Genomic DNA, 144179 nt, shown 5'->3' with positions numbered 1-144179 from the left:
GTGCTTTCATTCACTTCTAGTCATTTTCAATTTTATGTTTGATTATTTCCTAAAACCACTTTTGGTTTGGTAGCATTTTTGTTGCTATTGTTGTTGTTTATTTTTAATATCATGAATTTCTGCACTTTCTTCTTCTATATTTGATATTCATCTGAAATCAAATGCTGGAATTTTTCCATTTAGTGAGAGTTACCCTCCTTATGCCTTCTGATTAGTTTATTTAAAAGTCAATTTTGTTACGAATCAATAATGTATCAAAGAAAGCTTAGAAGACACATGAAAATACAATTATGGCACATTGAGAAATGAATAAAAGAGACTTCCTCTTGAAATCATTTAGACAAGAGGGATCCTAAAGTTGAATTCTTCACTTCTTTTCCTGTGTCTTTTGTTTTTCTATAGTTTGTGTTCTGTTGTCTATTTCCTGTCTGTTGCCTGTCCATTGTGTTTTTCTGATCTGCCTTTTCTTATTACCTGCCAGTTGTTCCTGCCTCCAATAACAGAATTTTATAAAGGAAGAAGTGAGTTTGTTGAATCCAACTGACACAGAATAGCATGCAAAGTCATAAAAATATGTCATGAACCTATATCCACATGCTGCTTCCAACATTTATGGAATATTTTTGTTTAAGGTTGCTTTCAACCTTTCAACCTTTTGGCTGTTTCAACAAATGACTGTCATACACATACACACACACACACACACACACACACACACACACACATTCTTCTGGGTTGGGGCATTGAAGTATATATAGTAGAATATTAAAGTTGCTTATTTATCATAGGTTATTAAAGGCAATTGCGTATGAAGTTCAAGGCATAATACATTTACTTATATTTTAATTAAAGGTAGGTTAAACTTAAACAGGCTGAGTGCACAGTAAATTGGTGATTGAATATCATCTTAAATGAATTCTAGCCTCATTATTAATTTAACTACAAGGTATGGCAAAAGTTCAAAATCTCTGAAGGGGCTAGAAGTATTTTCAAATAAAATATTGCCACATTGCTAGATATTAAAATGGTTATTCCTGTTCACTTCTTAGTTCCATTTTCTTAGGGTATATTTTCCATCCTTTCATCTATAAGTAGTGTAAATAACATAATGTGAGGTATATTTCTTGGACGTATAATAAAGATTGATTCAGGATTCTGATGGAATCAGTCTGTATTTCTTTAATGGAGAGTTGATACCATTAATATTATTATTAAACAACATGTACTAATTACTGTCACTGTGTTGTTCTTGTGGTGCCCAATGTTCTAGATTATTTATATTTTATTGTGTCATTTGGGTGTATTTAACTTTTTTTTCAAACTTAACTATTCTGTCCATTATGTTCTGTAGTGCTGTCATGTTGTTCACAAATTCCTTTAGTGTTTATTTCTTAAAAAATCCTGTATTCTCTTTAATTATGACTAAGAGCTTTGCTATTAGTATAATATACCATAGAGAATACTATAGTATTCTAGGATGGTATCTGTGACCTTTCAAAATTTGTAAATCAGCACTTCAATCCTTTCTAGCATTTATGGCCTTCCTTGAAAAAATTTGCTGTTATTCTGATGGAACTGATTTATATAAACACATCTGTATAAATGTTCCTCTCTTGACACTTTCAAGTTTTTGGTGAAAACCTACTGTTTTGGTTATTTATGTTTGTGTACTTGTGATGGTATTGAGCATCTCAAGTAAGGTCCTTGGTACTGTTGATTGGTATGGAAACATCATCTCTTTTGCTTAATGGGCGTTTGAAGCCCTGGTTTCTGTTACCCCAACTTTTCAAATAATTGGCTATATGTGGCTTAGGATTAAGGCTTTGGTCTATTCAGTGCTGATGTTTGAATGGGTTTTCATAAGTAGTCCCAGCCCAGTTGAAGCTAAGTGAAGTTTCTAAACCCAGGAGCAGACCTTTTGTAATGTTAGTGGATTCTCTTTAGGAACCTAGAGGAAGTGTTCAGGACTTTTTCTCCAGTAAGGATTATGGATGGAGTTGGTGGTATTAGTCTGGGATATCCTGCCTAAAGAGGAAGGCAAGAACTGGGCAGCATGGAAAGTAGGTGAATGACATATGAGCCTCTAGGAAGTTGTAGAGGAGAGCCCAAGGCTCCCCTGGGAGTGGAGGTCCTGGGGTCAGGGAATTGGGTGTACTTGACTGTATAAATCTGGTGTCTCCCTAGAGAAAGGACAAGACGTGAACATCTGAAATATATAGAATTTGTAGGGGTGAGTAGAGCTGATTATGGTTGGATATGTCTAGGATCTCAGAGTAGGGATGGATAAAGTGCAGTTCAGAAAGACTGGATGGGATTAGCGGCACAAGTTAGGGATCCCTATCTGATCGGTATATGCAGGAAGACAGATGGGATATTTGTTCCTTAGGCAGGTTGCAGGGGTTGGTGGAATTGCTGGTGTGGATCTTATGCCCCTCCCTGGAGAGATCTAGGGTCTTTGAAGTTGCGAGTCTATGTGAGATATACTTTCTAAAGACACGTTAGAGCTATAAAAAAAAAAAAAAACCATCAAAGAAATAATGCTGCTGCTGATAGGTTAACAATTGGAAACAGCTGATACCATTTCTAAGATACATTCTCATTAAAACCTTCAAAGCCTTAAGAATAGGAAAATGGCAAGAAAAAAGATAAATATTTAATTGGGTGGAGCATTAGAAACAGTGTAATATAGTTAGGAACAGAATGAAGAGAAGAAAGACGCAAACATTAAAAAACAAATGACTGTATTTTTTTCCCAATTAAATGTCAGACCCCAGAATACAAATCTAGGAAGCTCAGAGGAAAAATTCAAAACAAATATCCTCCAAAACAATTTGCCATTATATATCACAAATGTCTAAAAAATCAAAATAAGGGAAAAAATCCCAAAGAAGAGAAGAATCTACCTCATTGTTTATAGGAACACAATTAAGAAATTGTACTTGGCTCATTTAGTTTTCCAGAATCTAACCCAAACGATCATCTGGATGAATATCAAATGGAGAAACATCAGAATTAAATGACATCATATACTTAACGGGCTTAGCAGATATCTACAGAACATTCTACCCAAACACCAAAGAATTCACATTCCACTCTGCAGCATATAGATTTCTAAAATGATCATATCTGGAGCACAAAACAAATCTTTAAAAATTAAAAAATATTCTAATAACTCCTCATTTTCTACCTGACCTCAATGCAATAAAACTTAAAATTTACAGCAAATAATTCTCTAGTAAATACACAAACTCATGGAGAATAAATACCTCATTACTGAATGGTGAATGAGTCAAAGAAGAAATCAAGAAAGGAAGAAAAAAATTCCTGAGACTGTGAAAAGAAAATGAAAATCCAATACAACGAAACCTTTGGAACACTCTGAAAGCAGTCTTATGAAGGAAATTTATGGCTCTAAATGTCTACATCAAAAGTAATAAGCATAAGCAAATAATGCATGAATTAATGATGCAACTTAAAATTTTGGAAAGACAAGAACACCCACGTTGGTGGCGAAAAATAATAAAAAACCAGAGCTGAACTAAAGAAAACAGAGACAAAGAAAACAATACAAAGAATTAATGAATCTAAGAGCTAATTCTTTGAGAAGATAAAGTTTAATAGTCTCTTGGACCTACTAACCAAAGAAAGAAATAAAGGACGCAAATTAACATAGTCTAAATTAACAAGAAGACATTACAACAGACACCAGAGATATTCAAAATATTTTAAGGGAATACTTTGAAACCTGTACTCTGTTAAGCTGGAAAGCTTAAAAAAATGGATAACTAATTTTTAGACTTAGCCAAATGACCAAAATGAAAGCAAGATCTATAACAAATAAGGAGATCTAAATAGCAATTTAAAAAATTATTTCAGAAAAAAATTAGAAAATAAAAATAATAAAACAGAGCCCAGGACCAGATGGATTCACAGTAGAATTCTACCCGACTTCCCGAGTTTCAAAAGAAAATATATAGATAGTAGAGGTAGAAAGAGAGGAAGAAAGTATGCTCCTAAAATCTCATACTAAAACCAAGCAAAGACACAGAAAAAAAAGAAAGAAAAGAAAACAGAAAACAAATATCCCAAATTAATGTGGACTCAAAATTACTCAATAAAATACTTGCAGACATAATACAGATATGTAGCAAAAAAGATTATTCACCATAACCAAGTTGACATTGTCTCTGAAATGCAGAGATAGTTCAACACACACAAGTTAATAAATGCATAAATAATATAATGAACTTAAAGAAAAAAATCACAATTGCTCAAAAGAAACAGAAAAAGCCTTTGACAAAATTCAATAAGACTTTGTGATAAAGGTCCTAGAAATACAGGACTAGAGAGAACATAAATCAACCTAGAAGAAAACATGTGTGAGACACTCACAGCCAATATCATCACAGAGAAAAACTTGAAGTAATCCTTCTGAAGCTAGGCGGGAGACAGGGTTGTCCACTATTGCCACACATTTTCAATATTGTGTTTGAAGTACTAGCAAGAGAAGAAAACTAAAGAAATTCAAGTAGGGAAAGATGAAGTCCAATTATCCATATTTGCAGATGACATGATACTGTACATTAGAGCTCTCAAAAATCCTACCAGGAAACTTGTAGAAATCATGAACAAAGTCAGCAATGTGGCAGGACACAAAATCAACTTGCACAAATCAAAAGTCTTTCTATACACCAACAACAAACATACAGAGAAAGAGATCATATATACACTCCCATTCACAAGAACCCCAAAGAAAATAAAGTATCTAGAAGGAAGTGAAGGATTTCTACAATGAAAATTTAAACCTCTGAAGGAAGTGATCGAGAAAGACACTGCTGAAAGCATTGACATTTTAGGTTTGTAAGGCAACTAAAAGCAGGTTGACATTCTAGGATTTTCATTTCTCTCTTTTCTGTATCTTATTTTAGAGTCACTTGTGTGCATTTCTAGTAACTTTTTTGATCATTGATTAAGTATTTTAACTAAATTATTTTGTCTTCTTTGGTCTAGAGACATAGAGTTAAGTTTTTGCTAAAAGTACATCGAAAAAAATTAGAGCATAATATAAATCACATTTATGATGAAGTAAAACATAAGGACCTCTTTGTAAGCCTTTAAATAGACTGAGCAGGTTTTAATACAACCTTGTTTTTTTTTTCCTTAATCTCAGATTTTTGGAGCTGTATCCTATCCAGACTTAACTAAAATGAGACCTTGTCTTATGTTTTGTGTTTTTTAAATTTTTTCAAAAGAGTTTGTAACAGTCAAAACCTCATCCTAAAATATTTATATATACAGATTCACTCAGACATTAAATTAAACATGTAAAGAGTAGTTAATTTTAGCATGCAGAGAAGTTAAAAATAGAGCAAAGTGGTCACAGATTGTGTCCTTTAGTTATTTGATGAAAGTTAGAAACAAATTGAGTTTTGCGACACAAGAAACCAATTACACGAAGGCCATTATTACAAACCCATGTAATGCAATCAGGACATATGTCTCAGCAAAACAAAGCAACCAATGCCTGTTTGTGTTTCTTTCAGATATCAGAAAGAGGTAATCAAAGGGGAAAGGTCAAAGGTCAAACTCATTATCCAGAATTAGATTCCTATCCTTTCCCATTTAACTAACCATCACAGAGGGAGACAAATGTATAAATAGTAATTTATTAATACAGTATGGATTTCTTCTAACTGTAGATTTTATCTTAAAATAGCCCTTTATAATCTTCTTTAATTCGACTGAGTATTTTGTTCTGTTTGGGGATAAGGAAGGAATAGGCAAAGTCAGAACAGGACAGTGGAAGGGCTGGGGATACTGGGATATTTTACTATCTATCTTTAGTTCTGACATGACTCTAAGAATGCATTCACTTTCCATTCCTTTTGACATCTTTTTTAAAAACTTAGTTTATATCTCTGCTTCCTGATTGTGATCAGCTGTCCCACATTCCTGCTGCCAAAGCTTCACCAATGCAATGAACTGTACGACCAAGCTTCAGCAGAAACAAGCCTCTCCTCCCCCGCTAAGTTACTTCTTGCCAGGTATTTTCTCACAACAATGAAAGTACCAACTAGACTCGAATCTCAGTCCATTGATCAGGTTCCTTGGTGTTTACTCAAACTGAAAATTCATGTCTCCATAAAATGCACAAGCATACATAAAACAGTTTGGTCAATAAGTTTTTAAAATTGGAAACCATCAAGATACATGAAAATGAATAAACTTTTGCAATTCTAGACACCACAACGTTATCCAGTGTTAACAAAGAAATATTAAGGCATAAAACTACTGATAAAATTCAACTGTATATTAATATGTGAAAGAAGGTAATGAGAAAAGTCATATTCTGCAAAAATTTCACTTGTTTGGTATTCTGGAAAATGTAAAATTATAAAAATAATTTTAAAATATCAGTGGTTACTCTAATTGTAAAGGAGGGATAGAAGCAGATCAAAGACGACTTTTGTGGCAGTGAAAACTTTGTCTAATTGCATTGTGACTGCCAAATACTTACATGTTCTTCTAAGCCCCACAGACTGCACACAAAGGCGGAGCCAACCCTATTGCAAACTATAGATTTAGAATGGTGATGACATGTCAGATTCATCAGTTGTAACAAGCCCACTGTGCTAACGAAGTATGTAGAGCATGTTGCATGCTAAATGTGCGTACATTATTAGAAGTCTTTGCACCTTCCTTTCAGCTAATACAAAAGATGAATATTTTAAAAAAGAAAGTGTAATGTTCTGCACTGAATGTTATGGTATTCTCTTTCTGTGTCGCGCAGTCCCCATTGTAAACAATATAGGCTTTGATTATTCAAGTGCTAGCCTGCTGTCTTTGTACCTCAAAACTGACTGCCTTCCACATTCATCTCTGTCAGGTACAGGGACCTTTCTTGTTCACTTCACTAATAAATTAAATGAACTTGAGCAAAGAGCTTCAAGGAAGGTCTCAGAAGCCTCGGATGACAAGACCAGAGAGTCATTCTTCTTTTCACATCACTAGGAGGGCACTGTTGTGGATCAGAGGACTTGACAGTCTCTGAGCTCTCTGATCGATCGCAGCATCTCTGTCCTTTCACCCAAAACTTTCCGACTTTTCTATTCCCCATAGTTCTGTGGAGATTTAGTACATGTTTGAAGATCTCCAACTCTCTTATCATATAGATGGCTGGAGAATCCATTCAGATAAATTGTAAGAAAAGATTAGTTTGGAAAAGCTAGAGAGTGAGGGTAGATCTTCAGATGAAGTTTTAGAGTTTAGATGCCATCCTACAAGTAATTTGAGGATTAGAAAATTGATTGTATGCTCTCACAAAATATCTGGCTACCTTAAACGTACCAAGCAAATATTAGCATCTCTTAATACATGAGAAATGTGTGAATAGTTAGTTAGGAAATGGATTTGCGTAGTCTTTTTAATGTATATTCTCATAGACCAAACATTTTCATCCAAAATAGGTAAAAGTAGTTAAGCGTCTTGGAGACTGCAGAGAATCTTAGCACTCTTGGGTCCTGAGACTTGGGTTGTTTGTCCTCATACAACTTCTTAAGTTGGAGGGATGCCAACCATACATGCAATAAATTCAGAAGGATCTCTGCAGTCTACCTACAATGATTGAATCTAGAGATAGACATGAAACCCAAACAATAAAGGATATGACAGAACCTAAATGTATTTGTCATAATAATTTTAGTATATCTACTTTCAATGAATCTTATGGCCTCTGGCTTTACTTCTCATGATAGAATTTAGATAATCAGATATCTTTATTTCATATCCATCAGAGAAATAAGACAAAACAATACCAAAATGTTATAGGATAGCAATGTTGGAAATGTCTAGACATCTATCTAAAAGGTTACACCTGGAGACTGATTACATACTTCATTCCAATAATACATGAGAAAGCAGTTCTTTAAAGGGAATTTTAATGCCTGGTGATAACAAAGTTTTCTCTGATTAAAAATATTTCCAGGAATATGAACATCATGGGAATTCAGTAAGTTAAACTATTTGTGAAAAATGATTTGATTTTATTATAGTGTTCTTCTCTGTGATAACTTTTCTCATTGTTCATTTTTCTATCATCCATTCACTGATTATTCTGGCCACAAAGTCATAGTTTTCTTTTCTAGTCTAACATTTCCTTAGGAGAGAAGTCTTGATATTCTCTACGTGTTCAAGCTCACATACCTGTAGGATTTGTGCTCTAAAATTTATTAGCAATTATACTGTGAAATACAAAGCTAAAAGTACCCATGTATCATTAATAGTTTGGAGTTTCAAGGTCTCAGGATGCAAAGACTATTTTTAAAGACAAACTAGTCATTTTGTGATTGTAGGTAGGAGAGAGTGGTTTCCGGTATTTCCTTGGCTTTGGGTCATTATGATATTTATCTTTGGTGCAAAGTGATACATTTTTCTAATCATATAGAGTAAGGACTATTTCAATATGATCTCATAAATGTGATAGATGGAAAATGATGCTGATGTAATGTAGTGGTTAATCTTGGCATCCATTTGGTGGGATTTATAATCACCATGGAAACGTTCCTCTGAGTGGGTCTGTGAGGGTGATTCCAGGTGGGTGTAACTGAGATGGGAAGATCTACCATGAATGTAGATAGCAACTCCACACTTCCTGAAAGTAGGTGCATTGTGACCATCCACCTCACACTCCCACTATCACATCTTTCCTGCTCTGAGGGGTGTGAGCCAAAATAAACCTCCCCTTCTTTAAGTTGCTTTGTTTAGTGGTTTTGTTCACAGTAACAAGAAAAGTGATGAATACAAGCATGTTGCTTAAGATTCTGGGCATTTTGTGTTATTTTGGCTTAAAGATCAGAAATAGCTTACTCCTCCTTATTTGGTAGTGTAAGGTCCAACCCAGGTTCCCTGCATATACCAGTCAAGCACTCTACCACTCAACTACAGCCCTAGCTCCCTGTGCTGGTGCCTCAGTATCCGACTGAGGCCTCTAGAATTTTAAGAAATTAATTTGTGTTTTTTGTTTCAGCCAGTCTTGGATATTTGTTACAGTAGTGCTAATAGACCGCTACAGAGCTTAGAATACTGATCAGAAACTCCTAGATGGCCACGTGATTCTGTGCTGTCACTGTTCTCATCCTCATTGCCAAACACCATAATTTGCTGGAGGGCAGCTTGTTGTCACTGGTCAGGTGGGCCAGACAATGTGGACTCATCAAGTGCACTGGAACTGACCAGATCTTTTGTACTTCACCTACTAGATGCCAGTTGTATTATGTTGTGACCAAGTTATGTGATTTGAATGATTCCTTCTTTGAGAAAAATTTGATATGCTTTACTTTGTCAATCTGTCACTGTTAGCAACCGAGTGCAATTATTGTTAATCATATCAAATCTTCTCTACTCATTTCTGAGTTTCCTTTACTTTCTTTGGTATGCTTCATGAGTTTTGATGCTTCACTTTGTTGAATGCAAACAGACCCATGTTAATTCTCTTAATGTGTTGTATAAATGTTAACATTAAAATCTTGTTCTCTTTATTGTTTTCTGTCACAAATTTATTTTTTCTTATAGTAATACCATGGTGGAATTTTTAAAAGCATTTGTATCTCTCACTATTTCTGTGCAACCCCTTGACTTTATACTCAGATTCATTTGTGAAGCTTTACTCATACTTCATATTATCTAGTTTTACCTGTTTAACCAATGTGGACTTTTTTTTTAATTTTAGCAAGTTTCAATTATTTATCTTCATTGATTTGAGGATTACCTCTGGTTTTAGCTTGTTTAACTTTGCTTACGGATTGTTGCTTTTAAAATTCCCTTGCTGGACCTTGGCAGTGGGACCAGGATTCATCCCTTTATAGAGCCCATTTGTTATGATGGAATGCCTTGCTCAGCCTTGATGCAGTGGGGATGAGCTTGGTCCAGCCTCAACTTAATGTGCCAGGTTTTGTTGACTTCCCATGGGAGGCCTTACCCTTTGTGGGGAGTGGGTGGGGGATAGGCTGGTGGGGAAGCCGAGGGTGGGAGGAGGGATGGGAGGGAAAACTGTTGTTGGAAGGTAAAATTAATAAAAAATTTTTAAAAATTTCCTGCTTTTAAACCGTTTAAGGCACTATATACATAGTGATGTATGTATTGTTGATTTTATTTTTTTAATGTTTATTTAGAATGCTCAGAACTGTTTTCACACTTCAGATGATTAACTTTAAACACTTCATAATATGTTTTTCATGAATATTTGACTTAACAGCTATAAGGCTATCTTGGGTTTCTGTAATAAAGATTAAAAAAAAAATCAGCCAAATTCCACAGAAGACATCTTCTTGCTCATGTTATATTAAAAACATGATTATTTCTATATTATTAAACTTTGTAGCATTTATATTCTTTCCTATGACCACAATTTGCATAATTATGTTCTCATTACCATCTCATTAGCATAGTGCTATATTTCTCTGCTACTGTCTTTTATGTGGTTAGAATTCAGCATGAAATAATTTTTTTCAGAAAGGATTTGTAGACCTCCAAACTCCTTGGGTTCTTATATATCTGAAAGAGTCTCACTCCGCTTTTAAACCAATGATTATTTCTTGAGTGTTTACAGTACACAAGCAATTGCTCTCAGGAAGTTACATGTCTTAAGAAATTTCATTCCACGTGAGATGCATATTGTTCTATCAGATGTCTAGAATAAGGAAGTGCAGTGAGGGGAAACTAAGTGAGTTCGAAATTCCAGAATGAGACTAGGTCAACATACGTAATTATAGTCCTGTCAGCCACATCTTTCTCTAGCGAGTCCTGGGTCTTGCTTGCCCACTCTCCAGCACTGAGCAGAGAGCTGTAGAGCAATCCTTACTTGCAGATGGCTCCGTCCTTAATTATTTGTCTTGAAAATACATAATAGTAAAATGTGGGGGCTTTTACAAGTGAAACTCTCCATTTCCTTTTACTAAATACTTCAAGTGTTTTATTTTATTTTGTTCCTTTTATAATTTTATTCTAATAAAAAATTATTCATATAAATTGAAAGCATGCACACACATATTTGTTGTTGATTTGTTAGCATAAGCATTATCTGTTTCCTGCATCCCTTCGGATAGCTGCAATAAACCGCATTTCTCAGCTCCTGTCTCTTCACCGTGTCTCCTTCTGTTCCTCCTCTTTCCCATTTATTCTTCTTTGTTTTTCATACTCAGAAATTTGGGATGTCCTTTGGGCTGTGACACTACAGCCAGCCCTCCAGCAGAGCGGCTGTGATCATTCAGATCCACTGTATTATAAATACCTGTCACTTGGAAGCTGGATGGTATGAAAACTTGTTCAACCGGTCTCCCTGGTTAATGACCTTACTGTCAGCCCTAACAGGATCCCTAATGATCATGCTCCTGCTACTTACCTTAGGTCCCTATCTCATCAACAAACTGATGGCTTTTGTTCAAGAATGGGTCAATACTGTCCAACTGATGGTATTGTGGTCCCAGTATCACCCCCTTTAGCCCCTGGACAGACAGGACCCATGATTGAGTCCTATCATTGGGATTTGTGAAGGGAGGAAAATGTAGGGCCTAGGGTAGCTTTCCTAGGGCAACTTGGTACACACCTGCTAAGATGAGTTCTATAGAACAACAGAAAGGTAGACCTGAGTCTGAGTTTGGCCTAGGGCAATTCTAGCTCTTAGACTCCCTCTTGATTCTATTTCACCCTGGGACCTGTTTTTTGCCCTTTCAAGAGACAGCAATAACAGCTAGATGTAAACTTGCTCTGTATTTACCCTCAAAATGACTAATTCGGCTTTTTTTATTAGCGTTATTTCAAAATCATTACAGAATGTGGAGTTCTAGTCTTGTAAAAGCTGCTAACTTATTATAGACTATTAAGAAATACAGGTTAGTCATTCATCTTTAAAGTACTGATATAATTAGTTACAAAAATAAGCTTTGTTTACTTCCATGTATATGTTTTCAAAGTCAAACTTCAAACAAATAATAGAAAACAAAGTTTGTCTAAATCAGACATACCTAGGCAGCCCTCATACTTTAGAGATCTGCAGAATATGGCATTTAAAATAATGATTAAAAAGCTTATTATATTAGACAGAGACTCCGAGATCCTAGCAGTAACCCAAGGTCCCCAAAGAAGATTATGAGACACCATGATGTCTCTACCTGGATTACAATGACACTGACCCCTGGATAAGATGTCCCAGTGCAACACCTGCTGCCAGGACCCTGTCCAGACTGTGGACAAACAGTAGGACCTTGGAGAATTGATTGCACCACTTTTGCCTAGATAAAATAAGGTCAGTCTTCTCCATGTCCCTCTTCCACAGAAAAATAAAAAGTTCATCTTATGGACCTCGCTTAGACAGTAAGACTCCTGTTCTGGATATTTCCGCCTCCAGGGCTACAGATACCTGGATATGACTATCTGTATATAAACTCTGGTCCTTGTCATTTTTTAATAGATTTAAAAACTATTTGGTCTGTACTCACATATACTTTATTTATCCTTCTGAGATCTCTGATAGTATTAATGGCTAGGGCAGTTATAATGTCAGTTTAGCAGCAAAAGGTATCCAAATAAAAGTTCATAAGCTTTGAGGGGCTAAGAAAATTAACTTAAGATACATAAAATGTTTCTAATTTTCCCCCCATAATAGTTCTAATAAGCTAATAGACCAATGACTACATACTGTGTGAGTCACAAACTCAAGAATTTAGATCTATTCTGGTTGCCATTGGGTCAAAGACGTCTGTCCAAACCATACATTGTTCTCTGGATAGCAGAACAATATACATGCTTCTAACATATCTGTAGTGTTTGCTAGGACTCAAAGGTATAAGTATATTCTTTCTGTTTACAGATACCTGTTATCTGTTCTTTTCCTACAATATGGGTTTTCCTTTAAGTAAGCAAATTTTAACTTCTGTTCCTAGTTTAAACTTATCTCAGTAGGCTTCCACTTGGCTGGCAGATGCATCTAAGCATCAGTTGCTGACTACAACCTGCTCTGAATGGTGACAAGCCCTGGGCTTCCTGAAAGCTGATGTGGTCCAGTCCAGTTGATATGAACCTGAACACTCCCTGTCCCTTCAATGGAGTCTGATGAGTTTCCTCCCTACCTTCGGCTAGCCTTTCAACCAACTTGGGCCCAGATAACAATGCCCCAATGTCAGCTTGAAGTAGTTGTGGAAAAGAACACATCGTCCCATGCCCCCTGCCCAAAATAGGTTGAAAGGATGAGACGAGGGAAAACTCCCTGGCATGGGGAACAAGATAACTACCTATAGTGCTTATTAATAAACTAGGACCAGAGTTGTCAATTAATAGATTTATTAATTTAAGTAGTTCCATGCGTACTTAAAACCAAGGGCAAGCAGGACCCAAGATTGGTTCCTGTCATCATTGCTTGTGAAGAGGAAAATGTGAAGGGGGAAATGTGAGAGTTAGCCACAATAAGCTAAGTATGGGCAGGTTACCCAAAGGAAGTACTTCACTTCCAACCATTATCACCTACACACTCACCAGGACACCCCTAGACAAATGTCAGTCAATCAGGGGCTCTAAACCTCAAAAACCCTTCACCCCCATCTTTACTACTATAAAAACCCAGTAATTCTAACTCAGCTTGGGGCTCTCCGTTTATTCCAATATGTTGGACATGCGGAGAGACCGGGTTTGCAAACTTGCTTAAAATAAAGACTCTTTGCTTTTACATACAGGGCTCAGTCTCCTTGGTGGCTCTTGCAGGGACATCATGGATTTGGGCATAACAATGAATTTTGATCATATTTTTGCTTCCCTTCCAGCCCCAATTCGTTCTAAGTTTGTCTCCTTTTCCCTTCCCATTCAACTTTGTGTCTGTTTTGTTCCTATCAAGGTCAATTTTTGCTACTAAAATATTTTTGGATGCGTGACCTTCCATTGGAGCTTAGTTGACTTATCAGGGGCTCACACTATGAAAACACTGACCCTCCTTTCCCCGTCAGTAACCATTGTCAGCAGCTAGAGTTGGAACTTTATCCCCAGTACCCCTCCTTTTTGCTGGCGTTTGATATGGTTTGGGCTTAGGTCTTGTGCATGTTGTCACAATCACTGTGAGTTCAAATTAGCAGCTGCCCTGCTGTGTCTACACATATTATGGAAGTTTTATATCCTCAACTATAAGATATAGGTTCATTGTAAAAAGAAAAATCTTTTCAGGTTTTGATATAAGAATTTAACATCAATATTTGTTATTTGTAATTCAACTGCAGTATCATTTTTGAAAGATCATTGCTGTGCATGTTTATATCTTTCAGGTTACGAGCAAAGTATTATTTTCTTTGGCTTTTATGCCTATTGTTGTGACATGTTATATTGATTTTATTATTGTGCCATGATTATAAATGTTGAAACCAATGCATTCAAATCCTCCAAGCTTTTCATTTAAAAAATGTTTTGGCTCTAGACCTTTACAAATCTCTCTGACTCCATGTTTCTGACTCTCTATATCTGTATCTGTCTGTCTGTCTATCTGTCTCTATCTGTATCCATCTTTTGATGAATCTTATATAGATTATACACTATATGTGACCCCATCTAGTGTCCTGGAGTTTAGTATTTCTATGTATGTTTAATTCCCTTCCACTTAGGAAGAAATCCTCCATTCCAACATTCTGTGGGACCTTTGTCCTACAATGACAGATTCTCTCGATTCCCTGAAATTGTATCTATTAACTGAGCGACACCACAGATTGTCACTAGCTAAGTGACACCACAATCGTCTCTCTATCAGCTGAGTGACAGCACAGATAGATCTGTCAGCCAAGTGATAACACAGAATCTGCTGAACATGTCGCCAAGCCAAAGCTCAGTGGTCTCTGATGTCTGTTCTCCTTTCCTCGGAGAGTTTATTCTCACAGAGGTTACCACGCAATAAATGAAAGCCATCATTTCACAGCTCGTCTCTAGTTTCAGATTGTGTGTGTTCTCTGTTATCTTCTAATAACTGAAAATATATATTTCTAGGTTTTGTGTTGTTTATTCTTGTCTATATTCACTTTCCTAATTCTTTCTATGCCTCAAGTTCCAAGTACTTGTAAGTACTTCAAGTGCTTACATCTGGAATTTGTTTTTGGTTTTTTGAAGCTTTATTTTAGCATCTTTTTTACTACAATGGATTCATCTGCTTCCTTGGCTATTATGCTCCATAATGATTCCTTTCTGTTTTGTGGGAAATGAATGGGGTGGTATTATCTATGCTTTATTTCATGTCAGAAACAGTTTTGCTTCTAATTACTAGAAAATTCTGTTTGGATCATACACCCTTCTCAGACTTGTAATAACAGCTAGAGTAGAACTGTTCACACGGTCATTCAAACTTGAACATTATATTGTAAAAACATTTTCTTGATATGTTTGCCTTGTTCTCTAGGTTGATAAACACTTCCCTTTCTCTTCTTTTTTCAGTATATTTTGACTTTACTTCCTTATGTTGTTCAGGCTGGTCTCAAATTTGAAATACTTCTGTTCTAGATCCCTAAGTATTGATAATATATACTCAAAATTGGTATTTGATTATTTTTCAATTTCTTTTTACTTTTTATTTTTGTTTGTGTATGAATGTCTGTATGATTGTACACACCACATCCCCTGGAACAAGAATTAGAGGCAATCATGAGCTGTAAATTGAACCCCGGTGTTTTGGGAGAGTATCAAATGCTCTTAATCTCCAAGCCATCTCTCCAGCCCCTGGTGTTCAATCCTTGCCTCATAGTTTCATATTTCATTTCATCCATCCAAAAGTGTGTAGGAAAACCTGTATCTTGCAAGTAATATATCTTTCAGTTTACAGTTTGTGTATTTTTAGCTCCTACTGATCTGCAGCCTTTTTGTCTCTTCACACAATACACAGTTATTCAGTTTATCTGATTGATGTGTTCACTCTGAAAAGCACAATTACCGATGCCCTAATTTGCTCATTTGTAAAGTTAGCACACACACACACACACACCACATGCAACCTCCTTGTGTTCTTAATGAAAAGTTTATTTGCTATTTCTTAACAAATTTTTACTGTGATTAAAGGACATACATCTCACTGTGATCTGGGAAACCATACAATTGAGTCCTTACTTATTTCGTTCATACAGTTGGAAGAGAAGAGCTTTATTATAACTTACAGTTTTAGCTCTGTCTTTCACTGGTTTATGCCTCAACAAATGTTTTCTTGCTTTTTTTCTATTTCTCTCGACTTTTGGTCTGTGATCTATACGAGGGCAAGTGTGGTTAGTGCATTTAACACACTAGAAGAGCCCAATGAACACTAACCAACTTTTTAATGAATGACTCATTTTGCCTTTATAAGATAACCCTTTCTCATTCACATAGGTTTTCAGATACATTCAAAAAGTACAGTTCCTTATCCTGATTTTGAGAATTCAAAGCACTAACCAAGTTAAAACATTCAGGTGGACACCACCACTTTCAGGTGGACAGTGTACTGTACATCTGGGATGATGGGTAAGGGGAAATTACATGGGCTTCAGCTTCATCAAGGGTGATGTTAATAGCTTTTCTTTTAGTGCTGTGCTTCTTATTTGTAGTATTTTCACAGATTGGAAATCCACTCTCTGTTCTTCTGGGACAGGAAAAGATTGCATTACTGGCTGTGTGCTACAATTGTTTCATCTCCCGAGCATTTATTAATCATGCTCCTTTTGGCTACAAAGACTGAGTTACTGGTATCTTTTTGACTCCTGGGATCTTTCAAAACAATATTACATGAGCCCCAGCACATTTATTTATTAGACTCTCAGCACTATCTATTATCAAACAGATATTCCCATGTCTTCATTGTGTGGATATGTCCTGCTCTAGGCATTATTCATTTCTAAGGTCTTTGGGGCCTTGTCTTTATTATTTCAAAATGACTATAGCTAGTCACTTTTGTAACTCTTTGCCAGAAATTTCAAATAATAAATTATCTAGATCTTACAGATGAAGAAGTCTCTATTCTTCTATTCTATCTAGATCTTCATTCTCAAGTAATCTAATTGTCTCAAATAGACATCTTTTCAGATGAAGACTTTAAAATGAAGTTTGTTGGCAAACAAAAAAAGTAAGTCATAGATGTATATCTTTTAAGACAATACTAGTAATTTAGATTCACACCATACTAATTACATTGAGCAACAATTTAGGTGAGGGAAGGAAGTTAAAAAGGAATTTTTGCTTTTGGTTAATATTTTAAATTCCAATATAGTCATATTTATTATCAATTCAGATATCAGTGTTAAAATTTTAAATAAATAATATGCTTTTAGTTTGTCTTTATTATAGTCAACTGGGGTGTTGTAAGGAGGCTGCTTGTTGGTTCCCAGCTGCTTAGCCCTGAAATAATCACATAGAAATAATATTAATTAAATCACTGCTTGGCCCATTAGCTCTAGCTTCTTACTGGCTAACTCTTACATCTTAATTTAACTCATTTCTATTCATCTGTGTAATGCCACATGACTGTGGCTTAACAGGTAAAGTTCAGTCTGGCTCCAGCAGGGCTACATGGCTTCTCTCTGACTCTGCCCTTCTTTTTTCCTGAACTAACCCATCTCTATTAATCTGTGCATTGCCATATGACTGTGGCTTACCAGCTAAAGTTCCAGCATCTGTCTCTGGCAGGGCTACATGGTTTCTCTTTGACTTTGCTCTGGGTGATGAAGAATTGTGATATATGTTTTCACGTAGACTAGAACATAAAATATGCAATCTTGATGATATGAAAAATATATGTAGCATGAGTTTTGGATAGGGAAGTAAAAGGGAAAATGAATGGATAATATTTTCATATGTTAAAAGAATACTGAGAAATAAAGACATGTGTCAAAGAAACAAATATAAAAGCATGAAGTACAATTTAAATTACAAAACAAGAAAACAAGGACACACATTCACACACAAGAGAGAGATGGGGAGGGAGAGAGAGAAAACAAGAATAAAAAGTAATTGCTAATAAGAAATTCTCATTTTTACAAAAAAGAAGCAGTGATGATAGTCTAAATTAATATGAGGACTAAAGATATAACATGATTGTCTCAATTGTTGAAGAAGCCAAGTTAAAGAAAGTACACAATTATCTCTAGACATAACATTCTCAAAAATATTTGTGGGATTTTAGCATGTTAGCATATTATTGTAGCAGACTATTTTGCAGTGTTGAGGATTAAATACAGGGCCTGGGAGGTGCTACACATTTACTGTTTTCATGAACTATGTCTCTAGCTCACATGGAATCTCTAAAAGAAACTAAAGCTCTATGAATTTCCATTTTTTGAGGCTAATGTAAGCTGTTAATAAAGGCATTGTGCGTCCTATATGATGACAGGACAAGATATAATTCTTGTTGTTAGCTGATGCTGAAACAAATTTCTCAAATACTTGCATCAAGAAATTTACCAGCAAAGGTGTTAGAGCTAAAATGGAAAATTGGGTAATTTGTACAATATTTCTTTCTAAACGAAGGATATCCATATTTTGAAACCTTGGAAGCAAATAAAAACGTCACCCTTGAAATCTGTCACGTTATTATCTGAGGCTTATTCTTCAGGAATACATTTAATTTTTTTCATTCCTTCTTAAGAACCCAAGTGCTCACTTTGTTTGGGTACTGATAAGTAGCTCAGTATAGTTTCATGAGTGTTTTTATTTAACATAGTTTGATACGTTATGTTCTAAAAGCCTCTAATATAAAGTTTAAAATAACAAATTAGAACAAGTCCATAGAAAACCATTCTGTCACTTCAATAATCCACTGAAACTTTTAAGCTTCTTTCTGGAGTAGCTGATGATCTACACAGAGATCCACACTGAGCAATGGGTACAAAATGAGAGACTTTGAAGTGCTCAGGGATCATTACAGAAGAGGGAGTGGAAAAAGTATGTGAGTTGGAGTCAGCAAATGACTGCAAACAGTGTTTGCTAAACACAGCAAGGCAGCTGCATATATGGACTCATGGGGTGACAGCATTCACAAGACCTGTGCAAGCTCAATCCATACAACATTCCAGCATGGAGAGGATGGCAAGTGGATACAAGGTTTGGGCCCTAGCTGAGAAGCTATTGGCAAGTGTTAGCTGCCAAGAAAGGGAGAGTCAGTCAACCATGATCCAAGGGAAGGCTACAAATCCTAGAGCAAATGAGTACACAACTGTACTTTTCTCCTCTTCCTCGTCCTCCTCCTCCTCTTTTTCTCCTTCTCCTCCTCCTCCTCCTCCTCTTTTTCTTCTTCTCCTCCTCCTCCTTCTTTCCTCCTTTTTCTTTTCTTCTCCTTCTTCTCACTTTAAAGGAAGATGGCACAAAGTTCCATGGGTAGAAAAACGGGGTGAAACTGAAAGGAGTTATGGAAGGGGATGAATATGTTCAAAACATATTGTGTGAAATTCTCAAAGCACTAACAAAACCACAAAACAATAACAAAAGACCCTGAAAATGATACAGTGCACTGACTCGAATACATTTTTGGTAGAGCAACCCCTTGATGTGGTGGTGATGAAGCAGGTTCAGGGCTGAACTGACCTGGATTTGCATAATATCTGCAACATCATATCATAGAATCAAAATGTGTTGTATACATGTATGAGAATGTCAAAATGAAATCAAAGAATATATACTACTACAAATTTTTATTAACGCATCAAGAAAAAAACAGATCTTTTAACACGATAAGTTAGTAGATAGTATTTTTTGAGGGAACCAGTGATAATGCTCAGTGGGTATGACTGCTTGTTGCTAAGCTTGGCAGCCTGAGTTTGATCACTGGTGCACAAATGTGGAAGGAGAAGATGCATTTTCTACAAGTTGTCTCCTTACCTCCACGTGTATATCATGGTATATATGAGTAAGCAGATACATAAAAGCAAATAAACCAAAGTAGAATACTAAATTATTATTTTGATGAAGCAAAAAGGAAGCAGGATATTAGTAAGAAGAGGAACTTGATGAGGACTCCCTCTTACACAAATGAGGCTGGATGGAAGACAATTGCACAGTCTATTTGAGATGAGCTTTATGGAAATGATAGGTGCGTTAATATTTTTGACATCACATAAGAGCAATTATGAAAAATGCTAATTACTAGTCAACAAAAATAGTGTGGGAGAAAAACAACAGGTGTATGTTTCTTTCTCTCTCTCTTTTTTAAAAAATTTTTATTTATTTATTTATTTATTTCCTTATTTATTTATTTAAAGAATTTCCACTTCCTCCCCTCCTCCCAATACCCTCCCATTCCCCCCACTCCCTCTCCCTCCCTCTCCAGTCCTAAGAGCAGTCAGGGTTTCCTGCCCTGTGGGAAGTCCAAGTTCCTCCCCTCTTCCTCCAGGTCCAGGAAGGTGAGCATCCAAATAGACCAGGATCCCAAAAAGCCAGTACATGCAGATGAAACAAGACCCAGTGCCATTGTCAATGGCTTCTCAGTCAGCCCCCATGTCAACCAAATTTAGAGAATCTGGTTTGATCACATGCTCGTTCAGTCCCAGTCCAGCTGGCTTTGGTGAGCTCTCATTCGATCAGTCCCCTTGTATCAATGGGTGTGAAACTTAGCACCTGAGCACTGTAACTATATCACCTCTTCTCTCCTCACCTCAAACACCTTTTGTGTCCACTCTAGCCTAATTCATGGTCATTTTTTATTTTGATTATGATTATCATATATACATATATTCACACACGTATGTACAACTTGCTGAGTCCACTTATCATTGCTCATATGCACATGAGTCCAAAGCTGAGCAGTTGGGGTTGGATATCCTCAGAAGCTCTGTCTCAGAGGAAGCTAATTCTCTCCTTCTCACCAGGTGACTCTTGGGGTTATTTTTAAAAATTGATTGTATTATTTTGTATGAATGAGTGTTTTCCTCAAATCTAATACTTTGTGCCACATGCAGGCCATGTCCTTGGAGGCCAGAAGAGTGGGGGACAGTTGTGAGCTACCATGTGGATGCTGGGGATCAAACCCAGATCCTCAGTAAGAACAGTAAATGCTATTAACTACTGAGCCATCTTTTTGCCCCCTGTTGGAGCTATGTTTAAAGAAACTGACCTCATTCACAAGTGCTGTGCCTTAAGATCTGAATATTTCCTGGTGATCTGGCCCTTGTACTACAGCATTGAGATTATGCTTCAATATACACATTTTTAGAGGAACAAATACTTAAAGCAATGCTATGGTAGAAAATAGAAGTTGGAGGAAAAAGAAGATAATTGAAAATTCATTTGCATTGAAACTATGTGTAAATAGATATGCTAGAACAAAATTTTGAATATTAGATGATGCAACTTAGGGAAGACTAAGTACCATAAAATGAAAGGCTCACCAAAACTAGTCAACTCCAGGAGAATATGGCAGACTCGGGGAAGGAAAGACCTAGTGCTCACTCACTCCACCCACTGGGGACTGGAGTTACCAGCTGACCTTATTTGCAAACATAAAGAGAAAATTCAGAAATCATTTTAATAGAAAAGGTTGGTAAATAAGTCAATCTTTAAATAAGGTTAACACTGCTTGTTTGGAAAAAGCCATTTCTATACGTCTGAATAAGTTGGAGGGGAAGAGTTAATGATGCCCGTCACAGGGAACAGGGTTTTGTTTTGTTTTTCCTTAGGATTTGAGGCATTACTGTATGTTAGTAGTTCTTGGTCCTGATGGGACTCAGTGTGCTCCTATTTTACAGCCTAAGAATGCAAGAACAAAGGAAGACAAACCCATTTGCATGCTTTTTCTCTTGTCTTTTGAAGTTCTAAATGTGTTGCGGTTTTGAGTGGTTTTTAGGGCTTTTGTGTACAATCTCAGACAGACTACATTACATAACTAAGATACTGATCTTTTTCATGTCTGGCACAAAATCAGGAAAAGCTTTGATATGTGTGCCTTGCCTTGATCCGTTGTGTGCAGCCAGACACTCCATAATCGTCTGGATATGCAAATCCATAGGGGTGAGGGGGTGACACTTTGTAGAAATATTTAAATGGAAACAGAAGAAGCGTGTCCTCTGTGGGGGATTTTTATTGATTAAGCAATATTTGATTTTATAAGGGGGGAATCAAGAGGCTATGTGGGGTGTGTATTGAAAGAAGTGCTTTCTTACTGTGCTGGGAGTCAATATAAAAGGTACTTGTTTAAGCTAACCCTTTGTGATCACGGAATTCTCTCCCTGAGAGATAATTGTGTCATTATATGTTTCCATTAGATTCTCTTTAAACCATGTTTCACTTTTGTATTGAGCTCTGACTCTGTAGACTTATTACTTATCCTCATATTGTCCTCCCAATTTTATCATGGACCGAAGTGGAGGCAAGCCACGGTAACAGTCATGTCTACAAGAAATGCTATACTATCCAGAAGAATGCATGTCACTCAAAATCTCCTTGATGTGTCATTTTATCATACAACTTGTGATATTTTGTAAAAAAAAAAAAAAACTATAAAATGTAGCCAACTATTCCCTGAAGTTATTTAACATCAAAACAAAAAGGCATTCGGCCTATATTGAAGGTTACAATTTAAGATTTTCAGGAATTCTAGTAGTTAAAACCCAAACTTCAGAGTTCAAATTTGCCTTCAACAGTTATCATTTGGGGAAATTCATCTACGCAATTCGGAATGAAAGAGGATAGCATGTGTGCAATGATCTTGTCTCTGCCTCAGAAAAAAAGTAGCACCACATGCACTCGGCTCATTTTGTACATAATATTAAGGGCCTCTCCAAGATTGGGCTTCAGTTTACACACTTTAGAGAACTTACTGAATCACATATCACGTGCAGCTGCTTGTGACTTCCTACTCTTTGTCCTGGTGTTACAGGACATGAAGAATACGAATGCATATAAACTCATGGAAACAAACTATGCTTGTCAGGGTTTGATAATGTGACATAATGCCATGGAGGAGCCAATGCTGCATTCCAAAAAGGTTGGGGCGGTTAACAACCTCAGTTTCCTGCTGAAAATCTTATTGAGAACAATCTGCATTGAGAGTTGAGCCATGCATACTTGACAAAAGGCAATCCGATTGTTTGTGCTGACTCCAGTAGATCCTAGCCTGAGTATTTACTTCAAGTTCTAGGATGATTTATTCTGGGCTTATGCATGAATTGAGGCCCAAGTTACAAGAAAGATCATTGTCATTCTAAATTTGAACCTAAAGTTTCTGTCACCTTCCTTCTTTGCCTCCCTCAATCTTTTTTAATCTTTCAGCTCTCTGTCTTTCTCTCTCTCCACTCCCAAGCCCCTTCCTCTGTTTCTCCTTACTAGAGATTGAACCCAAGACCTCAAGCGTACCACCTCTGTGCTTTATCCCCTGCCCTCCTTTAGACATTTTATTTTGAAGAAGTTCTTACTCTATAGCTCAGGCTGGGCTTGAACTTGTGATTCTCCTGTCCCAGCCTCTTAACATGCTGCATTATCAGTTCTGCATCACCAGACCCAGCTCTAAAGTGCCCCCATGTAATTGGGGGTTATTTTGTCAAATGAAGCTTATGTAAAACAGAAAGATTATTATTATGCCTATGTGTTAATGGAAATAGTTTTGAAAATCACCCCATTGAATTGGCCAGCTGTGGACTATTCTGCATACTTAAAATGCAAGTCCTTTCCCACTTCGTATGGCTCTTGTCTATTTAAACCAAACATTTTTTCACACAACAACATAATAATTCAACCTTGAGTTTCTAAGCTCTTAACAGCACCTCCCTCAGCCAAGCTATCAGAGGAGAGGAAACTCAAGGTCAGTGTGGATAGGATTACAAAGATCAAGTAGAAAGCATTCCTTTTGACTAAATGAAAACCCTGAAAAGTGAATCTCTTGAAAGGGGAGCATTTCCCTTGAAATAATAGCTTTTCAACATTCAAGGTATGTATGTAACTCATTCAATGTGTATTTTTCTGCTAATTTAGAGACTAATTCAGCAAATATTTATTGAGTAACCACCCTACTTGAAAAATTATCCCAAGGGCTGAGTAAGGAGATGCATGAGAGATGCTGGTCACTAAGCACCTAACATTTTATAAGTTCTGTTTTCTTACACACCCTCATGAAAACAACATCAAATCAGCTCCAACATTACTTAGCTTTGAACCCAACTTTAAACTGCTGGTCCATGGCAAGTTCTGGATCTCTCTCCTATTGTCATTGCTCAAGTCCGTGGTGTGCACAGGTACAGCTTTTGCAAAGTAACACTTTTGTTTTCATCTCAAATACCTATAACCTTATCAGTAAGCCAAAGAGTCATCAAAGAACCTTCTAATCTGCAATATTTATCCTTCTAAGAACCACAAAGTGCCCGCAAATAAAAAAGTTTGCTCATACTTGCTTCTAGTATGAGCTTACATTTTTTATGAGTTTTTATTTTTTATGAGCTTAGTTTTGCTTATATGTATGAATTTTTACATTTTTCAAATTTGATACCACTAATTACTAGATAACAAAATAATATATTCTTCTTTTAAAATAAAAATTAACGTTCATGCCAAGACACCCTCACTACAAAGGGTCTGTGATACAAAGGGAACAACATTCTACTTTTTTGATTGCTATTCTTTGATCTCGAAAACAGTTAGCTTTATTGTTTCCAAAATAATCTATACCCCCATAAGAAGTACAACATCTTTCTCTACACCGTTCTACATATAAACATATACCTGAACTGCATGAGTACATCCTGCTTCTTTTTCTTATTTATTTCTTCTTTATTCTTATTACCTCCTCACAACATGTCTTCAGAGACACAGTTAAAAGGAAAGTTTCAATATGAGAACATAGCAAGGAGAGTTTGAGTATTTGCTTTGCAGTAGGTTTCTCACTAAAGACGCCTAGATTTCTATACACTGAGATTTCAGAGTAATCAAAACTTATATCTTAAAAGCATGTCCCAATATAACTCTTAATACCTGAATGTGGCTCCTTTGTTACATTGCACAGGGACTGTATATGGAAAATACAATAACTAGTGAAGTGTTTCAGAATTCTTCTAAGTTACTTTTATGATCTTGTGCATCTTCAGTAATTTCTATGCTTAAAGTTTTTCTGTTTTAAATTATCCATTATAATTTCAGTAGAAAATATTTACATTAGTTTGCCTAAGCTGTTATTAATGCTAAGTACCATTAATATCAAAATTGAAAATAAAGACCCATGTCAACATTTGTGAAGTTTGTCAGTATATTTACGAGGACGAGAGGTAAAAGCAACTATAATTTCATTTAAAAGTATTTCATGATGGTAGAGGCTATATTAGGAAGGCAAAATTTCTTCTACTGGTCCTGTGATAACCTTTCTATATACTTTGACAAGCAAAGCAACAGTCTAACTCTGTGCATTGTAAGGACTCATTCGGAATATTTGCAAATTTTCTTTTCCCACTGACAGATTGAGCATTATTCGGCTCACCACTACTAACAATACCCCTTCCTCCATATTGCCCCTGCCCGAAGCTCCCTGACAGCCCAGGTAACAACAGGAATTATTCAAACATTTAACTGCAGCTCAGATTTTCCTCCCTCTATACAGACAACACTCAACTGCTTAAAACAAAAAGAAGCTACTAGCAATGAAAAGAAAAACTCTATTCTTTCTGTTGTCCATAGCAGAGAATTTTTAAAGTATGAATTTATTTTCTCATTTCCTTCAGATGTTAAAGTGATAATTCTACAAGAAAAAATGTCTCAATTTAGTGATGGCACACTTGAGACTTCGACCTGGACTGTTTCAGCTTGTGGTCTAATATAGAAACCTGAGTCTTTTCTTCAGGGACTCGAAGACACCAACCCTATCAAAACATGAAGTGCAGTAGGCTAAGTTGATGGTTAACAGGAAGAAGTTGAGGGCAACAAGTCTTTGTTTCCAATGTTCTAATTTACCAATAACAGCCCCTTGCTTCTCCAAGACACCCAGGCATAATTACAAATGAGTAAGTCAAAGTATCACAAGGTTGGCAAGTGTCAGATAAGAATACAGATGACAGTTCTCCAAGTGAAACTCTGTGTATATGTCCATGCATAGTACCAGGCAGAGTCTTTAAAATGTAGGAGCATTTTAGGTGTTGCAATTATAATCCAGTGATTGTTATTAAGTGTAAATAAATTGACATATTGATATGGTTGGGACAAAAAACTTAACAAATATAGAAACTCTGACCATTCTTAAATGTTAAATGATAATAGATGAATCATGAATAGAAAAAACATAAATAGTATATAAACACCTCTCTAAAATATTTTTACTGCTTTATATTTAAATATATCATTTGCATTTTAAATTATTCTTTTTCTTTTTCCTTCTAGGTTTTTATTGGTTTCTTCTGTAAGTTACAAATAATCATATATGTATGAACTACTTCCAGTCTCTCAGTACCACAATGCCTCAAAATTCAAGAATTTTCTATCAGAATTCATCTTTCAAGTTGGACAGGGATTTTTTTTGTCCTTAGATTTGTTTCCAGTTTGGGGTAACTATTAGAAAGTGGTGAATCCAACAATATGACTCTTGGGTATATACCCAAAAGATGCTCAATCATACTTCAAAGACATCTGTTCAACTGTGCTTATAGCAGTATTATTTGTAATAGTCAGAACCTGAAAACAAACTAAATACCTCAACTGAAGAATGAATAAAGAAAATGTGACACAATTACACATTAGCATACTACTCAGCAGTTAAAAACAATGGCATCTTGGAATTTGCGTGCAAATGGATGGAACTAGGAACATAATCCTTAGTGACATTACCTAGACCCAAAAAGATGAATATGGTATACTCACTCATAAGTGAATACTAGTTATAAACAAAGAATATTGAGCCTATTTAGTTCATGATCCTAGAGAAGCTAAGTAACAAGGTGAACGCTAAGAAAAACATCTATAGATCCACCTGGAAAGTCAAAATAGACATGATCTTTTGACAACATTGGGAACATGGGGGTGGAGAGAAAAGAAAGGGTAGAAGGGGAAGAGGAAAGGAGAAGGGGAGGGGGGAAAAGAACTTGAGGGAATGGGATAGTCAAGATAGAAGAAGGACAGAGATGAGAGCAAGGAAAGAGATATCTTGATTGAGGGAACCTTTATGGGGCTAACAAGAAACCTGGCTCTAGAGAAATTTCCAGGAATCCACAAGGTTGATCCAAGCTAAAACCCTAAGCAATAAAGGGAGGGGGGGCAAACTTGCCTTAGGCTGTAGTCAGACTGATGACTATCTTAAGCATCACACTAGAACCTTCATCATCCAACAACTGATATAAACAGAGGCAGAGTCCTTTATCAGAGCACTGGGCTGAGCTCCAAAAGTCCAGTTGCGTGAAAATATGAGCAAAGAGGTCAATACCATAATGGATACACCCACTGAAACAGTCTTCCTGAGCTAATGGGAACTCACCAACTCCAGCTGGACTGGGAAGGAACAAGCATAGGTTCAAACTAGTCCCTCTGAATGTGATTGACAGTTATATGCCTGGGACAGACTAAGGGGCCACTGACAATGGCACCACGATTTATCCCTACTGCTTGTACTGACTTTTTGAGAACCTATTTTCTTTGGATGGATACCTTGCTCAGCTTAGATATAGTAGGGAGGGCCTTGGACCTTCCCCAAAGCAATGTGCCTTACCCTCCCTGAGGAGTGGATGGGGGATGAAATGGAGGGGAGGGGAGGGAGTGGGAACTCAGATTGGTATGTATAATGAAAAAAGATACTTGGTTTTCTTTTTTTAAAAAAATAAAATAAAATAAAAAATAAAGTGGCAACATTTTTTGTAATGTGGTTAAAAACAAAAGTTTGCTTAGGACAAAGAGAAATGGAATTCTTCGTGACTGAGAAACACCTCTCCTGTGGGATCTGAGTTCAGTATAGAAGTATTTCCCACTGTGAGCCCATGAAGCAGAGTTGATCAAAGTTCAACAGATTTTCATTTCTAATTTTGGGCATATATGAGCATAAGACTGTTTTGGCTGTTTTGAATTTATTAAATTAGCTTGCTATTAAATATACATAAATATATTAATGTAATATATCTTAATATATATTAAGGATCAGTATTTGTAGCTCAATTGTAGAGTATCTGATTAGTATCAGTGAAGGCAAGGATTCAATCCTTAGTATTCACATATGATGAACATTAAAACTAAGAGATTAAAATATTTCTAGGGAGAAAGAGTAAAGGAGGGGCAATTTGAATGAGGAAAAGAAAAATGAAGGTGGCTTTGGGGCGCTTTCCTTGGCTCGCTCACCACTTCCCTTTCCTTTTCCTTTCTAAACAAGCTATTTCTACTTCATTCCTTCCTTGGGAGGTGTGACTTTTTCTTCGTTTCTCCTCCTGGCAGCTGCTAGGATTTTGCCTAACCCGTACTATGATTTTTCTCTTCCTATCTAATAATATTCTCCTTGAGAAAGGGGGAGGGAGTAGGGGAAGAAAAGGAGAAAACGTAGGTGTGTGCAGAAGAGGAAGGGAGAGAAATAAGAAAGAGGAGAAAACAACCACAGACTCTCAATTACAACTGAAATTATGTCGGAATATAACTGATTTAAGAGAAATGCTAATGATGCATCAGTTAGACCCAGACACATGCTTCTGAAGGATTATATTAAAAAGTTAATTATTATGAATAGGGTTATAAAGAGTGAAAAAATCAAACTGATATTCTAGTGGCTGCTGCCTATTCAGGAACCGCCACTCGATGGCATTATATGAGAGGGTCTAAGAGTCTAAATGACGAGTCCCAAGTGCTTAAGTCATTTCACCAAATATTAAGAACTATAATTACATAAAAAGGGAGAGTGTGAGGTTGTAGGCCACAGAGAGCAGATTCCCATCATAGCTAAATGGTTTCCCTTCTCATCAGATATTATGCTTTAAATAAAGCATCACACAGACAGACTGGAACATCTGTCTATAGTTGAATATAAATGATAGAATCAAGCGGAATACATTTACAATATGAGGTCAGCTCATCAAATAACTGCATTAAATGTATAGAGAATGGCTGCTTGTGGTAATTTTCTTAATTTGGGCACTGCTTAGACAATGTTTAGAATTCAAATCTAAGTAATAAAGATTTCAAAGATAAAGAACTAACAGAACCATAGATATTTTTAATACTTATGTACAAATTTATACTCTTACGAAGCACTCTGAGTCTATTTTGCTGGGTTCGTTATTTATCATAGCTCTCATTGACAAATAAGCAGGAGCAGTATCATAGCTGCCAATCATCATCTTCCCCCACAAGAAAAGAAATGGCTCATGCTGCATGGCTTTGTGGGTGCTGATTTAATGGAGTGCAGTTACCATAAAGGTCTACAGAAAATCCCACAAAATAATAGAGATAGAGTCAGGTGTTACCCAATCTGTGAGTCTAAACCACCCACCTCTTTTCTGAATTTAATGCCAGAACTCCCATTTCTTAAAAAAAAAATTAAGGTTTTCATAATTTTTTTCAACAACTCTGATCTCTCTCTTTTTGTTTTGTCTTGAGCTTTTGCTTCTCATCCTCTGCCTTAAAAAGTCTGTCTTCTTTAGTAAGCTACTGACCACTGCTTCGTTCACGTAACTCATGCAGTTTTCTCAACTACCTTTTGACCACACTCTTCATTTGTCAAATGTTCTTCACAGTCCAAACATAGACCTAAATTATCTCATTCATCTCAAAAAAATCTGGCTGCTCATGTCCCCTTACCACAAAATTCTCCAAATCACAATGTTCAAAATTAAAATTTCTCACCAAATTATATCACCATCTTTACACTTACCCCCAATGGGTAAGATAACCATATTGTCTTGTTTATTCAACTGTGCCTAAAATGAATTTTGAAATGTTAAGAGTAGTTAAATAACCAAGATGTATTAGTTGCTTATTGCAAAAGTAATAATAATCAGACAAAAGCAATTTAATTTAATGAAAGAAGGGTTGCCTTTGACTCACAGTTTCTGGGAGCAGTCCATCAAGGCAGGAAAGCCATGCAGCCTGAGTCAGCTGCCCACACTGCAGCACAGTTGGGAGGCAGGGAGAGGGGAGCCCTGCTGCTCAGTTCTCATTCTGCTTTCATTCAGGACCATACTCAAGCCCATGGAAATGTGCATCCTACATGGAGAGTGAATCCTCCCATTGCAACAGACCTAACCTGGAAAACCTGCACAGAGATGCCCAAAGACTTGTTTCCATGGTGATTCTGAATCCCATGAAGTTGTCAATCAAGATGAACCATTATACTAGGTATGGTGGCTTTACAGCTAATGATACTGAGACAGAAGAATCATGAGTTTGAGGTCAGCCTGGGCTACATAGTAAGCTCCAGATACACAGCAAAACACCGTAAGAGGAAGCTAATAGAATGGAGTAATGATAGTAATTGTCTCTATAATTTGCTTCTCCATTAAAGCTACTGACCTACAAATAATGCCACACTCATTTTCACTCTCCATATACTAATAAATAGTATCATGCTTCCTAAATGATTCTCGCTCTACCTTTTTCTGTTATGATGGTCCTTTTCCAGCTGGTCGTCTAGACAACAGCAATGCCAACCTATTTGGACTCCCTACTTCCAGTCACATTTGCTCTTAAATCCAGTATTGGACTTTAGTCAGTGTGTCTAATCTAAAATAAAATTTGACCATGTGTCCCTTCATCTGATATTATTTAATTGTTTCTTTCCTTCTGCAAGATGTTCTTCAAAATCCCATGCCACTTGGCTCTGAGAGCAACACGCTCATTTCCCTATTCATAACCTGCACCTGGTTCTTCAGTCCACCTTATCTTTCTTTCATTTATCCCTATGACATTCTCAAAACTTAGTTTTCTTTACTAAGAAAACTTTCTTAGTAAAAGTGTAAACTTTCTTTTAAAAGTGTAGTTTACTTTAGTTTTCTACAGCAAGTGGGTTGGGCTTCCTCGATCAAGTTACTGCCTCTTTTTTTTGTTGTTGGGATCATAAAGGTCCTTGTATCCACAGATCACCAGAGAAACCAGGAGTTTTAAGCATACAGGCTAGTCCTTTCAAAGGGAAGGGCATATTACCTGTTTTTCATCCAGAAAGCTGAGAATTAGTTTGGTGATCTGAATTTATCTGTGGGTCCTGTCCCTATCAAGCTTCCACAACCAGGGAAGGATGTGGTTAGTAGTCTAAATAATCTTTTCGTTATCTATATAGCAAGAGCTCCCTCAAGTTCCCACAACTAAAACCTGAGGTGATCAATAGCCCAAAGGACCTCTACACAATCTGTATAACAAGACCATGCCATATCCTTCCCTGGCCCCTTGAGTTACGATAGGTAGCTTATCTCGAGAACCCATCGTCTTGGAAGAAATAGCATGTACTCTATGTTGAATTTCAATATAGCCATGCCTCCTTGTGCACCCGGGATTGTGTTACACTGGGAAACTTTTTTCCCAGTTGTACTGTGTGTAAATATGCTGCCATAAACCACCTGACCCCAGACTCCCAGAGTTTGATCCAGCATGTTATGAAATGATTGAAAAAGAAGAATGGTTTCAACCTGGAACCATAAGCTAAAGTAAACCTTTTTCTCCTTTAGGTTGCTTTTTATCAGGATACTCACTCACCGCAGCAGAAAAGAGACTTCTAACGCAATCAATAATTCCTATGAACTAGCATTTCAGTTCTATTTGTTATATTTGTAAGAAATTTTAGGATACAAATCATCAAATGCTTTGGGGAATTTGCAACCTAAAATTTACCTGTCTTCAGAGGTCAACAACAACACTCATTGCCTGCTACAATCTTTTTCATGGCCGTGAATTTTGGAAGTGGTATTGCTTTGCGTGTAATTGATAGTGACTTTCATGAATTATATTTTAGGGTGGAAATAAATCAAAGAGATAATTTTTTTACATCAATATGTAGGTCCATGATAGAGTTTTTAAGTTAAATGAAAATTAGCATCTGCTTGTAATTATGAGGAGCCTATGATTTTAACCTTACGGAAGTCTTTTCTGAGCTACAAAGTACTAAAAGTAAATAAGTAAGTAAAAACTGTAGCTGTTTCCACCACTGTGTTTGGTGCCTGTGCTACCTAATTCTGTACCAATCCTTCCAAAGCTAGCATAGATAACAACCTTGGATGAAAATCTCAAGTTCTGAGTGCCACTGAGCTATAGTTCTCTTAACTTGGTGGAATGACAATACATGGCTATTTGCCAATAAATAAACCATGTTTATGTTGACTATGAAATCAAATTCATACCAGTATATGTAATAGTAGAGCTCACTTTTTTTAACCTCAGGGGAACACATGAAGTTTGCTATTTCCTGTGTCTTTGTTCCTGTGTTTTTATTTCCCTTGCTCTTGCAGTTTTAAGTATGCAAAATTGAAGTTGACAGGCATGTTCTTACCACTTGTTTACTTTCTATGTTTGCTTACAATTATTTTATTGGAGAGAGAATAGGTACACACACACAAACACACAGCAGTAGTACTTATAATATAAAGAAAGCATACCAATTGAATCAGAAATAATACATACACCCAAGTTAAAAATCACATGTCCCTCTGAAAACATTCTTCAGTTGGTGCATAGTCATCTGCAATCGGGAATAATTTATTGGGTATGAACCCAAGGCTAGCATCTATTTTCATCCCAGCATCTGTGGATAATGATCAATCTCTGTAGCCCTAAGAACAATAGAAGCAATATTATTTACTTTTCTGTCTGCTTTGCTATTTTTTAAATTCAAACATAACTTACAATTTATGAATAAAATTACTTCTTCGAGACTTAAAATGTTTCCTTCTCAAATAATTCAATAATTTAAGTGAGAAGAGTAGATTCAGATAATTTTAGTTTTTTTAAATGTTTTCTCGTTCTATTATATTCCTTCAAACATCATTGAAAATCATTTCTTTATTCAGAAATTGTGAAATAATTTATATTTACTCAGTTGGTCTAAAGTTATTAAGTGAATGTGATTTTCCTCATGAAAATCCAGAACTTTTGAGAACACAAAATATTTTTATTTTCTATTTTTTGACTTTATACTTCTTACACACCAATCTCCATAATAATTAAAGTTATTTAAATTCTTTTTGAATTTTACATTTTTATTTAACTCATAATTAAGAAATTAAAATTAATATATTTGAGGGAAGCAATTTGTTAAATGCACATACACATTTAGAAGGAGTACCACAATTATGTTGATTAACATACCTATTATCTCACGCAGCCACTATTTTAGAGTGTAGTGGGGGAAAAAACAGATTTACTCTCTTCCAAATCTCAATAATGTATGCCAAAGCAGCTTTCTTCTCCCTCATTTTGCCTGGGCCCCGTTTGTTGGCATGTGCCCTGTTCATGAGAACCCTTGCTGGCTGGTTCATCTTTTCCATCTGGAAGCTGAGACTTCTTCAGCTGCAGAGACAAGAGAAGGGCTCTGAAGGGTCTGGGAGCAATAAGCTAATTCCTCATCATGTCTTCTCATGACCCATTATCCAGAAATAGTCAGATGAGGCGGAGGAGGGGAACTCAGAGGTGGATGAGCCCTAGAAGACTTCTGTCATGATGACCTTGGATCGTAAGCTGAGCAGTAGAAAAGCAAGATAAAACAATTCCCTATAGTTAGATTTCCTGAAATTAATTTCTACCTTTTGACAGAAATGACAGGATCAAGGAATAAAACCTTTTAGAGTATGCCAGCGATATTTAAAGAGCTGGCAGCCTGAATGGCAGCCAGCAGAAACTTTCTTTCCACCGTTAAAATTTTGGTGCATCGGAGAGAGAAAAAGGCAAAGTCCTTCACGTCAAAGCAGAGAAAAGAATAAACACAGCACAAGCTTACTTATTCTTTTCTTTATTAGAAAATATTAAAGATTCCTGAGATCTAGTTTGATACTTCAGACATGCAGAGTCATGTTTTATTTTCATAATCACAAGAAATGGGCGAGGGGAAAGTTCAATATCATCCTGAACTCTGGAAGTTGGTGGGAGTGGCTGCATAAATAATTTGAGAAATATTACACCTTAGAATCAAAGAAGCCAACTGTAAAACCAGTGTAAAAAATAACATTTGCTAGTCATTGTGAGGGGCCTATAGTTTAAATCTTATGGAAGTCCTCTCTGAGATACAAAATACTAAAAATTAAATAAGTAACTAAAAATTGTCACTGTTACCACAAATGTATTGGATGATTGTGCTACCTAGTTTTATGTCAACTTGATACAAGTAACAGTCATTTGAATAGAGGAAACCTCAATTGAGAAAATGCCCTCACTATTATTGGCCTGTGAGCAACACTGGGGGGGGGGGATTTTCTTGATTGATGATGATATGGAAGGACCGAGTTCACTGCGGGAAGTGTCATCCAGGAGCAGGTGACCCTTGGTGTTGTAAGAAAGAAAGTTGAACAAACCACAAGGAATGGGCCAGTAAGCCGCATTCCTCTTTTGCTTCTGCATCAATTTCTGCCTCCAAGTTCTTAGCCTGGCTGCCTTTCCTGATTTCCTTCAATGCTGGACTACAAATTCTAAGTTCAAAGAAAACTGTTATCTCCTTAACACAATAGTAATAGAAACCCCAGGATAGCAACGTACAGAAAATGAAAGCCCAAATCAAAGTCTGTGAACAGTGATGGCTGGTACTTTGGCATGGACAGGGGCCACTACATTAGCTAAACTTCCATAACCAACAGTCATTCTCCAGGAACTAGCTTCTTTCCTTACCCTGGGACACATCCACAGGGCATCTCCCACATCCAATGGGATAAATAGAGCTGGCTTACTGCTTAAACTGACAGGCAGCAGGGAGAGGGGGAGGTGCTTTGTCTCCTTGGTTCTGACAGGCTCTGAACTGCACCCACTGTCATAGACACATCCTCAGTCACACCTCTCTCTAGTGAGAGGTCCTGGTCTAGAAGGTTTTCGGGTAGACACTGCAGCTGTAGCTCCCCTCACTACGTCTTCTGGATTCTGTGAAAGCCCTAGGCTAAGTGAACAGTTTCCATATCTAGCATATTTTTATGTTGAGAAGACAGCTTGCTCTAGGGAGAAGACAACTGACCCTAGGACAAGCTTAGTCTTTTTAATTGAAGTGGTTTACCACGAGTACCTTTTGGGAACTGTTGCTCTGTCTTTGGGGTCTTTCAGAAGCTCACTAGCCTAATGCTTGGATTTTGGTCTTTTTTTTTTTTTCTCTTAAAATCTCTAACTGGACATGGTAGTTTTTCAAATTTGGCTTCAAGTAACCCAGAGAAAGTTATTTTTTCTCTTTTACTCTTTAAAAAGATCTCCTTAAGACTGTTTTGTGTTCATGTACTGGTCTACAACATTTAGATCAAAACCTTGAAAGGCCATATCTTAGTTAGGTGTTCTGCTGCTATGAAGAGACATGATGACCACAGCAACTCTTATGAAGGAAAACATTCCAGTGGGGTGGCTCACAGTTCAGAAGTTCAGTCCAACATCATCATGGCAGGACGTGGCAGTGTGCAGGCAGACATGGTGCTACAGAAGGCACTGAGAGTCCCACATCTTGATCCACAGGCAACAGGTAGAAAACTGAGCCACTGAGATCAGAGAGCTTGGTCACAGGAGATCTCAAAGTCCACCCCCATAGGGACACACTTCCTTCAACAAAGTCATGTCTCCTCATAATGCCACTCCCTTTGGGGGCCATTTTCTTTCAAACCAATCACAGGCCCCAAGGTCCTGATGAATCAATTTTAAAAAGAAAAAAAAAAACCTCTATTGTAAACATCATTCTTTTTCATCCAAGATTTGTTTTTATCCTAAAAGATTTGCATGAAAAGATGTTCTACATAATTGACAAGATAAAGTTTAGTGCATTCAAATGGATATAGTTTGCATATTTGCCTCCAGCATCTAACATGAATGTTTTTAAACAGTATGCTGTGTTTATGAGACTCATATGGTTTTCCCTCCAGGGCTAAACTTCATCAAGTAAAGGCATAATTTGATGAAATAAAAAACTATTAATTTTTAATTGAAAATAGATTTTTTCATACAATATATTCTGATTAAAATTTCTCCTACTTTTTCTTTCTCTCTCTCTCATTAGGATACAAACAGGCTTTTAAAAAATAATAATTATAAATTAATATAAAATAGAATATGATAAACTAAACAAACCAAAATAGGATGAAATGGTAAAAAAACAAAATAAATATAAAATGCTCCTACAAAACATTATGAACAAAGAACCTCCAAAAGTGCTGTTGAGTTGTGATAACCATCTACTGCTGGGCATGAGGTTTATCCTTAAGAGTGGTTTGTACACATAGAGAAACTCTGCTGGAGAAAGCTATCTTTCCTTTGTGTGTAATACCAACTGGGATAGCTTCTGGGTTAGAGATGGGGGCTTATGTTCACTTCCCTTCTCATTGCTAGGACCCCTTCTACCCTTGACTTGAGCAGGGGCTCTGCCAGTTGTCATCATCTCTGAGTTCAAAAGAAACTATTAATTTATTAAGTGTATATTTGTACTGCAGGAAGTATCTGGTCAATAATATAAACCAATAGATCCACGCTGCCTGATATCAAGCTGTTGTTTCAGTTCTAGCTAATGAGCTGGGAAACAGATGCTTAAAGACTCTTAGTGGTTTATAGTAACTTTTCACCTAAACTGATTGCTTCCGGAATCTAACTCACACATTTACAGCTTAGTTTTAGCCAAAAATTTACACATGCCATTTTAATCTCCTAAGTATCCAGAGAGTCAAAGATTTCTGAAAAGGATATGCATGACAGTAATCGCACAACTATCTAACCTAGTGATGAATAGCAAAGAGCCATCCTGGAGCTGGTTCTGCCCTCCCAACTGGATCCATTCATTTATTGACTCATGTTTTAGTCAAGATGCATTTGCTTGTTAGATATACTCCTAGGAGCTAGAAATAGAGAAGAGGGAAAACAGGGATTGAATGTGAGTTTGGGGAACTCTGGGGTATGCAAGTCTCTGTGAGGGAACAGCAATCACAGGACCTAAAAAGCTGTGCATGTTTGTCAGCCAGTGGCAGCTGCTTCTAGGAGTGTTTCAGGAACAAACTCAAAAGCCCAGGTAAACTTTACCAAGCCACCATAGTCCCCACCTACATCCTAAAGACCTATTCTTATACAGGGAAATGTAGTCCTCACCCTTTGACAAGGAGACTTCTCTTTACAATGAATTTACAGAAAATCACAACCAGTCAAAATTCAGCACTATGAATCCCAGTCCCAAAGGACACATTTACAAAAACAACTCCTGTACCTCAGCTCAGGGAACACAGTAGAAGAGGAAGCAGAAAGATTGTAAGGACTAGAGGAAGTGAGACTGTGTCTCCTAGGAATGTCAGAAGCTACACCCATAAAGCTGCACCAACATAACTGCTGAGACACAGGCTGAACAAGGTCAATGATAAACATACCAAACTGGACTGGGAAAAGACTGTGAGTCCTCAACCCTACATGAAGAACAATGAACAACTAAGGAATGCCGAATAGGGAAACAATCTTCCCTAGGAAAGCATACGCCAATCGGTTACCCAATAATCAGTCCTGAAAACACACCTATAGATAACATTATACAAAATGAGCATGTAGTTTTTAGGTATACGGATGCATATACATTTGTGCAAGTAATAAAAATTAATACAAAGAGGCTATGAATTTTAAAGAGCAATGGGTTATATGGTAGGGTTGGTAGTGGTGACAGAGAAGGGGAAATGGTGTAATTAGAATCTCACACATCATATCATCATCATCATCATCATCATCATCATCATCATCATTATCATCGCCCAGGTGAAAGAAAGAAGCAGACACAATGCTGGAAAATGGAATAAAGGAAAGGCCTGAAGTTCAAACTCTGGTTAGCTCTGGTTAGAACAGGTTAAATCTCCTTAGATCTTGAAATGAGGAAAAGGTCTGAAGGCTATATTCTGGAGGGCCTCCCAGTCAGACTTTCTATTGAACTGCCTGCCCATTGGAGGTGTGGAAGTAAGAAAAAGGACAATAGATAAATGGGTGCTTTGAAAACCACCCTGTCTACAGTCTGAAAACCAGACTAAGGACCTTGGTGTGCAAGCAGAGCCAATAGGCAGCTGCAGTGAACCAGAAGCCTGTCTTCTGTATCGTATCGAAGACAGCCAATGACTGATACTTGCATGGCAGGCTGGCATTATAAGTTAATCAAAGGCTGGAGAGTTCCAATTTTATATGACTAAACTTTGTGTCTGTTTGGCTGTTTGCTTACTGCTCCTTAATGGAGTTGATCAGTTCCAAAAACAAAATCTTGGTTCTACTTTTCAGTAAACTGCAATGGTGTCTGGCTTCTCCTCCACAAGCAATTCTGCAGGATCAAAGGAAATAATGTGAAAAAACAAACAAACAAAAAAAAGAACTGCGAAGACCAGAAATTTCAAAGCACTGTGTTGTAAGGTGCCAGGCACTATTATCCATAATATTGGACCTGATTTCATTTTCAGCTAAATCTTCTTATTTTCTCAAATCTTCTTTTTGGTCAAAGAAAAACAAGCAGCAAGCTGAACCACAGGAAATCATATCACTTAGTCCCCCAACTAAAGTAGTTGGAATCTAATGATTATTTCATACTTTTTTCCCCGTTCAATAAAACAAAAAATATGTTTCGTTGAAACTCAGAAGGCACAAAATCAAGCAACTTCAAATACACACAGCTGTTGGGATAACTTTTTAAAATGTTTTCTGGGAATGTTAACCTACTTTGAAAGCTGGAGTGTTTTATTTGATCATACAAAACATTACAGTAGTATCTCCTAAGCTTAACGTTCCCACCCATGTTCTAGCCCCTTGGCCTCCTATTGGAACAATCACCAGAAGTAAAAAAAAAAAAAAAAACAAAAAAAAAAAAACATGATGATGCTCTGATTCGTATAATTTAATCTAGATGTTTTAAAATAAAATGAATTCCAATAAGGTGTCTCCATCAGTCTCCCTAGAGCAAAATGAACAACCAAGAAGGTGCCCCCCCCACCCGCAATTTCTCTTAGAGCAAGCTGGATCCCCACAAGGTGTCTCCACCAGCCTCCTAGAGTGAAATGCATAGCCAGCAAGGTGTCTCTGTAAATCTCTCTATTTTCCTGCATTTCTACCAAGTCTCTTTGTTCTCGGTGTGTTTGAAATGCTTAGGCTCACAACTGAGACAACTTGCTGGGGCATCCAGCACATAGAGGAACCTAGACCACCAGGTTATCCTTAGCTCCAGGATTTCATAGTTTCCTCAGTTTTACTTCAAGCACCTAACTGGGATATTGTGAAGGTTTCTTGAAGATATTAGTTCACAGAGGGAGAAAAATCTTTTTTTTTTCAAGAGCAGATAGAGGTGAAGAGAGAAAAGAGAAAAACAATTTTAAAAAAAAAATTGTTCTTCTTTATGAATAGCAGCAGGGACCTTAACCCTGAGATGTACAGGAGGATCAAGGAGTGAGATTGTTTGATACCTGAACTCCAGGAGTTCAGGATCAGCCTGGAAAATATACCAAGAGTTCATTTGGAAGAGAGAGACAGGCAGACAGAGTGGGGAAGGGGAAGGATGCTCTTTACTGTCAGCAAGATGTACTCGGGGAACACTAAAGCATATCATTTGCAATTACAAGCAGCATTTGCAGACATTTATATTTTGTAAATGTTTTATATACTCTCTGTCTTTTAAAAATATGGATGAGACTTGGTGTTTGCTAAGCATGAATGAGGATCCAAGTTTGATTCCCAGAGCACACGTAAAAAGCCAGAACCAGAGTGCTTGTAAATCTCAGGCCTGAGAGAACTGTTGGAGCTTACTGATCAGCCTAGGCAAATCAATCAGCTCCAGGTCCAAGTAAGTGATCACGTCTCAAAAAAATAAGTATATAATATATATATATATATTATGTATGTATAATATATACATGCATGTATGCATTACATGCCATCCATATACATATTGTGTGTGTGTGTGTGTGTGTGTGTGTGTGTGTGTGTGTGTGTGTGTGTGTGTGTGTGTGTATACTGTGCCCGAGGAATCATACCAAGGTTGACCTCTGAATTCCATACACAAGGCACACACACATACTACACCCTCTATGAAAAGCTGAACATTACTTTGTGTGCCTAGACAGGGTTACAAAAGCATTAACCTATGCTTTTCAACTTTAAGACAAATTTCTCCTGTTGAGCCATGGTTTCCTAGAAAAGTAACAGAGTCTCATAAATGTTATTTCCTTGGATACAGATCTGTGTGGTCAGCATTTTAAAGCTTTAATATATAAGTTCATACATATAGTGGACAGAAAAGTATTTTTGCTTGTTTTTGGTGCACAGTGCTTCAAGCATTTAAATTAGCATTTTGAGGAATTTTCTAAATATTTATTTGATTTATGAGTATGATTGTTTTGCCTGCTTATATGTCTACACACCATGTGTGCACTTTGGGCCTACAAAAGTTAGCAGAAGGCATCAGATGCTCTGGAACTGGAGTTACATGGACGTGCTGGGAACTGAACCCTAATTCTCTGCAAGTACAATTGCTCCCAACTGCTGAGCCCCTAATTTACCACTTTTTAACATTTTTAACTTGCACTTGTTTCAGTGCATGCACAAAGCAGGGGTAATGGTGCATTCTTTCTGGTGGTGTGGTAGCATACCCATAACTCAAAGGTATTCATAATAGTTTTATTCAAAGAAACACCCAATAACCAAGTTTATTAAAAATGGGCAGCCTGAATAACGCATATGTCAGGGTGAAGATATAATAAATTTGAGATGCACATATTATATAGCATATTATAACCAAGATACAATATTCAAACATATAAATGGATAAGGACAGATTATAATTGATAGATAAGGAGTCCACATATAATAATAGGTAAGTACATAGGAAAAGTAGATAGATAAATAAATAAATTGATGATAGATAATGAAGATGATGGTGAAGATAGCTACATAGATGATAGATACATAGATTATGATGACGATGATGAAGATAAGTAGATAGATAGATGAGAGATAAGATAGATGAGTCCTTAAATTACATGTACAAAATTACTATATTTCCAGAAAGATTTACAACTGTTAAATAAAATAACACTTTCTTTAAAGTTCGAGGTTAATGAAATGGCAGTTTCTAATATTTATCAAGCATTCTTAAGTAATATGCCAAATAACTTGGGAATCAGCCCCTCCCCAAACTCTTATGGTATGTTTTAGATATTGGCCTTTCTCATTTAGAAACTGTCCTCCTTGTTTATAATGTCTTTTATGTTTTGTTTTTGGGTTTTTTTTTTTTTTTGGAAATCAGAACAAGATACTTCCTTCCAGTTTCTGTAATGATTTCACTACAGTAGATCCCACAGACCCAGTATTTGGATCCGACATGACACTTTTATTCCATTATTCCAGTCTCTACCTTCTCCATCCCACCCCTGACTCTGGGGTTCAATCACCGGGCCTTGGGCTTTGAGCAGGCTAGCAAAGCACTCCACACCCTGTCTACATCCCCAGTTCTTCTTCTGTCTTTTTTCTTCCATTTTAAATGTTTTGTTAATTTTACATACCATACAATTCCCCCTTTCCCCTTCTTCCACTTTCCCCAACCTATTCTCATTCACTCCTCAGAAAGAGTAAGACCTCCCACGGGGAGTCAACAAAGCCTGACACACTCAGTGGAGGCCCAATCATTGGCACACTGCAGTGAAGAGGGACTTGGTCCTGCTGTCTCTTTTAAGACACCACTTTCAAACATTTCATGATGAAGTGCAGTTTGTACAACAACAGAGAAGAACCTGCCTGTTTCTTCCCTTTACGTTTGCCTTATTGGAATTTTGGATGTGGCTTTTGGGACCCTGCGCATTCTAGTCAATCTGAAAAACGTTTAATAGAATAGGTACTATTTATTTTCAGCTGTGTGCTCTGCTCTTTCTTTCCAAATGTTTGGACATTTGCATATAATGTTACAGGCTAGTTAACAGTGAGCTTCATTTAATAGGAAAACTGAAACAGGGGAAGGGTTGCACTAAGGATTACATGCACAAACACAAATATATACATATATTCCCAATATACAAACTCAAGAAGCCTGGCACCAATGTCTTGTTGCTTAGCAGCCTCATCACAACTATTGAAGAGACTTTGTCGTACCGAAGCAAAACAAAATAAAATCAGACAAACAAATAGACACAAAACCCCAAGTTCAAAAGGCATTGGGTCTTTGAGTTAGTCACTGTCAGTTTTTGTTATCAGACCTGCAATTTTGCAATGGTTTTATGTCATTCTTCAGCTGCTCACAAAGGAACTGAATGCACATGTCAGTTAAGCATCACATTTGGAAAGAGTGAATTATGAATTATAACAGATATTTGTTGGCACATGTCTCATCCTAGTTGTCCTATGAGAATTGATACATGGTGCCATATTCTGTGCCACTGTTCCTGGAGAGACTTGATCGAACAGAGAAGGAACTGATGACGAGCCAAAGTGAGGGTACTACCTGCCTTAGTCTGTTTTCAATGTGATAAATGCCATGACCAAAAAAATAACTCAAGGAAGCAAGGATTTCTTGGGATTACACATATCACAAACCACCATTGTGAGAATTCAAGAGTAGGAACTCAAGACAGGAACCTGGAGGCAGAAACTGAAGCCAGAGACCATGGAAGAAGAATGCTTACTGGCTTATTCTCCATGACTTATTTCTTCCACACCTCAGAACCGCCTCCTCAGACTGGGTACCACTTACTGTGGGCTGGATCCTCTTACATTGCACATTACTTGGTAAAATACATTTCACAGTCTTGCCTGATGGAAGTATTTTCCCAATTGATGTTTCCTCTTCCTGGGTGTCATGTTGACAAAAACTAGAATACCACCAAAGTGCCACTTGGTGAGCCGCATTTTATTTGAATTATTTACAGAGATATGGGTTCTGTTAAGTAGCCCGTATTTAACAGAAGCAGAAATGACTCAAAGACAGCTGCTTCCCCAAAGCTTGCTGACAAGCTAGGTGACAGCGCTTTAAAGCTGGATAACTGCAGTGCCCTGAACAACCTGCAGGCGGCCCCACAGGTTGGATAGTGTCTTTGGCAGGAAGCTTGTCTGCTCTGAGCCTGCCTCTAGGTGTTTCAGCTTGTCAGAGAGTGTCTCTTGGAAGTCTATTTCTTACATAAGCTTAAGAAGGGAAGAGTCTAGTGTACCTGGATAGTCTCAGGGAATTCTTGAAAGAATTGAGTTGTTTCCTGAGCATTCAGGATAGAATGATTTACTTCTTAGAGCATCCTGCTGCTTCACCTCCTTTTTAGCATCCTGTGTCTTATCGAGCTTCCTGCTTAGAAGAACCTGTTGGTTTACCTCCTTTAATCACAATAATGACAATGCATTATTAATAATAACACTGTAAGTCTTTTAAAAAGTGTACCTGGAAAGTTTTAACGTCTGAGAGAACTGCTACAAAACATGCTACTCAATGCCGCCCTACTTCATTTCTACTGCAGCACTTTCTCAATGTCATTTGCAAAATCGTTTTCTCCCCTGCGCTCTGTAAATGTTTATAGCCCATAAGCTCTTAGGCTCGGCACCGCTCTCCATCCATTTCCTAATGACATGGGCCACTCAGCATCTGTGTGCACCGGTAATGTGGAGCTTTTGGATTCTGTGATCTAAAAGATTCGTATGCATCACTGTCTTCTTGAGCCAAAAGGGAACCATGGAAGAAGCAAACTCAACCAAATTCTCTCTTCTGTTGTTTTTCAGCCTCACCTCATCCTATCACCCGCAAAGAAAAGTCTCTAGAGCATACTAGGTCTATCCCGTCTTTCGTATTCTTTAAGCCACTCGGCCTGTAGACCTGACTTGATTTTATTGCCAATATACTTGACGTCTTTGTATTCATATATGCATAATGTTAGGCTGGCCCAAGTCTCCGGCCAAGAGGGAACCAGGCCTCTTGGGGAAATAAAATCTGCACTTTCTGAACATCTCAGGAATCTGACCCCAAACCGCAGCAAGTTATCGTCCCCACTTAAAAATTTCTCTTTACAATAGTTTCTTTGTTGTAGCCATTTTCCTCCCCCTAATGCTCTCCCACCACCGCCACTTCCCCAACCTAACTCAAACCGGCCAGTAAAAACCTCAGATCCCTTTGGGCGCTGCTGCTCTCCTTTCTTTCAGAGTCAGGTGGGCAATTCATTCTTCAATAAAGCTTCGTTCTTTGACCTCAGTGCAGCTCTGGGGGTCTTGCTCTCACAAAAACCTTACACATATATAGACTATTGTGACAAACACCTAATTGCCTCACTTTGATCAGCTTTCTAGACCTGTTCCATTTTTACGTTTGCACTCTTTCCAAAGCAGGTGTTGTACTTTCCACAGGAATAGTGACATCTATCTACCATCACAGAATCTTTTATCACTTGAGTATTTTATACACGCATACAATATATTTGATCATATCCACCCTTTTATCTATTTACTTGTTTATTTTTACTCACCAAATAAGTAAATACTGCCCTAATGTACATTAGCATGAGGTCATCTACTGAGACACAGGTATCTATCAGTGGCCACACTTCTAAAGAAAAGTGATTTCCTCCTCCCTATGACCTTCTGCTAGGGCTGGGACTCTGAGTGTCCATTACTGTTACATGCTGGAATTATTACCTTGCTTACTGAGTGATGGTCTTTTTTCAATGACCACAGCTGCTGAGTCCTGTGTGTAATAACCATGCCACTCTGAGGGCAGCATTTCACAGTGCTCTTCCTAATGTCTGTCTCTTACATGTTGTTCCCTCTGTTTTGTGGGAGGCAATTTATGCAAATGTCTCAATGTGGCTGAGCTCACAAAGTCCCATTTTTCTCAACCCTTGAACAGTGCTATGCCTCTGTGTTAACCAGCAGCTACTATGGTCAGAAGCTTCTCTGATCAAAGTTGGGAACATCACAAATCTATTAATATAGACATGAATATTTAGAAGCAGTTTGACCTGAACATTTTGAAAAACTGTATCAACAGATTCTTCAAAGGGTCTGTGGCATAAATTTCCAGTTTGATTATATATGCCATTAGAAGTGAGCCTTTGTAAAAAAAAAAAAAAAAAAAAAAAAAAAAAAAAAAAAAAAAACTTTTCCTGTAAAAATTTTGGTGCATAGTAGGTATTTTATAAATATTATATAACTAATAACAGTTCAAAGGTGGAGAATAGTGATCAGATACATGATACTGACATATTTTAATATCTATCTCCAAAAGAACAAATCAACTAAGATATCTAGTTTGAATAGAAAAGAATTTGAAAACAATGCATTGGCATTAATGTATAAGTAATAATTTATTCATTTGATGACATAAATGCCATCTTGCTGTAAAATGTATATTACTATACAGAAGAGTGTTTGCAGACATTAATTTTCACAACATAGATCTGCAAAAAATACTGACAATTTAAAGGCCAAATATTGTATGGATTTTGGAGAAATAGATACTCTATTGGAAAGAAGACTGGATAATTAATATTGTAGGTAAAGTAACTAGTTTCAAGCAAAGGTTGTTGGCAAAACTCCAGGGTTTTCTTTTCTTCTTAAGATGGTGTTGTAGCCATTTTTATGCTAATGTGTTTGCCAGAATTAGTTTCTATATGTGTTCTGCTTAGGGATTTTTTTTTATCTTTCAGATGTCATGCAATCTGATTCAAGTATCAACATGCATACGACTTACCTGGGGATTCCACTAATAACATAGACTCCGATTTGGTAGTCTGGAGTAGGGCTCACTTTTCCGCACTGCTAGTAAGCTCCCAGTGGTGGCGATGCTCTGGGGCCAGGTAGCACATATGAGATAAGGAGGGTGTAGGGCAGAGGCTCAAGTTCTGCTGTGCTCTGGAATAATCAAGGGATCTTTACAAACTACTGGTGTTTTCTCAGAGTTAATTGGGTTGGGAATTTTCCTTGGCTTTGGGATTTAAAAAATTGCCCAGATTTTCAAATGCACAGATAACTTGAAGAACAATAACTTAGAAAATATTGAAAATGATTGCATAGTTATTTTATCAAAGCTGTTAAATACTTACTTTTATTGTTTTGACTATAACTATATGAATAAAATAATGTGTTTATTATTTTATTTATAGTTTATGTGTGTGTTAATATCTTGGCAAAATTATAAAGTATAAGTTAATTATTTTTCACATACAATGTACATACTTGATTAAAATGAATGGTATTATGCAATGGCTCCTTTTAGCTAATGCACAGAATGACTCAATATCAACAGCATTTAAAAAGAATATAATAAATTTACATATGCACACACACATATATAGTTACTACCTGACATATTTATTATCATGGATCAGAAGATCTTAAGTGCTTCACATATAGCTCACAACAGTTCATACCAACTTATAAGATGGGTATTGTTATTTTGAAAGTATCATGCAAATGTATATTTGCTTCAGGAGATGACGCAGCTAGCCAGAGCCTAAACTGGGATTAATGTAGGAATGGATCAGCCAATTATGCTGTCTTTTAATAATTTATTTTGATGTTCTATCCAATGAATTTTATGCCACTTCCTTTTCATAGAACATCGCTTCAAATTTAGTGCTTGACGATAATTACACATGGTCATGTGAAGTAAGGGTAATGCTTGCTTTGTGCCTGCTCTGGGCACAGGTAGCTTAGCTCTAGTGAAGATGTTTTACTGAAATCACCATGGAAGTTTCAATGAATACTAGACTCTGTAAGAGTGGGGTAGGTAGAAATCTCTTTGGAGTTCATTCTTAAAAAAAAAAAATAATAAAGACAAGGAATGTGTTTCCCACACTGAAAGTAAACCAAGGTTTTCGATAATTGTATTTAAATGAACAAAATCCTCTGACATTAGATGGAACTGACTTCAAGGAGAGATAAATTAGTGCAGCTCTTAGTCCTCATCAGAGAAGCTTCCTGTGAAATAAATAGGTGATGGCTAACACAGAGACTCAGACCAGGTCAAGGGATAAAGAGAACAAATGACTGTGAGGCTCTCAGTCACAGAAGGGACATCTAGATCACCTCTTGGGGGACCATTGCAAAGGAGGAAGATGACAATAATAAGAGCCAGAGACTGGGGAAATTGGAGCCGAACAGAATCTTCAGAACGTGGCAGGGCCGCTGCACTAATGCTCACACAGCAGCTGCGGTCACCCACATAAGCGCTGCCTAGAATTAAACCAGTCAGGATTCCTGCATGGACTGAGAAGGGGGTTCGTGGGTGCCCCATCTGAGGTGCTATGGTCAGCTGAGAGCTTCTGGGGAAGGCAGGGTCAGTTTTCTTGAAAGGTGTGGCTCTTGGAGGAAGGAATAAGAAAATAAAAATACAGGTGTGGCTCCTGATGGATAGTCTGACACCTGGGATATATTGACAGAACAAACAGGAGTGAATAGGTTAATAAGTTTTTAAAAAAGAACTCAAAATTAAGAGGTTAGGGGGTGATAATGGATCTGGGAAGACTTAAGGGAAGGATTTAAGGCAAATATGATAAAAATATATTGTATAAAATTCTCAAATCATTGATAAATGTTTATTAAAATATTTTTAAATGAACAGGATATACAGTTTAGTGGTAGAAATCTTGCCTAGTCTGAGAGACACCTGGATTCAATTCCCAGCAGCATAGTGATGGCACAGGACCAAATTAATGTAAAATATAAAAATATTCAAGAAGTATTCTGTTTAATGTTCAGTCTTTTGTTCCATCACTATATATATATATATATACATAAGTTTACAGAAATATATATATATCTATATAGGAGAATTGTATATCTAATTAAGAGTATATATTCATTCAATTTGGGGAAATACAACAATCTTCTTAAAATAAATTCTGACTGCAAAAAACATAGACCATCCATTCTGGTGAGTCAGAAGATGGCTCAGCGCTGAAACTATGAAATGAAAGGTGTCACTAGAGACTATGACGAGCATCATGATATTTTTCATCCCTATAGCATCTTCAGAATCACTCATGAACTCTGCAATTGCTGATTGGAAATCACAGGTTGGGTGTTCTGCCCTTAAATTCACTGGCTGTAAGGCAGTGACCTACAGACCTCTCCTCTTCTCCTGCCCTCTACTTACTACAGACTTGCTTATGACAATTTTGCAGAGACCAGTGACCAGGGTAGCCATTGCGATGAGAAAGTCCACCTCTAGGAAAGAATAAAAAGCCAAACACTTGCTAATGTGAAAATTATGATGACGTTTTCTTCCCTTTTTTCTTAGTTCTTGAGGGAAAATTCTGTGTCTCTAAGATGCTTCAAATATGTACTGACTAGGTTGAGATTATGAACTTGAAAGCGTATGGACATGGACAAGGAGCACACAGTGTAACACACTTGTATACTTACATTCTAACTGGGAACAGAGTTCATTCCATGACATTAAACACTTCAACACCTGTGTAAGTTACCCGACTTTTAGGACCAAGACTAGGGAAAACCAACTTCATCCCAATTCAGTTTTACAGAGAAATTAAATACTAAGAAAGCAAAATGGCTATTTCTCATAGATTTTTTTTGTTCTTATTTTATGCTTTGCTGTGAAACTAGTTCTTGTCTTGAAGTCAAGAAAGATAACTCATCTGGTTGGTTACTCTAGTGCAATTATAACCAGAGAACCTCAAAGAGAAAATTCCCATGCCCTGAGACCAGTTCAATTATTAAATTGGTTATTTCCCATCACTTCTTAAGTCTACAATGCCTTCAAATTCTGTTCTGTTCCTTTACCTAAATGTTTTAATTCCTAGGAAACATCATGCCAGTTGAAGGAATGGTTATAATCATCCCTGTGTTTCAAAAGGCATCTTCTGTGCATTTAATATCTGGACTGATGTGGGATTCCTCTCTGTATGCTGTGAATATCATTGGTTAGTAAAAAGGACTGTTTGGGACCTATAGCATGGCAGAACTTAGCTAGGTGGGGAAAACTAAACTGAATGCTGGGAGAAAGGAAGCAGAATCAGGAAGAAACCATGTAGCCCCACTGGAGACGGATGCTGAGAACTTTACCCAGTAAGCCATAACCACGTAGTGATACACAGATTACTAGAAATGAGTTAAATTAAGATATAAGTGTTAGCCAATAAGAAGCTAGAGCTAATAGGCCAACCAGTGTTTTAAATAATATAGTTTCTTGATGCCATAAAACAATACCATACCAGTTCAGAATTATTGATAATAAAGGGCTTATTTATTTAGGGGGAAAACTTACAGATCACTGTCATAAACAACAGTACGCTGAGTGTAAACAGGAACAGAGTCCAGCAGCTGGAATGGGAGCTGGAACCAAGAGAGCAGGCGCATGGTTCCCACTGCTTTTTAAACTATAAGAGACCACACCCAAGTGGGTTGATATCTTAAAGGCTATTGGCTGAAGCAGCAGAATGTGCTCCCACAGCAGTTTCTGTGTGATTATTTGTGTGATTATTTTGGGGCTGAGCAACCAGGGACAAACTAGTGGCTTCCCCCCAACACTGGACCAATGTGAACATTCACTAGGATTGAATAATGCTGAGCAGGAGTTTGCTCTGATATCATGCAGCTGTGACAATGCAGTTTCAACATCAAACAAATGAGTGCAGCTGCACAGAACTATGGGTAAGAAGTGAGATGGACAAATTGTCATTACAATTACTATCAGCTGTGCTTTCTGTTCTTTTGATTGACCAAGAAGGACCAACTGAGGATAAGGCTGACTACCTTAACAAAGCCAAACAGATTCTCTGAAGATGAACAAGGAATTAAAATTTAAACATGAACCTTTTAAGGCAGGCATTTTGAATGAAGCACATCAAACGGTATTTATATCATTTATGGATGTTCTAATATGAACACTAATTCCATTAGCGGTTTAAAAATACATTTAAATATACTCTAGAAGATGGTTTTCCTATCCTTGTTTTTTTTCTTTGTATCTAGCCCTATCTTTGCAAAACTTACTGTACTGTCTTCAAGAAATGTTATATACCATCTTAATAAATGACCCTGGGTTTCAGAGCTTCTAGTTGAAAATTGTTTAGGGGATTTGGCAAGTTTGTATTATTTTAATGTTGCACTTCACTAACATTTAAATTTATTAATTTTGAGAACATTTTTTATTGAATATTAAAAAATAAGGGCCAGTAAAGGGGGAAACAATTGTTTCCTGATCGTATTTGTGTCTATATTGCAGGACGGGAGGCACATCTGGTATGTTAACCTGATCAAAGGTTCATAGCTATGAAGGTCATGAGCCCTAAGAGGAAACTTTCTTCTGCTAAGGCGACATGGTATCAACCTGCCTCCTAAATGTTTATGATTGTAGCTATAGACGAATGCTTCTCTCGGCCCACACCAGAGTAGCTTTGCTTTGAAGTGTATAATGAATAATGCAGAGACAAATCCCTATACCTTTTCATGACTAAGCAAAATAAAAATAATAAATTAGAAACAAGTAGCATATTCAGTAAAATGTAAGAATATGTTGCATTTCCATATGATAATTATAAAACTATTAGAAGACTAACATTAGGAAAATCCCACTTATAATGACATAAAATAAAAAAATGCTTCTAGGACATGAAGGATGTATACAATGAAAACTATAAAACACCAGTGACAGAAATGAAAGACACATGTGAAGAAATAAGTACTATTAGCATGTTCATACTACTAAAACGATTTACAGAACCTGGTATGAATTACAGATACATATTTCCTATCAAAATACTAATGATTTTAAACAGAAATGCAAAAAATTGCAATCAGTACAATATATTTACCAATAAGATGAATCCATAGCTTACTTACCAATTTATAATAAATTTTTTCAGTTTAATTTTCAGAAATTGTGTTCATTGAATCTTAAAATTGGTACTTTTTGCATTCAATACCAAACACTAAAACCAACTAATGTGCTTTGGTTGTTTATAAGAGTTGAACTTGTATTTAAATAGTATTCTGTCTTAGCACAGAAAATAATCAAGGATGTTTAAATGTAGTTCAGTTTGCATCCTTATTAATAAACTAAAACTCCAGACAATTGTTTTTGGTTTTGTCTTTCAGGAACAACATTCAGCATTAGTGTTAAATGTTTTATGTTAGTGTATGGTGTTTCATTTCAGAAAATACTTGTCTGAATTGCCAAGGCCAAGTGCTATTCACTGCTGAGGTGTGCGGGGGAAGTGGCTAGGTATTTTCAGCAAGCGCCATGCTACTGACAATCCATTCAAGCAATAAATAAAGGGCTCTTAAGGAAGTTTAAAACAACAGAACGATTAATTTTATGTTATTAGAAGAAGATGGATGTATTTATTCTTATTATTATTTTAATTTAACCAATTGGTTATTTGAGAAATGCGTATTATTTTTGAATAAGCATATGATATGAGTGAAAGTGACTCATTTCTGTTACTTAATACTATGTCATAGAGTGAACTGTGACTTGTAACCTTTTAGCTGTATAGCCTTGCATCACTTATTCAAATTTCAGTTACTATAATCTCTGGAAAATTATGGAAATAGACAGTACATTGATTATAGTGTTATAAAGATAAAATAAGCTAGTACATATCAAGAGCTTGGGCCTTATTTTGTGTCCCCTTCTTTCATACATATTCTTAAAAACAGAAATCTTCTATCATATTTATTCTTGCTAACAATAGATTCTTGTCGCCCAACTGGAAAGGTTTTGACTGATTTCAAATATAATCTGACGATGAATAAAACCAATTAATTATAATAATCCTAGTTAATGTACAGCTCTTTCCCAAACTGCTGTTTGTTATTCGTCTTATGCTAATATTACTCATAATATTAGATAATTATTGCGACTTAAAGTTTAAAGCCATATGGAGTGATGAACCCAGAAATGAACAGTCAAAATCTTTAAATTATCAATTGACTGCTCTATATGCAAACACCCAGTGAAAAGTAAAATGGAAATAAAAATCATATAAAACCTCTCCACGAGGCTTGTGCTCTGCTGCTTCCAACGCCAGCTAAACATATGGGCAGAGAGTGACTGAGGAGAATGTCTTATGAAGACATAGACAGAAACTTCAGGAATTACAAACAAATTGAATACAGCAGGCTATTAAAAGGAGTCTATGGCAGAAAGCCATGGGATTCATCCAAGGAAAGCAACATTGCTTAAACTCATAAAATGAACCCAAGTAGTGTGCCATAGTAAAAATGTAAAGAACATATGATCATCCCAATGGACGTAAAACAGTCTGACAAAGCCAGTATCTTTTCATGAATAAGCAACAGCAACAACCAAAACCATCCAGCAAAACATTACAGGCAAAAACTACATCCTGACAAATGACATTGGTAAATCAACCTCAGCAAATATCACATTGTGCTGTCAAAGATGGAAAACAGCCCCCAGTAAGATCAGAACTAGAAAAAGAGATTCACATTTTAAAAAATGAGTTAATGATTCTTCAACTGATATATGTATATATATATATATATATATATATATATATATATATCAAGTGATTATATACATACGTATGTGTATACAATAAAGAGTTCAGAGGAATAACTATATATTTTGGAGAATATCTGAAAATTATATATTTGATAAGGAGAGTATACTGCTTAGAATATATTTTAAATGTCTATAGCAAGAAACAAAAAGCAATTAATCTATTAAAAAACTAGGAATATAATTTGAATAATTGTTTCACCAATTGGATAAAACAATAGTCAAGTGGTCTACGAAAACATGTTTAGTAGAGTATGTTTAGTCACAAGAGAAATGTAAGTTAAAATAATGAACACTGTCTCACGTCAGCCAGGATAGCCATAATCTAAGTCAGAAAGCAATAGGATAAGAATGTATGGCTGGTATGGTGGTTCATCTGGCAAAGGTTCTTTCTGCCAACCCTGGTGACGTGTTAGAGCCCTGCTTGTTCTCTGACCTTTACACATGGTCAATGCCTTGAATGTGCTGCTCCCCACAAAATAAACAAATAAACATGCAATTTTAATTGAAAAAGTGTGAAGATACTGAAACCATCTTACAATGCTTGTCAATGAGTGTCCCATTATGTGAAACAGTATGGTATTACCTCAGTTAAACATAGTTACTATATATCTTATAAAATTTAGCTAATTAAGTAAGGACTGGTTGTTGTCTTATCTGTTTGTAAGTATGTACACTAACTGCATGCCTAGTGCTCATGGAATCTAGATCTGATACCATGTGACTGAAGCTTAAAGTGTTTATGAGACACCATGTAGGTACAGGGAATCAAACCCAGATCCTCAGGAAGAGTAGTCAGTGATCTTGACAGCAGAGCCCTCTCTCCAAACCCTTAGAACTACATAAAATAGGGATTTCAAGTGAAGGAGATAAACCCATGGCTTAAGGGTTTGCTGTGGAAGCCTAAATGAACGGCATGTAATATTTATCATGTCTCATTCAGTGTCAAAGCTGTTCCCATGCAGACGGATCAGCATATATGTCACCTGTCTTAAAATCTCTCGTGGTTTCTTTCTTCATGTCTATAGCCAAGATTTTCAGGAGGTCTCCCCCAATCAAACCTGATCTTTATTCATTTTGAAGACTGTAGGCGATTAAAATAAAAGTAGTCCCACACTAGCTCAGAATGGAGTATAATAAAGGGTTCTTTATTTAGGGGTAGACTCACAGATCAACCATCCTCTGCATGAGTGGGGAAGAGGAACTGAATCCAGCAGACAAGAGCTGAGCACATTTCTCTATCTTTATATAGTATATGTGGCCACAACTAGAGTGTGCCAGCATTTTAAAGGATATCAGTTGAAAAAGCTCCCACAACAGAAGACAACCATAACTTTTTGTCTCCTGTGGAAGCAAAAGAATAACCTCTCCCCAATGCAACATATTTTATGACTTCCGTTTTAAAGTTAAGACATTCTTTAAATATATAATTGGTTTAACTTAGAAGTTTATGTGATCAAATGACTCTCGTAGTTGTTTTTTACATTAACATTTTAAAAATTCAGTGTCAACAAAACACCATACAGAATCCAGACACTTGCATATTTCCCATCTTTATGTGGCTTATTCTTTTTACATTGTTTTATTTTTTGAAAGACGTTACTATTTTTCAACTATTTTATGATGGTCTGTGCCCATCTTCTTCTCTTTCTTAGCATCTAAACACATTTTTAAATATACTGTGCCTTTTAGGGGGTTTCTGTGTTTTACTAAGCACCTCAGTATTCCATGACCTCCTGAGACAAATCTTAAACTGCCATGCCAGTCACTGCATGTGTCAGCTCAGCACATGGTGCTGGCACCATGCTCCAACCTGCAGGCAGCAGCCAGCAGCTGAATCTCTGTATACCTCAGAACATTGGACTGCCTGAGAGACTACAGGACTATGAGGACACATCTGGATCCCTGGTCAAGAACTTTTCTTAGCTTTCTCAGTCCCTATATTTGGATATTTGAGCCCCACATTGGTTGCCATATGTGCTTGAATTTTTCTTTGGGCCACCAGTTCACAAAACAAGAACAGAGAACTTTTTTTTAAATACAAAAATATTGTCTTTAGCTTAGGCTTGTCCCCAACTGTCTATTATAACTTAAAATAACCCATTTATATGAATCTACATTCTATTGCATGTCTTTACCTCTCTTCTGAAATAACCATAAACTGATACAGTCTTCAAAGAAGCTTCTATTTGCAATTAACTAAATTAATAATAAGACTCATAGTCTAAGTGTGGAGAATATATGATTGTTGAATGTTCAGCAATACCTGGAACATCCATATGCCCGCTCTAAGAGTCAGGAAACATAGTGGAAGAGATAATGGAAAGAATATAAAAGACAGATCGTAGGATGAGAACTAGGGATGCTATCTTTTGAATGAGACATGGTCATGGCAATTCTGAACTCAAAACAGCCTGCATAAAACATGAACAAGATTGAGTTTGTAAAAAAATGAGTCAAAGATGAGAACCTGGGGCTAATGGTGCCCCACTGCAACCAAGAGAGTTAATGGGAATTGAGTGCTACTGGGAGAAAAGTCATTGTCTTTTGTGATATAACCACTGGTGAGTGCCTTATGCTTCATTGAATAGCTACATGTTCTTACTCATGCAAATGACCCTAGTTAAATGAAAATGCAAAAGTAAAAATAAAACAGAAAGACTTGAAATTTATATAGGAATTTGAAGAAAGGGGGAGCATTGTGAGGGTGATGGTGAAGGTATGAATATATATATATATATATATATATTACAATTCTGCTACTGGAAGAAAGGTTGTGGCTGACTGGAGTTGGGTAATAGTCAAAAGTATCAGAGTTTGAATAAACATGTATTTGAATATATATGACTATAAAAATGTCAAAATAGATTTTCAAAAAGGGCAATAACAGAATAGAAAAATAGAGATAGAGAGAATACATGTTTCACAGCAAATTGTGGCAAGTAGACTTTATTACTCATGTTTAATCGTTCTTTTTCTGGAATTTTTCATCTCCATTTTTACAAACTTCTAGAACCTCCATAACTCTGAGCTTCTCAGAAGGATTTATCACATGGGTGTGTTATAAGAAAATTTGTGATTGAGGTATAGAGGTGTCAGCACTCATTTTGGGCATACATGCTCTCAGTGAAGTCATTACTGAGACCGTTCATTCTCAATCCAACAGAGAAGGGAGGCAAAATTTGATAAGTCCGAAGGAGTCAAATATGGGATGCTTCTCTTTTCCTGCTCTCGTTATCTCATTCATAGAAGCAGAAAACAGACCAGTGATTTCTAAAGACTGGAATGAGTGGGAGCGGGAAAGAGTAGGAAGGGATTGACTAGCAAGTACGAAGTCACAGCTGGGGAAGAGGACAACCTAAAAAAGTCAGCATATCAAAAAACTGTATTGCTTATTTTAAAGTATCTAAAATAATTGGCTGGAGTGTACCTACCACAAAGAAATGGCAACATTTAGCTAATGAATGTGTTGATTTCCCAGATTTGATCATTATACCTTGTACACAGTTATTGGAATACCATACTTATACCATATGAAATTATGAAATACCACACTTATACCATACTTAATGAATATGTAGTCTTAAAAGTCATCTTAATGTACAGTTAAACTCAGAAATAAACATGTCATCTTATTATCTCATAGTAGTATTCTTTATTCATACTCAAACTTTCAAGCATTTCTCAGCTCCAGTCAGTTTCCACGGCCCTGTAGGAGAGCTTTGCTAATCTCCCCTTTCTATCTTTCTAGGGAAATAACTACACTCTTAGCAATGATGGTCTCAAAGCCACAAAGCCAACCTTGCTTCACTTCGCCTTTTTGTTTCTGGTTTTTTAATTTCTTCAGCTTGAAAGCTTCCCTCCTTAGCTATTCAGTGACCTACTCTTTGTCCTTAAGGAGGCAGCTGAAGAGATGTTCTGGTGACAAAACCACCCACTCTGGTTTTCCGCTTGCTGACTAATGTATTCCTTCATGACCTCATGGCATTGTGTGCTTCTTCCTTGTCCAACAACTCACGGACTTGAAAACCTAAACACTGATCACCCAGTCAACTGACTGGTCATTGAGGGCGATCTTACTCATATTTATGGCCTTCATTTCTAGACAAATTACTGGAAACAGAGTAAATACTCAGAAACATCTACTTACATGGATCCAGAAAGTTATCCAGAAAAAAACACAGCACAATGGCTTCATACTAGAAATAAGAGAATAGCAAACAGGACAGAAAGCATTCTGAGATTGTGAACAACCTAAGTAAAACCACTAGAAAATAGTTAAAAATCTGGTTTTGTGGCTAATTTTCCTCATTTTCACTAAATTTCAATATATTTTGGTTAATAAGAGGGTTTGAGATGTCTAATAGAAATTATTGTAGGGTTCCGGGCAGTGGGACCAGGACCTGTTTCTGATGCATGAGCTGGCTCTTTGGAACCTATTCCCTATTTCCTGTAGTGGGATACCTTGTCCAGCCTTGATGCAGGGAGCAGGGGAGTAGCTTGATCCTGCTTCATCTTGATGTGCCATGTTTTGTTGATTCTCATAGGAACCCTTACCTCATCTAAGTGGAGATGGAGGAGGAATGGATTGTAGAGTAGGAAGGATGTGGGGGTAGGGAGTGATTGAAGTGAAGGGAGGGTAAATTGTGGTTGGTATGTAAAATAAAAAATGATTAAAAATGAGATTATAATACTATTATAAGATATATTTCACTTTTATGGAGAGTATTAATGCAGAAATTTATATGTATAGCAAATGATATTCATGCTGAGAAAACATATAATTTACACTTGGTTTTAGACCAAAAGTGATGAAATAATACATTCAAAATATTATTTATAAAAACAGATCCAGACTACTTTTAAATAAAAGATATTGTTTGGAAAATATTAATTAATTTAGAGGGTTTAATATTTCAACTTTAGAGTCAGAAATTATATTGTGCCCTGATATTGGGTTCACACCATTTCCTTATGTACAGTAGAAAGATTTCAAAGTGAATGGTAGCCTGGGAAAATTGTAAGAGATGCTAACAGACTTAAAGAAGGTCCAGTTGGTAACAGTATAAAGGATTGAGATATTTATCATCTCTCTTGTGCTTAGAGAAATGGAAAGCGCATTGCAACTGGGAAGTTTCAGTGGAATTTTTATGGCAGTTGAGTACCACAGACTTTAATGAAACTTTCTGATAAAGCACGGAGAAGAGGAAATGGAATGTTTGTCGCCTGAAGATAAATCCAGGCTTGTACAACATAAGGCACACGTTGGAAGAAAGTCTTAAAGATGTTCTCATTTCTCCCCACTGACAACTGCAACACACAGGCATGATTAATCACAGTAGAAGACTTTCAAATGGAAGACAAAGTATAGACAAGTTAAGTGCCTTACAATGACAGCTAATGACAATGACTCAGAAAAACAGATAGAACCCATGTTTGTAGATCACCAATAGCAAGGAACTTGCAAACACTAACAAGTGTAAATTTAATCAAAGGTACAACAAGCCTTCACAGTTGAAATGATATTGTAGGAAAGGAAGATTAAATATTAATAAATCATAGAAAGACACCAGCCCTCAACAGGTACCAGATTTCTACCAGTGGATTTGAAAGAAGCCCATAGAAGACCTGCTCCCCACTTTCACAGGTGCCAACAGTTTTGGTGGAATGGATGATTCTTTGGATGATAACATTAGCATTTAAATGATCTTCTTAAGGCTCTAACAAAATTAAATTTGTACATGAATACATCATCGTTTTATTAGTTCTTAGAGAATTTTGTACTTATTTTGATCCTATTTACTCCCCCTCTTCCAACTTTTTTAAGACCTACCTTTTTTCTACATTTTCAACTTTGTGTTGTTATTTTTTTTTTTAACCCATTAAGACTAATTTGAGGCCAGATATTTTTTGAATGCAGGGTCTTTCACTGAAGGCAGGAGATTTACCAATGGACACACTCTTGGGAAAAAAGCCAATCCTCCCAGCAGCTAACTGCTGCCAATAGGTCTTCAGCTAGGATTGGTACTTGGTATTCCGCTCTCCTCTCGGTGCTGGCATTTGTTCTGGCTTAGACTTATGCAGGTCTTGTGTACGCTGTCACAACCACTGTGAGTTCATATGTGCAGCCGCGCTACTGTGTCCAGAGGACACCGATTCCTTGCCATCGTCTATTGCTGCTAACTCTTGCTCTCTTTCGGGCTCCTCTTACCCAAGTGAGCAATGGACGGTGGGGGGAGGGGTTGTAGTATAATGTGTTCCTTTAGGGCTCAACATCTTTCAGTCTCTTATCATCTGCACCGTGGCCAGTTCTGGATCTCTGCGTTAATCACCATCTCCTGCAAAAAGAAGCTCCTCTGATGCCGGTGGAGAGATACATTAATCTGTTACTATAAGAAGTCATTAGGAGCCAGGTTAATACTATGTCCATTAAGCAGCATAATAGTAGGTTCTGCCGTGTTTTGTTACACTTGCCCTTGAAAGTGCAAATCCCTATTGAATACAACTTTCAATTAAAAGTGACTCTCTCTCATATTTGATAAGGAGTGGCAGGCAATGCCTTAGCAGTTCAACCACTGCCAACTTGGCTCATGATGAAACTGTGATGCCATATTAAATATTAAAATATTTGGATGAAATGACTTTTGCATGGGCCTGTTTGAGACTAGAGTGGCTCATGATTCCTTTTACATTTGTATTAGGAAGACAAGTGAAGCCATGGATCCTGCCTTAACCATGTGTAGACCTTCCAGCCATGTCCACAGGCTTATGCATGCCAGTGCACATTATGAAAACTGCATGTAAAACAGGGAGAAAGTGATAGAAAAAGGACATTTGATCCACAAAGAAACAGGCTAAGATAATTGCTTTTTCCCTCCCACTCCCCCTTTCTTTTCTTCTTATTCAGCTTCATCTGTCTGTCCCTCAGCCCTGGAGGAGGCCATGGGCTGCAGACTCACTGCTGGAATGAAGAGTGATTGAGCTGGAGCTGAGGTCAAGGTAAATCTCTGCTCCCAGTCATTGCTGCAGCCTCCCCTTCCCTTTCCCTAGCTCCTCAGCAGCTTCTCCTGGTGCAAATCCCCTGCAAAGACACCGAAGCGGCCGCCGAAGTTGCCGGGCGCAGGGCTCCGGAGGCATTGGCTCAGGAACTTTTCACGTCATTCCCGGCTCCGGAGCCCCTAGTCGCGGCGGCGCAGCCTTTCCCACCGCGGATCCCCGGTGCTCATGGGGCAGGCGAAGACAAGCTTGCAGCACTGAGCCGAACAGGACCAGTCCGTGATGTCCAGCACCAAACTGGAGGATTCCCTCCCTCGTCGCAACTGGTCATCTGCTCCGGAGCTGAATGAAACTCAAGAGCCGTTTTTAAACCCCACGGACTATGACGACGAGGAATTCCTGCGGTACCTGTGGAGGGAATACCTACACCCTAAAGAATATGAGTGGGTCCTGATAGCAGGGTACATCATCGTATTCGTTGTGGCTCTCATCGGGAACGTCCTGGGTGAGTCTGGTCGCGGGCAACCCTCCAGAAGGGCTGTCACCTCTCCTCCGCCCAGGCTGCAAGGCTGGGAGACCCCTCCCTTCTCCTGGGGTGCAAACAAAGAGGTCGCGGCTCTTGGGTGAGGTTTCTAATAATTTGGGGGGTTAAGTTTTCTGATTTTACAAAGTAGGGACGATCTCTAGAATGATTATTGTGTCTGTCTGCAGAGAAAAAGAGGGAAACTGTCTCTGTTAGAGAACCTAGCTTACAAGCGCAAGGAGAGGGACAAGGACCTCCAGGTGGATTTGCTGAGTGTAGGGGAATCTGTAATGCTTTTGTGCAGACTGGGTGGGTTTCCTGGGGAGGGCTTGCATCCGGAAAAACTGATGAAGTCATAAGGCCTTCTTGAGCTCGTTACCATGCCTCTAGCAAGAAGGTTTAGGCTCGGGTCAAGAAGTGGTAATGAAGGGGCAGAGTGGAGGGAGAGGCAGGCAGAGGAGTGCGCTCAATCACAGAAGCCAGAAGCGGAATTAAACAGAAACGGTGCCTGGAGCAGCAGGAGGAAGGAGTAGCATCCAAGAAAAGTGCTCCGGAGCTCGTCCTCACCACCCATTCAAGCATTCATTCATTCATTCATTCATCCATCAACTAATACTTATTCCCCCCAATGAGTGGTTGTTACCAGTTTCAGAAAGATGTTTGTACCAACTGATTCCTTTTTCTTACAATGAGACTACGCTTAATAGCAGAGTCTGTCTTGGTCTCCGTAAACACAGGTTTCCTTACTCGCTCATTACTGTCTTCCAACCACAATTTCTGAGGGGTAAAGTGAGGAGTAAGGAAACTATGGGAGCTGTGACGGTGGATTCATGAGGACAGGAGGGGGATCTCTTTCAAGAAAAGGCGCTTCCTTCGGGAGGAAGCTACGACTTAAATTGTGAATGGAAGGAGTATGTACCTTGATGAATGGAGAGCAGAAGGCTTTTCAAATGCAGAGGGCACTGTGGAGGAAGGCTGTTGAAAATGACCCGGAGGAGGCAGGCAGCCTGGAGACGGTGCTGTCTCCCCAATAAGAAGGGGGAGAGGTGAGTGACATGAAATGGGCTGGGAAGTCAAAAACAAAGATTGTGGCTGCAAGGAACTCAGCAGGCTTGCAACACTGCCCTGGCTTTACCTTCTCTTCCAGTTCACCGTGTAGATGAGCTGACAGTGTGTGACTGAGAGGGCTCTTTAGAGAGAATGCACGTCAGGCAACAAGAAATCTCTGAGAACTTTAGCTTGCATTTTATTATTTTAAGATATTTTGCGTTTTGAATTTTTCTTAGGATTAAGATACATGCGTTGAGTATCTACTTTTGCAAGACCACTTGACATATACTCTATTGCTTAAATTTTAAAATAAACCACTCTAGAAGATGGGATGGCTTATTAGAGGACATGATTTAGATTCAGCTCCATTTGTTCTGACCTCAGATCCAGAACTCTCAATTGTAATTCCACTCTAAAGCTAGAAAGCAGGTAGAGAATAGATTGTCTGTCCTGGGTTGTCGGCAAACAGTCTATGGGATGGGCTCCTTTTCCCCGCTGGATCTATGGACACTGCCAGTAAAGTTCCACTGTTATTCACTTCACATAAAACCCTGTCTAGGAAGGGATATTTTTGCTCTCAAAATCCAGAAAAGTAAAATTTTTAAAGAAGGAAAAGGTATACATTACCATCATTTTCCTTCTTCAATTTTGTCTCAGGCTTAATCTTTGTGATAAACATGTTCTTCTTTGATGTATTCCAGTTTGCTTTGCCTAGACTCTCTGATGCAGCCTTCATGGCCCTATTGCATAGTTCAGACATATGCATATTTGCTGGTTGGGGGAAGAGTAATATGTCTACACTGAGGCTACTCCATAATGTCAATGAAGACAGTACTATCTACAGCCTCAAGTCCTTAAGCGCCCAGTTCCATTCAGCTTAGAAGAAAGATTTACGCAAAGAATTCTAGTCTCTAGATACTGAGAGCTATTTCCCTGAGGACTGGATTACATCTGAATAACACTGAAGTCTTCTCTGGGTGAACAGAGCCCATGCTCTGCTGACACAGTCCCTGAAAGTTGGCGAGGTTAGGGTTTGACATTTAAACAAATGAGCACTGTCATTACTTACAGACTTCTTGATCTTCGATGTCACTGTCAGCTCTGCAAAATGGATTAGAACAAGAATTACCCTTATGCTTCATGGTACGAATAATAACTCTACTTGGGGTGTCAGAAGTGACCCTACGGAGTAAAGTAAAGGGATGCCATGAGTCTGAGGGAGACATGACACAGTCCAGGAAGCAGATGTAATTACTGACCCTCAGGTCCATACAACATGTACACTTTCATGTAACTGATTACTTGGAAAATATCAACCTTGTTGAACTTACAAATGTAATGCCATTAGCTAGAAGTCCTTTCTCTGACAATGTCCTTTTGTAAAGTGATGCAGCAGAATATTGTCTAAGCATAATAGCAAAGTCTTGATCACTCAGCCTCTTCTTTTTCCTCCTGACAATCTCTCACCATCATTATGTCCCCACTTCATTATAAGGATGCTCCTTGCAGAGATAGAAAACAGTTTCCTGGAAACAAATGACAAAGTCATTCACAAAAAAGGTACAATTACTGTAAATGGGAGTTGATGAGTGTTTGTGTTCCAGCCGAAAGCCATATGCATGTCTAATTATGGAACTTTAAGTCCTAGGAAGCAGTAGGTGGGAAGGTTCTATATCTTATAACCAAGTCCACTCATCTACTTATTTAACTGCTGTATCTTGAGCAATATTTTATTTATAAAATTGATGTGTGTTAGAAGGAAAATACTTTGAAACATTAAAATAAATAAATTAGATGTAGTCTTTAGCCTTATTCCTTGAGAAGAAACTGGAGGGAAAGATGTTTCTATTCATTCAAATGTTAAATGCCCACGAAAACATTCAGTTCTCTGCCTCTCTTCCTCCACGTTCAATGACATTGTTTCACCTGGGCAATTTCAAACATCCCTATCATTACCTGGAATAAAGTAGTCTGGAAAAAAGAAACCATCCAGACAAGAGACATTCACCTAGATATGCTTCTTGCTGTTTGTGTGTCTGCTATCAAGTTCTGAACTCTCCAACTCTAATTACAAACTGAAGTTGATAATAGTTGCTTTTTAAAAGTCATATCACAAATAATATATACCTTCCACTAATATAAAAAGGAGCATGCAAACATCTTTTTTCTTGAAGTATTAAATACGGATTAATGTCATTTTGTTGTTGCTGCTGTTCTAGCATTTCCACTAGTGATGTGCTCCCTGTTGAGGTTTGTAACTGTCTTCTGCTGCCATAGGCTGTCTTGACTATGTAGCTCTTTTCAGGCCTCTGCTCTTACCCTATTCCTCAACAGAGTATTTTTCTAAAAGAAATGAGTAAAATGGAGTTGGTCACATTACTCCCCCTTTCCTATCAGATCCATATACCCATCCCTCTGGAATTGTCTGCTTAACACTACCTTTCTGACTCTCATGCAAGTCTTTCCTATTTTTTTCTTCACAGATTATGCTTGCTTGCAGTATGTCTTATTTGTTTGTTTGTTTGTTGTAGTTTCTGTCAGTCATTTGTCTCAATGATGTTCTAAATATGAGGCAATAAGGTTAAACCACATTGTCACTTAAGGATTTAACCAACAAGAGTTAAGGAAAATTTTATTCATGAGAGGACAGGCATGTATGTAATGTAGCTGTTTTCTAGAGTTAACTTTATATCCTAGACTTGGTACTGGTAAAACCACAACTCTAGTCCCAGCCTCCTTTGCAGTTAGGTTGATACAATGTGATGGTATTAGATGACACCCAATGCATGTTTGTCACATTATATTTTAATCAAAGAATCAGAATATTGTTTCCCCTACTTCACTTTTGTCCTACCATGGAAACTTTAAGGTATGCACTTAACTGAAAATCAAAAGTAGCAAGATAAAGCCAAAAATAAATAAATAAATAAATAAGAAGTCTATAAAAATGCTTAATCTGAAAATCAGACACAATATCTCGGGTTTCTATTATTTTCCTTCTGATTTTAGTATGAAGAACATAGCTAATGCAGTCAAAGAATTTTCATTATCCAGGATCTTAATTACTTTTGAAATTTTTCCATGCTAACATTCAAGCTCGCTGAATTCTCACTGGACTCTTCACATTCAGAACCATGTATGCTGATGTTCTATCTCTGATGAAAGAGTAGACCTCTGTTGTTTGAGTCAACAATCCGGAGTTATTTACTCTGCTAGGGGTCCTATCTTTGATAAGTAATGACTCACTGGAATGGATCTGTCAGTACCATGTGACATGCATGACTGGTGTGTTTATCTCCTATTCCTTTTCTCACATAAAGAAAAATGAAGACCATTTGTTGAATACTATGAGTCAAGCTCCATGTGCTAGGCTCCATCCACATATGTTTCAATGCCACTTTGTGATAAGTTAAAATGCAAAAAAAATCAAAAACTGTTTAACAAATGAGGGGGAAAACCCCACAATTTTAATCAATCTGAAAGTTCAGTTACACAGAAAGTGGCAACTCTAAGCCTCAAATATGGATTTGTCAGAACCAGTGCTCCATGTTCTAGTACTTCACATGTCCTCTGTATCATTTAAGCTTGATGGGAGTCGCACAGGCGAAGGAAGGGAGCAGACAGTGCCCTGGTGTCCTCCAGAGAGCTTGCAGCACTGTGCTAGCATGCTGTCAGATTGTTTCTCTGACAGATGACACTTCTTCAGCTCTGAGGATGAGCTCATTTGATAAGCCAATCAAGGTCAGGATGGGGTTACATTACAAGAGAAAATTTCAAGGTAACATAGGTACTGCCAAAAATGCTTTTGCCTGTTCTGGGGAGCTGACTCACTGGGGGAAAATGTTAAATAAGTGTGGCTAAGGATTTTTATGTTTTTGAAAGTATTATTGTTAGACATAAAGTAAGACAAAAAAAAACATTTAAAAACTGATGTAAACCAGAGACCCTTGTCCTTTTTCTTTGTTTCCAAACACAGTCATACATTTAAAATATTAATATTTTATTAAATAGTTCTTAGTTGTTACTAATTTGACCATGGAGATTTGATAGATATTTTAATTTGCATTAAATTCCTATCATTAGATCTCTTGCCTCATAAAAATCTAGCTCCTCAAATTAAGTATCTGATTTATTCCTTCTTTTCATTTAGATATCACTACAATTAAGCCTTTACTGATAATTTGCTCTCAATAGTAAATGCCCTCAAACCATGTTTAATATGTATAGAGTATCTATTCTTAGAAAATCTTGCTATACTTTTGTGTCCATTGCTCATCAGAGCACCTTTCTGAGTTAGGCGGTATTTAATTTAAAAAGTTGACACTCTTATAAGTCACTGTGAAAGAAAGACATAGCACATAGAAATATCCTGTAGGTGTTTGCTCAGAATGAGAACAACTGCCCATTTCCCATCATTCCAGAGGGCAAGATCAGGAGCACAATGACTTTTTCCCAGTCTTCTTCAAACCATCTTTAATTCCTGAATTTGTCAGTATAGTGGGAACAATTTACATGTAATGAAACTCAATAACTTGTTAAAGTAAGATGATGATTTCAATGTTGTGCTTTGAGGTAAGAAGTAACTACAAGTCTTTGAAAGACCAAAGTCTTTCTAACTATTAGTCTTTTTCTGTGGGCAGATTAACATGAAGATTTCTTGTCTTAGTTATTTTTTGTTGCTAAGGCAAAAACACCATAACCAAGGCAGCTTAAAGAAGAAAGAGTTTATTTAGGGCTTACAGTTTCAAAACGTGAGGCCCTGACCCTCACAGTGAGAAACATGGAAGCAGGCAGGCAAACATGGCCCTGGAGCAGCAACTCGGAGCTTCTATCCGGATCCACAAGCATGAGGCAGATATATATATATATATATATATAGATAGATAGATAGATAGAGAGAGAGAGAGAGAGAGAGAGAGAGAGAGAGAGAGTGCTTATATGGATGTCCTGAGGAAAAGAAACCTCCAACTACATCCCCAAAAACACTTCCACCAACAAGACAGCCTCTCCTAATCCTTCCTAAACAGTTCCACCAATCACGGACCAAGCATTCAAATATATGAACCTACGGAGGTGGTTTTCATTTAAGCTACTTACAAATGCAATTGGTCTGAATGACAAGTACATGCTATAATAGCTAATAAACTCTGCATTTTCATTGACTTGGCACCACATAAATTTATTGTTTCTTTTTAGATTTTTAAAACTTTTTATGTCTGTGTGCCTTTGTGGGTTTCGGTGCACGACAATGTATGGACAGGTACCCTAAGAGGCCAGAAGGTGATGTTAAATCCTCTGGGGCTGAAGTCCTAGGCTTATGAGAAGCATCATACAGTGCCAGGAACTAAATCCCAGTCCTCTGCCAGAACAAAATGCTGTCTTAATCATGGAGCCATTTCTTCAGCCCTGTGTTTGGATATTTTAGCAAACTATGCTAGTTAGAAAGTCAGTTTCATCCAACGACTCATGGTCCAAGCATCTATTGTTTATGTGCCACCTCCACACCAGGCATCTGAGGTAACCAGCTATCAGGGTAGCTCCTAATATCCCTACTTCCTGGTATTCATCATACCTTGTCTCCTGTAAATTAACATCATCTTTCTTTGGGTCTGGGTGACAACAGCATCCAGAAAATGAGAGAGAATTCTGCTTCCAAGATTATGTTTTAAAAGATGAGAAACTTCCGTACTCAAGTTATGAAACAAAAATAAATAAAAAAAATGAGAAACTTTAGCTAGGATGCATGTTTTCTTTCTTGTTCGTATTATCTTCTGAAGCAAGTCTATGTGGGGTGCATTAAACCCTTGATCCACAAGACAGAGAGAAGATGAAGAGTGCTAACAACTTTTGCTACCAGATGACTGCTGAAAATTGAACTCAAGACCTCTGGAAGAGTAGCCAGTACTCTTAACTGCTGAGCCATCTCTCCAGGCCCCTGGACTGAGCTTTAATGACAGAGTCAGAAGCAAAGTTGTCCATCCAAGCTCCATACCAATATTTGGCCTCTCTGAAATTTGGAATATACTTTGGTTATTTTAAGGAATTAGGTTTTCAAGTGAGTTGATATGCATATACTAGTTCCCAAGGTATATGACAGGAGTAAATTAGGAACAATAATAAAGAAACAGATTATTTAACACAAATGCTATTTGACAAACTATGCTCATGATTCTTGAGCCTTATTTAATAACACCACATGGTATCAATCTAATCTATAATGACTGTATAATCACCACATTGCAAAGAGGCTGGGAGATGTGCATCTCTGTCACAAGAAAGGTATGAAACTAAATGGTACTTTAATTTGCATAAAGTCAGACGAAGGGAAATGAGAGAAATTCAGCACTCGGGGGCATACCAATAGAGTTAGCTGAAAATATTGAGAGATTCTATGCCAATGACTGTACTAGGACTGAGGGTACAAAGAGGAAATCTGAGGGGCAAGCACCCCAGTTGAAGAGACAGACAAACAAACCATCTCAATACAAAGAGCCCTCGTGGGAGAGTGCACATAAAGGAATAGAAACCTATGAGAGGACTGATAAGCACCTTTGCATGATTGGGTAGAGACAGGAAGAGAAGACACCTAAACTGAGTCTCAGTGAGTGAATTCAAGTTGCTCAGGTAAAAAAGGTCGGGGAAGGATGTACTAACTGGAGAAAACAGCGTAAGATCAAAGAAACATAAAATAAGACGGACTGCAAAGAGAATGGTAACGACTGGCAACTGCTGTGTAAGCACCGGTCAGGAGAGAACGGAGAGAAGTCTGGGTTGTGATGAGGCATGGACCAAAACAGCCTGAGCATCATGCCTAAGGCCCAGGAGTTTTAGTGACCATTTCTCTCTAGGTTGGCAGTGTTGTATACTTCAACATTTCTGAAAGCAAGAATAGTTTAAAAATTTTTATTGTTCTTGATTCACAATGAAAACACAGCGATGATTAAAATGGTACCATCCTAGGTAGTGTTCAAGGGAGGCCTCTTTCGTCCCGACAGCCCAGAACCGAAATAATCACACAGAAACCATATTATTTAAATAACTGACCCATTAGCTCTGGCTTCTTTAATGGCTAACTCTTGCATATTAATTTAGTCCATTTCCATTAATCTGTATATCACCATGAAGTCGTGGCCTATCAGCAAATTTTCAGTGTGTCTATCTCTGGCAGCAGCTCCATGGCTTCTCTTTGACTCTGCCTTCTTTTTCCCAGCATTCAGTTTAGTGCCCCCCCCCACCTTCGTCTACCTCTGTTCTGCCATGCTCCGCTATAGGCTCAAAGCAGTTCTTTATTCATTAATTGAATTCACAGCATACAGAGGGGAATCCCACATCAAGGTAGGTATGATGGCTCAGAGGTAAAACGACCTGCTCCCAAACCTGAAAACTTGAGTTTAGTCTCTGGACCCCATGCGGTAAGAAAGAAATAACTCCCACGTGTTGTCTGCTGATTACTATGTGCACATGATGGCAAATTCACAGTCACATTCAAATACACCTCAACATGCTTAAAAAATAAACACGATGTTGTTATACAATTGTCATATTCTTCTCTAGATTTTTAATGTATTGAATTTCCCAAACTCAAGAGGATATTTTTAATTATTACCAGTGTGAATGAACAAGCCTTTAAGAAAGTAGAAACCTAAAACTTAAAAGTAAGACTGACCCTATTGCTGAAAACACCATACACTTGAGTCACGGAGCACGGAGAAATCAAACTGCTGCTGTCTTAGCAGTTTATTCATACTAGAGAGATTTCATAGTGATGACATGTGTAAATCCTGCTACTAGAAGATAAAAATAAGCAATCTTATCCACCTGAGTGCTCTGATGATGAAATCCCATTCCTGACTAAGGAGCTATTGGTAATTTATAGCAATACGGAAAGAGTTCAAAAGTTTTCTTTAAAAGTGTAGGCCCTGACCCCTTTGCTCATATTATCATTCCTTCCTCTGTTGGACTGTTCTCAGGTAGCTCAGTCCAGTGCTTCACTATAGATCTTTCATCCATCAGTTACTGGATGAAGGTTCTATGGTGATAATTAAGGTAGATGTTATCATTTATAAACAGGTAGTGGGGGACAAATCCCACAAGGCCTCGGGTGGTCCCTTAGCAAGTGGGAAACTGTGGTGGATGAGAGATAGACAGATATGCTATGCAGAAAGAGTTTGGGTATAGAGTTTATTTAGTGGGTAATAGAGGAGGAAGGGAGGGGAGGAGGGGGAAAAGGGAGAAAGATACATATCAAAAGAATTGTTAAAATTACTAAAGTGCCGATTGATAAATACTGTTTAATACATCTCTACCCAGCAGTACAAGTCTTCCAGATTGCTCAGGGACTTATATCAGGAAACTACCTTGCTCCTCCAGGAAACTTTTAACTGAAATAGTTTAGGTTTTTTTCCCTCTAGGAAAGTACACCAAGATCTTCCTAAATAATATTCTATATCTCTGCAATATCTGAGGCTACATAATGTACCAAACCTTCACTTTAACTATCTTTGTTTCAAAGTAATCCCAAGTTGCCTTTATGAATTTACAGATACACTTGAGTTCCATGTTCCAAAAGCACCATGAGAGCTGAAAGCGAATGTCACTATGACTCTAACGTTCTGTCAGGCAAGCACATTCTTACCTGAGTACAAGGAGTTTCAAGCATGCCAAAAGAGGCTTAACTTTGGGAATTCTTTGTTAGGTACCTATGCCACAATTAATTCATACTAATGGTTAACATTTGCTGTGCATAAGAGAGAGAGAGAGAGAGAGAGAGAGAGAGAGAGAGAGAGAGAGAGAGAGAAGTAAAGAGAAGTAAAGGGTCGGGGTTCGGTGGGGGGGAGTAAATCAGCCATGGAGCACTCAGCTCAATATCCAGGCTTCTAATTTCAAGCTCTGGTTTCACTAAAATGGAGAAAAAGAAAAAGAAAGAAAGAAAAGACAAAAAATCATACTTCTAGTGAATTATAAGACCAATGCTGATAATTTCTGGATGGTTCTAAAAAATTAATTTAATGAGAATAAGAAAAACAAAAATATCACTCTGACTAGCTCTGGTTCTTAATTTTTAGAAATTTCAAGCAAACTATAAATATACTCCCAAGGTGCAATTTTGTCCTGAGGAGGGTAATGTCACTAAGTTTAGCAGATATCAAACAATCAGGACAACCTTCTCAGCAATGTTTATTATTACCAGTCAGTGAACTAGAGTACAATTTAAAGAATTAGAATAGGGGGATATTATCTTGCCCTCATTATATAATTCTTTAACAGAGTGTTTGTAATAGTCCAACTTAGTCCTACAGTCACAAGTATGACAGAGTTATTATCACCGCTTCTCTAGGTGGCAACATTCAGTGTCATAGAGTCACTGCTCTCTTAGTTTCCTAAATAATTTATTTTTCCTAAACAGACTAAGTTCTGCATTCTGTTCTCTATTTTTATTCTTGGTATAACTATGTTAACTCTACACAAGCTGAAAATATCTGTGGACTTTAAAGAACACTCAACTGTTAATGTGTATTTCCTTGTAGTATTAACTGAAAGGGTCTTGGATTCCACAATCACCATGAGCTCAGTGATCTATAACTGACTATCTGTTCATAGGTGCAAGAGGAATGAGGAAGGAAAGACAAAAGGAGGGTGAAGCCAGAGATGTTATTTTCCCTCTTGGTAAAAGAACTTCTTACAGTGACCTTAAATGCCAGGTGTCATTGACAACAATGGAACCCTCGAAGGCTTATTGGTTTCAAGATATAAGAGCGCATCTTTATCACCCAAGTAGAACCAAAAGCAGCAGCACTTTTTAGAAGACTCAGTCTCATGTAGAAGTGAGAGGCAAACAGAAAAACACAATGTCTTGCAACAACATGGAGATTTTCTAGGATTATTTAATTTAAAACTATTTCCTTTTCTTATTTCATTCAGCAAATATTTATTGAACACCCACACATGCAATCTCTTTTATTACATTTTGTAGAGGAAATAGAAAATTAATGAGACATGATCCTTACCTACAAGGAATTTCTAATTGTATGTTTGAGTCTAAGCTATAAATAACAGACTATAGTGTGACAGATATTGAGAAGGGAAATGTAAGGTTGGCGTATACAGCAGATCTGACTTGGGGTCAGACCTTTCACTGAAAAGGAAATATATGATGTTCGATTTGTTGACAAGTGAGTATAATTTTGAAAAGTACGAAAGCATTCCATTAAAGTTGATAAAGTAGTAAATATACCATAGTTTGAAAAATGCAAAATAATTGTACATAAACCTTGCCAAAAAGTCACTCCAAAACCCCAATAAAGCCTTGGTTTTCATATGCTTTCTGATGAATTTAGCACACTACTTCTTTTGACTCTCTGAATTGCTTCCTTTATTTTTTATGGGTCTTTGTTTTGTGTCTCTTGTCTGTAACATTGGCTAATGGTAGATGGAAAGAACAAAACTTTTGTCATTTCACTATATGACAAAATAGATTTCAAATCAAAACTAGTCATAAGAGATAAGGAAGGACACCACAGACTCATCAAGAAAAAAATCCATCAAGAGGATATTGCAATCCTAAAAATTCCCTGGAGTTGTTTTTAAATGACTTTGTTGTCACATGTGAGAGTGTTTTGGAGGAAGATCAATTTGAGGCATGGTAAGAAAGAAGATATGAAACTGAGAAACGCTCTCAGGATTCTTCAGGACAGTGATGATTAGGGTAAAGTCCACACAGCTGATGATTAGAAATAAAATGAAACAAATACAAAAGATACTATGGAGTTGGCTCATCAGGTGTGAAGAAGTGAAGGAACTAAAAAAAGCACCTGATAGTTAGTAGAAGGTTTTAGTCAAAGAAAGCATGGTGCTGTCTTTATCTTTTCACTAAGTAGACAGGAAATCCACAGAGAAAATAGAATATGGTGGGTAGAAGGAGAAGAAATTTGGCAACAAGAATTGCAGTCACCATTACTAGAGGAAGGCCAGCATGGTGTCATCCAGCTTCAAAGGACTTATATTCCCCACATGTGATGAACAGTACATTTGTGTTCTATTTTCTTTTACTGTGATTATACAGAGTATATATTTTATTTCACACATATATATTTCCTACATAAGATGAACTTAAAAATACATGAATAAGATAAATATGTTTACTTATTTTTTAAATTATTCTTTAAATAGCATAAGAAAGTGATAGGATTCTTATGGTTTTCTTTCTTGTTTTTTAATAACATACACTCATCAACAATTTTATGCATGTACTCACTGTATTCTAAATATGCAGCACCTATATTCTTTTATTTCTTCTAATACTCTCCATCTTCTCCTTCTTACAAGTCCACTTCCTTCATCATTGTGCTTTGGTCTTGTTACCCACTTAGGTGAATCAAAACTGTCTGTCACATGTGCATGTGTGTGGGTCTATGCACTGAATCATGGGTCTCACGCATGATTACACCCCTGAGGACAACGACGCTCCTCTACATATCCATCAACAGTCAATAGTTCTCCAGAGAGTACTATGGTCCAATAATTCCTTTCACAATCCATGACTAAATATTGAAAGGCAGAGAACCACAGGGACTGTGAGTTAATAATCACAGCAACTGTCATACCAAGAAGACAGGGCTTCACATCCTATCCTCCAATCATCTGGTTCTTATATTCTTTCTGTTTCCTCTTCTGTGATGTTCACTGATCCCGGGAAGGGTGATATTGGTGTTTCATTTAGAGCTGAATACTCAACAGTGACTTGTTCTCAGCTCACTGAGCAGCCAAGTGTAACAGGAGGCTGCTTCTTTGTTCCCAGAAGGTTTGACCCAAAATAATCACATAGAAACTATATTATTTAAATCACCAATTGGCTAATCAGCTCGTGTATAGTTTCGGATTACTCTTGTATCTTAAGTTAACTTATTTCTATTAATTTATAGTTTATTATTAGGCTTGTGGCTTACTGGCAAGGTTCCAGCAAGCACCCCATGTCTTTCTGCTCTGGCAGCTCCATGGCGCCTCACCAACTCTGCTTACTCTCTGTATATATCTTTTTTTACCCTGGCTATATTTTGTGAAGCCATTGACTAAAGGCAGGTTTTTTTTATTCATTAACTAATAAAAGCAACACATATACACAGAAGGGCTTCCCATACCAGTCAAAAGTCTTTGCATATACAGACACTGTTGTAAAATGGAACGTCTTTGATCAAGGATGAGAACAACACTTATCTAAGGGTGCAAATAGAAATATTTAGAGGGCAGTGTAACACATGTCCAATTTACAACAGTCGTAAGTTATCCCTAGAGTCTATGTCCTCCCAAGTCATGATTATTTGAATTCTCTCTGAAGGAACAGGTCTCAAATCCAGACAGGGAGTGGTTGGGTAAGCCAATAACAGCATGCCACTGTTGTTCCAATGGGGACAGCTTGCCTGGTAGGTCCATTCTGTAACACCCTAGATTTACTGATGAGTACTATTGTTCATGACTTTTCTCCCTCAGCTATCATGTAATGTTCCCAGCAGTTCAAGGGCCAGCTAGCAGATACGAAGCTTCCAGAACAGTTCCAGCTAGATTTCTCCTCACTTACGACAAAGTGTAGTCTTTGTGTGGTGCCTTCACCAGTAATGTCTTATCATCTAGTTCAGGTGAGCAACCAAGACCAGTGTCAATAGCCTATGCCATTTTGAGGTTTATAGGGCATACCTTACCACCATCTCATACAAAGGTAACTATACCTCACACTGGGATTTTCATCTGATCATCTGTGGCTTTGAAATTAAAATTATCCACCCAAGCAGGACACCTGCATTTAATTTAAAAATGATTTTTTAAACTATCTTTCTTTTGTCTCCGGGTTTTAGTTACCCCTCATACTCACTCCTGTCCTTTATTCTATCCCCTGACCTTCCCTGTTTAAACCCTACAATTTCTAACTTCCCTCAACTCTAGTTTCATTTTGAATTTGCTGTAATATTCCCTTTTTGTTTGGTTCCCATACCCACTTCTCTTACCTGTTTTTGCTCGGCAGCTCCTCCTACTTATGCACTCTTACCCCCAGTATTTCCCTTGACAGTCTCATTTCACATGTGTTCTATCACCGTCTACTCCCACCCTTATTCTTGTGGTGGGTAGTAGCAACTGTCACTCAACACGTACAAGGCACACCTGTGAGAAACTATCTAAGTGAAGATTAGCCTCTGAGAAAGTCTATGAGGATTGTATTGATACATTAATTCTGTGGGAAGACCCACCTTAAGTGTGAGCAGAAGGATTTCCTGGGTGAAGATCCTGGACTGCATGAAATGGAGAAGGCAAACTGAGTGCTAGCGTGCATACATTAATTCAGTTTGCTCTGCTCCTGAATGTGAATGAGATGTGATCAACTCCCCCAAACTTCTGCTTCTTGTTTTCCCCTGTTATGATGAAGGGTAACCCAGAACTGAGAGCCAAGGAACTTTTTTCTCCCATGGGTTGCTTTTGTTAGTATTTTTTAACAGCAACAGGAACTAAGACAAGTTTCTTTCTGATTTTGTGACCTATAAATACACTCACTCCCTCAAATGCATCTAATATAATATTTTCCAATTCCATTTATTTTTGCCAAGTATTTGTTCTTATAAGGCTGTATAAAACTCCACCACACCACATACCACATTTCCATTGTCCTTTCTTCTATTGGTTGCAGTTTCTTGCTACTACAAATAGAGAAAATTTTTTTAAAAAAAGTAAAATTATTTCTGATACGATGTAGGATCTATTGAGTATATGCCCAGGAGTAGCATATATAACTGGGAATATATAGTATATAGTAGTAATATAACTGGGTTATATTATTTTTTGAGAAATACCACCACTGATTCCTGTTGTGGCTGCATCAGTTTACACTCCCATCAGCAGTAAATAAGGGTTCCTCATTCTCTACTATCTCACTAGGGGCTGTTTTCTTGAATTTCTGTTTTCAGGAATTCTGACTGGGATGAAATAGACACTCAAAATATTTGCATTTTTCTCATGGCTAAGGATGTTGAATGCTTTTCAAAAAATTAGCACCAAGTCTATCTTCTATTAAGAGCTGTATATTCAGGTCATTGGCCCGTTTATTGATTGGCAGGGTTTGATGAGTTTAAATTTTCCAGTTCTTTATATATCTGCCCTCTTTTGGGAACATGAGATAAATATTTTCTCCCCATCTGTCTGCTGTGCTTTCACTCTGATGGTATTTTCCTCTGCTGTGCAGGAGATATTAAATTAAATTGGATCCTTTTTGTTAATTCTTGAGGAGATTCCTGTATTATCCCTATTCAGAAACTTTTGGTTTTTTGTTTTGTTTTTTACCTATTCCTATATCTTGAAGTGCTTCCCTAGCAAGTTTTCCTCTAGCTATTTCAAGTTTGAAATTAACATCTTTTATCTACTTTAAATTATTATTGTGCAGATTGAGAAAAACATCTACTTAAATTCTTTTGCAGGGGATTCTCTGACTTGAACAGTCCCATTTTTTAATAACCTATTTATTCTAGGGCATATTTTTTACGTGATTGGAAAATCAGTTGGTCACAACTGTCTTGGATTACCACTGGGTCCTCTATTGTATTCCACTGGTCTACGTATCTATTTATTCACTGAAATAAATGACTGTCTTTGTCACTATGAGTCACTGTATAGTTTGAGGTCAGCTACATATCTAGCAATGTTCTTTCCATTGATAATTCCTTTGCAGTATAAGTTCTTTTGTGTTTATACATGGATTTTATTTTTTTCTAGTTTTGTGAAGTCATGTGAATTTTGAATGAATCTTATTGAATCTGTAGATTACTTTTGAAGTAAAGCAATTTCCACACTATTAATTCTGTTAACCCAGTAGAAAGGAATGTCTTTCTACCATTTATTTTGCTTTCTTTTTTGCAGTGTCTCAAAGTGTCTTATTGTATAGGTCTTTAATGTCTTTGGTTAGGGTTATTTCTGAGTATTTTAAAAAAATACTACAGGGAGTAAATTTTTTTCCTAATTTTTTCCTCAACAAGTTTTGTTAATAATCCTTGTGTGGTGGTTACCAAAAGTGATTTTCAGATTTAAAAAAATAGCGGAATTTGTAGAATCTTTTAAAATATAAAATCATGTTATCTACTATTGGTGGAGGCCACTTATTCGTTCCCAGCTACCCAGGCCCAAAGTAATCACACAGAAATTGTATTATTTGCAGTATTGTTTGGCCAATAGCTTAAGTGTATTTTTAACTAACTCTAATATCTTAACCCATTTCTATTAATCTGTGTAGTGCCACGTGGCTGTGACTTACCAGCAAGGTTTTGGCATGTTTGTCTCCAGCCTAGCTCTATTCTGCCCTTTCACAGTTAAGGTAGCTTCATTAAACAATAAAAGCAACACATATACAGAAGGACTTCCCACACCAAATACAGGTAGCTTGATTTCTTACTTTCTTATTTTTATCTTTTTTGTATTTTATAATATTTTGTTATAGCTATCACTTTGAGCATTAGATTGAGTAAAAGTGAACAGAATAGAGTATTCTTGTCTCATACCAGATTTTAGAGAAGACGATTTTCTCTACATAGTATAATTTAGGCTATAGGTTTATAATAAATATTCTGCATTGTTACTCTATATTCCATTTCTTCTGGGATTCACCAGGACTTTTTACCATGAGAAACAATTGAATATTGTCCATATCTTTTTATTATCTATTGAGATAGTTACTTAATTCCTGACCTTAAGGCTATTGATATGTTGTACTTCATTTATTGGCTTTCACATGTTGAAATTACTGTGCCCCTTATATAAAAGTAACTTGATTACGACATATGATCTCCGTGTTGTACTTTTCTTTTTTTTCTTTTTCTTTTTCTTTCTTTTTTTTTGCATGTTGCACTTTTCAATATCATTTACAAGTGTATGATTAAGAATTTTTATCTTTGTTCATCACAGATATTGATCTGGCACATAACTTTGATTATAAACTGTTGAAAATTATCGGGCTCTCATAGGTTTTCTAGCTTTCTGAAACATAAGTTATCAGACTATTTCCTAATGATTTGGAATTCATTGGAGTCATTGAGATGAATTCACTTTCATCCCCTAATGTATTGCTTTGATGCCTCTCATTTCCTTGTTTTATTTAACAAGGGTTTTAATCTTTTTAACCTTTTCAGGGTATCAAGTCTTTGATTAAGCCTATATTTTGTTCTTTTAGTGTTTATTTATTTATCTTTGGTCATAATATTATTTATTATTTCTGTCATCTACCAGGTTTAAATTTGGCTTCTTCTGTTATTTTATTTATTTAGCATGTATATTGTGTTTGCATTCATGTGCAGGTACATGGGTGTCTAGTGCCTGTGTGGAAGTTAGAGGACAACTTGTGTGAGTCAGTTTAGTTTTCCACCTTCTACCACATGGAATCAAACTCAGGTAGTCATTCTTGGTGACAAACATCCTTACCTGCTGAGCCCTTTTTGGTTTTCTGGAGCCATGAGGTACATCATTAGGTTATTAAGATTCTTCTAAAAGCTTGTATCTATAAACTTCCCATTAATCCTGCTTTGGTTATATTCCAGAAGTTTTGGAATTTCCTCTTATCATTTTCGTTTGGCTCCAAAAAAATTTTTTTTGAAAAAAAATCTTTTCTGTGTTCTTCAATGACTCACTTTTCATGTAAAAGTATATTATTCAAGCTCCAAGTATTTTAAGCATCTGTTTAGCTTCTGAGATTAATTACTCTTGCTGATGATTTCCAGTTTTATCCCACAATGACTCAATAGATTTTTATACTTATTTCAGTTTGTTTTTAGTATTTTTGCTTTGTAGTTTATAATATACTCAGTTTTTAAAAGAATTCATGTGACACAGAGAGTATTTATTCTCTATCTGTGAAGTGGAAGATTTTGTACATACATATTAAATACAGTTGACCTATACTAGATATCAGCTTCTGGTATTCTTCATTGACTTTGATTTTATAAGGTGTAACTGGATATGACAGAGAAATTTGAATTCTACTATTGCATCAAGAACAGTGTGATTTATTATTCTTTTATAATTTATTTTATGAAACTGATTGAAATATTTGGTATATGAAGGTTTATAATAATTATACATTCTTTATGATTTTTTTCTTTTACCAATATGTAATGGTCGCATTGTGTCTTCTGATTAGTTTTTGGGTTGAAGTTACTTTATCTCAATAGGACATAAAGTTGTCAACTTGTTTGCCATTTCCAACCTTTGATTCCCAGTTTTGGGATACCTTTCCTACTTATATGCATTTCTTCAGACATTAGAGACTTGGAATTTTGGATGGTCTGTTTTTGTTTTAAATTTTTCATACAATTTGTTTTTGATCATCTTCTTTCCTTTCCACCAACTCATCCTAGATTCCTCCTCCATATTCATTCAACTCCATATTCTTCCTTTCTCAAAATAAAAACCAAGAACAAAAACACACCCCACAAAGAAAAAGCATACAAAAACGCATAAAACAAGAACAGAAATCATGGGATCAATTTTGTATTGGACAGCTATTTCTGTGCATGCTACCTTACCTGGAGTGAAATTGTTATACTACTTGCCACAATAAGAAAACTGATTTTCGCTTCCCAAGCAGTTATCAATTGCAAAGAGCTTCTTTGTTATGAATGGGACCGTTTATCTACTTCCCTTCTCCAGGCTAGGGTTTTGCCTGCTTTAAACTTATGTAGGTCTTGGGCATGCTACCAGAGTGTCTGTGATTCGTATGTTTATCAGCCCATACTTTTTGTTTGGAAAGCACTATTTCTTTGAAGTTACCTTTTCACCTCTGGCTTTTACAATCTGTCTGCCCCATTTTCTACATAAATCCCTGAATTTGAATGAAGGAGTATAATACAAATATCTCATTTATGATTGAGTGCTACAAATTTACATTGCCCAGTTTTGTGTTTCTATATTAATTATCAGCTACTGCAAGAAGAAACTTCTCTGATAAGTGTTTCAGAGATTCGCTGACCTATGGGCATAACAGTATTTCATTAGTAATGGTTTATTACCATGTTCAGTTTAGCACAAAAGTTCTCAACAAAAGGGTCATGATCCCTTTGGGGCTCAGATATCAGATATCCTGCAGATCAGATATTTACATTATGATTCATAACAGTAATAAAATTATAGTTATGAAGTAGCAACAATATAATCTTATGGTTGGGGTCACCACAAAATAAGGAACAGAACTGTATTAAAGGTTTGCAACATGAGGAAGGATTTAGCAGAATAATTGTAGGTAACCCACTAGGGCTCATTACAATCTAGTCTCAGATCTTGGCCTAATTAGCAGTGTAGTGAACAGGTTACACACAGCTCACAAGGGAGGACTTAAGCTACACCCCAACAAAAGCGGTTGGTTACTTCTATAACATTTGTGTCACTACTGCAGCAGTGGGTATATATTGCAGGCACTATGCTACTGTATCTCGTGGGATTAACAACTGGGTTAAAACTTTGCTTATTTTTATTTTATGATAGAGTATACAGCTCCCTGCAGCACTATAGGGATAAAGCTTCCAGTTGAACACCAGCTCAATCTCTCCATGTTTGATGATAGAAATAACTGGTGTCTTCAGAAACAAGGTCTTATACCAGAGTCACACTGTGGAGGGTAACCGATATGATTACCAATAATTTGTAATGTTTGGTGAAAATCTATGGGACTCCTTTGGTCAATGACTCAAAAAGATGTAACCCATTCCTGATACTGGGGATTTTATTTGGTAGCATATAATATCTAGTTAATGTACTGTCTCTTCCATTACATGGTAACTATAAATAATTTCCATTTATATGTGTATTTATTTTAGTATGCTTCTATAGTAAGAGTTTTCTGTAAGATTGTCCAAATGACCTTAATTTTAGTTGTCCCTTTCCATATCCTTTCCTCTTCCCTGCCCTACTATCTTCTCCCAAATTATAATCCTCCTATTCTAATTTACCCTTCATTCTTTTATAACAATATATTCTATTTCCCTTTCCTTGGAAGATCCTGCTCATCTCTAGTCACTTATTAGCTACCTAGCCTCTGTGGATGTTTTGAATGAAACACACCTCCATAAATGTTCAGAGCTAGCATTCACATTTAAGAGAAAACATTTTTTCCTCTTGAATTTGTCTTTCTGAGTCTATATTACTTAGGATGATTGCTCCATTCATTTATCTAAAAGTTTCATTTTTCTTAACAATTAAATAATGTTCTGTTGTGTAAATATACCATATTTTTAGTGTCCAGTCATGAAATGATGAACATCTAGGCTATTTCCAAGTTCTGACTCTTATAAATAGTATAGCAATGAACATGGATGAGCAGTAAGATGTAGAGTATGCGCCAAAGACTGGCATAGCTGTATTTTGTGGTAGATCAATTTTTCAGCTTTTTGAGGAATCTCCATATTGATTTCCACAGTGGCTGTACCAGTTTGCACTCTCACTAGCAATTAATAAGTGTCCCCTCCCCTAAAACCTCACCAGCATGAGCTGACCTTATTTGTTTTATTGATCTTGACCATTCTGACTTGGGTAAGAAAAAATTTCAACTTGCCTTTCCCTGATGGCTAAGGATGTTAGATTTTTAAAAATGTTTATCAACTATTTGTGCTTCATTCTTTAAGAACTCTTTATTTCTGTTCCTTATTTTTAATTTTGTTTAATTTGTTTTCTTGACATTAAGTGTTTTGAGTCCTTTGTATATTCTAGATATTTACTTTCAGTCAGATGTATAATTGGTGAAGACTTTTTCCCATTTTATAGGCTGCCCCTTTGCTCAAATGATGGTGTCCTTTGCTGTACAGAAGGGTTTTAGCTTCATGAGATCCCACATATTTATTGCTGGTCTTAATGCCTGAACTTTCAGGGACCTTTTCAGAAAGTCTTTTCCAGTGCCAGGAAGTTTAAGCCTATTCTCCACCTTTTTTTTTCTATCAGATTTAAGGTATGTGGTCTTATGTTGCGGTCCTTGATCCATTTGGAATTGAGTTTTCCATAAAGTGATAGATGCAGATGTATTTTCGTTCTTCTACATGTAGCCATCCATTTGACCAGAACTATTTGTTGAACTATGTTGCAATATTGAGAAGGAGTGAACTGAACCCGTATGTTGCTTTTGGTAAGGTGGTTATTTTCACAATATTAATACCACCAATTCATGAACATGGGCAGTCTTTCTGTGTTTCTTCAACTTCTCTCCTGATATGTATTAAAGCTTTCATTATACAAATCTTTCACTTGCTTGATTAGTGTTATCTCAATATGTTCAAGGCAATTGTGAAAAGTGTTATTGCTCTGATTTCTTTCTTGGTACACTTGTCATTTGTATAAAGAAAAACAACTTTTTTTTTTCGTTTTGAAAAAGAAATTTATTATTGAGAATTTCAAACATGCATACATAAGGTTATCTACCTTCCACTCCCCCAAAACTTTCCCATAATATTTCCAACACATATCTTCCTAACTCGGTGTCTTTTTTTTAAATTTACTTATTTATTTATTTATAAAAATTTCCACTTCCTCCCCTCCTCCGAATACCCTCCCATTCCCCCAATCCCTCTCCTCCTCCCTCTCCAGTCCTAAGAGCAGTCAGGGTTTCCTGCACTGTGGGAAGTTCAAGTTCCTCCCCCCTCCCTCCAGGTCTAGGAAGGTGAGCATCCAAACAGACTAGGATCCCAAAAAGCCAGTACAGGCAGACGAAACAAGACCCAGTGCCATTGTCAATGGCTTCTCAATCAGCCCCCATGTCAGCCACATTCAGAGAATAAGGTTTGATTACATGCTTGTTCAGTCCCAGTCCAGCTGGCCTTGGAGAGCTCTCATTAGATCAGTCCCCTTGCATCAGTGCACCCTTCGCGGTCCTGACTTCCTTTTTCATGTTTTCCCTCCTTCTGCTCCTCATTTGGACCTTGGGGGCTCAGTCCAGTGCTCCAATGTGGGTCTTCGTCTCTATCTCCATCCATCGTCGGATGAAGGTTCCCTCTGATCCTGCCTTCCTTGCTCACGTTCTCCCTCCTTCTGCTTCTCATTCGGACCTAGGGAGTTAAGTCCAGTGTTCCAATGTGTCTCTATCTCTGTCTCCATCCATCGCCAGATGAAGGTTCTATGGTGATATACAAAATACTCATCAGTATGGTTATGGGCCAAGGCCAGTTGAGGCACCCTCTCCTCTGCTGTCCAGGGAACAATCTGGGGACCTCTCCTTGAGCCTGGGAACCCCTCCAGAATCAAGTCTCTTGCAAATCGTAAAATGGCTCCCTTAGGGTGGAGATGCTGAGAATCTCTCCACGTCAGACTCTTTTACCACATTTCTGCCATTGTCTCCAGACAATCAGCTTACAGAGTGTTCTTATCAGGAAGCTTCCCCTCATTCCTCATTCTGCTGTGCTCTTTCTGGAGTTCCAATCTGGCCCTTTATGTTCCACTTTTCCCTCCTGGAACACTCCCTAAATTCAGCCTCTGATTGGCTTTTCAGCAATGCCAACTCCCTCTCCTGGGCTCACAGTGACTAGTGCTTGGAGTCCTTCACCACAATAACTTGATGCTCAGCATTAGCAGCTTGGTGTGGATGGGAGGTGCAGGCAGGTTTCATTATGGAGACATTCCTTACTAGTCTCATTCTGCTTTCTGTAGGTCACTCTTTTTTTTCTCAATAGTATTTTTTTTATTTTCACTTTATTCCATCCAAACTCTCTGTGCACAGATGATTCTTCTAAACAGCAATCTCCTCCTCCTTTTTATATTTACTTAAGAGTTGAAAAGAATCATCTTGAACCATGTACTTAACGACGTCCAGAAAACCAAAGTTAAATCCATACCAGCAATCTAATTTCAAGACCTGTACTTCAACTCTTGAATCAGAATTCCAAAGAAGGAGATTTAGAAATTTACATGTTGTCTAGGGTCTTAGACAATGAAAATTATTGCCATAGGAAATAGTAAATATGTACCTCCAAATAGATGGCATATACCTATAAGAAAGATACCTTCACATAAAATGAAAGTTGATTATGCCAGTAGTTACCAAGGGAGGAATTTGAAACCTTTTTTGAAAGTACTTAGGCTAGAAAGCAAGGGAATATATCAAAAGGACCAACAGGAAAAGATGGAGGAGATAAAAGAAACAGTATCAGAGCTCTAAAAGTTCTCTTAATATTAATTTTGAAGTAATACTCTAATATCACAACTCTCTTATGTTATAGACAATCAGCATGTTTCGTTATACAGCATTACACCAGAAAAGGTGTTTGAAGTCTGAGATGCTAAGTAAATTTTACTGCAAAATAAAATTAGTAATACAAAATCTCTTTCAATATTTTCTACACAAGTCAGCAAGATTAAAACAAAGGCACTTCAGTTTACTGTGCCCTTTGAACCATTAAACAAATTCTTTATGCATATGGTGCTTTTGCAAAGCAAATACATTTAATCAGTTAAGTCACAGAAAGAATTGAAGTGATGATGTGAACATTAAGAGGGTGTCGCCATCAAAGCATTATGAAAGCCAAGGTCTTAGTTGTTCTTAGTGGCTCTGATTGATTAAGTCATGAATTTCAGTAGTCATTTGTCATATATTGGGATTACAAGAAATTAGGAAAACATTAACATTTTTCAACAATATTATTAAAATGTGAAAACACTAGAAGAATAGCTTAAGATGAGAAATAAAACAAAAAACTTGTTAAAGGATCTGTCCATACAAAGATTTTAGACATGAAATTTCTACCCAAAAATCCTTAATGTTTGTATGTTGTAAAGGAAGGAACACGATCCTGGCAAGCTCTATCTAATCTAATCTTTTTCTTGAAATTTTCAGAATTCTCTAACATTACTCCTCTAAAAGATAGGTCTATGAGAAATATGGATACAAACCTAGAGTTATATCAATTATTGCTAAGTTAGAGAATTATTTTCTTTTAAACTAAATACATTCATTCAGATTTTAATATATGCATATGTGTATAGATATGTGTGTGTGTCTTTCTGTGTTTCTCATACACTTGAAAGAAATGTCAGTGCAATTAATAGCATTTTAAAACCTTTTATTTATTCTTTGTGTCTGTCACATCATGCATCTTGATCTCATTCATCTTCCTGTCCCTTTGTATCTGTCCTCTGTCTTTGTAACCTCTCCCTACACCTCCCAAAAGTAATAAAATTAAAGAGAAGAGAAAAATGAAAACTCTCATCATAGAAGCTGTAGTGGGACACAGTGAGTCGCACCATACACCTTTTAGTCCATGTAGCTTTACTTTCCAGTGTTCATTGGAAAGACTCATTAGTGTGGTTCAAGGTCTCTGGTTTCTGCTACACCGTTGATATTGGGGTGTTACGATTCCTCCAGGATATCTACTGGTGCCCTGAGTCATGGAGATCCTGCAGCTTTGGATCTGCAGGACCTGCCCCTTCACATGCTCCAGCAGATCATAGATGGGGTGGATGTTGGGAGACTCAACTCACAACCCTGGTTATAGGCCTAGATCATTGCAGGGTTGGTTAACCCCCCACGGCCCTCCCCCTGTCCTCACCACTTGTGTGGGCTCTCTTGCAGTGTCCCAGCTAGTTCACCCCATGCAGCAAGGAGCAAGGAGATGGGGGTTCTCCTGTTTTGATACCCTCAGGGCTGGCTCACCAACATCTACACCGCCAGGGCCAGCTCTATTGTGTTGCCCAGGTCAGGTGCAGGGCCTGCTGCCCCTAGCATAGCAGCTGGTGAGGGACAGGAACAGCTCTCTCACTCTTGTGATCTTAGAGCCTGCCCTCCCATCTGCAATAGGTGGCAAGGTCCCAGGAAGAGGAGGGAGAATGTCGGGGGTGGCGGTTTTTTTCCCCTATGGCAGCTGTAGAGCAGAACTGACCCTATCTCTCATGCTCAGTTCCTCCAGGGGGCTCGCCTGCATCCCTGTCAACAGTGTCAGCTCCACTGTACTGCCAAGACAAGGTTCAGGGCCCGTTTTCCTAAGTAAGGCAGCTAGTGAGGCATTGGGTCGGCTCCCCTGCTTGCGACAGGGGGTTAGGAGATAAGGAGGGAGGACATCTTTCCCTCACCCACACTACACATGACAGACAAGGAACACAGAACCCACTCTCCCATTCTCACACCTTCAGGGCCAGCTGACCCAAGTTCTCTCAAATAGGGTCAGCTCTATTGGGCTGCCAAGGCGAGAAGAGAGCACCTGCTCTCCCGAGTGCTGCAGTGAGTGAGAAGCAGAGTCAGCTCTCCCGAGTGTTGCAGCCAGGGAGGGACAGGGACAACTCTCTGTGTTGTCCTATGCTCTTGGCCTTTGCTGGTGGTATCAGGAGACATGGACAGCAACACAGACCACAACTTCAGTAGGGCCACAGTCCCAGACATGCGCCCTGGCAGCAGCCCAGACCCAGACATTACCATGACCCCTTGTAGTAAATGAGCCACCTGCCTCAGCCCACTCCTCACCACTTTCACCTCTTTAGATCTGCCTCTGTCCACAGGACGTGAACGATTCTGTCTCTCTCCCATACCACACCATACATTTGCTCACCATAATAGTGCCTGATTGTCTGGAACAGTAAAGGAGGGCCGTGCTTTCTCCTTGTTGCCTGGGCATGCATGTGGTTCTCCTTGTCCCTCTCAGTCATAATGATAGTATTTTCAAATGACATGTTTTACAGAGTGCTAAAGTTTGAAGCTCCTGTTTTACTTACACAATAATAATCATCATAATGATACTGATAATGATAACAAGCTTTAAGCTTTTCTTGGCTTTTCCTATGAAAGTTATGTTCAACACAAGTTTATGCTCCTAAGATCACAATCTATTACTTTGTGTTTAATTGTAGTACTAATAAATATTGACTGCTAAAACATTTAAATATCTTCAGCGCCAAATATTATTGGCTTTCTTTTCTGTAGACAATCTCTGAATGTCATTTATTCATCCACAGATCCAAACACAGTGCAAGAGTTGAACATACATTGTATTTCAAATGGCCATTTTCTTTAACAGTATGATAAGTAAAATCACATCGCTCATCATGAGTACAAAAGCAGATGATCTGTGTTCAGATCTGAGAACTGAAGAAAATTGCTAGAATCTTCTGTATAACACAAGCAAGGTCACAAGAACTGATTTATTTTGGAAACTTGAGGACAATCATTTTATCAATAAAAATATACTTCATCTCACAGCTTGCGTGCTGTTGTTCTGCTGAGATATAACTGGTGGTGTGTCTCTGTTAGTGTGTATAAAGTAAATCTCAATAATGTTGAAATAGTCAACCATCCTTCATTAAACCACTATGGAGAGGCTACTATTTAGAGTGTTCTTGGTATTAGAATCATCATCTATCAAAAATTTATCATCACTGACCTTGAGGAGTCAGCAGCATCATAAGGAGGGCAGAGATACAATAGTTAGAGTAAAACCCAGCAGGATGTCACATCTGAGATAGAGAGCTGAGACATATGAACACACACACACACACACACACACACACACACAAATTAAGTGGATGAGAATAAAATATTAATGCCAGAGATTGTGCCTGAAGAAAGTGAATGACAGGGGAAGCAAGAGAAAACTCAAAAGTTGCTATGGAAGTTTGGACACAAGCCGTAATTCTGCTACCTACAATTGTTTATATCATACAATAACAAGAAAATATGTTTTCCCCTCTCCACTCCTGGTATCAAACTGCACTGTTGTTTAAACTTAGCAAGCACCTTTCACCTATTTGTGCACCTTCATAATGTGTGGGACACTGCTAGGTTGCTTGCAAGTTCACCTATTTAAAACCACACAAGGGAAACCAGTTCATGCTGCTCTTGTACAACAGTTTCTGGAGAAAAACAAAGAATCGCTACTCACCCCAGACAGGAAACCCATGACAGGACAAAGTAAGGATACAATCAAAGACAAACTAGGCGAACAGACTTGCTTCATTGGGATTACTTACAGGACTGAGGGTGAGGGGTTACTTATGGGCTCAGACACAGCAGCTGCACCAACACCTTGTCCCTGCATAGGTAGCAGCTGATGAAAACTGGAAATCTGGAGTACAATGCACAACCTGTAGGCAATACAATGCTCTGGAGAATATCCTTTGAAATGGAATGAACAGTTGGTCTGAGCGTCTTCCAGGAATCTCAGTAGGTCTCTACTTCTGTCAGACTGCATTAGTTGAGCTGTTTCCTCCAGGCAGCCTAGCTGGTCTGAGAGTTTCTTTCAACAGTTTATACAGTTTGTATATGCTTGAGGAGAGGGAGACTTAGAGTATCTGCTCAGTTTCAGGGACTTCCTGGAGCCTTCCAAGTGTTTGTTTCCTGAACTTAATGGCCTTGCTTCCAGAATGAAATGATTTATTTACCTCTTTGGAGTACCCTATTGTTTCACCTCCTTTCTAACACCCTACGTCTTTTTTTTAAAATTTTTTTGTTTTTTTTTTATTTTTTCCATTCAAAAATTTACAGTTCCTCCCCTCCTCCCATTTCCCTCCTGCTCCCCCACTCATCCTCCTCCCTCCCCCTCCCTCCTTAAGAGAGGGCAAGGAACCCTGCCTTGTGGGAAGTCCAAGGTCCTCCCCCCTGCATCCAGAACTAGGAAATTTGCATACAAATAGATTAGGGTCCCAAAAAGACAGTAGAAATAAGTCCCAGTGCATTTATCAATAGCTTCTCAGTCAGCCCCCATTTTCAGCCACATTCAAAGAGTCTGATTTGATCACATGCTCATTCAGTTCTGGTCCAGCTGGATTTGCTGAACTCCCATTAGAACAGGCACACTGTCTCAGTGGGTGGACCAACTCCTCGCAGTCCATCCTATGCCTTAACAAGTGTCCATCAAAGATGAGAACAAAAGGGTTAGCCTTGGATAAATTTCTACGTAAATAGTTGCAAAGTAACCATTGACTTTAAAAGATGATGATGATTTTTCAGATTGGATATGACAAAAATACTTTGAGTTTGTTTACAAAAGTATTTTCATATTACAATACACTCTATTTGAATAATAGCGAGCATATATCCTGGAAATCTTGATTATTTAATAAAATTTGAAAATGTTCAACATACAATGGTTAATCTATGTCTCCATTTTTAAATTTCAAATTCATTCGTTGTTTCTGAGCCATGGCCAGCACAACTGTACACATCACAGGGTCATGGAAAGGAGGATATAGGTAGACAGAAACACAAGACTCTGATGTAGGTGGAAGTTTCTTTTCCACCTAGTCCCAAAGCCATTCAGTCCAAAGAAACACACAGTGGCTTATATCAATTATAAACTGTTTGTCCTATTACCTCAGGCTTATTATTAATTAGCTCTTACAACTTAAATTAACCCATAATTCTTATCTGTATTTAGCCATGTGTCTTGGTACCTTTTCTCAGTGCAGCATTTTCATCTTGCTTCCTCTGTGTCTGGGTAGCGACTTCAAACTGAGTCTTTCCTCTTACCAGAATTCTCTTCATCTGGTTGCCCCCATCTGTACTTTCTGCCTGGCTACTGGACAATCAGCATTTTATTAAACCAACATGAGTAACATATCTTTACAGTATACAAAAGAATTGTCCTACAACACTCTGTGTTCACTGAAAGAATGAATATTTTTATTTTTCCCACTCTGTTTATATAATGTTTCTCTAGCTACTAGAGATCTCACTACAAGCAGAACTTGAACTAGCAGTCATTTTGGCCCTCTTCTCTGAGTTCTTTCTTATATACTTCCCTGCCGTGTGGACTTGTTTTTCTCTGGACAACATTCTGCCTGGCCCTTACCTTATGCCTGCATTTTTTCACAGTCATGGCTTGTACTATAGAAAGGACCTGTGACCATCTTGATCCCAACAGGTCTAAAATGGTAACACATTTCTAACACACACACACACACACACACACACACATATATACACATGCACACATATATATACATATATATATATTTCTACTTCACTCTCAATAATATAATATTCAAACTATTTATTTTGAAGTTCAAGGCTTTAGTAAGTGCATTTAACAACATCAAGAGACAATAAATGAGATTTTCTGGAGGTTCCTTTCAGAGTTTTCTTCAGCACTGTGATGCTGTTTCAGCACTCATGTGTCTCTGTCACTTAGTAAGCCCAGAGTATGACAGCAAAACAATTAGATATTAATTATATCTCTTTATTATTAAGTCTGATGCTTTTTAAGCTCAACGGAGTAACCTTTTAGGGTTTTTAAAAGAACAGCTTTTAAATGAAAGGCAATCATACGGAAAGACAAAATGTGGTTGAAAAACATTCATGGAATGATTCATAAAGCATTCTTTACCTAAAAATATAGACCAACTCCCACTTTATCTTCAACATTTCAGATTTACCAGAAAAAAATTGCTATCCAAACCACTGTGATAACAGCAATAATGGAGTCATTTTCTTCTAGAATAAAGAATGGATAGAGAAAAGAAAGAATGAAGACTCAAGAACAAGATAGAACAGAATAGTGAGTGGAAATGAAATTAAAAAATCAATAAGAAATTGACTTACAAAAACAAAGCATTAAAATATAAAATACCTCAGGGAAGAAAAAAATCAATGAAAGATAATAAAATGAAAAGAAAATGACTTGACTTTTAAAGTGAATTTAGATAAAGGTATCATGAGGAATATAATGTGTCAAGTTTCCCTGAAGATAAAACTAAATGATACAGCTTAAATTAAAGACGGTAAGCAAAATAACATAAAGGATAAACAGGAACACAGACCCAAATGTCTCAAAAATGTTTAAAACATAAAGGATTTTACATGTCTAGCATGAGGATTCGATGGCTTCATCTTTCTATCAATAAAGTCCTCTCTTCTCACTTTCCCCTGCTAAACTAGATCTCATTTAGGAAACAGCTCCCTTTATACTGTGTGGAAGGATGATGGAGGTACAGAGACCTGGGGAAGACATACCGCATCATCCTCCTCCTCTCACTTCAAAAGATCAGAGAAAATCACAATGTTACATCCTCATAAATCTGTGATAAAGCCGTGCACATTCTTTCTTGTAAGATTTTTGCTAGACCTAAAGATAACTAAGACCTTTTTCTTTTCTACTTAAAAAAAAAAATCACCGTCAGTAGCATGGTGGGACCTCTGATGGATGTCTGAAGTCCTAGAAAATGTGTGTGTGTTTCCTGTATGTGTATACCTAAAAGTCAGTCATAGTACAAAGAAAAAAAGATTTATAAGGAAGACACAGTAGAAGAAAATGAAGGCGAAAGAGGAGGAAGAGAAGTAGAAATCCTACCAAAAATCTCAGCATCACACTCCTCTCCCGACCCCTCACTTTCATTATTAAATAAAGAATTTTCATCCTTTCATTTAATAAAGGATACTTTTAGCTTCTCTGTGGCTTATCCTAATTTCTACCACTTACACAGCTTCATTTGGAGATACTTAGTAAGTAAAATTAAGTGTTATATACAAAAACCCTGAAATTCATGACAATAACCCAATAATCATGTATATGTTGGACAAAGGGGAGATTTTTCCATCAGGGTGGAACAGATCAGGATGCTGTGAGGCTTTGTCATGCTGCAGAATGAAAGAATTGAAACATTATAAAGTGTGTGTCTCTAAAATTTTCTGTTCATTATTGGCAGAAGTTGGCTGCAGATAAGCAAAATCGTGAAAACTGAGACCATGACACCATGGAAATATGGTCATCACAGCAGATGCCCATGAAAACATTTTCTGGAGATTAGGGATAAAGCTCAAATGAATAAATTCATAGATTTTGTGAGGTTAAAGCTTTCTGTTTTCTCTGTTACATAAACCTTATTTAGTATATACTCATTAGATTTGGATGAATATACTTCAAAGTAGTAAGTCATATAGGAACAAAAGTGTGTTGTATTGGTAGGAACAAAGTAAGAAAGAGAAAGCAGAGGTAAGGGAACAAAGAAGAAAGGTAGCTAAGAAACCTTGACCTTTTCCCTCTAATAGTTTGTGCTCCTGAGAGACTGAAATAACTTTGTCTAATCTTCTTCCTGAGACTGAGAAAAATCCCACAAGTAGGCATTTAGGGCTTGATAGTGTTAATGTTTCATCTTTAAAAATACACTTTCATTTATAAAAGAATTATGTCATTTTCCCCTTCCCTTTCCTTTCTTCACCCCCACCAAATGCATCCCTCCAATGCTTCCCATGCCTCCACTCTCGAAATGACGGCCCCCTTTCCTTTGACTATTACTGTTCCGTGCATATGTATGCACGGATATTCCCAGGAGAGGTTAATTTCCCCTCTCCCAATGGTCATTAATGGGCTGTATTTCTTTGTCTACAAGTGGGATCTTATTAAATCTCTCTGCTTATAGCTTAGCACATCTATGGACTTTGTCATTGTTCTGGTCTTGCTTATAAAATCATTTCTAGGGGAGACTATGTGCTGTAGAGAAAAACTTCGCTAATGAGAGTTGATAGCTACTCTTTTCTGTGAGTCTAAAAATACAATTTAGAAATTTGTAAGGAATTATGATGGTCTAGCAAAGTGACAACCATACATTCTTTGCTAAGGTCCATGACCTCACTAACCGAGAAGTTGGCTAAGTTTCTAGTACCAGCACAGTTTCTGCCCAGTAGAGTGGGCATCGAGTCTATGTAGATAGCTGGTGGTTATCACCAATATGTAACTGCCGCTTGTATTTTTAAGGATATGCTGCCATGCTGGTCATTGTTGTGGGTTCATAGGTGTTGCATCCGGGTAAGACTGTTAATTGCCTGTCTTGGCAGCTTGCATAGAATTTTCTGGTACTATAGTAATTGAACAGCAGAGAGGAGGCTTTCAGGTTAGATCCAACTCAAAATATTTAGAGTTTCTTATGTTCGCTCCAAAATAATTACAGTTGTTTTATTTTGGTAAAAATATGACAAGTAGTTATAGTTTGAGGATGATTTCAAGATGAGAGGACTAGAGCTTTACTGTAATTGGAGACTTGACAAAGATACCAAGATACTATATTAAAATTCTAGTTTTTTCCTGTTTGAGTGAATTAAATGAAAAATTCATAAGGGAGGATTTAATGAGTCAGTGAAAAATCTAAATCCATCAGAATGTGACTCACTGCACACTACCAACAGCTCAATACCTGAATGAATACAGCAAAGAGTTGTTTCCTGCGCTCCAAATGTAGTGAAAGATAAGCCTGGGTCTTGCTGCCGTACAGGCCTAGCCACTGCTCCACTTTGCCTAGGGGAACATTGGTGCCTACTGGACCTGTCCATCCCATTGCAACAATTAAGGAAGATACACATGGTAGCAAATATAAAAACATTTTCGTTTACTTTTTTTGTTCTTTTAACATATAATTTTTCATTTTTATTTGTTTCAATATTCTAATGTGCCTATTTTTTTATGTTTTTTAAGTACTATTTAGTAATTTGAAATTGAATTCTGCTAATGTTTGTCTCTAAATGCATCAACTACTGTGTAAAGCCAGCCACCGGTCTTTCTTCCTTAAACCTGCTTATAGCAGGACTCCTTATATTTCCTTAAAATTTTCAACTGTAATTCCAGATTATTGCCACTTATAAAATATTTAATATAAGTTTGACTTCTTATCTATAATTGTAGTGTCAGTACATTTTATATAACATTATATGCTTTGTAAATAGTCTCTCTATATATTTTAAATGTGTGACATTATCCAGTTATTGAATTATTTGCAGTATTCAACTGCAGTTTATTCAATTTGTTTTTCATTGTCATTCTTGGTTTTGATATGTGCATTGATTTTCTGTTGCAAAATTCCTTTATTCCATCGGAGAATGCGATTCACAAACAAGTTAGCTTAAGGTTGATAGGACAGAAGATCCTTTATTCATAAAACTTTAAAATCTTATTTTGTATCTATTTGCCCTAAAGTCTTTCCATTTTGTCTCTATGAGGAAATTATTTTAGAAAAAGCTGTTACCTTTGCTCAATGAAAATAACAACTTTTTATTCCACGCCTTGCAATCATCCTTATCTCAAATTTTGTGACTCTGTTTTACTTGATGTGGGCATTACATTTAAAAATGTGTGTTTCAGACCTGGAGAGATAGCTCAGCGATTAAGAGCACTGGATACCCTTCCAGAGGACCCAGATTCAATTTCCAGCAGCCACGTGGCAGCTAACAACTGTCTTTAACCTCAGTTTCAGGGAGTCTGACACTCTCACACCAATGCATATAAAAGAAAAGTTAAATAAATTAATTTTTAAAGTGCAATTCTATTAATTTCTTGATGCAGAAATTTCTTCCATGGTACACATTTTTTTCAGGTAAGATCTCACTATGTAGCCCTGTTTATTTTAGACATGCTATCTAGAGCAGCTGGCTTCAAAGTCATAGAGATCCACCTGTCTCTGCCTCTTGAGTACTGGGATTAAAGGCATATGTTACCATGCCCAGTCTTAAACAGTATCTTTGTCTTTGTCTGTTCTTTTTCTACTAGCTTCTCTTGAAGAGTTACATCTCATTATATTCCAGAATTCTTATGCTTTTCTTTATTGTTTTGAGCCTAGATACAACCACCCCTTATTCATGTGTAGTTTAAATCATACTTCAATTCTTATGGCTTAGAGTTTCTATTGCTTGTCACAAAACACCATGGTCAAAGTATCTTGGGGGAGGAAACCCATACTCATATACATTAAGAAATAAGGATGTAGGGATTGACAGGAATTGGCATGGGCTCTGACCTCAAATTTGAGCATGAATTTTCAGTCCGGTGACAGAATGATCCTTAGGGGTTTAATTCAGTTTACAAGTGTCAAGTCATACTCCATCACTGATGGAAAAGTCAGGTCAGGAACTCAAGCAGAACCTGGGAGTGGGAACTGAAGCAGAGGCTGTGGAGAAAGGCTGCATAGGGACTTGCTTCTCAGGCCTTGCTTAGCCTGCTTTCTTAAGACCACCTACCCAGGGGTGACATTGACTGCTGTGAGCAGGGCCCACCCACAGGAATCATCAGTCAAGAAAATGCGTGACATATTTACCTGCTGACAAATTTTATGGATACATTGTCTGAATTGAGAATCCTCCTTCCCAAATGATGCTAGCTCGTGTCAAGCTGACATAAAACTAATCAATACAATTCATTGGACTATTTCATTTTAATCTATCTCCCTGTGGTGCTGTGACCATATCTCAGATGGTGTCTAGATTCCTCATTTTCTGGAATGGATCCCATAGCAATTCCATCTTTTAGACACTTCAGCAAAATGGTTCCCAATATTTTCATCTGTTTCTTAGAATATTTTCTAAATATGGTTCTTCTTTATTCTCCTGTTCGAGTTATTTTTACTTTGCTACTGCATCTTCCCCTTGTTCATTCAGTTTGAACTGGAAGACCAATCTCCAGATCTAGCATTTAACAACGAGTCCCAGTGGAGTGTTACACCACTTAAGTGCTGGCAGCCTTTCTCATCAGATTCAATTCAGAATAATGCCATTTATTAATGCAGGGTTTTCCAAATTATGAATTTATAAGGCATGTATTCTAAAATAGGACTAAAGTCATTTTTCTGTAAACTATATGGTTTTCTAATTTCATTCACCTTTAAAATATTAAATGCTATGTGAAAATGCTTGCAGCAAAGAAACAAAGAAAACATCAGAAAGGAGCATATTAGCCATTAGAAGGATTTCATGTCTGAGGAGGGCATATTGATAATTTTTCCCATAGTAAGATAGAGATCTATTATTTGAGCAGTATGGCAAACTCTTCTTACCTGATTCAGAGGATATATCTGTTGCTGAACTGAAAATCCATGTTCAAATTTGAGATCAGAACCCAAGTCAATTCTTGACAACCCCAAATACTTTTTCTCTTAATGTTTATGAGTATTTTGTTCATATTTCTTTATATTTAAGTGTACCATGCGAATGTAATGCTCTTGGAGGCCAGAAGAGGGCATTGGATTCCCTAGAACTGGACCTGTAGACAGTTGCAAGCTGCTACGAAGGTGATGGAAACTGAACCAGGGTCTTTCAGAAGAGCAATAAGGGCTCTTAACCAATAAGTCACTTTCCAGCCTCAACTCCTACTTTTCACAGGAGAGGTTTTTGTGTATTTTCAAAAAAATGTCTCTGAGAATTCAAATCCTCTTACAGGCACATATTGAACATGCTGGTATGGTCCTTGAGCCCCCCACACTGTTTCAATCATGCAAGTTGAGTGATGATGCTCTAATTCTCATGTGCCTTGTATAGATAGTTGTAAAGTGTGTGTGTTTGTGTGTGTGTGTGTGTGTGTGTGTGTGTGTGTGTGTACATGTGCATGCACACTTGCACTTACACATGCACACTTTGCTCTCACCCAGAGGACCTTCTCTCAATCTGTTGATTTTCTTACACTCATACTAGAATAACCCATTTCCTAATAGCATTTTTCAAACTACATGAACTTTGATATTTGTCTTAGAGTCTTACTCTAAAGGACACTAGGCTAAACAAAGGCAAAGAATAAGGCTATGAAAGTATTTTGTACATTTATATAGTAGGGGCAGCAGGCAGGGTGACAGCTGACCAGGTGCTAACAATAATAATTAAAAATGTGTCAAATCAAGGTTGAAGAATATAAGAGGAAAATATTAGCTCAATATATTCAGTATAAAATGACAAGTAGTTAAAACCACAATATATGTGAAGCTCAGCAAATAAAAGAAAAAAAACCAAATCACCATATATGTGAATCTCAGCAAATAAAAAAAACCAAATACCAAGATAAAAAATACTCCAATAAACATTGGAAAGAAGCAAAATCTAAGAGGAGATTGAGCAAGATTCATTGTGAAGAAGTCTAAGTAAGTCATTTAGCTAAAATATATCCAGAAAGGGAAATAAAATGTCACAAAAAGATAAAATGAGATGAACATTGCAGTTTTAGCATCTACTATGGTATTGTGCAAATGATCAACTACCTTAGGAAAAGCAGGATTTTGTGAGATGATGGTGTCCAATCTGGTTTTATGTCAACTTGACACAAGCTAGAGTCATTTGGAAGAGGGAAACTCAGTTGTCAAAAATGCTCCCACCTGATTAGCCTGTAAGAAAGCCTGTGTATATTTGTTAGTTTTGATGACTGATGTGAGAGTGTCCAGCTTATTGTGGTGGTCACATCCACAAAAAAAAATAAACCTCTGAAGAGCTAGCTTGTAAGCATTATTTCTCTATGGCTTGACTTCCCTCACGAAAGATTATGGTAAGGATTTATAACTTGAAATAGACTCTTTGCTCCCCAAGTTGCTTTTGGTCACAGTGTTTTGGGAGAGCAGTAGAAACCTAAATAAGACAGAAGATAGTACCAGTTCATGTGGTGTTGGTGTGACGGACATGACCTTGTGTTTGGGGAAGGATTGTGGAAGGACTTTGAAATTTTTGGCTACAAAAACCATTGACTGCTCAGAGCTTGGTGAGCGGTAGTGGGAACGTAGAAGATGACGCTGTGAGCAGTGCAAATGTTGGAGGCTGGGGAAGTGTGAGAGGAAAGCTCTGAGTCTTTAAAGACTCTGTTGGGACCACTGCTGTGGTACTTTGAATTAAGAACCATTACAGCAAAACCACTGCTTTTTTGGAACACTTATACTAGTCAGGGCTGAAGAATAAGCTATGATTAAGAAGAGACCAGCCTCAATGAGGTCGGATCTTCTGGGAAGTATTTCCTCTGCATCAGCACACAGAAGCTGTGGTGAGAAGGACCAAGGTTGTACTTTGTGCTGGTAGTTGAACTTGGTCATAGGTAAGAGCTTCTCAGGTGGTACTAGATTGGTGGGCAGCATGAAAGGGTCATGAAAGTAGCTGAGGCTTTGCACCATGAAAAAGCCGTGAGGGGCTACTGATGAAAGTGCACCCTCGTTTGAAATGGAAGCTTTGGGATTGAAAGGACAATGGATAGGAGTTGAAGGTCTGCCCCATGTGACAGGGTCAGACTAACAGAAGAGAGAGCAGGAGAGGCTATTGTTGAGGGGCAGCCCAGTTACAAGGATCAGAGCATTCTGGAGATGTAGTACAATGGGATGACCATTAGGGACAGCAGAAAATGGGAGTGAAGTTGACCTGAGACTGTTAGCAAAGCTGTCCGCATTATTAAATATAGAGGTGAAGAAACAAAGCCCTATGGAGCATAAAGGAGAGTGAGTGGGCTCAGCCATCATGAGCCTAACGTTTTGCTACCATTTCTTTGATTTACTTTGATTATTCCTGGTTGTTCTACCTTTAAGTAAGAAAGCATTCAACTTATTTCTTCATTTGAAACAGCCCACACTAGATCGATTTTTAAAAGAAACCTCAAAATTCCTTGAGAGACTTTGGAGTATTAAACTTGGAGTGTTTTAAGAGACTAAACTTCTAAAACTGCTCAATTTTAAAGAGTGTGGACTTTAAAAAGCTGACCTGTTTTACTGAGATACTGAAGATGAATGAGAAAGGAAGGTTGCTTTTTAACAGTGATATATTTGTGAGGTATTGGCCATGGATCAACTTGGCTGGCTAGTTTTATGTCAACATGACACATTCTAGAATCATTTTGTAAGAGGGACACAACTCAGAAAACACTTCTACCAGAATGCCCTTGGGCAAACGTATTGTGTGTTTTCTTGAATGATGATTGATTTGGAAGACCTAGCTCAATGTGGGCAATGCCACCCATGGACTGATTGTCCTGGGTGAACTAAGAAAGTGGGCTGAGAGAGCCATGAGGAACAAGCCAGTAAGCAGCACTCTCTGTATCTGCCTCTACCTCCAGGTTCCTCCCCTGTTTGAGTTCATGCCCTAATTTTTCTCAGGGAAGTTGTTGATTTGGAACAGTACAAAGAAGTAAACATTTCCTCAGCAAGTTACCTTTGGGTATGATAACCATAGAAACCTAAAATAGAGGGGGAGTGATAACTACAGTGGATTCAATAGCGATAAACCGGAACATGAAATGTTAATATAGATGTTCAGTTATTTCGATGCTGACAGGATTTGAAGGGCAGAAGAGACTAAAAGCTGTAGTTTTTAAAGGTGTACAGATTTATGTCTTTACAGTGGGATTGGATAAATAGTATTATTTTTTAGTTTTACCTATGATTTCATCATGACCTGATATATCACAACTCTATAGTTCGCTCAGCTAATTGGTAATGGAAAGAGCAAAGTTATACCTCAAAATTTTTTTAAAATATGCATGCAGGAGCTATACAAATTGCAAGTTAAAAGCTTTTTAAATTTTTAAATGACACATAAAATTGTATATATTTGCAGGCTCTTTATTTGAATTCATCAGATAGAAAACATTTACAAAGCAAGCTAGAGAAATGCTGATGGTAATTATAAAAATGTAAAATTGTAAGATGATTATAACTAGAAGCAGGGTCTTGCTTGAGATAGTACCTCATGATTTTCTGTATCTCCTTTGAAAGGAAAGTATGTAATCTATATTTAGCTATGTACTACTCAGAGTAAACATAAGAAAATGATAAAGAGTTTGATGTAAAGACTAGGCTTGATGGAAACTATGAGACTGGGAGTAAATAAATAGAGTTGAGGATATAACTCACTAGTAAAATTTGTCTGGAGTACACAAGACTCCAGGTTCAAGTCCCAGTACCATGGAAACAAAAGAAACAAAACACGCATGTTTTGGTAAGTATCTAGATTTTTTCTGGGGAAAAAAGAAGTTCAAGATGTATGATGGAACTATTATCTACTTATCAACACCCATGATGTCACTGATTCTTTTACAAAATACCCCATAAGGGAATGACAGTCATGTCCCTGTCTTAGTCTCTCCAGATAATAATTAATGAAGGAAAAAGTGTCCTACACAACATTTATTGGAAACCTGAGTGGCTTGTATATATTATTATAAATCACTATTTTTATTCTTACCTAATATATAAAAAGTCCTGGATTTAAAACACAGTACTACAAGAAAAGAAAGAGAAAATTATGATTAAATTAATTTTTTTTTTTTTTTTTTTTTTTTTTTTTTTTTTTTTTTTTTTTTTTTTTTTTTTTTTTTTTAGATACCAATGGAAGTACTTTATTGTATGGAAGAGTACATATAGTCAAAGGGTCATTTGGAACAGAAAGCACTGCCGTAATTATTAATCAAAAGAGATTAAAGAAAATATCACAATTCAACAAAATTACAGGAACTAATACACATGTTCAATAATACTTCTTAACAATAGTCTCAAAGAACAGTGAAAATACAAAGTTAGGCAATTAGAGACAAAACTAAGCAAAAACCAGCATCCATCAATTTTCTACCATCAAGAAACACATCTTACCATAGAGATAGTTTTAGATAGGGTAAAATGACTGAAAAGTGTATTCCAAAGAATCAATCATTTTTGAAAATGAATAAGTGTAATTATTCTAATATGTTATATATATTAAACTAAAAATAGTCAAAAGAATGAAACAAGGTCACTTCATACTCAGCAAATGAATAAAACACCAAAAAATATTATAAATCTAACATAGAATCACAAAACTCAGGTGCATCAAACTCCAGAAGAACTTGCAAACTTGTAATAGATGTAAAACAGCAGATTAACCACAAAATAGTAATACGGAGTGACTTAATTACAGCACTATTATCAATAGACTATACACCTAGACAAAAATTAAATAAATACTAGATATCAGATACTGTGTATCAAATGGACCTAACAGACATGTCTAGAACATTCCAGCCAAACACTAAAAGAGACAGACTCTTCTCAGTATTCTGTGACTCTTTCTCCAAAACTGATTATATACCAGGACACAAACCAATTCTCAACAAACAAGAGAAACTGAAATAGCATTCTGCATTTCATCTGATCACAATGGAATATTACCCACTGTTAAGCATAATTATTTAGAATACAATGAGAAATCTTGTTGGTTTAGGAAAATGGCAGTAGTAGATTGGGCAGGACTATTGGACTGTTTTACTGCCTTGACACTTCAACAATATCTCTCAATAGCGCAAGAGATAGTACAATCTGTGTATGTGTGTGTACCTGTTAGTGTGGGTGTTTGCATATATGTATACAAGTATGCCTGCATATGTACACATATATGTGTGAAGGCCAGAGGATGGAAATGAATATCTGTCCTGGATCACACTGAATGGATCTCTCAGTGAATCTGAAGCTCATCAGTTTACCTAGATTGCCTGTTTCCTCTGCATATGCTGGATTTTGGGGATCCAGTCTGTTTGGATGCTAGCCTTCCTGGACCTGGAGGGAGGGGGAGGGAGCTGGAGCTTCCCACAGGGCAGGAAACCCTGACTGCCCTGGGGGACGGAGGGGAAGGAGGGGGGGAGTGGGGGGAGTGGGAGGGTGTTGGGAGGGGGGGCGGAATTGGAAACTTTTATAATTTAATAAAATTTACTATAAAAAAAAAAAAAATATTTTTAGTAAATTGAAAGCATGTGTTTTTAAAACTGGATTAATTAACAAAATAGGCTACTAAAAGTATACATAGGGCTGCCATCTTGAATTCAGGCAAAAGAAGTAGTTTTAAAAGACTCCAGAAATATGGAATTGCAAGAGCAAGAATTTTGGTTAGAGGACGAGATTGAGATAATAATGGAAACTGATATAGATAAATGAATGGAAAATAATTGGCCAAGTAAATGGCTCAGTTAGTAAATTGCCAATCATAAACAGATGAGCATAATTGCATGGCCTGTAATTCTAGCACTGGGAGTGTTGTGGGGTGGAAACAGTTGGATACCTGAAATTTACGGACCAGGCAATCTAGGTAAACTGATTAAATTAATTTTAAAAAGTATTAATGTAATTTCATCTTAAAATAACATGTTAAACAGAAAACAGAGTAATAGTTGAATGATTAGTGGTATATATTTTGCAGCTAATAAGATAATTTTCTCAGTTTATTGTTTATCATACAATAAAATATTTACCTGCTTAGAATAAAAATTAAATTATATTTTTATCTTTAGAAGTAATTATCTGTGTGGCCATGCAAAATAAGTTTATCCTTCTCAATCTTTGTTTAATTTTTTATGAAATGGGAAGACTGAGGATAATTTTCAACTATTTTATAAGTCTAGGAATCCTTGTGTTTAGATATGGAAAATCATAGATTACTGAAGTTGAGCCCATTCGATCCACTTACCAGTAAGATTGTAAATATATTTGGAAGTCTACACAACTTTTATTGGGTATTGAATTAATATAACTTAAATTCTATTTTACACAAATGGTTTTTAATTTGTATAATAAAGACTATCATTAATAAAAAGCATTCATTATGTTTTAAGTAAAACATAATATTCAGAACTAAGTATTTTCTTTGCCAGGATCTCAGTTAAATGTGGAAATTCATAGGTTGGAGTTTTTTCTTTTTCAGGAATATAATAATTCTCTCTCTCTTTTCAATAGTTTTCTTACGGAGTCTCTATATATGGACTTGATTTGCTTCAAAGTAGACTTGCCATTTGAAATAAACAACTAATCAGGTTGTGAGCATATGAGTTAAAAGAGTCACATTGTTTTCATTGGGTTATAGTTGTTAAAGCCATAGGAAGAAAGCGGAAACTTACAACGGTAAAGAGCATCTAAGAATGGTTGCAAAATGTGGAGCTGGTGAAGCATCATAAAAGATTCTAAATGCCTCAAATGGATAAATAATTTACTGTACAGTTTCTGATGGTATTGCAGATTTCCCGTCTTGAGTGGAAGGTTGGATAAAGTAACCTACATAATTTTTAATCATAGTGATAATAACAAAACCCCTTTTATTCTGTCTCCTATGGGTATATAGTAACAAAGAAGTCATGCAGTAATTTATTGAAGAATGTCAAAATGCAATCTAAACCCACTTTAAAAAATTCTCCAATTACAGATAGTAGAAGAGTTGACGATTTTCATGATCCAAGAACAAAACTAGCATTTAAAATGAGGCCACCTTTACTTCTTTTAATAAATCTTCACTGGAAGTCACAGCACTTTGATGACGTCGTTGTATGATATGGCTTAAGATTTATATCTGGATAAGCTTGGAACAAATATGGATTGCGTTGCCAACTAGTGGGAGTACATTTGGTCTTTACACAAGAGCTACTTATTAATAACAACAGAAAAAGCAGAACTCTGAATTTTATATGTAATCCTCTAATGGAGACCGTATTACTCATAAATTTGTTCCTTTGATGTTTAGACCAAACCTTGCACTGTGTGCGGTTTTGCATGAACAGGAAATTGAATTAGGGTGTTATCAATGTCATCTATTGATTTCTGCTCTAGCTCATATGGGCGAAGTTCAGTGCTATACTTTGAGTTGCTGTTCCCTTTTTCTGATGTGATGAGTATCCAAGTCCTCCAGATTATATCTGTAATGGGCTGAATACATTAGCATTTCTGGGTATGGCAAGATGGGCCCAATGAGTTATGTTTTAATTAGCACCAAACTTAGGCAAACCACATAAATAAAAGAACCATGTATCTAAATGAAGTTTGTGTAACAGTATTATTTATTAGGGTTCACACTGAGCTAGCAGAGTACTTGAAATGAAGAGCTGCTTTAAATCGCACTCCTGTCTAATCATGTCTTTATATTAAGCCACAGATGAAATACTAAAAATATAAAATTTAAAATTACTAATTGTCTTACTGTTATTACAAGTATTTTTTCTAAGTAGGTGAACATATATTGTATTATCTGATGACAGCACAAATGATATACTAAACTACATTTTTAAACAGTACAGAAATTACCACATGAGGAAGGAATTAGGGATACTTTACAGCAATATTTAACAGAGTTTTACAAGGATTAAATCACTGATTCCAACAGACTCTAACAGACATGAACAGATCCACACAGCAAGTAGTACAAGAAGCATCATTTTTATTTACAAAGAAATATCTGTATGTTATACTCAATATTTATGGTGGTCATTTATAGGATTGTATTCCACATATATTTTCTGTTTTCACCAAATTCTTATTATAACATGCTTGCAAACACGTATGCATTACTTTTGAGTCAAGGCCTCGGGAGACTGAACAATTTAAGATTAGAGGTACGCATCAGCTTAGGTTGTTAAAGCTGGTTACATGGGAAATCCAAGGCAAGTGAGGTAGATAGCTTGTTAAGTTGCTCTCTTAAAGACAGGTTAATCGGACAGAATGAATACACAGTAGGGTAGCAGTTTGAGTACTATTAAGTTAATAATAGACATCACAAAAATTAGACTGTGAGGCCCAGCAAAATTTCCCATCTCAGAATGTAAGGTATTTTTATCACAAAGCATCACTACAGGATCGGAAAATAAGTCAAGAATAATAATTGAGAAAAAGAGCTGAACAAAAAGAAGAAAATCAAAACTTAGAGGTTGGAAACATTTTATGTAAGACTTAGAAAGAACTAAGGTTTTTTATAAGGAAAGGACAAAATATTAAACTTTACTTATAATATTGTAAGGTTTTGTCATGTTGAGCCTGGACATCAGTCTGATTCTTTGCTGTATCATTGGCTTGAGATGTAGAACATATTGTAAAGATTTCTGAAAATCAAAGCTCTTGAGCTATTGCAAAGTTAGGGGCACAGTATTCTTCATGAGCATACTGTCTCATAGGAAACACAATATCCTTAGTAATAGAGTTGGTGGACACAAAACAAAAAATTCCAATAACCTGTTATAGTGATTTATAGAAACCAAACTTGTAGGCTCTTGTCACACACTATCTATCCATGCATGTCTCTTTTAACTGTCTGTACTATGTAAAAACAGTTCTTAAAATCAGGAATTCACTTGTATTCTTAAACATTTTGGGATTTAACAATCTAATATTCTTATCGATTTTGTAGAATAACTCTTCCCTTAATGAGCTCCTTTTCAATGCATTTTTGAGAAAAGTAACTGATACATTAATGACAGAAGGTAGAGAGTGTAGAAAGGATTTGCAACGTCTCTACATAAATTACCAGCACCTTTATAGATAAGTTTAGAAATCAACTCTATATTGCTATCAATCACATATATACCTTGAGTTATTACATATATTGCTTCTATTACATTGTGTAGGTGAGGGTGATTTGTAGGGTGAACTAACAATGGAAAAAACTTCAACAAATAGCATTACAGTAATGCACTGCTCTGTGGTTGAACTAGTCCTGACCTATTTTCAATATTTAACTTATCATAACATCATACAGTGTATTTTTGCCATTTTAAATATTTCAATTTATTTTATATCTATTAGTGTGCATTTATTTACAGTAATTTTCATGTAAATCATTTTTATACCCATTAATTAGGAGAGGTAAATATTATCTAGTCAATTGGATAATTTAACAGATATAATAGTTACACAGTCATTCATTTGAATTCATCCCACAATTGCAAATTCATTTGCGACTGGAACAGAACTATGGGGCATGAGCTCTGACGCAGTGACGATTGTGTCATTGCTCCTGCTCCTCATGTCACCCTCAGGACTCTCCCTGGTCCCTTGAAGGGAGTGGAATTATTTTAAGGCAAACTATCTCTAACATGATGATTAAAAGGTTGACATCCTACCCCAGTCAATGAGAGCTCAAAAACTAGGGAGTGTCTATGGATATCTAAACTGAAAGTCAAGTTTTAAAACTGAATACAGAAAACTTCTTCAATTAAAGTTCTGAAATAATCAGTGATAAAGTGTTAGCTATCTCATGTCAGAGAGATTGCTTATAAAAAAAATCTCATTACATTTTATTGTAGGAAAAATACATTTTAGTGAGTATCTATCACACATTTATATACCAAAACTGTGAGAAATCCTTTCTTTATTGAAAAAGGTCTATATGATAGGTACACACATCTCACCCCTACACGTGTTAAAGCTGAAGCAGAAACAAGCAAATAAATTAAGAGCAGTAACTGTTTACTACAAGTCATGTCGTAGTTTTTGCAAAAGGTTCAAGCAAGTCATCTTTAGAGAAGATGCAAAGAGCTCCTAGTTATTTATTCAGCCACTGCACGTACGTTCAAGGGCAACAAGACAGCTGTTATTAACAATTAGTAAAAGTAATAAAGCCAAACGTGTAGTACTAAAGCAACAAATACATTTGTGTTCTTTGAAGACAAAGCAGTATAAAGCAGGAGCTAGTGTGGTTTATGGTTTCAAATAGGACTTAACCCTGTGACAGAAAGCTGTCTGATAAAGTGAAGATGTGTCCCATACTCTTCTTTAAAAGGTTAGTCTGTGGTTTTCAGCCTTTGGCTAAGATACTCTTTGACATCGTTTAATGGTTTATGTATGTAAAATGATCTAAGTTGCAAAATTAGAAAGGGTGGTGTTATGATTTACTTATATTAAAGTTATTTTCTTTTCTGAGTTGAACATTTGTGATACATACTCTAGTATAAAAAAGACAATGAGGCGCATGGATACCACACAGTGTCAACCACTCTGCAGTCACTTACTGACCATCAGTTAGAGTCTTAATTGAGTTTCTGACTAATGAAAATAGAACAATAAAAGATCATTTATTTAAGATGTCATATAAAAACTAAAGGAAAGTCAGACAATATTAAGGCTATAATGGACGATACTAGAAATATAAATGCTCACAAAATACTATTTAAAGGATATTTAGTTTTAAAATAGGTCTAAATATAAATAAAACAAATGACCTTTATGTTAACTTTAAAAGGAGCCACATCCTACACTAGTAAAGAAGTACCCAACAACTATTCACAAGACAGCTCTAAAATGAGGCCTACAGAATAGTCTCCTACTCCATTTGCAAATTGCCAATAAAGTCACAAAAATTAAAATCAATAGTAAGTAAAATGTACTAAATTTGCCAAAAAAACACTAGAGCCTAAAAAAACACACCCAACAGTACTAACTGTGGGTCAGAAGCACAGAAAACTGCATTTTGAGGTTTGCTTCCACATGCTACAGAGAGTAAAGACTGCAGCAAGCACTGCTCTAGGCAGCCATAATGTAGTGATGATAGTCTCGTTCATGTTTTACAAAAGCATTCTTTATTCATGGAGATAGCAGAAATCTACAGACATGTATGTAGAGAAGTATAACCAGAATGTAGATACAGCCTGTCTATATATCCTGAATTGGAATAATTTAAATTGTTTATCATAGTGGAATGGCGATAAGGTAGTAGTGTATATTGGTATATTATTCAACACTCCAAATAATGACTCCTAAGTCATTCAAAGAACATGAATGGCCCTGCAAAAATGGTAGAGTAAAAATCACAAGGTATACTATGATGCGTATTTTTAATTCCACTTAGGTAAAGATCGAAAAATTAATCTGTTGTTTTTCAAATCTGTATGAGAGTTTCTTTTTAGCTGAGAGTAGATGCTGTCAGAGAAGACACGAGAAGGTTATATCTGGGTGGTGATCATAGGTTATTTCTCAGCCTGAACAGTACTAAGAAAGTATTCCTTTCGTGACATTTCCCCCAGGACTACATGTATGCATAGGAGATCCCGCAATTCAAAGGCTTTAAAAATATCAACAGCAGTCATGCAGCAATGAAAGCCATCTCTAAGAAATAAGTCCACGAACTGACGTTTCCAGACAGATGCTTGGAGTGACTGCCCCTATCTTTTGATGTACTCCAGATACCACCTACTATCCGTTTTTCAGGCTTATTTCTCTGGCTATTACTTAATACACTTGGAATTGACTTTTCACACATATTTTATAACCTATTTGCTGATTTTTTTCAAGGACTGAAAATTAAGTGTTTGGGTTAATGAGCTTTACATAGCTGAAATAATCAGCTTGTGATGAAAAGTTTATTAAGACTACTCATTTACCTAGTGGCAGAAAGCACTAACATCCTAACATTGCATCCTAACAGCAACATGCAATGTATTACAATTGCTAATACAGTCACCCTCAGTATTTTCAGTTTTGTCCTGTATAGATTTTAGTTATGTGGTGCTGCCTTCTTGTGCAACTGCAGTTTTTTATGGGATAAGTGGAGTAACCTTTCACATGAAAAACATTATAGTAATTATTTGATGCTTCCGATTATGCTGGTTTTTTTTCCCATAGAAAATTTGTTGTTTCTGTTTTGTTTGGGTGGGGGAGTTAGTATTAAGACAGAATACTTCTGTCTAGTCAATGGATGAAAATCTTTTATATGGACTTTATCATTTAGAGCCCACGTCTGCTGCAATCATTCCTCTTAGAGTTCATGGTTGTAGCTCCAGCTAAAAAAGCCAAAGATGTTAGAGCTATTTGAACAACCTGGGATCCAGTAATTTTCCTCTTTTCATTTGAAATTCTCAATTTTCTGTTCACAGTCTCCCAAGAGCTCAGATCTCTGAGTTCTTCTAAATATTTAGCTTGTAATAACAGAGGAACTGAATGTTAGAGCCCTTCTTCTCCTACACTTCATCAAAAGACACCGTCCTTCTGGTTATTGCCTTGATGACCATCTTCCAGTAGCAGAGGGACAAGTTTAAAGATTCTGCTGGTACAGAGGAGACTGAGAATGGAAGGTGGCATGAACCTAGCTTCCATTGTCATAGCTTCCAGGTGTCTCATGTAGGGTGTTTGTTTTGCAGCAAACTTATCTGCCACTACCAGGAATATATTTTTTGCATGCTATGATGTTATAAACATGACTTCAGAGGTCAATTGGCATTTCTTGCCTATTTCCCAAGTTCTATCCTTGGCTGATCTTAGTCATTCAACTTCTTAATCACTGCCCCTATTATGGTGCATTATAAATATTTACCTCTAAATGAAGTATGTCTCCTGAAAGACAGAACTACAATGTCAGCTGTCAGCTGGATGTTGACAGTAGGGAAATTCACATGTGTTTTCAAACCACATGTAATGGTTGAATCTCATCTTGTATTCCTGCTCCTGAACACAGCCTCTTAATTGTTTCTCTGCTGCTCAGTAAGCATCTTGAACACCTCCCCAGCTGTCGGACACCACACATAGCGATTATCATCGGGTCATGTTCAACTAGTCATTTACTCACTGAAGCTTTCTAGTTCATCTACGTTGTTATCTTTGCATCATTAGGATTTTACTAGTGTGCGGTAATTAATCTGTTCAATTGAAACTTGAAAAGAATGTCAAATTGATCCTTCTGATTGCATTAAAGTCACGTATAATTTCCAAACACTCCTTCGAGTTACTTTTCTGACAACTATAAGGAGGATATTGCCATTCTCTTGTTCCAAATCCTTCAGTTATTTTCATAGTCTGCAGTATGATGTCCAAATTATAATATCAAAATCATAGAGAGAAGTGAGGCACAGAAAAGTACTCAAGTGCTACACTGAGAAATTTCAGTTGTAGCTGTTAGTGTACTAGAGTTGTGGGGACTAATAGCAATAACAAAGGGAAGAAGAAAAATAAGGGAATTCAAGATTACAAGTACCGTATACTGAAAGAATTTTTTCTGTAAAGTGATCAAAATATGAGTTCCTTCTGGCATTAAGTTGCACAGAAGCCAAACATCACTGGAAGGCTCAGTTGCTTCTGTGTGCCAACTTCTGAGTACAGAAAGGTCAGAAATGAAGACTGACCGTTTGCCTCTGAATAGCTCCGAAACAGGGCAGAAGTGCAGGTACAATTATGTAAGAGTGCATTTGAATAGAGACTTGAGGTGACTTACCTGTAAAAAAGGAAAAGACAGAAAGAAGCAACACAAACTCCACTGCAGTGATACTATTACTGTACTGCACACAGGCAACGATACTATTACTGTACTGCACACAGGCAGCGATACTATTACTGTACTGCACACAGGCAGCGATACTATTACTGTACTGCACACAGGCAGCGATACTATTACTATACTGCACACAGGCAGCGATACTATTACTATACTGCACACAGGCAGCGATACTATTACTATACTGCACACAGGCAGCATTCCAGCTGTGGGTACTCGGGCCCTGACCACCCAACCTCTGAGCCAACTCCTCAGTGGGGCCTTAGCTGCCTGGTCAGACTCATTAATAACTGCATGCTTTTTCTCTGGCAGCTTTTACCCCAAAGTTGTATATCCTATTCTGATTCAGTCTACCCATCCTGGAAAGAATCAGGGTGTCACTCTGAGGCAGTTGTTAAATCTGTTTAGCACCCCCTTTTCACTGTTTGTTTTTCTCTAAATAAGAATTTATCATTAGACTATCCTCTCCTCATACTTTCTTTCTCGATCTTCCCAGGAAATATTTCCTATAGTGTGGTAATAATTTCCCCACTGCCTCATAGTAGCAGCCCCATTCTTAGTCTTTAGGAGAAGACCCGACTACGTTCACATGATGATCAGGTGAACCTGAGATATTTGTTCAATTACAGACCTACATTTTCTTAAATACATAAACACTGAAAGTCATTTTAAACATCTGTCCATTTAGAGTAGTACCTTGTTCTTAAGTTTCTTGCTTGTTAATATTCATTAATCTTATTGAGTGACAGATTCAGCAGCATCTATGGCAGGATCCCAGCCACAAAACATGCACACCGAGAAACGCCATGTTTGGATGGCGTTTCTGAGGCAGAGAGATGTATAAACTTTGCCCAGGTGTGGAGGTGGAGACAGGTCAATGTGACAAGCATGCTGATATATACGGAAAAGGAGGTAAAACCTAAAGAAGATATAAGAACTAGTGCCACACTGGAGGATGGCATGAGGGGGACAATGGACCGTGCTTTAGTGCGGTTCAGACTTAGGGACGTATTGATGCCTGCTTCCTGGGTTCTTCGATCTACCTCATAATAATCCTGTGAATTATTCCATACAGGACCATAAACAAAGTTGACTGCAGTCTACTGAACCTACATTTTGTTGCCAGCTCTTTTCATTTTCTTTTTCTTTCACAGAGAAATGTAGACTTTCACCTGAATTAACTCATTTCCACTAAGTTGAAACTCTATTGGATGGTTCAGTCTTTCTTCAGCATTCTTTCTGATGCATGAAATTTTACTTAAAATGGCCATATTAACTTCTACAATATAATAAAATTACAATTGACTTAATGCTGACAATATGTCTGAAATGTTAAGGTAGATGGTTTTAAAAGCTTTCGCTGACACTCTGTGGTGCTGCGTGGAACTACACTAGTTTTGACGAGTTTCCTGAAATGGTTAGTATTTTATATGGGTGTAACTAGGAGCTTGACTTCTGGATGCATGTTCTATATAGTAATTCAAATTAGAGAACAATAAAGTCGGCACAAACATTTTATTATTATATCACATTGTAAGTAATGTATAAATACCTAAATTGCCAATCTAAGCTGCAATTTTAAATGTTTTAAATAATTCTTTGTTTCACAGAACACAGCAAAACTTTCTACAATATACTGTATGTTTACTGCTTTTGCTATTACATTAGTGTAATAGAACTATATTTTTTAATTTTTAAAATATGGATTTAATTAAAATAGAATTGCATAACTTCCCCTTCTCCCTTTCCTTCAGTCATTCCCGGGTACTCTCCCTTGAGCCCCTCCCAAATTCCCACCTTTCAAGGTGGTAGACAATTTTATTTGTTATTGTCACATACACATATATGTATCTCTACACATATATATGTATGTATGTACACATATATGTATGATGTACATATATATGTGTGTGGGTGTGTGTGGGTGTATCCTATTGATTTCATTCTTGTTGTTTGTTTACATATGGTTTCAAGGCTTACCACTCTGTGTGGACCACAAATAAGGGGATCCCTCCCTGGGAGAGACAAAGGGAGTTCATAAATGAAGCGAGATTTCAGGCACAGGTCTGACTAGGTGTGAGGATTTGTAGACATTAGTGGGTCTGGAAAAGAGAAAGAAAATCACCAAAGAAAGGTGAAAAGGAGGCTGTCACACAAAGACGATTAGCCTGCGCTGTGTGTAAGACTGGGTCTGTGGGTTTGCAGGGGCAGAGGGTTACGGCAAGGAGACAGATGGAAGAAGCAGCTTACCCAGGAAAGCTGGCTCTTGCACAGGGACTACACAATTCAGTTCCTAGGCGGTTTGAAATTTTCTACAGCTCCCACTGCTAATAAATATCCAAAGAAAATGAAAAGACAAGTCCAAGAGACAAGTGCTGCTGTATCCATTGCATCACCTTGTGCATTTGTCCAGAAGAAGAAACAGAGTATCCAACAACTGAAGATTGAATGAAGACTTACCCAAGCAAAACTAAATACTACAAATGTTCAAAAAATGAATTCCTGTCTCTTGCAACAATGTGAATGAAACTAGAAGTTATAATGTTAAGCGAAATAAGCCATGAACATAAAGACAAGTTTACATGATGTCATTCATATCAATAATCTGAAAAAAATTGCTGATCTCATAATCAATAGAATGGTGGTTCCAGGTGCTGGGAAGAATAGGGTAGGAATGGATGAGGAATTATTGATCCATGGTTACTAGTTATAGTTGGAGGAGAAGGAAATTCAGGTGTGCTAGTGCTCAGTGAGGCAAAACAGGGAGCAATGATTACCATACTTTAAAAAAAAACAACAAGGAAGGATTCAGAAAGTTTTACAATAAATAACAACTCTGCGAGTAGATAGGCATGCTCATTGTTTCAAGCACTTTACAATAATACATATTTTAAAAATATTACAGTATCCCATTATTACATATAATTGTTAATGTATACTTATCAATTTAAAATAAAATGACTTCTAGGAGAAAATTGCTATAAAATTTTTTCAGAAAAACACTATTAAGTTATAATAATTTTATGATTTTTTTTATCATGGGAGGCAATTCTATAAATTGTGATAAAATGTCTATAGCATAAAAATTACCAGCTTACACTTACAATGTAATTGCTGTTTTTGTTTTTAGACAAGAAATAGAAATGTAGCCCAGGCTGACCTGAAACTTACCTGTCCTCTTGCGTACTGGAAACTTGCTGAGTAATGGCCTATTCACAGAAGATGCTTAACCAGCAAGAGAGATGCCAAGCATTCTCTGGTGTTCTGGTTGTTTCACCAAGAGCACTGTTAGATACAGATGATTCTCACTAAAACCTAATGATAGGAAGATCAGTTGAGAACTCTGCCTTCTTTCTGTCTGCTTGAAGTCCCACCTACCATTCCATCAACCATCTGCATCCTGCTGTTTCCATCCGGAAGAGCCTGTAAGTTTGCAGACACACTTGTCCTTCTGTCTGCCTGCTAGTCACATCTCCTACCACCTTGCTTGACACCCCATATCCTGTGGAATCTGACAAGAACTGCCACCCAGTTTAGACTATTCTATAGAAACCCTACTGACAAACCAAAAGAAAGTGTTCCCAAGATTGAACACCAAATACCACTCAACTGTTCACAACCTGGTAGGTTAAGATAATACCAAACAAGGATCCAAATAATCACTTAACAACAGGAGAGAACAAATGTCAATACCAAGAAACACTTATAAATATCCACGTCTAGATGCTTAGTACCAACCCAGCCTTGCTAGAGTCACCTGACTTCATCCTTCCTGCCATATACCCAACCTCCACCCTTAGTCAACTGTACATCTTGCACTGGGTCTCAGCCTGGAGAGTTCACTTGATTTCACCATCACAAACCTTCCACAGTACTAGAATCTAGTCCAGATCCCGCATCTAGTGCTCAGACATACTGTGGTGAGGCATGCTCATGTGGCCCCCAGCTCCAGACTTGGACACACTTCAAGCCTTCGAAAACACCTGGCTTCATTCCTCCCATGCTCCATGCTCCCCTCAGACCCAATCTGTCACTAAATAACTTGCCCAGGGCCCAGCTTAGTGAGTCCACTTGATCCTACCATGAGTGTACCCTTCTAATCCTCTGATCCAACCCAGGTTCTAGATCCAGATACAGGAATAATCTAGTGAGCCACACACACACAGTCTTCATACCCCTCACTTGTGCAAGGATTCGTGGACTGAGTGTCAGCCCAGTCCCCTGTGTCTATCCAATTTCATTCCCCGAGCCCAGGCTTTATCCTACTTCCAGGTACACTGAAACTTACACATCCCGTGGTAAGGCCCAGTCTGCTATGTCCACATCAGATGCAGAGCCAACAAAACAAGTCTACAGGACTAGGTCTCATCACTAAATACAAATAATATGATCACTAGAGTAACCTCCCCAAGGTCATCAGTCCTCCAACAATGTTCTCTAGTGAGAGTTATCTTGATAAACCCCAGGACACGGAACTTACAAGAACAATCATAAAGCTCATCAAAATATCAAGGAGTTTTAAGTAGACACAAATAGCACAATAAACTGACAGAGAATATACTAAAGAGATAATGTCCAGGGGACACAACATGAAAATAAGCCTAAGACTGGTTTGTAAAACCAAATTCAATAAAGAAACACAAATATGGATATAACTCAAAAATATTCTATACTTAAATGGGGTGAGGAATCAGGCAGAAGTAGTTATCATAATATCCGACAAAAAGACTTCAAAATAAAATAAATCAGAAGAAATAAAAGACACATTGTTTCAATAAAGGACACGTTTAAAAAAGAAGGCATTACAATCCTAAATAGATATGCACTCAACTCTACAGCACCCAATAAGAAGGGTACTACTGAAATTAAAGACACATAACAACATCATCAAATTAACAATAGGTGACTTAAATACCCCACTTTATCCAATAGTCAGGTCACCTGAAAAAGAAAAAAACTAGCCTGAGAAACTTTAGAAATAAATGACATCGCACATCAAATGAACTTAACAGATATCTACAGAATATTCCAACAAATATTCTATATTTGATGATTGGATCGAAGAATGCACATTCTACTCAGTAGACCGTGGAAATTTCCCTAAAATAGATCACATCCTGGTGGTGGGGGGAACAAATCTAAGCAGATTCTGTATAATCCAAACAACTCTATGTGTTTTATCTGAACATAATGCCACGAAACTTAAAACAGAGAGCAATTAAGCTCTGGTTAATACACAAAATCATGGAGATTAAGCAACTCATTTATGAATGATGAATGGGTCAAAAAAAGAAAGATTTAAAATTAAGTAAAATTGAAAAAATAACACATCAAAATCTCTGGAGAACATCAAATATAGTCCTGTAAGGGGATGTATACCTCTAAATGTCTCTGTAAAAAGATGGCTCTGAGGTTGGGAGTACTGGATGCTCTTCCAGAGGATCTAGATTTGATGCCCAAAACTCACATGGTAATTCTCCAGCATGTGTAACTGCAAATCTAAGGTATCCAAATCCCTCTTCTGGCCTCCATGGGCACCAGGCACATATACATGAAACACAGAGTTACATGTTGGTCAAGCACACACACACACACACACCAAAAATTTCAAAACTCAAAAAGAATTAAATGACTTAATAATGCAACTCAAAATTTAAAAAAAAAACACTAACCAACCCAAATCCATTAAATGCCAAGTAATAATGAATGTCAGAGCAGAAATTAATTAAATAGAAATTAAGAGAACAAAACAAAGAATCAAGGAATCCAAGAGCTATTTCTTTGCTCCAAGTAACCAAAAGAAAGATATAACCAAATACACAGAATCTAAAATGAACAAGGAAATATTATAAGAGACACATAAATGTCCATAATATCATAAAATTCATAATATTATAAAAGTACTTTTTAAAATGTACTCCATAATGTTGGAAAATCTAAAAGAATGGACAAATTTATAAATTCATCCAAATCATGAATGTTAAACCAAACGGAAAAAATAAACTTAAACAGACCTGTAATAAATGAAGAGACATGGGACTGGAGAGATGACTCAGAGGGTAAGAGCACTGAGTGGTCTTTCAGTGGTCCTGAGTTCAACTCCCAGCAACCACATGGTGGCTCATAACCATCTATAACGAGATCTGGTGCCCTTTTCTTGCCTTCAGGCATACATTCAGACCAAACACTGTATACATAATGAATAAATCTTTTTAAAAACAGGAAGAAAAGTCTAAAAACTTAGAAAGTTCAAACCCACAGAGATTTATAGTCGAATTCTACTAGACTTTCAATGAAGATCTATAGTCATAGCTTCTTCAAATATTAAAAGAGAAAAATAAGCAGAAGTAACACTTCTAAATTTTTCTTTGAAGCCAGTATTGCTTTAATACTAAATCAGATAAAACCACCATCACTATCATCATCACCACTAACACCACCACCACCATTACTACCACCACCACAACACTACAGAACAATGAACATAGATTTTAAAATCCTCAATAAAATACTTATAAAAATTATCAACCATGATTAAGCAGGCTTTATAACAGAGATGCAGGTATTGGCCAATATACCTAAGTCAATAAATTTAATAATTTATACAAACTGACTTAAAAAGTTACATGATCATCTCAATCATTGCAAGAAAGCTATTTGACAAAATTCAACACTCTGTCATGATAAAAATCTCATAGAATGTAGGACTGAAGGGAGCAGACTTCAACATAGTAAAGTTTATGTGTGACAAACTCAACATACGATGACAACAAATGTCATTCTAAATGGAGAATTCCTCAAATCAATACCATTAAAATCAGCAAAACATCAGGGCTGTTCAGTGTCCCCACTCATTTTCAATATGGTACTTAAAGCATTAGCAGAAGAAACACAGCAAGAAAGGGAAATTAAAGAGATATTAATGAGAGAGGTCAAATAACCCCTATTTGCTCACAAAAGACCCCCAAATTTCTACCAGGCCTCCAGAAATGTTCAGCGCTTTCAGCAAAGTTGCAGAATAGAAGATCAACTTTCAAAAAGCATTAGGTTTTCTATATACTACCAACAAGCACTCTGAGAATAAAACTACAGACACACCCCCATCACAATAGCTTCAAAGAAAATAAAATATCTGCTAATAATCCTAACCGAGAAGATGGAAGACCTCTACAAAGAAAATGTTAAATCTCTGAAAAACGGAGTTGAGAAAGACATGGGAAAATAGAATGTCTTCCCATGTTTCTGGGTCAGTAGAGTTAATATTATGAAAATGACCATTCTCCAAAAACCATTTGATAGAGTAATGGAATCCAAATGAAAATGCCCACAACATTCTTCACACAAACAGGAGAAAAAAAGCTAAAATTCATGTGAAAACGGAAAAGTCTCTGGAGACCCCAAAACAATCCTAAACAAGGCAAAACAAATAAAAATTAACAAGCAAAGAAAATTAATTCTAGATGGGTTGCCACTCAAGAATTCCAGATATGTTACTGAGTTATAGTACTAAAAACAGTTTGATAATGGCACAAAAACAGACATATAGACCAATGCAACAAAACAGAAGACTCAAACATGAGAACACATAACTTCAGTGATCTAGTAGTTTTACAGAGGACAAAAACACACATTGAAGAAAAGATTACAGGCTCTGGAAATACTAGGAATGCTAGATGGCTAAATATAAAAGAATGAAATTGAAGTCATATCTATCACCTTGTACAAAGTTTAACACTAGGTGGATCAAAGACCTCAGTGTGAAATTTGAAACCCTTAAGGTGCTTGAAGAAAACCTAGGCTTACCCCACACGATATATGTGTAGAGAAGGACTTTTCTCGTAGCATCCTGTTGCCCAAGAACTAAGGCCAATAATGGCAGATGAGAACCAATAAAGGTAAACAGCTTCTGTACAACTAAGGGAACCCTCAGCTGAGCGAAGAGGAATTCCAGAAAGTGGCACTGAATCCCTGCCAACTATGCCAACTATGTCTGATGAGGATTAACATCCAGAATATATAAATAACTCAAGATCCAAGAGTTAGGGTGCAGGAGCACATTTAAATAATGGATTATAGATCTGAACAGACAGTGGTCAAGAGGAGAAGTAGAAGTGGCTATGAAATATCACAAAAGACATTCAGTCTAGCAATTAGGGAAATGAAAATTAAAACAACTTTGGATTTCATCTTACCCCTGTATGAATGTCTAAGATAAGCAAAACAACCAGCAACCAATGATAAAGAGAGTGTGGTAAAAGGGGAACTCTTGTTCACTGTGACTTGGATTGTAAACCGGTGCAGCCACTCTTGAAATTAATGTGGAGAATTTTTGAAAGGCTAAAAATAAATCTACCATGTGATCCAGCTGTACCACTCCTTGGTATACACCCAACGGACTCAATACCCTACTTCACAGATACTTGCTTAGCCATGTTTATTGCCACTCTGTTCATAATAGCTAGGAAATGGAAACAACCATTTTAGTATCCTTCAACTGATGAATCAGCAATGAAAATGTGGTTCATATACACAATGGAATACCCTTCAGCTGTGAAGAAATCTGCTGGTAAATAAATGATGGAGCTACAAAATATTATGCAGAGTGGAGCTACCCAGATCCAGAAAGACAAGTGCAACATTTTTGCCCTCTTTTTTTATCCTTAACACCAAATCTTCAGATGTGAGTATATGAGATGGAGTAACCATTGAACCCAAAAGGTCAAAAGGGACCTTGGGGTAAAGAGAGTGTGAAAGAGGGGAATAGAAGGATTCAGAAGCCATGAAGGGGAAAAGGGGAGAAATGTGGGTGAGACAGGAGGAAGGAAATATGTTGAAGGAGAGAGAGGGAAGAAGATAAGTGGCATTAAGAATACTTGAAAAATATTATTTATTTTTTTCTAAAATTACATAAAATATATATTAATATATATATATATATATATATATATATATATATTTCAGTGACATACTTGGAGTGATAATGCATCCCTCAAAAACCATAGACTATCAAAAATCCCGTTACCAAACACAGGAAAACTAGTTTTGAGTTGTTGGCCAGAGATATCTAAGAGACTCTCCAAACAATCTGGCTATGTCTGCTGCCCGTCTTATTGCCCTCCAGAAATAAGTTCCTATTTCTAAAGACACCATGCACTTCAAACACCAGACTCAAAGAAGTCAAGTTGGAAAATGCACGAAGTCTTCTCCCCAGGGACTTGTTTTCATAATACAAGCTGCCAGGGAAAGAAAAAAAACCAATAACATTACACAGTTGTAATGACTATAAATATGAATCACTACAGTGACCACTCTGATAAGATATTCCTAAAGACACAAGGGTGGCACTCTTATACTGGCAGTAGCCAACTTGTATCTAGTTGTATTTAAAGTCTACTTAACAGGAGGGAAATCATACCAGGTACTGAAAACCTAGTCAACTACCTGAGGCTAGTGAGGTCATGAATATTAGAGATCCTTCTACTGCCATCTTCATAAACTAGTATAATTTCTAAGTGCATTCTAAACACTTACCCTTATACTCACGGATATGCATAGCTCTGGTCCCTACCAAAGAATCTTATCTTTTTTAGCAGAAAAGATCATTAAGGAAAGCTACAAGTGGTCAAAATACAGAGAACAAGTGATCATAGAGTTCTCAGTACAAACTGATACCTTAATAACACAACCCTCATACCTAAGACTGAGGAATTCTTTGAGAGTGGTGTGAAGACTGTAAGAATCAGAGGACTTTGAAATCTACCATGCTGCTGTATCTCCTAAAAATTGTCAAGGAAGCTATACACATGATACTTTGTCAGTGTGACTGCCTAAACAAGACATGAAGAATGACAGCCCAAAAGATGTGCTAACATGGAAGGGGAAATATCACAGGATCTCATTCCTAGACAAAGAACTACAGGCAGGTAAAGAATTCTGAAAGACAGAATTAGTCTTCTACTGGGATGAGCTCCCAATTAATTATCCAATGTAAAGTGGTTGCCCCCTAATGATATATATCCAAGAAACAAACACACTCAGCACTGTGTGTGTGTGTGTGTGTGTGTGTGTGTGGGTGGGTGGGTGTGTGTGTCAATAAATAACCAAAGAAGAACAAAGCATAGATTTTGAGAAGGAGCAATGGAGTATGGGAGAGTTGGAGGGAAGAATGAGTGAGAAATTACATAATTGAATATTAATTTAACCAAAACGAAAGCCTGGATGAAGATCTCCTATGAAGATGGCTGCTGTGAAAGTTGGAGAGCTGGTGTAACTAGAGCATGTGATCAAAAAACATTGCTTATAATGGTCATAGCAGATGTCATGCCAGAAGCCACCAGGAGGGTCTGACGTTACTGGTGCTAATAGGCACAGGGACACTGGATATTTTCAACAGGAGTAGGAAAAACGTAACCGATGAGAAATATTTTGGATATTTCAAGCATTGATCACTGGGGAGAAATGAAGGGTCTTAAATTTCAGCGAAATAGAAAATCTGGGCAAAGACTGTGAACCTAGTTTTTGGTGCATTTGGTGTGCTGTGGAAGGAGGAAGAGGTTACTGTAGCTTTGATCTTGAATGGGTGAGTAAACAAATACAAAGACGCACAGATTTGTGGAACATGCCTGCAGGGGTATGTGTAGTTTACAGGCCATTTAGAAACAGATCCTGACAGTGTGAGATGTTTTCACAAGAGCAACCAGGGCAATGGGGATGTAACTACCTTACTACACGTAAGGAGAATGGTGAAAGTCCATGGAGAAGCAAAGCCTGTTGGGTAAGCAGAGTCATAACCTATGAATAAATGGACAGACATAATGCAAGTTCTAAACGTACTTTTAAGTGACAGAATAACACAACCACACATAAAGCTCTAGTATAAACTGTCCATTACTCTCCTGCTAATGTTCTTTATTTATTTTTTTTTTACTTTTGTTACCTCTACTGGGTAATAATGTGTGGTGATTAATTCTGATTTTTAGTTTTTCAGCATTTAGACTTATCAGAGACAAGCGGCTGAGAGTGTCTGTGAGGGATTTTTATGATTACATTAGCAAAATGAGAATGTCTCTTTTAGTGAGGTTGGCAATAGTCTATGGCTTGGGGTCCAATTTTATTCATAATTTTTTTCATACATTTTGATCATCCTTTTGCCTTCCCCAGCTTCTCCCCATTGCCCTACCCACTAATTTCTATGTTCTCTCTCTTCCTGTCTGTCTCTCTATGTCTCTATCTATCTCTAGGTCTCTATCTCTCTATCTCTCTATTTCTCTGTGTCTCTGTCTCTGTCTCTGTCTCTCTCTCTCTCTGTCTCTCTCTCTCTCTCTCTCTCTCTCTCTCTCTCTCTCTCACACACACACACACACACACACACCAAAAAGAAAAACAAAGCTATAGAGTTTATTTTGTGTTGCCCATCACTCCTGGCCATAAAGCCTACCCTTGAGTGTATTTGATACACCCAATGACACACCACCATTGAGGAAAGCTTTGCCTGCTGATATTAATTGCAAATGGCTTCTTTGTCAGCTGTGGGATTCAGTGTTCACCCACCCTCCCAGTTCTGAGACCCAGTCTGACTTTACTCTGTCTCTGTGTTGTCACAGTTTGAGTTGCTATGTGTACCAGTCCTGTTATGTCTGGTATATACTGTCATTCCCCTTCTCTGATTTTCCTGCCTCTACTTCCACATAGATCCTTGAGCCTTAAGGGGAGGAGTTTGTCGAAGCGTGTGCATTTATATATGGCTCATTGAGAGATGTTATTAATAATCTGGCGCATCTTCAGAATACAGGGACCAGAGAAGCAAGTGATACAGAATTTTAGGTGCTTGTGAGAGTCTTATGTATTTAGGTGGAAAAGAAAAGACTGGGAGAATGGGCATAATGGTGGTCTTTAAATACTTATTCATTATAGCTACATTTCAATTTTGTCCCTTACCTCCAGAAGATACAGTGACTTTCTTTGTATACATATGTTGTTTTTAATTTTTATTTTATATGTATGAGTGTTTTTCTTGTATGTATTTCCATGTATTGCTGTATGTCTAGTGCCTGAGGAGGCAGAAGGGGGTCACAGATTCCCTGGAACTGGAGTTACAAACAATTGTTAACTACTGCTAGGTGGGTGCTGGAAATCAACCCGAGTTCTCTTGATGAACAACTAGTGGTTTTAACTACTGTGACGTCTTTCCAGTCCCCAAAGGTGACTCTCTTTGAAAATGGGGTCATCGAAGAAGTAAAGGTTTTGCTGCACTAGGGTGGACCTGTAACCCCACATGAATGTGATTCTCGTAAGAAGATGACTACAGAAAGACATAGACCAAGGAGACTATCGTGTGACCACTAAGAGAGAAAAGAAACGGGTACAGTTTTCCAGACTCAGCCATGGTTGCTATCAGACCACAAGAAGTTAGGAGTAGGCAAGGAAGGCCACTCATCCAGGAAAAGAGATACAGCAGAGCTAACTGTGATTTTTAAAAAATTGTTATTGTATTTTATTATGTAAACCAAATTTTAAATTTAAATATGTTCATATTCTTCCTCCCCCCAAATCCTTCCAGATCCTTGTCCCACCCACCTAATGTTAAGTTCTTTAAAAAGAAAAAAAAACAATATGATAACATTAAATAATATCCAAAAAGAAACAAAACAAAAAACCCGAATTGTATCCAAATAAAAGCATGTGCATGCATGTGTGCACACACACACACCACACACACATGCTTGTGGAATCAACTGTTTACTGGCCAGCTACTCCTGGACATGGGACCTTCCCTGGAGTGTGGAGATACTCATTGTTATTCCATTGAAGAAAGCTGATTTTCTCTCTCCCAGGTAGAGGCTCAGTTGTCAACCTTTACCATAGTGGCTAGGTTTTCATTCATTCATTAAAGAAAAATAACAAAATTTAATAAGAAAAAACAAAAACGATCCCATTGAATTTAGACAGGATAAACCAGTGGAAGGAAAAGAGCCCAAGAGAAGGCACCAGAATCAGGGACCCACTTGTTCACATACTCAGGAATCCCATAAAAACACTTATTTGTTTGGAAGGGTAGACAGAAAACTGGATTGTTAAAAAATGAATATTCATGCACTGGAACAGAATCAAGTGTTATGAGTTGGGACCAGCAGCTGCCTCCATCAGGAGAGAAGATACCTCCTGGGTGGAGTTAGGCTATACCTGTTTGTTTTTAATTCCCATGCCTGGCTTGGAAACCAGGACCTTGAACAAGCTAGGCAAGCACTTGATCACTGATGACATCAGAAGCCTACTGTGTTTTTAAGTATGATCTTCTGTTCTAGGTCTAAGTTGTACAGCATAGCATACAATAAAAAGTACCAGAAATAGTAAATGATTTTCTATTTTCTTATTAAAAACCATAGTAATGTGTTTTTTTTTAGTGCTAGAATATGTGTGTTTCAAGTATTTATGTGAAATAGCTTATTTGGCAATATCACAAGTGACAATCTTGTAGTGTATCCTAATTAAGGCCACCTGATGTTTTAGCTATTACATTACTGAAACCAGAGAATCACTAGAAATACTCAAAATTAAATCTTCCAAAATATGAATATTTTATTAAATGGCATCAGTTGAGAGCTGGTACCCAATTTCAGCCTTAGGCACAAGTGGAAGTATTTTTTTTTCTAAGATACAAAACTCCTAATGCTAAATGATTGTCAAAAAGAAGTTCTTCCTTCTCTGGGTATTTAAATTTACAAACTGTTTTTATTTCTATGCTACTCCTTACGGTGTATGGAGCACCACTTGCACAACAGTTCTGACAGGCTGACGATGTCCTGGAAGCAATCGTTGTTTCATTCACTGAAATTCAGTAGCAGATGAGGCTAGAGCTGTATGTGTGCCTGGGTTCTGGAGCTACTGGTTTTGAAATGTGTGTGCCAGACAGGTGGAGGGCAGAAAACGTAGGAACTTGATGTTCTTTCAGGAAAACAGCAGCTGAATGTGCTAGCTCAGTTTTAAACAGGGAATTTCCCACAATGCAGTGGGAAGGCCAACCATGCTTGATTTGAGGGTGTTGTTGAGAGGCCATCAAGAGCAAAGGAAAACAAGAGCATTGTAGCCTAGAATTTAAATATATTCTGCTATAACCTCTTTATTTTCAAAACTGAAGGTAGCCTAGGTGGAGAAAGTACACATAGATCACTTGGAATTTAAGTCCATTAACTGCTTTTATTTTATGAGTTCTTAAACAGACCCAACAAATGCCCTTATTTTAATTATCTCACATGGGAAACATGGATTCTTGTAATATTTGTCCAAATAGAATAATATAAATATGTCAACTATTTGGCTAAGTGTTTGGCAAAATTAGGGGTTGGATAATTGCTGGATGTTAGGAGGTTGTTTTATTTTTTCATTTGTTTGTTTATTTTCTCCCATAGTTAGGAGTTTTTCTCTGTTGTTTGTCCATAAAGTAGATTTGTGGGAAGACATGGGTCAAGGTCATGAATGAGACAATCATGACAGTTCTTTGAAGATTACTAACTCTAATTCTCCTCATTTAATTCAACCTCAGCAACTATTTCTTTTACTTTCTTTTAAATTTTGGTAGGATTTCATTGTATAGGGTCTTACTCAGTAGCTAACTGACCTGGAACTCACTATGTAAACCAGGATAATCTCGAACTCATGGAGCTCTGCCTGCCTCTGCCTCCTTCTGGGGCTGAAGCTAAGACTAAAGTCATGTGCTGCTATACTCCGCCCAGCAACTATTCCCTGATATTTTTCTACATACTGAATATTAAAATAACAGGAAGATCAATCAGGGCTGTTCTTTGACTTGACATACAACTGAAAAATAGCACAGCCCTTAAATTAGGAAATACAGTGTAAGTTCAATGAACTCATCCTAACCTTAGATTCCAAATTCCCAGAGAGTAACGGATTGAAGGACCACAGTGCAGCCTTAACCTCTTTTCAGCACAGGTGTATGTGCTCTATAACAGTGCTCACTCTCCTGCCTTTCCTCGCTGCTACCCAGTCTCTTTGTTCATTCCCCATCTCTTTTTCTTTCTATCAGTCTGCGTGGCAGTGTGGAAGAACCACCACATGAGGACGGTCACCAACTACTTCATAGTCAACCTATCCCTGGCGGACGTGCTTGTGACCATCACCTGCCTTCCAGCCACCCTTGTTGTGGACATCACTGAGACCTGGTTCTTTGGACAATCCCTCTGCAAGGTCATTCCTTATTTACAGGTAATTCTTTCTTTGGCCTTTTAAGAAATTGTTTTAAATGTTTTCAGTTATAGTCATGACTGTCTGGTGAAATAGTTAATGAATTAAGAAATAAATATAGATATTCAGAAAGTAAGATTTTAAAGAAGCTAATACTTGAGAATTGCTGAATAAACAAATTCATGCTCAGTCAAAATAAAGGCAATGATGCTGTTAATTACTTCACAGTCTTAATCATTTAAATAAATCATTTAAGCAAAGCAATAATTAAGCATCTCCTAGATCAAGTAATCATGAGCATTTATTTTTCAATAGTCAAAAATATTAGGATTTTTCCCAGTTTTTTTTATCCTAAGGAACTAAAAGGTATTTGGTCAAAGAAGGGCATCAGTTCTGGGTTGGGAATATCTGTCTGCCATCTCTAGATGGTATACTATCCAGTGAAAGACATAGACTCTTGGCAACTCATTTACTGAAAATGGTAATTTTTAATAAGATCTACCTTATATAGCTGTTGCGACAGATTATTTAGAACATTTACATAAGTCTCTTGGCTCTGTGATAGCCTCATCATGAACTTATAGCAATGTACTCAGAGTAAGACTCAGTGACCAGAACCATCACCAGATGTCTCGGTGATAAGCAGTAAGCATAGATTTTCTATCTCTGTTTGACAAATTAAAAAAAGAGAGAGAGAAAAGAACAAATACTTTTAAAAGAATCATTTTCGGATTGTATTTATAAAAATAAAGTCTTTGATAAAATGATTCCAGATAGTGGCCCTGGCAACACAAGTCTGAGAGCTGTGTTCACTTTAGGAAACATAAAGAAAAACACAGATTGTGTTCCCCTTAGGAAGTATATAGTCAAAGAAAGTGGATGGCCCCTCTGTATCATGTGCCACAGTCCCCGTCTACCCCTGTCCTTAGTCCCTGAACCTTTCTGGGTGGAGATCACAATGTTTGCAAGAAGAGATAATGAAATTCAGAAGAGGTCACAAGTATCTACTATTAGAAATAATTTTAAATATTCTTTAGAACCAAAATGTTAGACTTTTCAATTCAGCAGCTCCTCAATAATCTCTTAGAAGTAATATTTTTAAACAGCAGACATCATCTATAGGATATGTGATGATGCCATAGAAATAGAAAAGTTACATACATGCATTAGGTTTAAATACAAGGTTGGTGTGCTGGCACGCTAAGAACTGCCAGTGAGTTACAAAATGAGCTGTAATAAAAATTATGGATAAATAGCTAAATGTACAACAGAGAAGAACGACTTTTTAGGAAACAATTCAGGAAGAATTTATAGTTGAATTTATATACCATCACAGTTGAATTTGCATACAGAAATTGGAAAAAAATCAAAAGCAGCAGAAAATTCTAATATTTGAGAATCCTCCTGCTATTTCCAGTAAACTGTGTTTCTCTCAGCTCTGCTAATCATCCAAGAGAAAATGTAAACTCCCCTTGGTTTAAGGGTAGTTTCAACTGCCCAGATCCTTGGTTGCCTGGCAACCTTCATGACATCTGTCTCGCGACCCAGATGTCCTGATAGAGAGGACGATGCAGTGAGAAAGTATCACCTTTACTAGGAATGTGCTTCCTGGCTCTGATACAACCATAGCTTGCTGTTCTGTGCACCTCCAAGTTTCCTGGAAGGATTAAACAAAAAACAGGAAGTAACATTAACAACAAGGATGCACACAGAGTTACTCTTAGTCACTGGCATCATTATTTTCCAGTGTAACACAACTTACAGGCACATTCTAAATGTCAAAGGACAGAGATTCTGGCTCTTATGTGAAGACAGTCCAGTTTACAGTTTTCACAAGAGTACACCAATCACAGACTGGAAACAATCTGTACCCGTCCCGTTACTCATTCAACACGACCTCTTGTTCATAGCATGGAAATGTGCCAAGAAATTTATGCACTGACAAAACCAGTGTCCCCAAATCACCTTTGCCTTGAATTTCAGGTGTGCAGTAACAATTCTTTCAAGTCAAGTAGTTTTTCTCCTATTGCGACAACAGAAAACTAATTGCTCTTATATAAATATTTTTTTATCTGTGTATATAATACACTTTCAATGTAGTCAAGCTATATAGGAGTATTTGATTGCTTTTGGCTTTTATTAACTTGATATAAATGTTTTCATTTTTTTTCCGAAGCAAAACAGCTTTGCTTTACAAGCAATATACAATAATAGTCTGGCAAATTCTTAAATTACTTAAGAATCATACAAATGTAATAAATTCAACTGAATAATTACAATACTTTTCTTAGATATTATAATTTGTAATTTTATAACCAATAATACCTATTAGATCTTTGATGAACAGTCTTCATATACTTTATTCCCTAATACTAACAGGAGTAATTGGCTCTTTTAAGAGTAAAGGCACCTAAACTTTTCAATGGTTATCAGCTATACTAAGATTAACTTACCCCTCCAAGAGTTTAGAAATACTACAGGTTGAGTTAGATTTTTCAATAGTCTTTCTTGAAAACTCCAGAAATCAAGACTCCAGAATGAAAGATCAAAATCATAGTATCATGATAAATGTTATCATTATAAGTCTAATAAATAATAGCAAACACACAGCACTTGTGTGGAAGCCTTGAATTGGGCATTTTGCATCACAATTAACTATATAATTCCATAGCTTCTAATCTTAGCCCTAACCCTAACCTATTAAAGGTAACTTCATACATTGATCATGTCAGATTCAACTGGGTTGAAATGATTATTTCTTTAAATTTCCAAGTTGAAGAATCACTTGTAATATTATTTGCATACAAGTCTTATGGAGAGGACCTACTTGTTTTTAAAAGCAAGTTACTAATTTTGTCAGTGAGCAAACTATAGTGCACATACTCATGTACAGAATTATCTTTTAATGTATTCTAGACTTTTGTTTGTATACAAAATACTGGAAATAAATAGGATCAAATTACCCTTTGTTATTTAAAAATGTGAAAAAAATTTTCCTTATGTTAATGAAATGTAACCAGTGAAAACCTACATAATAATTTAAAATACACATGCCATGTCATTCATTTTGATTGAAAGAGAATATACCCATGTATAATTTCTTTCCCTCTGAGAATACTGTTTACACTATCAGTATTCAAAAAAGATAGTAATTATTCACGTTATAAACTAAGCTTGCAATGTGAGAAAACTGCAAGGTTTCAAAGCACCTACTTCATGTCTGAAAGGAAATACAAAGTTTCTTGATGTATTTTTAGTTTTCTGTTCATCATCCATTTTCTTAGCAAGAAAGTCATTTACATGAATGAATACGTAGAATGGGTTACCTGGAAATCACTCTTTTCTGCTGTAGCTACTTTGCTAATAAGACAAGTGCTGTCTTGTTATCTTTATGACACCTAGCAGTTCTCCTGAACCATGCTCCTTTCTTTCCCCTCTAGACTGTGTCCGTATCTGTGTCTGTTCTTACGTTGAGCTGCATTGCCTTGGACAGATGGTATGCAATTTGTCACCCTTTGATGTTCAAGAGCACAGCCAAACGGGCCCGGAACAGTATCGTCATCATCTGGATTGTCTCCTGCATCATAATGATTCCTCAAGCCATTGTCATGGAGTGCAGCAGCATGCTCCCTGGCTTAGCCAATAAAACCACCCTCTTTACAGTATGTGATGAGCATTGGGGCGGTAAGTTTTTGCTCATGAGCTCACGTTGGCAGAGTATCTGCAAATCCTGGATTAGCATCACTGTTGCTAAATTGGGCTTGTATATTTTATTAGTATTTGTTAAAAGAGCTCAGCAAGAGGGTGGAAATAAAGTTGAAGCTCAACACAACTTCACAGATAACTCAGCATTCTTTGAAAGTGCTTTATACACAATTATAAATTTTCATGATTTTTGCAATTCATGAAACAAATAGGGAAGTTTATTCAATGACTCATTTTTAGTTATTTCTGAAAGTTTTTAAAACAAATGAATTAGTCAATGATATAAATCAAATTATAAATTAAAAATTTAGGAAAATTATATGAAAGTTTCTCAAAAAACAAAATGCAGAGGCTATCTTTGACCTAATTATCCCATTCCTGGGCAGAATCCTAAAGGACTCTGTATTTTACTTCAGAGAAAGCTGTGTATTTAGAGTTAATGCTACTCTTCATAATACTTAAGAGCAAGAATCAGCATAGATGCCTAAGAAAATGTGGCACATATTTTATCCAACCATAAATAAAATTATATAAAAAACAATGGAATTTTAATGATCATAAATAAAAATAAAATATTCAGGAAAAATGGATGGAGCTAGAAAATATTACATGAAGTGAACAAAGACCCCCAAAAGACAAATGTTACATGTGCTCTCTCATATGTGCATCTTAGCATCTAATTATTTAAAATGCAAATTTATGTGCCAGTGTAGGAAGGTTGATACCAGGAAATTAGAAAGGGGCCTATGAGAGGGGAGGAAAAAAGATACGTCAAGTGAGAGACACAGGAAGAGTAAAGGCATATATAGACTTTAAAAGTGGAATGGCTCATACTGGGAATGGAATGGAGTAGCCAGAAAGCGAGGCTGGGGGAGGGAGGGAGGGTAAGCAAGGGAGATGGTCAGCCAAGACTAGGTATGCATAAAAATGCCATAAGGAAATCTGCTACTTTGCACGCTCTTAGGAAAATTTTTTAATGTAGTTTCAGAAATTGGGTATGTTTGCTTAAAATGCTAAGGAAACACCAATAAATTCCTTTCTTGTTTAAAAAATGTATTTATAAGCTGGTTCAATGTCAGATTATCTGAAGTTCCCACTTTTCTAATTGTCTCGAATGCACCTAGGTTTGTGCTTGTTTGTTTGTTTGCTGCCAGTTTAAAACTATGCTCTCAGAGCATCACCTCATCACAGAGATACTCAATCACTGAGTGAGGAATTACGTCAGCTAGAAATCAGCTCAGTGTGGTATACATCTGTACACACCTACACCCATGGTAATAATATATAAACAAGCAGAGTTTTGGAGGCCGTGCGATTCTTTGCCTCAAAACTTTTAACAGAGAGAACTTGGCTATCCATGTATGGCAGAGACACAGATATGGACAGAGAAAAGAATAATAAAAATTCACCATACATTCCGATATGTCATGTACTAACTACACATGAAATTTGAAAGGAACTCTTTCTAACTACACATGAAATTTGAAAGGAACTACACATAAAATTTGAAATTTGAACTCTTCTAGATAATTGCACTACAATTGTTCATACTTACAGAATTTGCATATCAGGGAAAAATAATTGATAAATAGACACGCAGTCACACTTACTAGAGAGATGAATCAAGCCAGGTGACCTGGGAGGCTCGGGTAGATAGATCCTGAATACTAAACCAGCCTTTGTTGCACAGTGATGTTCAGTCTTAGAAAGAAAAGAATCAAAACAACCAAAACAAATCAAACAGAACTATACTAAGTAAAATTTTAGAATTCAAATTTCCTGTTACTCAAGATATTAAATATATTTTAGTGAGTTTTATTCTTTCCTAACATTGTAATGTTTTTGCTTTTTGTGTGTATCTTTTGTACTTTTTAATAAATATTCCCCTCAATAATATAGTCAAAAATAAACAAAACGGAAAGTTCCTAAATATTTTCCTCAATCCTATGTCCTATTTACTTAATGTTCAAACAAGCTCTAGAGCATATAGAGTGTGCTAGGCACTGTGCCTAAGAGAACACATTCTCTGACGAGGCTGAGAGACAGAGCACAGCGTGATCATTGGATTTATGTGTAGAGTACTAAGAACACAAAAGAGAGAACAGCTTCATTCCCAGCCAAATGTTTACATTTGGACAAATGTTTACAAAGGAAACGCTAATTTTTCAGCAAAGTATTAAAGACGAATATGAATTTTGCCAACTAGGAGCTGGGAAGGGATATTGCAGGGAAGAAAAGATTTGTTAAAGATGTAAGAAAACCTACTCACTGGGCCCACATCTTAAGAAAGAAGGAGAAAAGAGAGAAGGCATAGCTCCTTGAGTACAGCGAGCCTGAAGAAATGACTTCAACAGAGAGCTGAAGTTTTTTTACACAGTTTCTTTACAATAAATTATAGCTGGAAAGCATCCTGTATTCCATATTCCAACCCTTCTTAATTCATGGCTAAATGGAGACCTACAGTGATTACACTATCTCTTCAAGATTAGAAAGCCATGTTTACATGCCAGTTGCAAGAGTCCTAATGAAATGTGGGAGTCCTTTGAGATTCTGGAAAGAATCCTTAGAGAAAATACTAAGTGCAGTAAATTCCAGGGAATATTTTCTAAGGTATTTTGGAATGGAGTTTCATTTATATGTTGATGTAGTATAATATAAATGATTGCTCTTCACACACAATCAGGTATCATTAACCCCATTAATGAAAAAGATTACCAGACTACATAATCCTATAATCAATAAATGTAATTAAATACCATGTGTGGTTTTATAAATCTTTTATCAATAAATGTAAATACACAAAATGTACATCTATTTCTAGTATTTTATTATCTAGTTTTTACACAGATTATCAATGTCATTGGTAAAACTGTTGGAAAGTGATTTGATAATAGCCCACTGTTACTAAAAACATTTTTAAAGGATAAAATTAATTGATATTGAATTCAAACAAGCATTTATAAAATAATCAAACAATAAGAACTATTAATTTGTTTTTCAGATATTAAGTTATAAATTATCAATAATTTACTACTTTTAAGGAAAATTTAAAATAATTTAAAATAATTTCTGATCATTTAACTCATTACATATCTCATATATTAATATTAAGAATCTTATATAAAATGCCCCCTGTTCATGGAAATTATTTAAAATTCCGTGTCCAGATTGCAAGGTTATAAAAGTCAGCAGAGGCATTATAATTCTCTTAATTTTTCTCTCTATTGCTGTGGCAAGCACAATGACAAAGGCAGCTTAGAAGTAAGTTTATTGCATCTTCCAGTTTATGGTCTATTATAAAGGGTGGTTAGAGCAAAGACTTGAGGCAGGAACCTGAAAGCAGGAAGTGAAGCACAGCCGTGAATAAATGCTGCTTGTGGGCCTGCACCCCTTGACCTGGTCAGTCTGCTTTATTATACAACCCAGGGACATCTGCTCAGGAATGCAAAGACCACAGAGGGCTGGGCCTTCCCACATGAATCATTAATTCAGAAAATTCCCCACAGACTACCTACAGGCCAGTGTGGTTGAGGCATCTTCTCAATTGTGATTGCCTTTTCCCAGATTACTCTAGCGTAGGTTAAGTTGGGGGAAACAAAACAAAACAAAACAAAAAACAAAAAATAAACAGGACAAGAATCATAACCAAAACACCACACACCACAGAAAAAAAACATAGCTTAAAATGCTACTTCTCTATATGATAAATATCCTGAGTGCCATTTAACCCAATTTAAACACTGCCTATAGAATACAGTATCTTCTACTTGAAATACATTTATGATCTGGGATTTCTATTCTTTTCAATCTGTCCCCTAAATTAAATAAAAACAGAGTTATAAACAGCTATGCTTTAATTATCAAATGATATCACATAGGAAGAATTCTCTTTGGCCTCTATCAAATCCCTTGGGGAAGTTACTCAAATAAGTGCCCTTCACTCATGGTGCAAGATTACTGGGAAAGTTTTATTGACGAAGTTGCCATGATTATAATCATTGTATTTCTGATTGTTAAAAGCAAAAAGTCAGATAACACAAACAAAAAACGTGCAACATATGAATGTGTCTGAGATGTTCGCTTTACTATGCAATGTGGGTCTGTATTACCAACTTCATTGCTCCTGAACTTCACTATTGGTTATATTTATTGTCTGATTCAGTCACATTCCTCCATATTTATAAACTTGTGTAGTTTACAGAGTTATGTCCATGCTTTCTTGGTTAGTAAATGGACATTAGGTCCTCAAAATGAAGTTTATTTAAAGGAAAACTACACATTTTTCACACTCACTCTAAGAAGTAATCATCTTCATAGCATATCACTTCATGAAATGTCATGAGTATGAACTATCTACCAAATATTGTTCTAGACACTGGAATTTTATCTGAAAAAGGGTCTCACTCTACAATCCAAGACAATTTTGTGACTCATTTAGAAACCTGAGCTATCTTAGAACTTTTTTTGTAGCCCAGGTTGTCCTAGAACTCACCCTAAAATCTAGGCTATCCTCAACCCCATGATTCAACACATAAATGACTACTGCCTCCTGAAAGCTAAGATTACATGATCTACTGCAGCTAGCAATGATTAGATTGTAAATACAGCTCCTCTTGGATTTAACAAATTGCACTTTGGTGGTCTGACAAAACAACAACAACAACAACAACTAGAGTGAACCTTCTTTGTACTCAAACTAATTATGGTTTTTGTCTCATTATGAGGGTTAGAGAGTACTTAAATATGTATATATGTAATGGCGAATCAATCCCATACCAGTTATGTTTTAAAGGGGTATTCATTTTGGGGGGTAAACTTACATACACATAAACCGTCAGGAAAGGAGCCTAGTCGCTGGAGCAGGAGCTGGAACCAAGAGCCGGAACCAAGAGGCCAAGCTGAGGCTTGCTGCTCTTCTTTTAAAGAGAAATATACCATGCCCCAGTGGGCTGGTATTTCAGCGGCTATTGGCTGATGGAGCGGAAGATGCTCCCGCAGCACTGTGGGCTCGTGCTTCAGCGACTATTGGCTGAAGCAGCGGAAGGTGCTCCCGCAGCATATATGTGTATCAACAAACAGTTATAATATAGTCATTAAAGAGATGATAATAAAGCAATAAATATTCACGTAAATTTTAGCAACCAATAAGGTTTAAAATTGTCAAATTGTGTATTGACATATTGTATTTGACATACTTGTCCCTGATGAGTGCAGCGTATGGAGAATGTAAGTTTGGACAATTAGAAAAATAATGCACCTTAACTCTTCCAAAGACCAGTATTTTTTTATTCTCTGATTTCAAAGACATCATAAATACCCATAGTTGTTTATGATTTCTTGATTTGTGATAAATAGGGAGATAGATAGATAGATAGATAGATAGATAGATAGATAGATAGATAGATGATACATGAATCTACGGATCCACACTGAGAAGAATGTATTTAGATACTGCCTTCCATCAGTTAAACAAAGATACTGTTATTGTTGTTGTTGTTTTTGGCACCAGGTCTCAAGTTATCCCATTCTGGTGCTAAACTTGCCGTGCAATCAAGGATGATCTCAAACTTCTGATCTTCCTGTCTCTACCGTTGCTTTGAGATTACAAATAGGCATCACCACACATGGTTTTGTGCAGTGTTAGAGATCAAACTCAAGCCATGATAGGAAAACATTCTACTGACTGAGCTACATCTGATGTAGCCTGAGACACAGATGTATAGTTATCAATCTTCAAAATGCTGCATTCTAAGCGCTCATGTAAAATAAATTTTAAAGAACTATACTCTAGATTATTACCAAGAGAGAAATTCAACACATTTCCAACACATGCAACTTAAATTTTCAGTAGATTGAGCTTTCAATTAGTTCTAAATCTAAGAATGAAAAGCAGATTTTAGCTAGGTAGTGGTAGTACATGCCTTTAAGCCCAGCACTTGGGATACAGAGGCAGGAGGATTTCTATGAGTTCAAGCCCAGCCTGATCTACAAGAACTAGTTCCAGGACAGATTCCAAAGCTACAGAGAAACTCTGTCTGGAAAAAAAAAACAAAGAAAGAAAGAAAGAAAGAAAGAAAGAAAGAAAGAAAGGCAGGAAGGCAGGAAGGAAGGCAAGAAAAGAAGAAAAGCAAGAAAGCAGATTTTAAGATCATTACTATTATAACCTCTTCAGTAATACACCCTTACTAGCCTGTAGTATAATTTTTTTATTATCAATGTTTCTTCATAAGTTTTCATCATAACATACACTTACTAGCCAGTTATTAATTTTTCTACTTACTCAAAATTACCAGAATTTACCTTTCTTCCATCTATTCAAAACTCCAAATTGCTATGGCCGTAATGGTATCTGCTACTGCAGTGGGAAAAATGTTACCAATTAAATTCATTTTCCTCCATCTGTTCAGTTTAGTCTGATGGAGCCATTAGAGTTTCAGTGTGCATAAGCTTCAAAGATGTGTGCGTGCGTGCGTGCGTGTGTGTGTGTGTGCGTGCGTGTGTGTGTGTGTGTGTGTGTGTGTGTGTGAAGTACATGTGGCATGTGATACTTTCTTTAAAACAAATAAAAGTTCAAAGCCACTCAGGTCCCTGGGAAATGCTGAGGTCCCCTTCAAGTTGCTTTGAAATTGGCTCAGCAAATGATGTTCAAACTGCTGCACTTCGAATGTAAATGCTATCTGCTATTCTTCCAGAACTTGAATTCTATCACTCTTTATTTAACAGCCTGTTTTACAAGATAAACTTGAAAGTTAGAAATGAATGAGGCAGATGGGTGCCACCTGACCCAGGAAGAGTCTAAAACTGACATCTCAAATTGGTTTCTTATACCTCCCAACAGCCTATGTATCATGCTGTTCTTTCTACAGAATACAATAACAAAAAAGAGAAACAAGATAATTTCAGTGTGAAGAATACAAAAAATATTAGACTCAAATTCAATCAGTTCCAGATAAGAAGTTATGAGTTTAAGATAGCAGAGTCCATTAAAATAATGAATATGTTTGATATAACCATTAATATAACTAAATGCAAGATTGCTAAGTAAATGACCATTATTATGGTCATTAATACACTTATTATGATACATCCTAAATACAAGTTGCTCTTATGATCAATTTGATCAAATATCCAAGGTTTCATCCTTTATATTCCTTCTTAATTAAATGCAGAAGTGATAATTCCACAGCTAGCTTAGTCACTAATCTATTGCTGCAAAGAGACACCACAATCTAGGCAACTTTTATGAAAAAAATATTTATTTTACTGGGGACTTGCTTACAGATTCAGAAATTTAGTCTTTTACCATCATGGTGGGAAGCATAGCCACATGTAGGCAGGCGTGGTGCTGGACAAATAACTGAGAGGTATATCCTGATTCATAGCACAAAGAGAGTCTGGGTCCTGACATGGGCTTTTTAACTTCCAAGTTCACCCCCAGTGACACATTTCCTCCAGAAAGACCGTACCTTCTAAGCCTTTTAATCCTTTTAAATATTGCCAGTTACTTTCTAATGAGGATCATTAACTGTATTTACATTTAGCTCTTCTTTAAACAAGGTTTTTGTCAATATTTTTTTAATCAAAAAATATTTTAACCAGGTCCCTTTTAGTAAGTGAATATATATGACCATCCAAAATAGTACTTTTTAACTAGCTAATTGCAGGCATGCAAAATAAAGATGTATTTGATACATAAATTTTTTAATAGTGATTAGATTGTGATCATATCCAATTTAGAAATGAGTAATTATTATTTCTCTGAGACTATTAAGTGAAATATTGTAGATTATTTTCCCTTGTATGCATAAAACATAAAATGAAGTTATAAGAACATACATGTGTACTTTAGCAGGAAAAGCTTTTCTAAATTCATCATGTTCATGTCATATTTTACTGTTTGACTCTCATCTCAGGTGACATTTACCCAAAGATGTACCACATCTGCTTCTTTCTGGTGACGTACATGGCACCTCTGTGTCTTATGGTATTGGCTTATCTACAAATATTCCGTAAACTCTGGTGCCGACAGGTATGTAATATCAAATAATTTGTGTCTTCTTTGGAATGTATATTAAAAACCAATTTAAAAATTCTTTGGACTAATATAACATACAGTACAGGATTGTTTGTTCTAATGAGACTCTGGACGTGAACATATTCCTTGATTTTTTTACTGATATTAAGCAAATTAAATTCCACCTTAAGAAGTCTACACTTCTGATAAAACTCAACCTCAATAATTAGCTGAGTATTTTTCTTTGTTTAGGAGTAATATTTCTTTTGTTAAGGATTTATTTATGGTTATTTTTATGGTATTTTGCGTCATGTATATCAACACACTACATGTACGCAGTGCTCTCAGAGACCAGAAGAGGGTGCCAAATGCCCTAGAATGAGTTATAGTTGATTAAGAGCTGCCATTTGGATGTTGGGACCCAAACTTGGATTCTCTAGTAGAACAACTAGTGTTTTTAACTTTTGAGTCACCTCTCAAGTCCCTGGGAGCAAAATGATTAATTGTACTTTCTATTATAAATCACAAAAATTAACTCTAATTCCTGGAAGGTTTAAATATGAATGGCTTTATTTTAAGTAAAACTTCTGTAACACATTTAACATATGGGTTACATCTTCAACTTCAATGATCTCATTTACCATAAATTTAAGGAATAAGATAACACAGGGTTGTTTTCTTCTGCTCCCCCCATCACCCATCCTATAACATTTTCCATATCCAGTATAACTAAGATCTTTTTAAAGTTTTAATTCTGAATTAAGTTACTCTGATTTGCTAGAAAATGGTCCCACACATGAGATTTTATCCATTCTCTTAGTGTTCATTTGTCATGTGTTAGTATCATCTGCATACCAACTTTAAACTAAGCCACCAGTTTATGTAACCAGTGAATTCAGTCTTTAGAGGGGATATAATCAGGTACAAAGTGGAAATAGCCTTTTTAATACAAGCACAAGGTATCAGCATTTGGTAAAGTGGGCAGGCGCAGAGATTTCTAAGCTGAGGCTGGTAACATTTCAGTTGAATCTTGATGACTTGAAAGAAATCAGCAAACATGTGTGGAAAACTGTAAATGTAGAGTGTATATTACTCAACTTCTTGTGTTTAGTAAATTATATGGCATGATAAAAACATATTTTTTTCTTCTATATGACAATCACCAGTACACTGAGTTTATTAAACTTGTGGGCTAGCAGGTTCTTGATCTCTTTTCTTTAACATATTTTATTGAGAAAGAACTCACTGAGATCATCTTAATTCATTAAGAACAATTCCCTTTGTTTGGTTTTTAAACAATATTTTTATTATTTGTGGATATAATATATTTAGGCAATGTATTTTAATCTTGTTTACTCAACGATCCTCTTTCTAACTCCTCCCATGTCAGCACTCCTTGCAAGGTCATATCCTCTTTTTATTTTATTTTATTTATAGTGCACTGAGTCAAATTTGTGCTTCTCATTTACTCACGGACTTGAGGACATCCCCGAAGTGTGGTTGACCTACCTAAGGAGCCACATACTTAAAGAAAACGTATTTCTCCCAATCTCTACTCCTACTCATCACCCATCAACTTTCTAGCCTCTCAGATGGGAATAGGAGAGCCTGAGCCCCTGCTACGTGCATAACGATCAACTGGATTTTGTGCATGTCTTATATGGGCAACCATAGCGACTGTTAGTTCATGAGTATAGTAGTCTTCCTATTCCCATAAGAAACTATTTGGTCTTAGTTTTTTCGCAACCTCTGGCTCATACAAATCTCTCCCTCCCAGTTCCTCTTGCACAGGTCTCTGAATTGTGGGGGTAGAGGATGTGATAGGCATGCACCATTTGTGACTGCGTACCCCACAGACACTTGCCAATACTCTACCCAGCTGCAACTTTCTGAAATAATCCCCCCCCCCCATAACAACAAAGAAACTTCTCGGAAGAGGTGAAGACCTATGCCAATTTATGGGTGGAGAGACAGGAATATTTAATTTAAAGTCATATTCTGTAAGAGTTTCCTCTTATGAAAATACCTTACTAAAAATCCAGGACTGGAGAACTCATAAACTCCAGAGATGAATCAATTACTATTATTTTGCTAAATTTTTCCCCTAAAATCAGAAAGTGGTTGTTATCCACACAGCATTTCTGCCATTACTGCACCCTTAATGTCCACTGCCTGTCTGTATTGGAGCTCAAAGAGTCACAGCTCATTAAGGCTGCTACTGATTTTTCTCCCCTAGCATCTGCATAGCACCTTGGGATACTATGAAAATTTACTAAGAGGAAGGAAGATTCCCCGTTGGCACCACTTCTATGTCTCCATATCAAAGTATGTGGTGTTGTTAGCTGCAGCTGTAGGAAACGAGCAACACAGTGGCCTACATTGCTTTGGGTATTCTATGGGACCTCCTTGACCAATAATTCAACATTTGGCAAGAGACTTTCTACTTGGCAACATGCAGCATCTTGGAGGAGAAATATTCCCTGAGCAACTCCAATTAAACCATTAAATTCTTATATGGATATAGCTATATCTACATGCAGGTACCTGATGTTCTATTTCATGAGCTTTTATATGTAGAAGCTTGTAAAATACTTAATTTCCATTCAGCATTTTCAAATATCCTTAGCATTAGTTTTCCTGAATATCTACAATGTCCTATTTGGTCTTTGAGAATGAGTCTTCATTTGTGTTTTAATTTTTGGTATTGAAAACACCTTTTCAAGACCATTAATTCACTTATTGGAACCAAAGAGCTTTTACAATTTCTAGTCCTCTATGTTGTACAATTTCTAATTTTTTAGTTTTCTTTCATTTTTTACAGCAGAAGTTTTTAAAAAAAATTATTTTCATTGCTTACACACATATATTTTATTTTACATATATTAAATGTAATATGTATTTTACATATATTATGTTACACACTAATATATTTATTTATAATTAATTCTTTTTATTTATAACTTCTGAGACGTTTTTATATCTAGTATCAAAGTCAAGTTATGTTCTTCAAATCTTTTAATCAAAACAGAGCAAGAGAACAAGGTAAACTACTGTAAGACATGAGAAGTGGTTTGTTTAATTCCCAGCAATCATTTTCTCAGACTTAAAGCCAAGCGCATACTTTCTAGGATGCTTTGTTATGGTGATATCCCACTTCCTATTATGTTTTATTATATCACCTTTTCCTAGGCTACTCTACTATCAAAGATACACACTGTCCTCAGCAACAGCTCTATCTTACTCTCAGTTTTGTCAGTGCTGGGGCCATCTCTGTTCCATCAGTCTATGTGAGTGGTGTTTTCTGGAACATGGCATTCTGAATATTTCACAAAAGGCAGAAAGGTTGGGGAAATACCTACTACCTCTTGAAACTTCTGCTGTGATCATATATCTTGTAATCTTTCATTGGTCTCAAAGTCAAATATTTGTCCAAAAAGCGTATTCTCAGCAAAAGGCACAAGTCACAGGGCCTTCTTCTCAGAAGTTGAGGGCAGATGGTATGGAATATCACAGCACGAAAATGTAAAAAAAAAAAATGCAGTCTAGGGCAAAAACACATGAGTTTCACTTCCGCGCATGCTGCTTGGTAGTTACCCAAAGTTTGTCACTGACTCCTGTGACTTTCATCGTCTTTCATTTTTTAATTTTATTCAATCATATGTGTATGTCTAGGGATCATGTGTGCACAGTGCCTGTGGGGACCAAGGCGTTACTGGGATAGGGGTTACAGAGAATTGTCAGCTGTCTCCTGTGTGCTCTGGGAAAGAAACCAGAATTCTTAGCCTCTGTGTCACATCTCCAGGTTCACTTCCATCACGTTTAAGACAGGTTGCACAGTTCACCTACATCATTGAAATAAGTACCCAGGTCATTAAATAAAGTACTTCAACAGTCTGCATTGTTAGTGGGACTTTCAACTAAGTCTGATTACATTTCTAAATTAGCATGTGTCGAATTGTTGTTGTCTGTGATCTTTGTCATTGGTCCTCATTTTTCTTCCTGCTAGAGGATTAAACTCAGGTCCTGATCATGTTTTGAGTGACATCTTTACCACAGAATGACCTATTTTGTGACTGAGTAACATCCCCTAAAAGTAAACTTCCTTCATGGGGCTCTAGAACAGCCTTGCAATAATCTGTTTCCTGTAGACCATTAGTTGATGACAGCACATAGTAGCCCGAGTCTCTGGATCCCTCTAATCACCACATGCACACCCATTATATAGTAGAGAAAAACAGTGGGACTTTAAAGAAGGGAGGGCATATAGCAACCCATTGTCTATCCATTCAGAGGAATGCTTTTAGAAAAAATTAAATGTTTTTGAGAAATTGTCATATTTCAAAGGAAAAAAATATTAATGTACAATACAGCTATGCAGATGTTATAAGTATAGATTGAGATTGTGAGGAGCATATTAGATATCAAGATCATCTCCCATTATTCAGTTTTATATATGTTTGCAGATTCACTTACTTAAAAATTAATGTACCTTTACACTTCTTAAGAGTAATACGCAATTTGTTTTGTTATCATTCTCTGCCTTTCACAGAGAAGGAACTTGAAAAATGTGCTCTAATGTGTAAATGATTCTTAAACCATTAACAATGTGCTTATTTACCATTTAAGCTTATGTTTCTCAGTTTCCAAAACTTAAAACAAATTCAAATTGTATCACAGGCTTAGAACTGATCTACATTTTTTGACGAAATGTCCCACTTAGTACAATCCACATGATTTAAAAGATTTGCCGTAAAATGCCTGAACTGTGAAAGCGAAACATTTAAAAAGCAGATTGGAATGGAAATTGGCAAGTTGAGCTGAGCCCACTTTACAGCTGTAATAAAGTAAATTGACCCCAGATGGATAATTAAATAGAACTCTGCTTGAGCAAGGCTTGGCTTCTAACTGTTACAGCCTCTAAACAGAGTTGTCAGGCATTGCGTTTGCCATGGGACACATCTAGAGAGCCATAAAGTGAAGGGCCTATCCTATTTGTTTAAAGTTACAAAGATGCATGGATTCTGTTTTGTACTTTTGAATTGGCGAGTGTAAAATTGTTAGTGAGCAAATTGTATGCCCTCGTAAGCGCTTTAGTTATCACTCAAAGAAATAGCTATTGTGTTGTTTAAATCAGTAACTTCTGCTCCCTTTCCTGTGGCAATACGATGCAAAGAAATCACTGGCAATGAAACTACAGATCGGTCTCTCAAGATTGTCTTGTTCAGAAACTTCTTGAGCTGAACTCTCTTGGCTACTTGTTCAGGTTTCAACATTCGGTCCAGTTCTGAGCCTTGTGAGGATTAAGAACAGATTGTAGTTATTAAGTAAATTTCTATTAATGCATTTCACAGATATTATTAAGTGCTTGTATGTGTCATAGTATGTGAGAAGGTAGATGTGAACAAGTCAGGCGGGATTTTAACTTTCCAAAGCCAGAAAGACCTTCCATTTATGATTATGTCCATGAAACTGTCCACCTTTTATTCACCAACATTTTTAGAGAAGTTAGAATTTGGGCAATGATATTGAGAAATGATAATAAGTCTAGTGTGAGAAAATGAACAGAAGGTCATAGGAGATAAGGAGACCCAGGAAAGCAATGCTCAAACTCAACGAAGAAACAAAAGAACACAAGTAAACACAACTACGTAGGTCTATTAAAACATTACTAAAAAGATGATTTTGTTTGTAATTCTTTTCAGTTTATAAGCAGACTGAAGCACAATTGTGTAAAACAATGAAACTGAAAATTCAGCTTACAATACGTAAGTTTTTAACTTACAGAAAGAGGTGTGCAGTGATAATGGAAAGAATACACATTTACATGTCTTAAAATTTGATTGGTATTAATCATTGTTTAAATTGAGCTGTTTATTGTAACCACTAGGAACATATTTTTTTTTCAGAAAAGTACCTAATGAAAGACACAATGAAATTTAAATGTTGTAGTAGAAAACAATAAAATACTAATGAAGAAATAAAGGAATACAATAGATAAAATAAGCATATGCAAAACAAATACTGAAATTGCAAATGTTGATCAATGTGAATTAGAAAACCCGAACAGAATGAATAATCAAGATTCTACAAACATTAAAAGTGAAGAAACACGTGAGAAAGAACGTGTGATTTTTGTTTTTCCGAGACGAGACTGAGTTACCCGACTTAAGATAATACTTACAGTATCATCCATGTCCCCCGTAAACTTCATAGTGGGCTTTCCTTAACAGTCAAGTAAGTTTCGATTCTCTGAACATGTCACATTGTCACTATCCGTTTGTCATTGGTGATGATGGATGCCTAGCTTGGTTCCATTCCTTGTTCCTGTGAATAATGAAGCCACACGAACAGCCATGCCACTGTCCATCTCTGTGGGAGAATATGGAATCCTTTGCCCTTGCTGGGTCGCATGGCAGTTTGAAGTGGGCATTTGAAGGAACCTTGATGCGGACGTCTGTAGTGGTTACACTAGTTTACACTCTCACCAGCTGTGGCTAAGGGCACTGCTTTCCCCACAGTCTCACCATTTGCTGTCGTTTGTCTTCTTCACGGTAGCTGTCCTAGCTGCTTTTATGTCAACTTAACACAAGATAGGGTCATTTTGGAAGAAGGAAAAAAATTGAGGAAAATGCCCCCACCAGATTGTCCTCTCAATGTGGCCAAACCTGTGGTGCTTTGTCATGACTGATAACTGATGTTGAGAGGGCCCTACTTGAACATGGGTGGTGCCCATCGCTAGTGGTCCTGGGTGAGATGAGAAAGCAGGCTATAGGGTTGGGCTGACCTAGGATCCTGGTTCTGTGCCAGGGTAGTTGCAGGGGAGTGCGAAGGGGGTTTCCCTCAGGCTGCCCTCTCTCCCATGTCCTCACCACCAGGGTGAGCTCTCCTGTATGGAGTGATTTCACTCCTTGCAGAGATGAGCAAGGGGCGGGCCCATTCTCTGACCTCGATGTCCTCAGGGTCTGATCTCCCATTCTGACACCTTCAGGGTCAGCTCTACTGTGCAGGTGTGGCACAGGGACAACTCTCTCTAGTGCTGCAGCTGATTGATTTTCCCCCCCCTTTTTATTTTTATTTTTTTTTTGCTTTCTCTCTCTTTTCTTTTTCTCTTAAATTGTATTTTATTTTATTTGAGGTGGGGAGGTTGCAAGGCCAGAGGGTAGATACAAAGGGACAGGAAGATGAATGGGATAGAGATGCATGATATGAAAGACACAAAGAAGAAGTAGAAAGGAGAAAAACAAGAAAAAAGAAACAGGCTGAGCAAGTCAGATGGAGCAAAGCACTCAGCACCTGCCCCTCAGAGCCTCTAATTCAGTTGTTGCCTCATATGCCTGCCTTGAGTTTTTGCCCTAACTTCCCGTCATGATGGACTGTGATCCCCATGGCTGCTTTCCTCCCCAAGTTCTTTTTGGTCCTGGCATTTCATCACAGCAATAGAAAGCTTAAGATTGTAGTTGTTTGAGATAAATTCTCAAAGAGAGTTTATTTACATTTCCCTGATAACTGAGAATGTTAAACAGTTTTTGAAAACATCTATGGGCCATTTGTGTTTCTTCCTTTGAGACTAGCTGCTCATTTCATTATCCTATTTACCGACTGGCAGTTCTGAGGTTTGGGTATTTAAATTTTATAGTGCTTTATTTATTCTATATATCAAGCTCCCAGAGAGAGGTATATCTGGCAAAGACTTTCTTCCTAATCTGTGGAATATCTGTTTGTTCTGCTGATAATTTTCGTTGCTGTGTAGAAACTATTAAATTTCATAAAGTCTACTTCTTGATTCTTGGGACTATGCCCTGTGTCATTAGAGTTCTCTTCGGCAGGTTCTTACCTATACCATTGACAATACCCAAAACAAGTGAATTCCCTATGTTTTGTTCTAGAAGCCTCTTTCAGTTTAGGGTTTTGTCTATCTATGATCATTTGTGTTTGCATGTGTTTATGGTATTTTTGGTTTATTTTCTAGTTTTCTGAAGAATGCCATTGGAATTTTGATAGGGATCATGGTGAATTTGCAAATGACTTTTATCCATATGGACATTTTCATAAAATTAACTCTGCCAATCCAGAAACATGAGAGGTTTCTCTTCTATCTAGCAGCTTTATTTTGTGGAAGGAGCAGCGGGTTGCTTTTCGTCCGACCCGGCATCTGGCCACCTGGCTAGCTTTACCCAAAGTAATTACACAGAAACTGTATTAATTTAAACACCGCCTGGCCCATTATCTGTAGCCTCTTCTTGGTTAACTTTCATATCTTGATTCAACCAATTTTTAATAACCTGTATGTCACCACAAGGTCGTGGCTTACCGGGAAAGATTCAGCGTGTCTGACCTGGCAGCTTCATGGAGGGCAGCTCTCTGACTCTGCATTCTTCCTCCCAGAATTCAGTTCTGTCTTCCCTGCCTACCTATGTTCTGATCAATCAGGCCAAGCAGCTTCTTTATTAATTAACCAATGAAAGCAACAGAAATACAGAAGACCCTCCTACATCATTTCCCTTTTTTCTGTTTAAACAAA

The 144179-nt window shown here is 36.9% G+C and overlaps 1 protein-coding gene across 1 annotated transcript; it reads left to right on the top strand.

Annotated features, from left to right (window-relative positions):
* The first annotated feature begins 59652 nt into the window (after positions 1-59652).
* On the top strand, positions 59653-143635 carry LOC125393680 (orexin receptor type 2). The gene is made up of 6 exons (XM_087905913.1): positions 59653-60002; positions 123782-123960; positions 127380-127623; positions 135558-135673; positions 143272-143332; positions 143628-143635. The coding sequence occupies exons 1-6, from the start codon at positions 59780-59782 to the stop codon at positions 143633-143635; spliced, it is 831 nt and encodes a 276-aa protein (XP_087762039.1). The 5' UTR covers positions 59653-59779.
* Positions 143636-144179: the final 544 nt, after the last annotated feature.

This window comes from Myodes glareolus, chromosome 4 (assembly GCF_982192425.1).
Source record: "Myodes glareolus chromosome 4, mMyoGla1.1, whole genome shotgun sequence".
In the NCBI taxonomy this organism is placed as follows: domain Eukaryota; kingdom Metazoa; phylum Chordata; class Mammalia; order Rodentia; family Cricetidae; genus Myodes; species Myodes glareolus.
The sequence above is the reverse complement of the archived record's forward strand: the minus strand, read 5'-3'. Positions and strand labels throughout refer to the sequence as shown.

Bases quoted from the DNA above. Each gene is read 5' to 3' on its own strand.
- LOC125393680 (XM_087905913.1), top strand. From the start codon at position 59,780: ATGTCCAGCACCAAACTGGAGGATTCCCTCCCTCGTCGCAACTGGTCA. The intron at 127,624-135,557 runs GTAAGTTTTTGC...CTCTCATCTCAG, and splicing joins ATGTGATGAGCATTGGGGCG to GTGACATTTACCCAAAGATG. The intron at 135,674-143,271 runs GTATGTAATATC...GGCAGTTCTGAG, and splicing joins GTAAACTCTGGTGCCGACAG to GTTTGGGTATTTAAATTTTA.